At 45.1% G+C, this 144,179-nt stretch overlaps 1 protein-coding gene across 1 annotated transcript; it reads right to left on the bottom strand.

Moving 5' to 3' along the window:
* Positions 1 to 37,871: 37,871 nt before the first annotated feature.
* On the bottom strand, positions 37,872 to 121,053 carry GPRIN2 (G protein regulated inducer of neurite outgrowth 2). The gene is made up of 2 exons (XM_073681452.1): positions 120,884 to 121,053; positions 37,872 to 41,895 (listed from the first exon to the last, which is right to left on the bottom strand). Exon 2 carries the CDS (start codon positions 41,871 to 41,873, stop codon positions 40,065 to 40,067), a length of 1,809 nt encoding a protein of 602 aa, XP_073537553.1. The 5' UTR covers positions 41,874 to 41,895; positions 120,884 to 121,053; the 3' UTR covers positions 37,872 to 40,064.
* Positions 121,054 to 144,179: the final 23,126 nt, after the last annotated feature.

The following is a 144,179-nucleotide window of genomic DNA, read 5'->3' as shown; positions in this document are numbered from 1 at the left end:
GGGTCTGTAAAGGCTGCCAGAACAAACAAACAGTCCTTTTCAGGACTAATATCCATCCCAGATACCAGGCAGGCAGGCTGTATAGGAGACACAGTGGTTATACCAGCAAACGCTGCATTACAGTCCTGTGTGCTCCTGTTGCTGAAATTGCTGGACTTAGCACCAGATGTCGGGGGCCAGTAAAAATCCTTTTTTTTTCATCTAGATCCTCCTTTTTTTTTCCTCCTTCACACTGTACAAATACCCGTCTTATTAACCTTTTGGTGTGTCCCCCCCCAAAAAAGCGTGTCTCTGATTTTTCAGACACAAATATAACTGTTGAAAATAGTCTGGTGTAGGCTAGAGAAACAGAAGTGTTGTTTTGCACTTCCACGGTTCAAACCTCTGTATTATCCATTTTGGGCCATTTGTATCTAAAAAAAAAACTGTTTGAGTGTGTCGCTCACTGTTCAGCCGCAAATCTATATATTTAAAAAAGTCTGGTATACCCCAGTAAACAATAACTGTGGTTTTGCCATCCCACGGTAAAAAATCTCTATTATTCAGCTTTTGGTAGTTTTTTCCGTAAAGAAAAACAGTAGTGTCTCCTGACTGTTGTGACACAAAAATATATCTGTTGAAAATAGTCTTGTGTAGGCTCGACATCCCAGTGTGGTTTCGCAGTTCCACGGGTCAAATCACTGTACTATCCAGTTTTGGGCCTTTGATATCTAAAAAAAAAAGCAGTTTGAGTGTGTCGCTCACTGTTCAGCCGCAAATATCTCTATTTAAAAAAGTGTGGTATACCCCAGTAAACAATAACTGTGGTTTTGCCATCCCACGATAAAAAATCTCTATTATTCAGCTTTTGGTAGTTTTTTCCGTAAAGAAAAACAGTAGTGTCTCCTGACTGTTGCGACACAAAAATATATCTGTTGAAAATAGTCTTGTGTAGGCCCGACATCCCAGTGTGGTTTCGCAGTTCCATGGGTCAAATCGCTGTACTATCCAGTTTTGGGCCTTCGGTATCTAAAAAAAAAGCAGTTTGAGTGTGTCGCTCATTGTTCAGCCGCAAATATCTCTATTTAAAAAAGTGTGGTATACCCCAGTAAACAATAACTGTGGTTTTCCTCTTCCACGGTTCTAATCTACTCTTTATTACCCTTTTTCCATTGATAGTGCTAGTGTAAGCTATTTTACTTAATTTACAATAGGCAAGGCGCGTGGCAAGGGACGTGGAAGTGGACGTTCTGGTGATGGTTCGTGCAGAGGACGGGGCCGTGGCCAAGGTGAAAGTGTGCCACAACCAACAGCCACATCTTCTCGCTCCCACTTCTTGACCGAATTACTAGGGAAGCACAGAACAACACCAGTATTGAGAACTGATCAGTGTGAACAGGTTATTAATTGGATAGCAGACAATACTTCCAGTTACCTGGGCACCACCACCTCCGGTCTGTCTTCCACACGGTCAACTCTTAGTAGCCGTGAGTCTCGACCGCATACTCCTCCTCACCCTGATGCTCCTTCCTCCCACCATGCCGAGTGTCGTCAGACAGCAAGTGATCCCACACTTGGACACTCTGAAGAGCTGTTCACTGGTCCATTTCCATATTTGGGCGCCTCGCCTGATACGCTTAAAGTGGTGGAAGAGGAGATCCCATGTTGCGATGCCCAAATATTTGAACAGCCACGGCCACAGGAAGTCGACGTTGGCAATCTGTCACAAGAGGTGGACGATGACGAGACACAATTGCCAGGAAGTGAGGAGGAGGATTGTGGTGCGCAAGTGGAAGAGGAGGAGGTGGTGGATGATCTAGTAACTGACCCAACGTGGAAGGAGGACATGCAGAGTGAGGCCAGCAGCACACAGGGGGAGGGAGGCAGAGTACCCCAACAGGCAGGAAGAAGCAGTGTGGTGGCCGCAGACAGAAGGCAGGCAACCGTTCCCCGTAACACCAACACGAGGGACGTTGCCAGTACAAGCGATAGGTCTTCCAGAGTCTGGAATTTTTTTAAAGACTCTGCTGATAACCCCAAAAAGGCCATATGTTCCACCTGCCATGCCAGCATCAGCAGGGGTGACAAAACTACCAGCCTGACCACCACCAGCATGATCAGGCACATGGCAGCAAAGCACCCGACTTTGTGGGGCGAAACCCAGGGTCCACGGCCAGTGTCAGCGGGTGTCACCACTGCTTCTTCCACTGTTGTGCGTGCAATCGAACCCCCTGTTGTGTGTGCAAGGCAATCCCCTGTCCATACTGCATGTAAAGATGCCCCCTCCTCTCAGTCTTCACTTGTTATGACAGTTTCTCAAGAAACAGCATCAACGTCCACGTCCACGTCCACGTTCCACCGCAGCGTTCAATTGTCCATATCCCAGACCTTTGAACGAAAGCGGAAATTCGCAGCTAACGCCCCACAGGCCACAGTCCTAAATTCGCACATTTCACGACTGCTTGCGTTGGAAATGCTGCCTTTTAGGCTGGTGGAGACGGAATCCTTCCGCAATCTTATGGCGGTGGCCGTCCCTCTGTACTCGGTCCCCAGCCGACACTATTTTGCCCGGTGTGCCATCCCCGCACTACACAAGCACGTGTCCCAAAGCATCTGCCATGCCCTCAACAACGCAGTTACTGGGAGAGTCCACCTGACAACGGACACGTGGACAAGTGCTTGTGGCCAGGGACGGTACATCTCTCTGACGGCACACTGCGTAAACATAGTGGAAGCCGGGACCCAGTCGGATCTTGGGACGGAACACATCCTCCCCACACCGAGGATTGCGAGCCCTATGTCAGTCAGAGTTGCCCCCACAGTGTACAGCTCCTGCACATCCTTCTCTTCCTCCTCCTCCTCATGTTCAGCCTCCATCTCAGATATCACCACATCAGTTACAAGCTGGAAGCATTGCAGTACTGCCTCCGCCAAGCGGCAACAGGCTGTGCTGAAACTCATAAGCTTAGGTTATAAACCTCACACTGCTTGTGAGTTGTGGACAGCTGTGAAAGAGCCGGCAGATCTGTGGCTGAGACTGCTGAACCTACATCCCGGCATGGTCGTGTGTGACAATGGCCGTAACCTGGTGGCGGCTCTGAGGCGAGGTGAGATCACACACGTACCATGCCTGCTCATGTGCTTAACCTCGTGGTTCAGCAGTTTCTTAAATCGTACCCCGAGTTGCCAGATCTGCTCGTGAAAGTATGCCGCCTGTCAGCTCATTTTCGCAAGTCGGCTACAGCTTCCGCCGCCCTTGCTGTGTTGCAGCAGCGTTTGCCGCTTCCGGCACACCGACTGGTGTGTGATGTCCCCACACGTTGGAACTCTACCCTCCACATGTTGCAAAGGATTTGTGAGCAGAAGAGAGCAGTTGTGGAGTACCAGCTGCAACAAGGCCGTCGATATTCAGGTCAGACTCCACACATAAGACCTCAGGAGTGGACCTGGATGTCTGACATATTTACCATCCTGACAAACTTTGAGGAGGCCACCAAGATGGTGACTGGCGATGACGCCATCATTAGTGTCAGCATCCCACTTGTCTGTCTTTTGCAACGCTCTCTGCAGAGAATTAAAGAGGAGGCATTGCAGCCAGAGTATGATGAGATGGATCAAGAAGCCGTAGCGGGCGATTACACACAGCCCAGCCTCATCTCATCCCAACGTACATTTGAGGACAATGAGGGATAGGAGGAGGAGGAGTAGGAGGAAGAACAGGAGCTGCTATTATGCGTTGTAGACGGTAGTACCTGTACAAGTGTCATACCGTCGGTTCAGCGTGGGTGGCCTGAGGACAGGGGGGAGGAGGTAGAGGAGGAGGAGGAGAGCATGAACACGCTAGCGGCAGAGGTCGCAGTTCATTGCCCAACCAAGGCGTACAGGCGAGAGAGATGCAACTCCAATCCAGCAGAGGCAGGGGAACACTATCAACGTTCTGGGACAGTTTTCTGACACCCGCCCAGCTTACAGGCCCTGAGGCGCGAGGTACTCTCACAAGGAGTGGAAAGTTTCAAAAGATGGTGAGGGAGTACCTGGCCGACCGTACCAGCGTCCTCCGTGATTCCTCTGTGCCTTTTAATTATTGGGTATCCAAGCTGGACACTTGGAATGAACTCGCTCTGTACGCCTTGGAGGTCCTGGCCTGCCCTGCCGCTAGCTTTTCATCACCACTAAATGACAGCAGAGTAACATAAAGTCAAATCCACTGTGTTATTTCAGGAGGTGTATTCACATGCACCGCTTCACACCCACACATGGGTATATGCTTCCTCGTTTCGGCTGTTTTATCTTCTTCTCCTTATCCTCAGCCTCCACCACCACTATACCACCAGGGTGCCAGCATTGCAAGTTCCTCCGTCCTTATTTTTGGCAGCTTTTGCTTGCAAGGCATAAGCAAATACTATGGGACACCCACTCCCCAATAATGGGACTTATGTTTGTAATATGCTGTACTGCATGGCTCTTGTAAGGGGCATTGCAAGTTGCTCCGTCCTAATTTTTGGAAGCTTTTTCTTGCAAGGCATAAGCAAATACTATGGGAGACCCACTCCCCAATAATGGGACTTATGTTTGTAATATGCTGTACTGCATGACTCTTGTAAGGGGCATTGCAAGTTGCTCCGTCCTAATTTTTGGAAGCTTTTTCTTGCAAGGCATAAGCAAATACTATGGGACACCCACTCCCCAATAATGGGACTTATGTTTGTAATATGCTGTACTGCATGGCTCTTGTAAGGGGCATTGCAAGTTGCTCCGTCCTAATTTTTGGCAGCTTTTGCTTGGAAAGCATAAGCAAATACTATGGGACACCCACTCCCCAATAATGGGACTTATGTTTGTAATATGCTGTACTGCATGGCTCTTGTAAGGGGCATTGCAAGTTGCTCCGTCCTAATTTTTGGCAGCTTTTGCTTGCAAGGCATAGGCAAATACTATGGGACACCCACTCCCCAATAATGGGACTTATGTTTGTAATATGCTGTACTGCATGGCTCTTGTAAGGGGCATTGCAAGTTGTTCCGTCCTAATTTTTGGAAGCTTTTGCTTGGAAAGCATTAGCAAATACCATGGGACACCCACTCCCCAATAATGGGACTTATGTTTGTAATATGCTGTACTGCATGGCTCTTGTAAGGGGCATTGCAAGTTGCTCTGTCCTAATTTTTGGCAGCTTTTGCTTGGAAAGCATAAGCAAATACTATGGGAGACCCACTCCCCAATAATGGGACTTATGTTTGTAATATGCTGTACTGCATGGCCCTTGTAAGGGGCATTGCAAGTTGCTCCATCCTAATTTTTGCCAGCTTTTGCTTGGAAAGCATAAGCAAATACTATGGGACACCCACTCCCCAATAATGGGACTTATGTTTGTAATATGCTGTACTGCATGGCTCTTGTAAGGGGCATTGCAAGTTGCTCCGTCCTAATTTTTGGCAGCTTTTGCTTGGAAAGCTTAAGCAAATACTATGGGAGACCCACTCCCCAATTATGGGACTTATGTTTGTAATATGCTGTACTGCATGGCTCTTGTAAGGGGCATTGCAAGTTGCTCCGTCCTAATTTTTGGCAGCTTTTGCTTGCAAGGCATAAGCAAATACTATGGGACACCCACTCCCCAATAATGGGACTTATGTTTGTAATATGCTGTACTGCATGGCTCTTGTAAGGGGCATTGCAAGTTGCTCCGTCCTAATTTTTGGCAGCTTTTGCTTGCAAGGCATAAGCAAATACTATGGGACACCCACTCCCCAATAATGGGACTTATGTTTGTAATATGCTGTACTGCATGGCTCTTGTAAGGGGCATTGCAAGTTGCTCCGTCCTAATTTTTGGCAGCTTTTGCTTGCAAGGCATAGGCAAATACTATGGGACACCCACTCCCCAATAATGGGACTTATGTTTGTAATATGCTGTACTGCATGGCTCTTGTAAGGGGCATTGCAAGTTGTTCCGTCCTAATTTTTGGAAGCTTTTGCTTGGAAAGCATTAGCAAATACCATGGGACACCCACTCCCCAATAATGGGACTTATGTTTGTAATATGCTGTACTGCATGGCTCTTGTAAGGGGCATTGCAAGTTGCTCTGTCCTAATTTTTGGCAGCTTTTGCTTGGAAAGCATAAGCAAATACTATGGGAGACCCACTCCCCAATAATGGGACTTATGTTTGTAATATGCTGTACTGCATGGCCCTTGTAAGGGGCATTGCAAGTTGCTCCATCCTAATTTTTGCCAGCTTTTGCTTGGAAAGCATAAGCAAATACTATGGGACACCCACTCCCCAATAATGGGACTTATGTTTGTAATATGCTGTACTGCATGGCTCTTGTAAGGGGCATTGCAAGTTGCTCCGTCCTAATTTTTGGCAGCTTTTGCTTGGAAAGCTTAAGCAAATACTATGGGAGACCCACTCCCCAATAATGGGACTTATGTTTGTAATATGCTGTACTGCATGGCTCTTGTAAGGGGCATTGCAAGTTGCTCTGTCCTAATTTTTGGCAGCTTTTGCTTGCAAGGCATAAGCAAATACTATGGGACACCCACTCCCCAATAATGGGACTTATGTTTGTAATATGCTGTACTGCATGGCTCTTGTAAGGGGCATTGCAAGTTGCTCCGTCCTAATTTTTGGCAGCTTTTGCTTGCAAGGCATAAGCAAATACTATGGGACACCCACTCCCCAATAATGGGACTTATGTTTGTAATATGCTGTACTGCATGGCTCTTGTAAGGGGCATTGCAAGTTGCTCCGTCCTAATTTTTGGCAGCTTTTGCTTGCAAGGCATAAGCAAATACTATGGGACACCCACTCCCCAATAATGGGACTTATGTTTGTAATATGCTGTACTGCATGGCTCTTGTAAGGGGCATTGCAAGTTGCTCCGTCCTAATTTTTGGCAGCTTTTGCTTGGAAAGCATAAGCAAATACTATGGGAGACCCACTCCCCAATAATGGGACTTATGTTTGTAATATGCTGTACTGCATGGCTCTTGTAAGTGGCATTGCAAGTTGCTCCGTCCTAATTTTTGGCAGCTTTTGCTTGCAAGGCATAAGCAAATACTATGGGAGACCCACTCCCCAATAATGGGACTTATGTTTGTAATATGCTGTACTGCATGGCTCTTGTAAGGGGCATTGCAAGTTGCTCCATCCTAATTTTTGGCAGCTTTTGCTTGCAAGGCATAAGCAAATACTATGGGAGACCCACTCCCCAATAATGGGACTTATGTTTGTAATATGCTGTACTGCATGGCACTTGTAAGGGGCATTGCAAGTTGCTCCGTCCTAATTTTTGGCAGCTTTTGCTTGCAAGGCATAAGCAAATACTATGGGAGACCCACTCCCCAATAATGGGACTTATTTTTGTAATATGCTGTACTGCATGGCTCTTGTAAGGGGCATTGCAAGTTGCTCCATCCTAATTTTTGGCAGCTTTTGCTTGCAAGGCATAAGCAAATACTATGGGAGACCCACTCCCCAATAATGGGACTTATGTTTGTAATATGCTGTACTGCATGTGACGCGCCCCCTGGGCCGTGTGTACACATGTGTGGGATACCCGGTGCTGGGTCTCTGGGGTCTATAGTCTCCGTGGCGGTGACCCGGTCCCGTGGCTCAGTCTGGTCAAACCAGTGGCAGTCTTTCTTAGGTTTTGAGGTTAATTGTCCGACTGCACCACCCGTGGATTGCGGTCAAGGAGTACCACCGCTGCGAGGCAGACCGCTGAGGCTGGTGTTGTGTGCGCAGCAGAGAATGGGATAACTCCCCACGGGAGGAGTATAGCCTCAGGGCAGTGAGTGTGGATGATGGGGGTGATGGTGCATGAGCGCAGCAGGACGACTCAGAGTCTTTGCAGTGCAGTTCAGGGTCTTTACTGATGATTTTAAGGTAGACCCTCCCGGGAGTACTGGCTAGCATAAGAGGCCTGGTCAGTCTGTGAGCGAGCAGGAGTTCCCCTGGCCAGGTGGAGTTGTAGGCCTCCCCGTCTGTCTGCACTCTTCTTGGCTACCTTGCTGTAAGCGGGTAGAAGTAGCCCACGTCCCTGAGTGTACCGTTTAGTGCTCACCCGTATGGCTGGTGACTTGGGGCCTTCTGTTAGCCTCCGCTCCACGACGGCGGTGCTCGTCTCTTGCTTGTGACTGAGCCTCCGGGCTTCTATGGCCAGAGGACCTGAAATCCCCTGCCGGCTGGTTTCTGCTGCTGGATATATAAGTCCTCACAGCCTCGGACTCCTGTGTCCGGTTCCTATTGTCTTCTGCCAGGGCGAGCTCTGCTCAGCTTCCAGCCCCTGGTCTTTAGCTCCTAGCTCCTACAGAGCTCCTTGCTGTTACTTTCCCTTGCTCTCACTCTGACTCTGACTGTTCTCTGACTCACTCAACCCCGCCCCAGATCCAGTTTATAAGGGCAGAATTCTCCCCTCCCAGGACTGAGGCAGGAGGATGTTGCATGTTTAAGGGATCCTGACCAGGAAACCTCCCACTTGCTCTCCGACGTAATATCTCTATTACTGTGGTGACCAGACCCCTGGGGTGCCACACATTGCTCTTTTAAGGGGCATTGCAGTTCCTCATAATTTTTGGAAAGCCTTCCATTCACTGCTTAGGCCAACAGTGCACAGGAGACCCAGTTGCTATAAATGGAAAAAAAGGTTCAGTTAACGCCCTCTGACCTCCATGTCATTTCCAAGGGGCATTGGAGTGCCTCGAAATTTTTGGTAGGCATTGCACTCACTGTATGCCCTATAACTGTGTAGCCGAACCGCTCCTTTTGTTACAGAAACATATTCTACAAGACATATCTGGTTGACTGGCCTGATATTGATGTGAATGGTCCCTGTTCCTCCTGCTCTTTCTCCTTTGCCACTACCTCATCCATCATTTATCACCTGAAGCTTTGTTTTAACGGGAGTCATAGAACTTGGATAGTAGCAGGAAAACATCCAGCAATCCTCGGAGGAGGTAGGATATGCGGCAAAACGCTGACCACCTCAGGCCTAGCCGCTACTACATACATGCGCTTGCATTACAACAAAACAAAGCAGATGCTAACTTCTATCATCCTCATCATGCTCCTCACCTTGGCACTCTCAACTCCCCTGATGGAGAAGCCAGGGCCCACCAGAGGAGTCTGATAGTCCGGTGGGCTCGGCCAATGCTGCCCTAAAGCAGGCCAGGCTAAGAAAAGTGTGGGAAAGGTTACCGGGACAAATAGGGGTGGCTGGGGACTGAGTATGGACACCCGGCCACCCCCTTGAGGCTGGGGAGCAAGCGGGGACACCCAGCCACCAGGCGGCTGGGGACTGAGTATGGATACCAGGCCGCCGACATAGCCATGGCGTGGTGGCCAGATTCCACCTCCACATGCCTAAAAGGCCCAATTTAAAGTGCAAGCAAGCAAGCAGTATGGTATTGCAGCCTGGGGGTGGGTGGGTGGCAGGCTGCATACTTGCGCTTGCATTGCAAGGAATGGGAGAGGTACAATTGAACATTGCCCTGGGACAAGGACTTGAATGGGGATAGTTGCAAGTCTGCAACGACAGGTGCAAGGTGGGAGGCATCTTCGCATGTACCATGAACAGGGGTTTGGCATGCACACACTACAGCGGAATAGGCTCTCCTTCCCACTAAATGCACTGGGGTGGGCACAGGTAATGTTTTGGTATACGCGCTTAATCTTATGTATAAGGCACACCAGGACAAATAGGGGCGGCTGGGGACTGAGTATGGATACCTCGCTGCCGAAGCAGCCATGAGGTAGTGGCCAGCTTCGGCCTCCTCCAAACTAAAAGGCCCCATTTCAAGTGCAAGCTAGCAGTATGGAATTGCAGTCTGGGGGTGGGTGGGTGGCAGGCTGCACACTTACACTTGCATTAAAAGAAAACATAGCAGATGCTAACTTCTGTCATCATCATCATGCTCCTCACCTTGGCACTCTCAACTCCACCGATGGAGAAGTCAGGGCCCACCGGAGGAGTCTGGTTCTCTGGTGGGCTCGACCAATGCTGCCTAAAGCAGGCCGGGCTAAGAAAAATGTGTGGGGGGGTGTTCCAAGGAGAAATAGGGGCTGCTGGGGACCGTTTATGGACACCCGGCTGCCCCCAGGCGGCTGGGGACCGTGTGTGGACACCCGGCCGCGGGGCGGCTGGGGACCGAGTATGGACACCCGGCCGCCGGGCGGCTGGGGACTGAGTATGGATTCCAGGCCGCCAACACAGCCATGACGTGGTGGCCAGATTCCGCCTCCACATGCCTAAAAGGCCCAATTTCAAGTTCAAGCAAGCAAGCAGTATGGTATTGCAGCCTGGGGGTGGGTGGGTGGCAGGCTGCATACTTGCGCTTGTATTGCAAGGAATGGGGGAGGTACAATTGAACACTGCCCTGGGACTAGAACTTGCATGGGGATAGTTGCAAGTCCGCATCTTCTGATGCGGCAAGGATCACTTATGATGGGCACACTTTTAGACAGTGACCTGGGAGTCAGAGATGCTTCCAGGGGTCTTCCCCATGCTGTTCCCATGTCTTTTCAGCACTTTATGCATGTGTCACACAGTACATGGCCAGATAAGATTGTAAAATGTTAAAATGACATTTCCCGGTGAATGCATTTGTCATAGTTGAAAGCAATACAAAAGTGCAAAAACGCATAAAAAATGCTACTTGTGAACATAGTCGAAGGTATGGAGGAGTATTTTTGTTTTTGGTCATTTATTTTAACTTATACACAAGTCTTTTCCCTGGAAAGGATGTTCCTTAACATATTTCACAGGAAAAAAGTTTCACTTTCGTTTTTGAACGTTTTATTGTGAGCCCATAAAAGTGGCTTAATACCTCTGACCACGTTGTTGACAGCAGCGACCTGGGGGTCAGAAATGCTTCCTGGGGCGATCCCCATGCTGTCCCCATGTCATTTGAGCACTTTCACTATCGTTTTGGGCACTTGTTAGACTTTTAAAAGACTGCCGGGGGTGCCGCCGCAAAAATGCTCGAGTCTCCCATAGACTAACATTGGGCTCGTTGCTCGGGTCGAGCACCCGAGTTTCACGGCGATCTCGGCCCGAGCTTCGAGCACCCGAGCATTTTAGTGCTCGCTCAACACTATATTTAACAACAATTTTTTTTACTGCATCTAGCCCAGTAAATCCTTTTGGGCCTGTAGCAGTGTCTGTTACTCATTGTAGTAGCCCATCTGTATCAAGCTACACCACCTTTGTATTTAATAACAATTTTCTACTGCATCAAGCCCAGTAAATACTTTTGGGCCTGTAGCAGTGTCTGTTACTCATTGGAGTAGCCCATCTGTACCAAGCTACACCACCTTTGCATTTAATAACAATTTTTTACTGCATCTAGCCCAGTAAATACTTTTGGGCCTGTAGCAGTGTCTGTTACTCATTGTAGTAGCCCATCTGTATCAAGCTACACCACCTTTGTATTTAATAACAATTTTCTACTGCATCAAGCCCAGTAAATACTTTTGGGCCTGTAGCAGTGTCTGTTACTCATTGGAGTAGCCCATCTGTACCAAGCTACACCACCTTTGCATTTAATAACAATTTTTTACTGCATCTAGCCCAGTAAATACTTTTGGGCCTGTAGCAGTGTCTGTTACTCATTGGAGTAGCCCATCTGTACCAAGCTACACCACCTTTGTATTTAATAACAATTTTTTACTGCATCTAGCCCAGTAAATACTTTTGGGCCTGTAGCAGTGTCTGTTACTCATTGTAGTAGCCCATCTGTACCAAGCTACACCACCTTTGTATTTAATAACAATTTTTTACTGCATCTGCCCAGTAAATCCTTTTGGGCCTGTAGCAGTATCTGTTACTCATTGTAGTAGCCCATCTGTACCAAGCTACACCACCTTTGTATTTAATAACAATTTTTTACTGCATCTAGCCAAGTAAAACCTTTTGGGCATAGTAGCAGTGTCTGTTACTCATTGTAGTAGCCCATCTGTACCAAGCTACACCACCTTTGTATTTAATAACATTTTTTTTCTGCATCTAGCCAAGTAAAACCTTTTGGGCATAGTAGCAGTGTCTGTTACTCATTGGAGTAGTCCATCTGTACCAAGCTACACCACCTTTGTATTTAATAACAATTTTTTACTGCATCTAGCCAAGTAAAACCATTTGGGCATAGTCTCAGTGTCTGTTACTCATTGGAGTAGCCCATCTGTACCAAGCTACACCACCTTTGTATTTGATAACAATTTTTTACTGCATCTAGCCCAGTAAATACTTTTGGGCCTGTAGCAGTGTCTGTTACTCATTGGAGTAGCCCATCTGTACCAAGCTACACCACCTGTGTATCTAATAAAATTGTTTAACTGCATCTAACCCAGCCAATCCTTTTGGGATAGTACCACAATTTGGCCACTCAGCTCTGCTCGGTTTCCATCCATTGTTTTTTCTGCAAACAACTACAGAGTTGTCAATTAGTTAACCACCAAAATGAGTAGCAAAAGGCCTGCTGCTGGTGGAAAGGGGTATAGGCGTGTTGGGAAGGGAAAAAAAGGTTGTGTCCGTGGGGTAGGTGTTAAAGCAACAGTAACATCTGCAGAAGAAAGACCATCTTCCAGCCAAACTAAGATGTCTACTTCTTTTCGTGGACAATGTGATACGATCCCTTTCTTACGGACACTCCCATCGCTACAAATTCCAGATGAGGCACAAAAACAGCCGGTGCTTCAACGGATATCAAGTGCTCCTTCAAGTGGGCTCTACTCCACCTCAACTTCAACATCACAAATACTCCAGTTCTCAGAGGTGTCACCCCAATCGCACTTGCTTCGTCACAGCTCCCAAGTCTCCAGCTGCCCGTCTGAGTATGGGGTAACACAGAAGGTTGAGTCTGCAGAGCTGTTTACTCATACTATAGCCTGGGAAACGGAGGTCTGCTCCAGAGCTACTGTTAATCCAGACGAGAAAATGATCTGCACTGATGCCCAGAATGTTTATGAGTCGGATCCAGGACTAGATGAAGAAGTTTCTGAGCATAATGTAGACCCTCGTTCCCAAACTGTAACTCCTGTTGGTGGAGACAATGATGAAGACGATGATGAGACTCAAATACCTGATTGGAGCGACAACTTGACTTTTCGGTCAGGGCAGGAAGAGTTTGGCTCTGAGGACGACGGGTGTGAGAACACACAGGGTGATGATGACGAGGTTGGAGATCCCACTTACTGTCAACCCACAGTCAGCCAGTCGATGAGGTCAGCAGAGGAGGTGGAGGAGGATGCTATTGACGACGAGGTTAGGTTGCGACTTCCTGGACAGAGACGGAGTACTGGAAGCACGTCAACAACTGCATCCTCAACCACAACTCAGCCTCTGACCACAAGTCGTGGTGGCTCTTCAGGTCGCATGGGTTCTAAGCCTTGCATAGCCTGGGCATTTTTTCAGATCGATAAGGATGACCCAACTCGTGTTATCTGTAATATTTGTCACCAAAAGCTAAGTAGAGGCTAAAAAATCCATAGTTTGAGTACTTCATGCATGAACCGTCACATGGATATGAAGCATAAGTTGCAGTGGGAAGCTCACTGTGCTACAATGCGGCCTAGCGGTCCGGGCCAACCACCGTCTGCCCCATCTTGTGCATCCGCGGCCTCTTCATCCTCTGTGACTGGGGGGACAGCAGTCACACAAGTTTTTGGACGCAGACCTGCCACCTCTTTACCCGCTACAGCCAGTGTGATTGGCAGGTCATCATTTCATTTGGAAGTGGAAACACCAGCTGGTGTTGAGCGCTCTCCGACATCGAGAGCACCCCCTTTGGATCAAGGCAACCTAACTTTTCCGCCTGCATCTTCCTCACAGACCGGCAGTTTGCCGGGGACACCCTACTCAACCCCGTCTAAGCACAACAGCCAGCCCTCGGTCCCTCAGATGTGGACAAGTAAAAGACCATTTCCTCATAGCCATGACAAAACTAAGAGGTTGAATTTCACCATCTGCAAGCTGTTGGCTACAGAAATGCTGCCTTTCCGCCTGGTGGACACAGAGGATTTTCGAGACCTTATGTCCGTCGCAGTGCCCCAGTACCAGATGCCCAGTCGGCACTACTTCTCAAAGAAAGGTGTGCCTGCACTACACCAGCATGTCGCACACAACATCACCACTTCTTTGAGAAACTCTGTGTGTGACAGGGTGCATTTCACCACAGAAACTTGGACGAGTAGGCATGGACAGTTGTTCGTCAGTCCTCTTTATCTTGAAGTTCCTCCACTGCTTCTGCCTCCTCAACCTCCTCTCGGTCCTCCACCTGCACCCAAAGCCTGTCTGGTAATGCCACCCGCTTTCTAACTGCGCAGAAGGAATCTTGCACACCTCCTTACTATGCTGGCAGCAGGGCTCAACGGCATCAGGCGGTGTTTACTTTGAAATGTCTGGGAAATGTGAGTCACACAGCTGAGGAGTTGTGGTCAGCTCTGCAGACCTAGTTTCATGAATGGTTGTCTCCACTGGACCTGCAACCAGGGAAGGCCGTGTGCGACAATGCTGCAAACCTGGGTGCGGCCCTTCGCCGGGGCAATGTCACACACGTGCCTTGTATGGCTCACGTGTTGAACCTGGTTGTCCAGCAATTTTTAGCCCACTATCCCGGACTAGATGGCGTTCTGCAGAGGGCACGGTCGCTTTGTGCTCACGTCTGCCATTCGCATCCCGCAGCTCAACGACTTACATCTCTACAGAAGTCGTTGGGCCTGCCAGTTCACCGGCTGAAATGCGATGTGCCGACATGGTGGAATTCAACTCTGCACATGTTGCAGCGACTGTGGCAGCACCGACAAGCCCTGGTGCAATACGTTCTGACGTATAGCCTGGGCCAACGAGATCCAGAGGTGGGGCAAATCACGCTGCAGGAGTGGTCTCAGATCAGGGACCTATGCACCCTTCTGCACAGTTTTGAAATGGCGACGAAGATGTTTAGTGCTGACGATGCCATTATCAGCATGACTATTCCGGAGATTTACATGCTGGAGCACACGTTAAACAGAATTCGGAGTCAGGTGGTGGGACAAGAGGAGGTAGAGAAAGTAGAGGAGGAGTTGTATGCGGAAGGGATAACATCTCCAAGATCCAGACGGTCGGCAGCACCAAGGCGGCAGGCATGGGAGGGTGGGGGAGAGGGATTAACCAGGGCGCATGGTAGCAGCCAAACTGTTGAGGAAGGTGCAGGAGCCGAGGAAGAAGTGGAGGACGAACTGGCGATGGGCATGGAAGACTCATCAGATGAGGGAGACCTTGATCACATTTCTGTTGTGCGAGGTTGGGGGGAGAGGGCAGAGGAAGGAAGCATGATTCTTACCTCGCTACCAACACAACAAGGACTTGGTCCTCCTGGATGCGCAAGACACATGAGTGCCTTCTTGCTCCACTACCTGCAACATGACCCTCGGATTGTCAGAATTCTAAGTAATCCCGACTACTGGGTTGCCACACTCTTAGATCCCCGGTGCAAAAGTAAATTTGCCGAAATAATTCCTGCCATAGAAAGGGATTCACGCATGCAGGAGTATCAGCAGAGGCTGTTACAGAATCTTACATGTGCTTTTCCACAAAACACCAGTGGTGCACGTAGTAAATCTCACAGTTCTAACTTGCCAACGGGGGGACTGTCGAGTCTTCATCACTCAAACCGTAACAGTAACACAGTATTTGCTGGTAACAGCAATTTTGTGGAATCGTTTCACCACTTTTTTAGACCATCCTTTGCAAGGCCACAGGAGACAAGAAGTCTGACACATAGTCAACGCCTAGAGAGGATGGTACAGGAGTATCTCCAAGTGAACATCGAAGCCATGACTGTGTCACTGGACCCTTGCTCATTTTGGGCATCCAATCTGGAAAAATGGCCAGAGCTCGCCACTCACGCCTTGGAGATCTTGTCATGCCCTGCAGCCAGCGTTCTCTCTGAACGTGTGTTCAGCGCTGCTGGTGGTGTGCTGACAGATAAGCGCACGCGGCTGTCCACTGAGAATGTAGACAGACTCACGTTCATAAAGATGAACAAATCATGGATCCACAAGGACTTTTTTACCCCTATGTCATCCTGGGGAGACTAAAAGCTTGAGGATTTGGTAAAATCACCTCTCCAACCGTTTTAAGCAACTCTGGGACAATTGATGCCACTTAAGTGGTGTCTGTGCCACAATTTTTGGAAAAATTGGAGACTCTTTTTGGAGTCCCCTTGCTGTGTTTTACATGACGTTGGCATCGTCAATTCCAGGTGGGTTGGGTCGCTCCCCTCCACCTTTTAACCGTAAGAAACTACATACACTATGGCTTGGGGTAACACAGATGGTTGAGTCTGAAGAGCTGTTTACTCATACTATAGCCTGGGAATCAAAGGTCTGCTCCAAATCTTCAGTTTCTGCTAGTCAGCGGAGTAGCCACCGCCTGTAGATCTAATTACAAATTTTTAACTGCATCTAGCCCAGGCAATACTTTGGGCCTAGTAGCAGTGTCTGCTAGTCAGCGGAGTATCCCAGCTGTTAAGTAAGCTACACCACCTGTGGTTTGGACACTTAATTTTTTCAAAGGAAATGCTTCGGGCCCCCGGGACACTCAGTGAAGAGCATCGGGGAGGCACCCCAAGGCAAAGGGGCTGGGACTGGCGGTAGTACGCCTTGTGGTGGACCGCCAAGCTCGATCCTTATAAAAGCTTTTTAACTGCAGCAGCTTTAGTGGACGCTACTGGAGCTGGAATTACCGCGGCTTCTGGCATGAGACTTGCCCTCCAATAGATCCTTGTAAAAGGATTTAAAGTGTACTCATTCAAATTACAGAGCCAATTTAAATTACAGAGCTTAGACATGCCTCCACCGCGGGGGGGCTCGACCCACCAGTGGACAGGCACCAGTATTGGGAGAGGGGGGCTGGCCGTCAGGGTCCACCGCGGCTCTGACACAAACCCGGCAACACGGAGGTCACACGGGCAGAAACGGACTGGCCGTGTCGGCTTCGCACTCCAGCGTAGTCCCTCTGCCCGCTCGCGCCCGTAGCCTCAAAGGGATGCGCAAGCGGCTTTTCTTCCCAGGGCTGTTCCCCGCCCAGCAGGAACGTGGCGGAGCTCAGGTCGGCCTTCCACTGTACTCCCTTACCTCCCTCGCCCTCTTTCCTTCTTACGTTCTCCATCTAACCCCTCGGCTCTGTGGAGTCCGCTCTCCCTCCAGCTCTTTCCTTCTCACAGGTAGACTACCGCGTGTATTCACACTGTGGCGAATCTTTTGGGCCCAGGCATAAGAAGTTGTCGAGGTAATGGATAATATGTGCCCCCTTAGAAACGTCCATTACAACCCATTCGAGGAAGCAACTAAACGCCTCAAATAGTGAGCAGGATCTGGACCACCCCATGGGCAAACAGCGATCTATATAGTATGCTCCTTCCCAGAAGCAGCCCAATAGGTGGACACTATTCGGAGGTAGTAAGCAACCGGAACGCCGCATCAATGTCTGTTTTGGCCATTAGGGTGACCCTTCCCAACTTCTTGATCCGCCTGATTGCCTTGTCAAAGGATGTACAGTATATACTACTGTACTTGGTTCCGCGTCGATGTTGTCGTTTATTGACCTGCCCCTTGGATATGACAAATGGTGGATTAGTCCGAATGTATTGGGTTCCGTTTTTGGCACAACTCTCAACGGGGATACCACTACATCTTGTAAGGAAAGTGTTCTGAATGGAACCGCCATTCTACCTAAAGATATTTCTTTTTTTCATTTTCTTGTCACGACATCTGGGTGTTGGTAGGCTGATTTTAGATTTTTACTCCAGCCTTTCTTGATTCTAGAAGGGCATGACATGTCTATATCTGTGTCTCCCCCTCCTTTTACTTCTCCACCTCTTTTCTTTTCGCATGACTATATGTACTTGTCACTTTTCCATGTGTTAGTTGTGTCTTCTGAGTAGTTTGTCAGCTTTTGGACACCTTTGAAGGTGTTTTCTATGTGTTTCTATGTGTTTTTGTTTTGCCTGCCATTGGTTTTAACGGTTTTCGACGAACAGTTCGGCGAACAGTTCGGCGAACACACCGGTGTTCGACGAACCGAACCGAACCCGAACACTACAGGGGTGGCTCAACTCTAGTGAAAACCATTTCCGGTGACTACCTCTTGAAGCTCATCAAGAGAATGCCAAGAGTGTGCAAAGCAGTCATCAAAGCAAAGGGTGGCTACTTTGAAGAACCTAGAATATAAGACATATTTTCAGTTGTTTCACACTTTTTTGTTAAGTATATAATTCCACGTGTTAATTCATAGTTTTGATGCCTTCAGTGTGAATGTACAATTTTCATAGTCATGAAAATACAGAAAAATCTTTAAATGAGAAGGTGTGTCCAAACTTTTGGTCTGTACTGTATATGTATATATATATATATATATATATATATATATATATATATATATATATATATATATATATATATATATATATACCAGGATGGGGGGACTCTAGTTTATGCCACTGAGAACCAGAGCATTGGCGCAGTACAGAGAAATCATAACCCATGTAATTTTAGAAGGAATGTAAATATGTATTCTATTTAGAGAACATATCTTAGTACATATGGACTCCTACAGAGCCACACAGGCTGCCTACATTGGTGTATGTGCTTCCATCAAAGGGCTCTGCCGTGTGTGTCAACCTTCACATTCAGCATGTTTTTTTTCCAGAATTGTGTGTGCTAAAACAATCTCTCCCCTGTTGGGGCACACAGATCCCCTCACATTATGCACACAACACTTGACACTTTTGATAACACCAAACACTCAGCCTCATTTTTAGTCACAAAACCTCCTTTTGTGGGAATTGACACATGGTCATGCTGGCCTCTGCAATTGTTTTGATATGTGTCATGCGGCCATAAGTGAAAATGTAAAGTTCACAACAAACAATAGTTTCTCTGTGTGTCTGGTTTCTTTCACTGAGAAATAAAAACACTCTTGAATGTTTTTATTGTTTACAGTGTATGTATTATATGTTATCACATGTTAACTGCAAAATTCTACACAAAAGGATAACATCATTGAATTTCGATTTCGGTTTCATTGCTTAGATTGCATGCATCGTTGTCCTATTAAAAAATATCAAATTAAAATTATGCTTTCAATAAAGATATAAAATGTTCTATTATGAACATGATTATTATATAATAAGCTGCCATTGGCTGATAAGTGACACTATGATACATATAATACATCAATTGTCTGGGGTAGCGTCACAATTACTGTTTGCTCAGACCCCCTATGTGACACCCTTTGGCATCCTTCCTCCTATTTCTTAGCAGCACACATCCAGCTCTCTGGAGCAATTATAAGCAAATGTTGCTATTCACTGTGTATTTTATACCATTTGCAAGACTACTAACATAGAAAGTGTGCAATATTATTCCCACCCTGGTTCACCTGGATTGGTGAGTTTGTTGCAGCATAGAAGTGAATGAATGTATCTCTTACATCTTTCATCTTATCCAGGGAGCTAAACAAAAGTATACAGCAAAATTTAAAATCACATGTATAAATGCATGCATAAATATGTGACTCTTCCGATTTTGTGTTATTCTATGCCTGATGAAGAGACCTGAGTAGTCTCGAAAGCTTGCAATTTGTTACCATCTTTTCAGTTAACTATTAAAAGGTATCAAACACTGAGGACTCTCAAATCTTAATATTTTCTATCTACTGGCTAACACGATACAAAGATATATATTTTTCCTGTATCATGTATGTGATGTAAATACAACAGTCACAGTGCTTCCAAAGTGATGTATACAGTAGTCTTAGTGTATCTCTATGCATATACAGCAATCGCAGTGTCTACTATGTGATGTATTTACAGCAGTTGCAGTGTCTCCTATGTAATGAATATACTATTAGAACCCTCCTGTTTGTTTTTCCATCTTGTGTTTTGCGGTCACGTGACCACCTGCCTTTATATTCCACCTCCGCCCTCCTGGCTGTGCTGGACTTCAGTGTTTGACTGTTTCTCTAGCCAGGTGCTTCTGTGCCTTTCTCTGTCAGTTTGTTTGGTACCTCTGGGACCTCTAGTACCTTTTTGTCTGTTTGTCTTTTTGTGTTCTGCAACAACTTCTCTGTTTAGGAGGTGTCCCATTTTTGTCCCAGTCCTTAGTTCTTTTAGGGACCCCTCCCCTTATGCTATAGGTCTTCATTCAGACTAGCCGAGGACTGAGGCGGGTCTGTTCGCTAGGAACAGGCAGCCCGCTACATCGTAGGGATTCAGCTTAGTCTTACTGTAGGGACATCTTTCCCCTATCTTTCCTTAGTACTTGTTGCAGATCATAACATATATAGCAGTTGCAGTGTCTCCTATGTAATGAATATACAGCAGTTTTAGTGTTTCCTTTGTGATGTATATACAGCAGTCTTAGTGTCTCCTATATGATGTACATAAAGCAGTTGCAGTGTCTCCTATGTGATGTATATATAACTGTTTCAGTGTCTCCTATGTGATGTGTATATATAACAGTCACAGTATCTCCTATGTGATGTATACAGCAGTCTCAGAGTATCCTAAGTGATGTAAATACAGCAGTCGCAGTGTCTACTATGTGATGTATATACAGCCGTCTCAATGTATCCTTTGTGATGCATAACAGCAGTCTGTGTTTTCTATGTGATGTATATACAGCAGTCATAGTGTTTCCTATGTGATGTATGCAGCAGTCTCGGTATATACTATATTATAATCACAGCACTATACATTGCAATGTCTACTATATGATGTGCACATCAGTTGCACTGTCTCCTATGCAATATATATAACAGTTTCAGTGTCTCCTGTGTGATATATACAGCAGTTACAATGTGTCCTATGTGATATTTGTAGCACTCTTGGTCTCTCCCATGTTATGTATATACAGAAGTATCAGTCTTTCCTATGTAATGGAAATTGCAGTCTTTTTGTATCCTATATGATGCATATAACGCATTCCTAGAGTACCCAATGCAATGTAAACAGCAGTTTGTGTTTCCTATGTGATATATCTAGCAGTCTCAGTGTGTCCTATGTGATGTAGGCAGCAGTCTAGATGTATTCTATGCTATTTATACTGCAGTCTCAGTGTCTCCTTAGTGATGTATATACAGTAGTCTCGGTATCTCCTATGTGATGTATACTGCAGATCTTCCACTGCTTGAATTCTATGTTACAAAGTTATGTGAGCAGTGATAAATTTCCCACTTTGAGGAGACATACAATGAAATGTAAATTTGTGTTCAGCATGACTTACTGCTGTGCACAGTTCTTTTCAAAATTGATCATCGCATATAATCAACTGTGAAGACTGACCAACACAAACCTGGAAAAGCAGTTGCAAGTAGCAACACAACATCATCAATATCACCTAACATGACAGTCTCATCAAAAAGAAGCAGCTCCAGCCATCACATTAGGGATGAGTTAATTAAATGGGTGACCAAATATAGCAGGGTCATTTTTAAATTGATAATTTTGTATTGCCAGCGAATGAGGTTATAAATATCCAAATGGCCCTTGGCAGAAAAAAGGTTCACCAATACTGATGTAGCTGATGAAGCCATGGTGTGAATGAGGTTGTATCCAAAATGCAAACAATGGACATAAAGCAGTGTTTTCTTTTCTAGATCCTCCAGAGAGGAAGGATTGTAAGCTGTAGTAGTTTCCTATTGTATTGTTTGTCAGACCTTAGGAGTCCAGGGAATGCATTAGAATGCAGAGCAGGAGTCTTTTGCTAGCTAAGATCTTATTCAGACTTCATTTTTTTCTCATATGAGAAAAACGGATCATTCTTTCATGAGTCCATTCACTTGAATGGGTGAGTTTGATCCACATATTGAATTAAAATGGATGTCTCTTTTTTTTTTCTTTTACAGCCAACCGGTCCATCATAAAACAAAATTGTACACATGCCCATGGACTATAATGGGCATGTATTCTATCCATCCTTTTCCACAACCTTCTTCAGCATGAATTTTAGGGAATTGTTAAACCTGTACACGAGGCAGTCAGTCTGCAGATGGTACACAGACATCCTGAGTTGGGTAATTTGGAGAACCTTACACAACTCCCTCATCACTTTTGACATGAAAAGAGTTCCTTGGTCTCTCAGGATCTCCTTTGGCAGGCCCATCTGGGAGAAAATATGTACTAGCTCTTGGGCTATATTCCTGACAGAGGAGTTTCTCAGTGGTACAGCCTCCGGGTACCGTGGTGCGTAGTCCATCACCACTAAAATGTACAGGTACCCCCTGGCAGACTTAACCAGGCTCCCGACAAGGTCCATGGCAATCCGGTCAAACAGGACCTCTATAATGGGAAATGTCACTAGGGGACTGTGAAAGTGGGTTACTGGAGTAGTTAGCTGACATGTATGGCAAGATCGACAGAAATTCACAATCTCTTGGCGACATCCAGGTGAGTAGAACCTGTGCAGGACCTGCTCTTGTGTTTTCTCTACTCCAAGATGTCCCCCCAAGACATGAGCATGGGCCGAATTTAATACCCTACGCCTATAGGGACCCGGGACCAACAACTGCTCTATCACTTCCCCTCTGGGTTTAGTGACCTGATAAAGCAGCTCCTAATTTATTGTGAAATATCAGAACCTGGTGTCAGCCCCCGGCTCTTGAGCAACCCCATTTATAACAGATACATTATCGAATGCATTCTTGAAGGTAACATCCTGCATTTGAGTAGTACCAAAATTTCCCCCAGAAACCCCCAAATCAGGAATCTCGGCCTCCTGGGTCACCATCTTGTCCTATTCACCAGCAAGGACACCCAGGGAGAACTCATCCGCCTCTGATTGCAACGGGGATCCATCATAGTGTAACCGGCTCCTGTCTAAGCCACTTGGTACCCCCGCTTTCCGCCATAAGTCCCAGAACAGGCTAAAGCCCCGCCCTATTATTAGCGGGTGAAGCAGGTCATTAACTGCCTCGACCTCATGGGACTGAGCCCCACAGTTTGTTTTTAGAGTCACTCTAGCAACAGGGTAGTCCTTGTGTATGCCCACATTTTTCCCAAGGATCAACTGGTGGGGGAGTGTGGTCCTTATCAGAGTCACTAAACTTCCCGAGTCCAAGAGTCCCATCACCAGTATCCCATTTATTGGCACAGGACATGCCTGCGGCCCCTCAACGGGCTGACAGTGCACACTGCAGGCTGGATTAGCATAATATGAACAGCACCTCCCCATGCTGCAGTTCATCTGTTCAGAGGACATGGGACAATGAGCGGCTATGTGTACAGGACCGTGACATCTCCAACAGGTCAAGTCTTTACCAGTGGCTTTTGGCAACCCCTTGGGACCTCAAACTCCCCCCAATTGTGTCTCTACTACCCCTCTTTTGAGATTCGGGCTCCTTCTGGGTATCCCAGTGTGGGGATGAAACAATACCCTGCTTCCTTAGGGACCTCTCAACCACCACCTTTCCACTAGGCCAACTAGTTTGTCCGCATTTCGGGGGTCCCCCAGCCAGGTCTGCACCGGCCTTGGAAGAGGGTGGATAAACTTGGCCATTACGACTTGCTCTACCATCTTGGCTGGGGTGGAGGACTCTGGCTGCAACCACTTTTGTACCAGATGCAGCAGATCGAACATTTGGGAGTGAGGGAGTTTATCACCTCAATACGCCCAGTGGTGAACCCTTTGAGCTTGGACAGACATAGTCACCCCTGAGAGTGCAAGTACCTCAGTTTTTAGTTTGGAATATTCCTCGGTATCCTGTGAGGCCAGGTTATAATAAGCCTTCTGGGGCTTGTCAGTTACATTGGGGGCCCACATCTCTGCCCACTGCTCCAGAGGCTACTTCTTATGCTATGCTACCCATTCAAAAACAGTCAAAAAAGCTTCCACATCATCGCCCGGGGTAATTTTTTTAATCGCTCGTCTTACCACCTTCCAGACGTATGTGTCGTCACCTGGACTTGGTGGGGGGGCTACCGGCTTCCCACGAACCGCCTCTGTGAGCAACTGTTTCTGCTGTTATCGGTACTGGTCTTGTTGCTGCTGCTGTTGTTGCAAGTGCTGCTGCTGCTGTTGTTGGATCTGTTGCATCAGCAGCTTTCTTGTCTCCTGATGTGCCAGCTGTTGCTGTCGCTGTGCTTTCACAAGGTGCTTAATCAGGTCCTCCATGCTTTCTGTTGTTGTTTCCTGGCTCATGGTCGCCTTTACCCAAGACATGCAGTTTGTCCACAGTTGCTACACGTGTTCCTGGAACGTTGCCCGCATTTGAAACACCACCGGTGGTAGATCCGCTCACTCGGCTGCACACAGAGGTAGACACAGAAATGCTGTCTCTTTAAATTTATTATGGTTTATTAAAATGTGACATAAACCAATGTAAAGTTCATAAAAATAATGCCCTCCTGGCATAGCAGCAAAGCAAAAGAAAATATACAGCACAGTCCTTATGTCTGCGGCTATCCGACCGCTCAGGATTAGCAAAAACACACGGTCCAGGTGAGCATAAAAATGAGTTCCTCTCTCTGGAGCTTCCTTCTCCAAATACACTAAACACCACATGACTCTACAGGCTGGCTATTTATATCCCAGACCATAGCCTAGGGTGGAGATATGGTGAACAGCCTCCCACCCGCTCTACAGCTGTTCACATAAAACCTGTCCTATTAAAAATGGCTGATTAACCCTCTCAGCACATAACATGCTGGAGAAAAATTCCAGGTTTCACATCACTGAAGCCAACAGCCTCAGTGAAACATACAGTGGGTACAAAAAGTATTCAGACCCCTTTACATTTTTCACTCTTTATTTCATTGCAGCCATTTGGTAAATTCTAAAAAGTTCAGTTTTTTCTCATTAAAGTACACTCTGCACCCCATCTTGACTGAAAAAAAAACAGAAATGTAGAAATTTTTGCAAATTTATTAAAAAAGAAAAACTGAAATATCACATGGTCATAAGTATTCAGACCCTTTGATCAGACACTCATATTTAAGTCACATACTGTCCATTTCCTTGTGATCCTCCTTGAGATGGTTCTACTCCTTCATTGGAGTCCAACTGTGTTTAATTAAACTGATAGGACTTGATTTGGAAAGGTACACACCTGTCTATATAACACCTCACAGCTCACAGTGCATGTCAGACCAAATGAGAATCATGAGCTCAAAGGAATTGCCCAAGGAGCTCAGAGACAGAACTGTGGCAAGGCACAGGTCTGGCCAAGGTTATAAAAGAATTTCTGCATTACTCAAGGTTCCAAAGAGCACAGTGGCCTCTATAATCCTTAAATGGAAGAAGTTTGGGACTACCAGAAGTCTTCCTAGACCTGGCCGTCCAGCCAAACTGAGCAATAGTGGGAGAAGAGCCTTGGTGAGAGAGGTAAAGAAGAACCCCAAGATCACTGTGGTTGAGCTCCAGAGATGCAGTTTGGAGTTGGGAGAAAGTTCCACAAAGTCAACTATCACTGCAACCCTCCACCAGTCAGGTCTTTATGGCAGAGTGGCCGACGGAAGCCTCTCCTCAGTGCAAGACATATGAAAGCCCCATAGAGTTTGCTCAAAACACATGAAGGACTCCCAGACTATGAGAAATAAGATTCTCTGGTCTGATGAGACGAATATAGAACTTTTTGGTGATAATTCTAAGCGGTATGTGTGGAGAAAACCAGGCACTGCTCATCACCTGCCCAATACGATCCCAACACTGAAACATGGTGGTGGCAGCATCATGCTATGGGGGTGTTTTTCAGCTACAGGGACAGGACGACTGGTTGCAATTGAAGGAAACATGAATGCGTCCAAGAACAGCGATATCCTGCATGAAAACCTCTTCAAGAGTGCTCTGGACCACAGACTTGGCCGAAGGTTCACCTTGCAACAAGACAATGACCCTAAGCACACAGCTAAAATAACAAAGGAGTGACTTCAGAACAACTATGTGACCATTCTTGACTGGCCCAGCCAGAGCCCCTACCTAAACCCAATTGAGCATCTCTGGAGAGACCTGAAAATGACTGTCCACCAACGTTCACCATCCAACCTGACGGAACTGGAGAGGATCTGCAAGGAAGAATGGCAGAGGATCCCCAAATCCAGGTGTGAAAAACTTGTTGCATCATTCTGAAGAAGACTCATGGCTGTACTAGCTCAAAAAGGTGCTTCTACTCAATAATGACCAAAGGGCCTGAATACTTATGACCATGTGATATTTAAGTTTTTCTTTTTTAATAAATTTGCAAAAATTTCTACATTTCTGTTTTTTTTCAGTCAAGATGGGGTTCAGAGTGTACTTTAATGAGAAAAAAAATGAACTTCAGATATTACCAAATAGCTGCAATGAAACAAAGAGTGAAAAATGTAAAGGGGTCTGAATACTTTCCGTACCCACTGTATCTCCCCTCCAGCATTCCGTCAGTGTCACACAGTATACACACAGTCATATACAGTGGGGGGGAAAGTAGTTGATATGCTGTTGATTTTGCAAGTTTTCCCACCTGCAAAGAATGGAGAGGTCCGTAATTTTTATCGTAGGTACACTTCAACTGTGAGAGACAGAATCTAAAAAAATCCAGAAAATTTCACTGTATGATTTTTACATAATTAATTAGCATTTTATTGAATTAAATAAGTATTTGATACAATAGAAATACAGAACTTAATATTTGGTACAGAAACCTTTATTTGCAATTACAGAGGTCAGATGTTTCCTGTAGTTCTTGACCAAGTTTGCATACACTGCAGCAGGTATTTTGTCCCACTCCTCCATACAGTTCTTCTCCAGATCTTTCGGGGCTGTTGCTGGGCAACATTGAGTTTCAGCTCCCTCCCAAGATTTTCCATTGAGTTCAGGACTGGAGACTGGCTAGGCCACTCCAGGACTTTGAAATGCTTCTTACAGAGCCACTCCTCAGTTGCCCTGGCTGTGTGTTTCAGGTCATTGTCATGCTGGAAGGCCCAGCCATGACCCATCTTCAATGCTGTAACTGAGGGAAGGAGTTTTTTGGCCAAAATCTCATGATACATGGCCCCATCCATCCTCCCTTCAATACGGTGCTATCGTCCTGTCCCCTTTGCAGAAAAAAACACCCACAAAGTATGATGTTTCTGTGGCACCCCAGGGGTCTGGTTCCCACAGTAATAGCAATATTACGTCTGTGAGCAGGTGGGAGGTTTCCTGGTCAGACATCCTATGCATGCCACACCTCCTGCCCAGTCCTGGGAGGGGAAGAACTTCCCCTATATAAAGCTGGGGCTGAGGCAGGGTTAGTGAGTAGAGAAAGAGCAGAGAACACAGACAGAGACACAGTCTGGTCTGTAGTGGAGCAGCTATAGGAAAGAAAGATCAGGAGCTCAGTGGGAGCTGTGCTAAAAGAGGTCAGGGCTGGAAGCTGTAGAGCTCGCCCTGATTGAAGAATTCTTACCGGACCCGGAGTCCGAGGCTGTGGGGACTAATCCTTACCCCGCAGCAGAAACCGCCCGGCAGGGGATTTCAGGTCCTCTGGCCAAGAAACCCGAAGGCACGGTCACACGCAAGGGACCAGCACCGCGACGTGGAGCGGAAGCTACCAAAAGGCCCCGAGTCACCGGCCATACGGGTGAGCACCACACGGTACACTCAGGGACGTGGGCTACTTTTACCAGCCTCTAGCAAGGTAGCCAGAAGAGTACGATTAGTTGGGGAGGCCTACAACTCCGCCTGGCCAGGGGAGATTCCATCTGCTCACGGACTGACCAGGCCCCGATCGCTAGCCAGTACTCCGGGAGGGTCTACCTTTGCCACCAGTAAAGACCCTGAACTACACCGCACCGTCTCTGAGTGTTTCATCATCCACGTCCGCTGCCCTGAGGCCATACCGCTCCCGTTGGGGGTTATACCATCCCCGCTGCACAACCGTATCACCGGCCTCAGCGGTCTGCCCTGCAGCGGCGGTCTCATGACCGCATTCAACGGGTGGCGTAGTCGAACATTCTAACATCTACTGCTAAAGACTGCCACTCAGCTTGACTCCCTGGGCACGGACCGGGTCACCGCCACGAGACTACTACCCCTATCTGATCTGGCTCCGGGTAGGCTCCCGCGTGCGCAACGCTGCGCGACTCAGGACCAGGGGCGCGTCATTTCCCCCACCGTGCTTCACAGTTGTGACAGTGTTCTTGGGGTTGTACTCATCCTTCTTCCTCCAAACGCAGCAACTTGAGTTCATACCAAAAAGTTATATTTTGGTCTCATCTGACCAGATGACCTTCTCCCATTCCCCCTCTGGATCATTCAGATGGTCACTGGCAAACTAAAAACGGCCTGGACATGTGCTTGCATGAGCAGGGGGACCTTGCGTGCCCTGCAAGATTTTAATCTATAACGGCATAGAGTGTTAATAACAGTAATGTTTGAGACTATGGTCCCAGCTCTCTTCAGGTTATTGACTAGGTCCTCCCATGTAGTTCTGGGATGATTCCTGACCTTTCTCAGAATCATCCTTACCCCACGAGGTGAGATCTTACATGGAGACCCAGACCAAGGAAGATTGACAGTCATCTTGTGTTCCTTACATTTTCTAATAATTGTGCCAACAGTTGTTGACTTCTCACCAAGCTGCTTGCCTATTGTTCTGTAGCCCATCCCAGCCTTGTGCAGGTCTACAATTTTGTCCCTGGTGTCCATAGATAGCTCTTTGGTCTTGGCTACGGTGGAGAGGTTGGAATGTGATTGATTGAGTGTGTGGACAGGTGTCTTTTATTCAGGTGATGAGTTCAAACAGGTGCAATTAATACAGTTAATGAGTGTAGAATAGGAGGGCTTCTTAAAGAAAAACTATCAGGTCTGTAAAAGATAAAATTCTTGAGGGTTAGTAGGTGATCAAATACTTATTTCATACAATAAAATGCAATTTTAATTATTTAACCCTTTCACCCTCAGCCTGTTTTCACCTTGCTGGCCAGGCCAATTTTTTTAAATTCTGGCCAGTGTCACTTTATGAGGTAATAATTCTGGAATGCTTCAACGGATCCGATGATGATTCTGAGATTGTTGAAATTGTTTGTTTTTTTGTGACATATTGTACTTCATGATAGTGGTAAAATTTGTTTGATATGTATGACTTATGTTTATGTGTGAAAAAATTGGAAATTTGGTGAAAATTTTAAAAATTTCACAATTTTTAAACCTATCATGCCCTTAAATCAGAGAGGCATGGCACACAAATTAGTTAATATATAACATTTCCTACATGTCTACTTTACATCAGCACAATTTTGGAAACATATTTTTTTTTTGCTAGGAAGTTATAAGGTTTAAAAGTTAACAAGTGATTTCTCATTTTTACAACAAAATTTACAAAAACATTTTTTTAGGGACCACATCACATTTGAAGTGACTTTGAGGAATCTATATGACAGAAAATACCCAAAAGTGACACCATTTTAAAAACTGCACCCCCTAAAGTTGCTCAAAACCACATTCAAGAAGTTTTTTAACCCTTCAGGTGCTCAACAGGAATTAATGGAATATGGAAGGAAAAAATAAAGATATAACTTTATTTCACAAAAAATGTACTTTAGACCCAAGTTTTTTTTACTTTCACAAGGGTAACAGGAGAAAATGGACCCCAAAATATGTTGTGCAATTTCTCCTGAACACACCAATACCCAATATGTGGATGAAAGGGCGCTCGTAAGGGAATTAGCGCCATTTGACTTTTGAATGTAAAATTTGCTGGCATAATTAGCAGACGATATGTTGCATTTGGAGAGTCCCTGATGTGCCTAAACAGTGGAAACCCCACACAATTGACACCATTCTGGAAACTAGACCACTGACCATTCTGGAAACTAGACCACTCAGGGAACTTGTATAGATGTGTAGTGAGCGTCTCGAACCCCCATGTGCTTCACAGAAGTTTATATTGTTGAGCCATGAAAATAAAGAAATCACTTTTTTCCCACAAAAATGTTTTTTATACCCAAATTTTACATTTTCATAAGGGTAGCAGGAGATATTGCACCATGCAATTTGTTGTGCAATTTCTCCTGAATACGCCGATACCCAATATGTGGAGGAAACCTACTGTTTGGGCACACAGCAGGGCTTGGAAGGGAAGGAGTGCTATTTGACTTTTTCAATGCAAAGTTTGCTGGAATAATTAGCGGACGCCATGTCACGCTTGGAGAGCTCCTGATGTGGCTAAACAGTGTAAACCCTCCCACAATTGACACCATTTTGGAAACTAGAACCCTCAGGGAACTTATTTAGAGTGGTGAACACCTTAAACCCCCAGGTGCTTCATAGACGTTTATAATGTTGAGCTGTGAAAACAAAATAAATCACATTTTTCCCACAAAAATGTTTTTTAGCCCCAAATTTCGCATTTTCACAAGGGTAACAGGAGAAAATGGACCACAAAATTTGTTGTGCAATTTCTCCTGGGAACGCAGATACCCCATATGTGGTCAAAAACGACTTTTGAGGCATAGTGCAAAGCTCAGAAGGGAAGAAACGCCATATTGGAGTTCAGATTTTGCTGGACTTGTTTGAGGGTGTCATATCACACTGATATAGACCCTGAGGTGCCAAATCAGGTGAACCCCCGATAAGTGACCCCATTTTACAAACTACACCTCTCAATGAATTCATCTAAGGGTGCAGTGATCATATTGACAGCACAGGTGTGTCACAGCATTTTATACCATTGGGCAGTGAAGAAAAAAGAGTTACATTTTTACCCCACAAATTTCGTTTTAGCCACAGATTTTACATTTTACACTGGTCATCAGGGGATGTAGTCCATGAGGTAATCAGGGTGGGTTGGTCCATGAGGTCATCAGGGGGCGTAGTCCATGTGATGTGTCGCTCTGTGGTTGGTTAGTCCTTCTATAGAATGCAGCTTCCTCCCAGAACAGAGCATGGTGTGATGAAACAGGAAATGGCAGCCATCTTTTGATCTAAACAACCTTACGTAAGGTGAAATAATACACTTTGTGGGTCTTTTCTCTCAATCTCCTATGTCTTGAGGTTAATTAAGTATTTGAGCCTATGGCTTTCCTCAACAGTGTGACCACACATACAATGGCGGACCCTGGAATGCTGGATATGTAGCAAGGACGCCTCCGTGGCGTGGACACCAACCGGTGAACCGACACGGTAGAGTGTGCTGCTCACAGCATTCCCCTAGCCCTAATTGATGGCTAGGATGACTAGGAAGCTTTCAGCAGGAACCCTTGACAACGATTCTCACATACTGCATTTACTGCCAGAGACCTCACCCCAGGTTAGAAAGAGATAGACTAGGCACCGGGGCGGAGCCCACGGAGCCCTTAAATACACTTAGAGACTAGAGATGAGCAGTGTTCGACTAGAACTGTTCGCCAATCTCAAATTCGAGTTGTTTTGGGCGGTGTTCGAGTCGTTCGACGAACGCGAACGATTTGCAAAAAATTCGGCTGTTCGAGGTTATGTTCAATAACTGTTCGTGCACCAAAAGCGTAACTGGATTTTTTCACATCATGCAGGGATTGTCTGACACTCACTGTAATGCCACAGCTATGGTGGTTGTGGCATTACAGTGGTTGCCCAAATCGATGGGAACAGTGCTCACAGTGAAACATGAAAAGCCGGCAATTCAGCAGCGGCATACACCGGTACCCGACAATTTAGAACAAAAAGAATAGAGCATCACACATAGATTAGATAGATAGAAACATGTCAGTCACATATATAAGAAGTACAGTGACAGTGTTGGTTACTGTACTTGTCATTTACTGTTAAAGGATTTATTAAAAAAAATAATAGTGTTTTCATGCACCGTCTCTTTAAAAAAGCCGGCCGGCAATCCAGCATCGGTACCCGACAATTTAGAACAGAAAGAATAGAGCATCACACATAGATTAGATAGATAGAAACATGTCAGTCACATATATAATAAGTACAGAGATAGTGTTGATTACTGTACTTGTCATTTAGTGTTAAAATAAAGGATTTATTAAAAAAAAATTGGCGTGGGGTTCCCCGTAATTTTAGTCTCTAGCGAAGGTTAAGCAGATGGCTGGGGCAGATGTTTGAAGCCTGGGAGGGGGGTAATACCCACGGAGCTTCACAGGCTACTAATATCAGCCCCCAGCTGAATACCTAGCCTTTACTAGCTATTAAAATGGGGGACCCCCAAAAAAGTGATGTGGGGTCCCCCCTATTTTAATAGCTAGCAAAGGCTAGGCAGACAGCTGGGGGCTGATATTAATAGCCCAGGAAGGGTGCCATGAATATTGGCCCTCTCCCAGGCTAGAAACGCCAGCCGTCAGCCGCCCCAGAAATGGCGCATCCATAGGATGCGCCAATTCTGGCACTTAGCCTCGCTCTTCCCACTGCCCTGTAGCGTCATTTTTTTGGGGGGTCCCCCATTTTAATAGCTAGTAAAGGCTAGGTATTCAGCTGGGGGCTGATATTAGTAACCTGTGAAGCTCCGTGGGTATTACCCCCTTCCCAGGCTTCAAACATCTACCCCAGACTAAAATTACGGGGAACCCCACACCAATTTTTTTTTAATAAATCCTTTATTTTAACACTAAATGACAAGTACAGTAATCAACACTATCACTGTACTTATTATATATGTGACTGACTGTTATGTGCTAGAGGGCATGCCCTCTCCTGTGGTTCTAGGATTACCCTGGCTTATGCTTCACAACCCTGTGGTAGACCTGCAGACTTTGGAGGTGGTTAAATGGAGCGAGTATTGCCAGGAACACTGCTTGGGCACCTGGCTTGCCAGGGTAGAAACCCAATCTCTGTCTGAATACCTGTCTGACTTCGGGGATGTGTTTTCAGAATAGGGGTGTCAGGAACTTCCTCCACATCGTCCTTATAATTGCGCTGTTAATTTGGCAAAAAGCGGGTTATACAACATCTCTGGTCCAGAGAGGCAGGCCATGAAGGATTATATCACTAAAAGTCTGGCAAAGGGTCATATTAGACCTTATTCATCTCCCGTTGCTGCAGGGTTTTCTTTGACAAAAAAAACGGTGGGTTGCGCCCTTGCTTAGACTTTCGCAAACTAAATCAGATAACGGTCCGGGATCCATATCCTCTCCCTCTCATCCCGGACCTCTTTAATCAGATTGTGGGAGCCAAATTGTTTTGTAAGCTAGACCTGAGGGGGGCTTATTATCTCATTCACATCGAGGAAGGGGATGAGTGGAAGACAGCCTTCAATACCCCTGAAGGACACTTTGAGAACCTCGTATTGCTATATGGGTTGACAAATGATCCTGCCATCTTTCAACACTTTGTTAATGACATCTTTAGTCACCTTGCAGGCAGGTTTGTTATGATATACCTTGATAACATTTTAATTTATTCACCTGTCCTCGAGTCACACCAATCTCATGTCAGGCAGGTCTTTCAGATACTCAAGGACAATAAATTATTTGTCAAACTGGAGAAATGCATGTTCTGGGTTAAGGAGATCCCTTTTCTGGGTTATTTTTTATCGTCCACCGGCCTTCGCATGGATCCAGCGAAAGTTCGGGAGGTGCTGGATTGGGATCGTCCTGAGGACCTAAAAGCCTTACAAAGTTTCTTGGGTTTCGCCAACTACTACTGAAAGTTCATCAAAGGTTTTTCTGTGGTGGCCAAACCTTTGACGCATGTGACCAGTAAAGGGACAGACTTTTCCAATTGGTCCAGTCCCGCCCGGGAGGGTTTTGATACCTTGAAAAAATGTTTTACGTCTGCCTCAATCCTTATACAGCCTGATATCACTCAGCCATTTATTGTTGAGTTTGTTGTTTCTGAAATGGGGGTGAGGATGTGTTGTCACCTAGTAAATGGGATCCGTGTGCATATTTTTCTAAGAAACTACCATATGCTGAGAAAAATTATGACATCGGTAATAGTGAACTCTTGGCAATTAAGTGGGCTTTTGAAGAGTGGCGTCATTTTCTGGAAGGGTCAGTACATCCAATCATGGTAATTACGGATCATAACAATCTATTGTATTTACAATCTGCCGTCTGATGCCTAGGCAGGTAAGGTGGTCTCTATTCTTCGCCAGATTCAACTTTTTCGTGACATATAGGCTGGGGGATAAGTATGTTAAGGCGGATGCCTTATCCCGTTGTCTTCCTGGGGGAGGAGATAATTGTGAACCAATACCTATACTACAGAAATGAGTAATTGCTGCTATAAGTTCTGACCTTGAGAAAGAGGTTATAGAGGCCTAGGCTGCCTGTCCTTTAAGTAAACTGTTCATACCTGTAAATCTACGTCTTAAGATTATAAGTGAACATCATGATTTGGTCTTAGCTGGACACCCTGGAAGTAAAGCCACCACAGTACTCCTTACCCAGAGTTTTTGGTGGTCTGGGGTGCACCAGGATGTTCGGGAGTATGTTGCTGCCTGTAGTTTGTGTGAATGAACTAAGACCCCTCATACTTGTCCATCTGGGTCTCTCTCACCATTGGCGATTCCCAGTAGACCTTGGACTCATTTATCAGTAGATTTCATTACTGATGTACCAGTATCTATAGGTAATACAGTTTTTTTGGTAGTGGTGCACAGATTCAGCAAGATCTTATTTTATTGCGTCATCCACCTTACTCAGCGCCAAAACCTTAGCTCAAATTTTCATCAAGGAAATCTTAAGATTACATGTGCTTCCTACCGATATTGTTTCTGATCGGGGGAGGTGCAATTTATTTCCAAGTTTTTGAAAGCATTTTGCACTCGGTTGGGGATCCATTTGTCGTTTTCCTTAGCTTTTCATCCACAATCTAATGGGCAAACTGAACGTGTTAACCAGACTTATCTTAGGTGTTTCATATCTGAAAATCAGGAGGATTGGGTTATTTATTTACCTCTAGCTGAATTTGTGGTAAATAACCATTGTCATGAGTCTACTGGTAAGTAGCCATTTTTCAGGGCCTACGGTTTTCATCCTCAGTTCAGCTTGTTTAATAGGAATCATTCCTTAGGAATACCCGAAGAGGAACGATTTTCACCATCTATTACATCTTTGTGGCAAGGGGTCTTAATAATTTGAAGAAGATGGGATTCAAATCTAAGAGTGGGGCTGATCGGAGATGTGTGGAGGGTCTGGGCCTGTGTGTTGGTGACTTTGTATGGTTGTCCTCTAGGAACATTAAGTTGATGTTCATCGGTACTTACAAGATTGTGGCCGTCATCAATCCTGTAGCATTTTGCCTTGCTTTGCCACCTACTTTTAGGATTCATAATATGTTTCACAGGTCGTTGCTCAAAAAACACTTTGCATCCTCTAAACCATCACCACTGCCTCCATCTCTGGTAATGGCTGATGGGAATTTGGAGTTCCAGATTGCTAAGATCATTGATTCTTGCTTGGTTCGTCGGTCATTTTAGTCATTGGTACACTGGAAGGGTTACAGTCCTAAAGAGAGGATGTGGATACCATCATCTGATGTCCATGCGGTTAGGTTGATCCAGTCCTTTCATATGGCACATCCTGATAACCTTGCCCTGAGGATCCAGAAGTCCCTCTTAGAAGTGGGGTACTCTCACGGGTTTATCGCAACAAAGAGGAGCCAGAAGACTGCAGCATCTGAGTTTATATACTCCTGCATTGAATAGAAGCACTTCTCCCTCTTATTAAATGGTGCTAATTTCTTTCAGCAGTGCAGGAGTTATTCTGCTTAGCTTTGAGTCTCTGTAGCTTCCTTCTTGGAAGTTCTCAGCTGAGCAGTATCAGCCACTCCCTTCTCCTATATAGTGTCTGCCCTGGCAATGTGGATTGTCAGTGTTAAAGGGGTTTTCCCACCAACAAAAATTCATTTTAAAAATTGGCTGTGCCTGACCGTGTACAGAACATACCACAGGTCCTGGGCAGGGGAGTAAGCAAAAGACAATACAGACATTACAGAAGGGGATTGCAGAGGATTCATTTTGTGAGGTAAAACAAACACTGCCTGCTTTTAAACACAAGGGCTGCAAATTAACCCTAGATCTGCAGGTAAATAGCTTTTTGGGACATGACAAGTTCCCTTTAATTTTGTGGCAGTCATGCTTCATTCTTTGGTAACTGATACATCTTTAAACTTATATTTATTGTATTTAAGTCCTTCGTGGACTTTCCATTTTATCTTGATAATGATCCTTGGGATAGTCTAGGATTAAGGCCGGCTGCAGACGAACGTATAAGAAATCGTCCAAGTTATATCCAGAAAACTTGGACGATTTTCATCGGATTCTCATCCATGTGCCATCCGTGTGTCCATTCCCTACATCAATGTGATATCAGTGTGATGTCCATGTGCGATCCATTTTCACACATCTATTTTAAAAAACGTACATGAACAAATACAGTTTTCCTAGGCTAAAGGGAATCTGTCAGCAGGTTTTCGCAATGTAATCTGAAGACAGCATAAGGTAGGTGTTAAAATACAGATTTCAGTGATGTCTCTCTTATTAAGCTCTGTGCTTTTGTTTTCATGAAATGATTGTGTTAGCACCAGTAGCTTATCATTGCGGGGACACAACTGCTCCTGCCTGGTAGTCCGACTCCACCCCTATAGTTACCAATATTTCTGGGTACATTTAAATTCTGCCCCCAACCTACTCTTCCTGAGAACACCACAGGCTCACTTGGGGTTTAAATAAAGCCTGTGCTCTTTCTAGCGCTGAAGTTTACCGAACCATCACGTTATCAAATTACAGTCATGATTTGCTCCATGTACTCATCCGCATAGTGGATGGGTGCAGGAGCTGCCTACTATTTAAAGGGAACCTGTCACCAGGTTTAACCGATATGAGATACGGCCACCACCTTTCAGCCCCCATATACAGCATTCTGTAGGGACACATCGTCCACACGAAGCAAGAAGGAGGACAGCATCACAAGAAGAAAGGAGGCGCTGGACCAAGACCAGCGACACCCATCGGAACCCCCCAGGTAAGTATAATAAAAGTTTTCTCTTGTCTTGCAGGTCGGATCGGGGGCTTATATACAGCATTGTAGAATGTGGTTTGGATAAGTGTTTCATCAGCGCTTGGTCAGTGTTAATTTTCACTTTTTTATCACTAATTCATATATAGATAAAAAAATGACAAAGCTTCTCCTATAAATTACAATATTAATCAATGACTGCACAAATGCCATCCATGTGTTGTCAATGATCTCCACCCATCCATAGACTTGTGTTGCTAATTTTAATCCATTACTCCAATCTAAAACAGAGATGTCTCCATGACACATGGTCCGCAAAAAATATGGATATGTGAACAGCTCCATAGACAATAATGGATGCATGTTCTATCCATGAAGAACACAAATAAAACATGTATATGAAATATGGCGGGACTGAGTGAGGCCTTACATGCACTTGTCTGGTTTTCTAGCATTTCTCTGCTGTGCTGTCTGTTTGCAGTTTGCTATGTACTTGGACTGAAAAAGATACTTGAGTTAAGATACACTAAAAAGAAAAAAAAACACTGAGGCTATAAAGTTTATAGACATAATTTTGCAGTTTTTACATAAACAAGCGTGCATTTCTTTTCACCTCATGACTCAAATGTTATAGTTCATTTTAATCTTTGTGGTATGATCTTGCTAACAACATTCAATCAGAAAACGTGCTGTCACAACCTTGCCTGTTTACGCAAAATTTGCTCATCTCTCATCGATCTGTATCCATGCTAATGACTCTCTGGAGTTCTGTACATCTGGACTCCTGATGAAGCTACAGGAAGGGGAAACACGTTGAGGCGATTTCCAGAATTGCGAGATAAGTCTGCTATCATGTTGCACTTTCTCTATTTATCTATTAGCATAGTATGCAAAGTGTATTAGAGTAGGCAGTCACTCATTACCTGTTTATAACTCACATTATCAAGGCTTAATAGGGACAGTGAGGGACAGCCACCGATGAATGGGGGCACCAAATCCGTATATTAGGGTGCCAACCCCCATGACAGGCAGTATAAGTTGAGGCTTTTTGTGATAGGGCAAATGTAAGTCTTTATTATGTATGAAATCTTATCGTGTATAAGACCCTTTTGGCCCATATCTAGTTATCTATTTTTATTATCTCCCACCTGAAAATAGTCCTTGAGGGATATTTTTTTGATTGAACATAGTGACGAACTTTTTAACCTTCTCATGACATGGGTTTTTGGTATTTTTAAAATAATCTGAATAAAATTGTTAGTTTTAGAGGTTTTTCATGTTTACACAAAATCTGCACTGTGGCCTTCCCCTCAGTACACACCTGCCATCAGCTCCAGTTACCTACATGAATTCACTGACCTCCCTGGTTGGATCACACTTGTATAACAATTTCCTAAACAAATTTAGAACATTTCCAAGAGCTGGACATTTCCAAGCATAAAAAAGAGAAAACCTCACAGAGGCTACAAATGCTACTGACACAGACAGGTCCCAATGCTTGTAAAAACCTAATTGTAGCTCCTGACTTTCGATGTGACCCTTTATACCTTTTTTCTATGTATATTTTCAGAGTTAATATTATCTTTACCATTTATTGTGCCATATTACAGTACATCTAAATTATGGCATAAATGTCATGTTGCGTATCTGATGATCACTGCATTTTCCAAAACTTTTTCTAAGCAAAGCACTTGTGATATATATGTTCATAGAACTGGTATAAAAGATATATTCGCTCAAAGTTGGATTTATATTTTAGTTCCTGGTTCAACTTTTGATGGAGCTTTCTTTAACATCTCAAAGCATTTATTGAACCATTATACAGCGGAAAATAGAAAAATGAATTAATGGAAAACATGAGGCCTCACGACATGATAAACAGTAACAAATTAGGTAGAGACAGTGTGCCTGATTCATCATGACCAGTGGTTCATGCTGTTCTTGAGGAGATGCGCTGGAGTCTCACGCTCCTGATATATGAATTGGTGCACACCTCTTCATGAATCAGGAGCTCCGACGAGTGGTGTGTACCTCACTTCAGGAGTGAGATTTCTGGTGTAGGGAACAAAAAAGCTCATCATTAATTAAATGAGCTGTGGAGTCCCGCAGCCCGCCACACCCCTTCTTACCCCAGCTCTGACCATTTTATAGAAGCTAGAAGAAGCTGGCATGAAAACGCCAAAAGCCTCAAAATATTGCCACAAATCTGAGTTGCACTTATATCTTGCGACTTTTCAATGCTTTTACCCCAGAATTCTGACATGAAAGCTTTGATGAATTAGGCCCATTGCGTGCAGACAATATATAAATATGCGCCATTTTTTAAATATTTTTTGTAGGTGTAGTCAATTGTTTGGTGTTGAATCCAGTTTTTGATGTAATTTATGGACAGCCAAACAGTTTTGCCACAATGTTGCTTAAAATTGTGGAGAACAAGGCAACGTGAACACAATGGGGCAAATTTACTAATTAAAATATACCAGAATTTTGGCCCATTGAGGCAGTGCACATGGAATTGAGAAAGAAGTCTAGTTTAGTGTGTATGTGAAGCACCACATTTAATAAGCCTTTTATACTCCACAAGGGGGCATGGATTAGTAGGAGCTTAAGATGCCCCATTATTCACTAACTTTTTTGGTAAAAAATAGTTTAAAGTTAAATAAACTAGTCAAAGTTCACACTGTCTATATATTAGCCAGAATAAGTAAATCTGCCCCAATCCTTGAATATGGACTTAGTAATGATGCATACTGTTCTATTATGATTCCGGTTTGGATGGAGCCCTAATAGTATTTCCATAGAGGTACGTTGGAACTCTATTGAACTTCAGAACAGAATAAACAGAAAAAAAGTCATAGCATTTTATATCTGAGTCCACATGTAGGAAAGTATGTCCCCCTAGAATATGTCCCTACATAACAAGTCTGTACAAAGAAGCTCCGAAGTGTCTGTCCACTAATATACAATATTCTAAGTGCCTGTGTCCATTAGGCTCCAGGAACTGCATCAAAAACTGCACCAAACCTGCTTGTATAAACCCGGCCTGATAGGAGTCTGTAGGTACTAAATTATGCATAATATAAAAATAAGCAAGAGCAATTCCCACTTCATATTAGATATTTCAAGTAATAAGTAACAGTGCCAGTGTAGAGCAAATAATAGATACTTGAAATTAATGTTATTTTACGATCTGAAATTTCAATCTGAAGTGGTGGTGGTGCATACACAACAGTTGGACTGTCTCAAAGATTGCATAACAGTTCTGATAGACCTTCTCTTCTCTTTATTTGATTGTTCAATTTCTCCTGATTGTTCTGATGGCTGAGTGTTCTGTTCTATCTGGATCTCTAAATGTTTCTGGATAGCTAAGCCAAGAACCTCAGGGTCTACTGCAGCTCCATAAACTTCCCAAGTCATTCCTTCATCATCCCATCTAACTTCTCGCACTGGTGATTGAGGACAGTGTAGGTTAATTCCTAGACCAACATCCGGAAATAAATGACTACTGCTATGGACAAATGAAGTGGTTGAGACTGCTTTGCTTTCCATGACAATCACAGTTTGAACTTCTGCATCTTTGAGGCTGAGGGAACGTTTATGGTCTAGTGATAAATAGTCCGTAGATGTCATTGTCCAAGTATCTTTTGTCTTTGCATCTGAGTCTGGGATTTCCAAGATATCTAATGGTGTTTCTACTGTTTTAAGTAGCAAATCACTGGTATTTCTATCGTAAGTGAGCAAATTATTTTCCCCAATGGAAACAGGAGGTGGTGGAAAAGCAAGCCGGCCACATCGAAGTAGCTTTTTAGTTTCCAGTCCAGATTCACTAACTGATGATACTAGTTTTGGGAATGAATATTTATTAGGGGGTGGTAATTGAGAATAGAACTGTGGTAGAGTGTGCCTGGAAACCGGTTCACCAAGTGAATGTTCCAGTCCAGATGAGTACTGAATAGATGATATGGGCAAAGAATGGCAATAGGCAGCAATTGTGTCATCTACTTTTAGCAATGGTTCATAGCCCTTGCTGCAATGAACAGAACAGCTATTATGAATGATCATAGCTGGTGGTGACAACTTAGTTTCTGAGATGTCATCACAAGACATAACACCTGAAATATTATAGTATGGCTGACAACACATATACTCATTAGTTTTTAGCACATTTTGAGAATCTCGATGCCTAAACACTCCATGTTGATAGGCACCTGGCACTGTATACACAGTGATATTGTGCTGAATTGTACTGCTGTCCAAATGACTCAATGGAATATTTGGTTCCTTGTCGGAATATACATCAATCAAATTGTTTTGCAGATTTGATGGAGAATGATCTATCCCAGAGTCTTGGGTAATATTACTCAGAGTACAGGTGCCATCACTGCCAGACCCAGAAATGCTGCTGGAAGCAGAGAGATTGGAATATGTGGCACTGATTGTGTTATTTCCCCTTATAGAATGAGGCACTGAGGTCCTGCTTCCACAGGAGTAATCTGAAAAACTCTTCTGGACTATCATGCCTGGTGAGTCAAGATTATCCATGCTATCAACTTTACACATAGAAGTTTCTGAATGGCCGAGTAAGGAAATATTTTCAGAGACCTTGTATCTGGCGAAGATCTTTTTGATTTCTTGCTCTGCTGTTGCTAAGGATGAATCATCTGAGAGATGGTGAATTTTGGGATGAATTTTTTCTTGAATGTGACTGACAGAAAGATGATTGTCATCAGGTTTTACAGGATTAATACTAGGAGGACCATCCATGCTACAAGACCACTCAGAACTATGTGAATTCTGAATCACACTGTTCTCATTACACTTGGCCACATAAGTAATGTTGTTAAGGCTTTTATGAATCTCTGGTTTATTTTGTGGACCTTCAGTGTTGTGTAGGGCAGATGAGCTTTTGGAGAGGAAATGGGAGCCACAGTTGGTCTTCTTTTGGCAAAACACATGAATTCTTTCTTGGCAAACTGAGGAAGAGAGGTTATGGTCCCTGCTTGCCATGATAAATAAGGGACTTCAGCACCTGCATGAAGAAGATGAAATCATTAATACATTTAAAATATGAACATCAGTCGCAATAAACAAGGTGATTAAAAACCATGATATGCTTTAACGAGAACTGTCCTTAACTTGTACCTCACAATGCATCACAAATACAAATGCATCCTCAAATGGAGAATGTCATCTACTTAAATTGGCATGTTCTGGAACCAAGCACTCCTTCTCTTCTTGTTATATCCTGTTGCTTATATATAATCAATATTTTTTGCCTTTACTCACATTAGTCACTGTCCACAATGAGGCCCATGGTTTATATTGCACGTCAGTTTACTGGAGTCCAGTTAAATTGGCCATATCAGTATGTTTTTTGTGTTTCAGGGGTAACCAGAGAACCTAAAGGAAACCCATGTAAATGGGAAGAGGACAAACCCATGCCATACAAATGTTGTTTTTTATTGCAGTCAAACCCAGAGCCCCAATGCCATATTAATATAGACTTTTTCTTCTTGTTTTTAATTATTTTTGAGGTTTTGTTCTGTAGTACAGTGCCATAGAGTTTTTAAATTGTAAAATATTCAAAGTGGTTCCTAAACAGAAGTTCACAAATAATTTTTGTAAACCTCTTTTGCTTCATAAATACTAAAATTCCTTTGAAATAAGACATTTGGTATAACTTAATTGTAATCATTGGTTTAGACAAGACGCAGAATATTATTTGCAGGCAGCATTTAGCTCTTGGTTTTCAGTGATGTGTTAGGAGCTAGCAAGAAGGATTACAAGGAGAGATATAGAATTAATGCATACTATTTTTGGCTAAGCTTCCGTTGGCTTGTAAGACTGATCCTAAGTCTGTTGCTCTCATTAATTCTTTTTATGAAAGCAACAATTTTGCTTATCCACATTGTCCATTGTCTTGTGACATAAGATGTGACCTATTTAATTTTCTGCCGCATGAAGAGAAAGTTGGATTTGATAAGCAGAATAATCTGATTAAGCCAACTAATTATTTAGGAGAATTACAGCCCGCTTGTATATCTTCTGTTGCTAGGCATTGAAAAATAGAAAATTAATTAATATACCTTCATAAAATGCACAAATACAAAGATAAAAGAGCCTAACTATACTAAAGGTGGGGGGTGACATTTTAGAGTACAAAGTCTTTGGTTCTGAGTGACTTTATACAGTACATGTAGGTTTTTGGTTTTATTACTGGGTAGACAAGAGGATATTCACATCTGACAAATTTTCTGCAAATTCATTTGAATAGGGCTTGTGTTTGCCACTAAAACAACCCAATTCAGATGATTTTTAGCTGTATTTCTTGTAACACTTCAGGGTCTGGAATTTGCAGCTTTATATTTTTGGTTTATTTACAATGTTTGGCTATAAATTTGTACCACATCGTCTGAAGATATCATTATTAAGATAATGCTGCTTGATTATTTTATGCTGCGATATATCATTGAGGCCTCATACAGACGCCCGACTTTCGTGTATGAGTGCTATCCGTGGTTTTCACGGAAAGCACTTGCACCTATGATAGTCTGTGGCGCTATTCACATGTCCGTGATTTTTCGTAAAATCGTGGACACATGTCCGATTTTGATCTGAGCGTTGGATCTCATACGGATGACATTCGAGTGCTGTCCGATTTTCACTGACTATCAAAAAGAAGGTGAAGACATTTTTTTTCCACATACGAGCAAAACTGATGACACACGGACCACACGCTTATCAAACTCATCTCATCACATATACCTGGTAGGAGCCAATAGATTCTGCTGGCTCCAATCACTGGTCAACAAATTTTAATTTTTTTTCCGTTGCCTGTTTTAAAATATGTTGTCTTTATGTATATTGAGGTGCTGATATCAGAAATATAATCAGAATTTCTGTAGCACGTACCATTTCCGAGAAATTTTCATTTTACGATTATAATAAGGACTGTACGTAGTGCATAATAAATTAGCACTTATATTTAAACTTTTTATTTCAGAAGTGTATTTATGGTAGAAATAACCAATGAAATTCATAATATGGACTCTCTTTATTATAATATACAGCACTTAAGCCCTGTCCAATCATGCATTGCATTAGTTGTGCACTCTCAGGCATGCCCAGACACAACTGTCAGACTTTGGTCTATTTCCAAGTAGCATTATATAATAGCAGCAGTAACAACTCTGTAGTCTTCATGTGTTTCCTCTGTTTTGCAGAAAATTTCATAAGGAGCAAAACTGTTTAATAGGTAATGAATTGCAGAATGTCGCGTCAATGTCGCAATAACAGTGACCTCTTTTGTTATATATGTGGAGATTATACCCTTAAAGCCCAGAAAAGGAGTATAACTGCAGCTGTTAAGACGGCGTATGAGTTATATTTTGGATGCAAAATTGGTGACCAAGACAGAGCATGGGCTCCTCGTATATGCTGCTCATCTTGCACTACAAGTTTGAGGTCTTGGCTGAAGGGTGTGCGATCATCGATGCCGTTTGCCATTCCAATGATCTGGAGGGAGCAGAAGGACCATATAACCGATTGTTACTTCTGCATGATGAATGTATCCAGTTTGTCTTCTAAGAACAGGAGGTTTATTGAATTTCCCAACCTTGCTTCTGCAATTAGACCAGTGGCGCACGATGAAAGTCTGCCAGTTCCAAAACCACTGCCGATGTGGAGAATAGAAGATGACTATGAAATGATGGTTGATTCATTAAAGATGGAAGTTGCTGCTGATTCAGATTTCGAACCATCAATATTAACTGCTCTATGTTTAATATCTCAAGCAAGACTCAACGATCTGGTCAGAGATTTGGGTTTATCAAAGAGTCAGGCAGAACTTCTTGGATCAAGGTTGCAAGGGTGGAATCTGTTGCAGCCAGGTATAAAAATTTCAGTATTTCACAGTTGACATGAAGATTTGACCAAATATTTCAGTTAAGCTGACAGTCTCACTTTTTGCAGTGATATTACTGGATTGTTTTCTGTCCTTGGAGTTGAACATGACCCAAGGGAATGGCGACTGTTCATTGATTCATTAGTCTTAAGTTTGAAGGCTGTCTTGCTACACAATGGCAATGTCTAACCTTTGATACCTATCGAAGAACAGGTTGAAAGTCTTCTTCAGGCTTACAAGTCAATGAAGTGCAACATGTCACTTAAAATACATTTCCTTCATTCACACATTGACTTTTTCCCACCAAACCTCAGGGCTGTAAGTGATGAACATGGTGAAAGGTTTCATCAAGACATTTCCCAGATGGAGAAATGGTACCAGGGGAGGTGGAGTCCCTCGATGCTGGGTGACTATTGTTGGAATCTTGTCCGTGAATCATCGGACAGTGATTATAAATGAAGATCAATGGCAAAACATTTCTAAACTTGATCACTGTTGCTGACTTTTGCATTCGGAATATCACATGCCACTACGAATTTGACAGTATTCAATGCATACATATGATTGCATTTTTCTCAAAAATCTTACGTGATAGAGCAATTCTGAAGTTATTTCTGAAATCAGCATGACAATTGCGATAAGATTCACCCAATTTCATCCAGAAAACAAAAACCTTGTTGAACAGTGATCGGTCCATTTTTCTCGTACTTGAGCAAATAAGATGTCTGAATGAGGCCTAATAGTAGGTTCATGCAATCAGTGAAAAATAGGTTGCCTCTGTCCTGATTTGCTCAGCCTCTCTCAGCTCTTTTGCAACTTTTCAACGTATTTTACTCCAGAAATCTAGCAAAATCACTTTGATGAATTGCAGCCTTAGGGCTCGTACTCATCTGCGTTTAAACGGACAAATGCAATCAGATAAAAAAATCGGATTGCACTCTGACTATTGTTATTCAATGATTCAGTGCTCATCTGCGATTTTTTTCTCAGCTTGGATTGGAGTGGCCGCGAATATCGAACGAGACTCGCCAATGCAAGTCAATGGGAGCGAGAAAAAAATTGCACGGCATACAGACCCTGCGTGTACCGTCCGATTTTTACCTACCCATCTCATAGGAAACATGACATTTCATCAGCTGAGTACAGTAAAATCAGAGCGTGAACCGTCAGAATAGAATATAGATAGAATAAAAGAAAAAAATGGTGTGAGGTCCCCCATATTATTTTTAACCAGCTGAGGGAAAGCGAACAGCTGGGTGCTGACGTTTATAGTCTGGAAAGGGGGTAATAAACATGGAGCTTCCTAGGCTATTAATATCAGCTCACAGCTGTCTACTGAGCATTTACTGGTTATTAACAAGCGGTGACCCCACAAAAAAATGGCGTGGGGTCCCCTATTTTTAATAACCAGCAAAGGCTAGGCAGATATTAATAAGTTCACCGTGTCGAACACCATATGATGATTCTAAAACTTTAAAACATCACTTTTAATAGAATTACTTATAAGTATATAATAAAATAATCTATACACACACTGCCAAAATGTTTATTCAAAACTCATATAGGCAGGTATGGAATCATAGCCCTATGGTAATACTAATGTCACCCTTCCGTGCTGCGGCGGTTGGCACCCTAGACCTGCGCAGTGGTGCCCCCTCTTGGACATCGTGCAAATTGAAGTGGTCAGTGGGGTGCAAGAAACTGGATAAGGCGCTGGAAAAGGATAAAACAAACCTCTTTATTGAAGCTCTAATGCCCAAACGCGTTTCTGCAGCGGTCTGCATCCACCTGATGAAGGCAGCAGACCGCTGCAGAAACGCGTTTGGGCATCAGAACTTCAATAAAGAGGTTTGTTTTATCCTTTTCCAGCACCTTATCCAGCTTCTAGCGCCCCACTGACCACTTCAATTTGCACACTGTTCACTTTTCCCTTGGGAGTTGTGGCTCGAGGCTGCGGAGAACTGGATACAATTTCAGCTGCAGGACCTGTAGGACCTGCAATGATGTCATCAACCACGTGACCCCACCTGGAATCACGTGATTGGAAGCTCCATCTGCTAACCCAGAGGAGACGCTGAAGGCATCGTGGCAGCGCTATCAGCGCCAGCAGCTGTTTAACCTGGGTTGTGCGGTCTGCACAACCCACTCAGGTGAGCAGACCACTGTATCTGCACGCATATTCTACTTCCATACAGGTTCACACAAGCACTGCGCTTTTCCACCCCACGCCCTTTTTGTCTCCCTCTTGGACATCGGCTGTCCCTGTCTGACCCTGTAGGGCCCTACAGAGAGGACTAGATAGTCAGAACTATATGAAAAGGTTCAAAGGAAACTTAATCTTCAATACAGGAAAAACCTTTGTCAATAATTGGCAAAGTCACCACTAGTGATGTGACAAGGTTTAATCCCTAAATCTCTATAAATAGTAGACTGAATAAAAAGGTTATATATACAGTGCCTACAAGTAGTGTTCAACCCCCTGCAGATTTAGCTGGTTGACACATGTGGAATTAACTTGGCATTGTGACATTTGTACTGTAGATCAGCCTGGAAGTGGGAAATGCACTGCAGCAAATTTTTTTTTTTTTTTTTTAAAACGTTAAAAGTTAATTCAGAGTGTCATTTATTATTCAACCCCTCAAACCACAAGAATTCTGTTTGGTCCCCCTAAAGTATTAAGAAGTAGTTCAGGCACCAAGAATAATGAGCTTCACATGTGTGGATTAAAGATCTCTTTTGCCAGCCTTTTCTGACTATTTAAGACCCTCCCCAAACTTGTGAACAGCACTCAGACATGGTCAACATGGGAAAGACAAAGGAGCATTCCAAGGCCATCAGAGACAAGATCGTGGAGGGTCACAAGGCTGGCAAGGGGTACAAAACCCTTTCCAAGGAGTCGGGCCTACCTGTCTCCACTGTTGGGAGCATCATCCGTAAGTGGAAGGCTTATGGAACTACTGTTAGCCTTCCACGGCCTGGACAGCCTTTGAAAGTGTCCTCCCGTGCCGAGGCCAGGCTTGTCCGAAGAGTCAAGGCTAACCCAAGGACAACAAGGAAGGAGCTCCGGGAAGATCTCATGGCAGTGGGGACATTGGTTTCAGTCAATACCATAAGTAACGTACTCCACCGCAATGGTCTCCGTTCCAGACGAGCCTGTATGGTACCTTTACTTTCAAAGCATCATGTCAAGGCTCGTCTACAGTTTGCTCATGATCACTTGGAGGACTCTGAGACAGACTGGTTCAAGGTTCTATGGTCTGATGAGACCAAGATCGAGATCTTTGGTGCCAACCACACACGTGACGTTTGGAGACTGGATGGCACTGCATACGACCCCAAGAATACCATCCCTACAGTCAAGCATGGTGGTGGCAGCATCATGCTGTGGGGCTGTTTCTCAGCCAAGGGGCCTGGCCATCTGGTCCGCATCCATGGGAAGATGGATAGCACGGCCTACCTGGAGATTTTGGCCAAGAACCTCCGCTCCTCCATCAAGGATCTTAAGATGGGTCGTAATTTCATCTTCCAACAAGACAACGACCCAAAGCACACAGCCAAGAAAACCAAGGCCTGGTTCAAGAGGGAAAAAGTCAAGGTGTTGGAGTGGCCTAGTCAGTCTCCTGACCTTAACCCAATTGAAAACTTGTGGAAGGAGCTCAAGAATAAAGTCCACATGAGACACCCAAAGAACCTAGATAACTTGGAGAAGATCTGCATGGAGGAGTGGGCCAAGATAACTCCACAGACCTGTGCCGGCCTGATCAGGTCTTATAAAAGACGATTATTAGCTGTAATTGCAAACAAGGGTTATTCCACAAAATATTAAACATAGGGGTTGCATAATAATTGACCCACACTTTTATGTTTAAAATTTAATAAAATTCAACTGAGCAACATAACTTTTTGGTTTGTAAGATTTATGCTTCTGTTCATAAAACCCACTCTCGTTTGCAGTTTGAAGGCTCTAACTTATTTGCATCTTATCAAACCAGCTATATCTGCAGGGGGTTGAATACTACTTGTAGGCACTGTATCAGTTAGCAGGAAAGATAACCCTAGACAACCCCTTACTAACACCCTACCTTGCCACGGAGGTTGGCACCCTACACCTGCGCCTCCACTCAACGTCGACTCTCCCTGTCTTACCCTGGTAGGCCCTGAGACAGGAGAGAAACAAAAGAAAAATGGACAGTTCAAAGTACACAAAAATTTTGCTAATATCCAACAATAACTAGAGGTGAAGCCATTGATATAATTATGGTACCCTCATATCATATGAAGATAGGTTACCAATTCATGCATATATTCGTGCAATATTAGTCAGATGCATCTAATAAACACATAGAGTGCAAAAATGATTAATCTCTTAGTTCAGACAGATATTGTGCTGAGTACAAAAATTTGTCATGATCTGACCTATAATTATCCAGTGATCACTCAGTTATAAAAAATGATATGCAAAAACAGGATATAATCAAAATATTGCACTTAGCCCCCAAAAAATCGGTAATTGTACGGTGTTAGTCCAATATTACTGATGAATATAAAGAGTATACAAGAACCATTTTATCTCTTACTCCAGATGTGTATATCCCAAATGCACACTGGATTAAATATCACTTAGTTGTAAATAAACATCAATTGAAAAATACCATGATCATATTATAAGTATTGCATTTAGCCCAAAGGTATGTCAACTCCTGGCACATGGTTCTCTAAAAATCACTAGATTGTATGATACAAGATATAATCAAAATATTTCACTTAGCCCAACAAGATGTAATAACAATTGCATAATAGCAACCCATCACCATACCCAAAATATAGACAGTATGTTAATTAACTCGACGCGTTTCCCCATCAATTGGGTTCATCAGGAGAGCATACATTCAGTTAACATGTGAACAAACACACAAAGACCAACCAAAATCATGGACTTAGCTTATAGATATAACCATGATGGGGGGGGGGGGACAATGTCCTTTCTCATCCACCTCAGGATAGAAAATCAGACACCGTTGCTCCTGCTAAACATACTTCCTTTTATACTTCCTTTAATTACACTTCCTGTGTCTGAGGTGGAATGCAAATGTGCTTCATACCTCATTATCCCTTGACCTATGAACTCCCTATGTTGTTCCTGCAGAACGCACTGCCTAAATGTGACACCTATATGGGAAGGAGTGCATGTGCTCCTAATCATGTTTCCCCATCTCATCTCAAAAAAACTGAGGTGCTGTGTCCCTCATTTAAGGTACGGGGCTTAGTTTATGGTGGTGGAGCGTAAAAGCGTCTCACGTCGCGCCTGTGCCCTGGTTAGATGGATCTCTGTCACTTCCGCTTTGGAGATGGTCACAGTTATGAAGCGCCTCACAACGCGCGTGCGCCTTAGATAGATATAGATGAATAAAAGTAAAATTGTATATTATTTTTATTCTTAATAACACATTCTGGAGTAATTGATTCTATAAGAGATACCAGAATTCATATTTGACACTCTCTTAGATGGGATGCGGATGCACCTGTGATGCACTTCCCTAGTATTGTACCCAAAGTGTGCTAGATAATCATATAACATGTCCTCAGCACTGTGTTCCACCTCTTAAATGCGTATTTACGCTTTGGAACGCATTTGCGTTCCATCATCTCCGACCCGGTAGTGATGACAATATATCTATGTACCTGTACCTGCCTATATGAGTATTGGATAAACATTTTGGCAGTGTGTTTATAGTTTTTTTGATTATTTACTTTTAAGTAATTCTATTAAAAGTGATGTTTTAAAGTTATAGAATCATTATATGGTGTTCGAGTCGGTGAACTTCTTGTTTTTCTTACACTAAATTTTTTGATAATCTGTGAGATAGGCAGATATAATAGCATAGGAAGGTGTCATGGATATTGGCCCTCTCCCAAACTAAGAACATCAGCCCATAGCTGCCCCAGAAATGGCGCATCCATCAGATGCGCCAATTGTGGCGCTTACCCTCCGCTCTTCCTGCTTGCCCTGTTTTATGGCCGCTGACCTCAAGCCCCGGGGGTTAGTATTGGAGAGGCGTCTATAAGACACCCCCATTACTAACCCCATAGTCAAATGTAATAAAGTCACAGACAGAGTGAAGTCCATTTGAAATAAACAGAGACTTTTTTATTTGAAAAAAAAAAAACACTCCTCACCCTCTTTTACCCATTTATTAATGTAAAATAAAAACTAATAAAACTCCATATTTCTCACCTGTCTGCCGATAATCCATTTGTCCCGCAATGAGCCCAACTCAGCTACATCTGAATACCTTGCTGAACAGTGGCATGATACAACCGTTCAGCCTAGCATCCAGGAGACATTGAGCTGTGTGTGAGAGTGCAGCATCAGTGCCGAGCAGTGACGTCAATAAGGTGAGCGGAGTTCATGGCCGATGAACTCCGGTCACCTTAGTGACATCAGTGCTCACAGCGTGAAAAAGTTCAGGTTATTAAAAATAGGGGGACCCCACGTTTTTTTTTTGGGGGAGTCCACCCATATTAATAACCAGTAAAGACTAAGAAAACAGCTGTGAGCTGATATTAATAGCCCACGCTATAAACATCAGCCCCCAGCTATTGCCTTTTCTTCAACTGGTTAACAAAATCATCACCCACACCCAGAATCTGTCTGCATGTCAGAAGCTTGCTCAAGCCCGTACCGCAGTCTGGATGATTTGTTCACAGTGGTGAATATACTGCAAAGTTATTTCTATTACTTGTATATATATACTGGATGAAATATTTTTTGGATAAATTCTGAAGAAAAACAACTTGTTGTGCCGTTTTCTGTTTTGTATGGACTATAACTAGTTAGTGGGAGCAACTGCTAAGCAGCTATTAAAGTGTGGGACTTTAGTATTAAATAAGCCACTTTTTCAATTTTTGACTCGCATGAGACTCATAGTACCTACTAGAATTTCTTCCTTCATGCTTTTGTCCATAAAAAGGTTTAAATTATTTCACTGAAGTCGACAGATCTTGTTAAATCTGCTTCAACGCATGGTTTAGGCTGAGTGTGTCAGAGAGAGCTAGCAAATGCTTTTTGCCTTTGATTGAGCTAGGCAGCGCAAGCTGTAGAGATTGGCATCATAAATGTTCAGCTCAATTTATTTAATGAATATGGATGTAAATTTAAAAAACAGCATTTTATTTGGCTTTTTTCAAAATAATACTGAAAATTTGTAAATATTTGGTTGTTATTTCTTCTGTATGCACACCCCTCTGACTGCTGCGCCCTAGGCCATGGCCTAGGTTGGCTTTATGGAAAATCTGACCTTGTTAGCAGCTGTACTTTAGTAACATCAGTGACAATGTATGCAGCTAGTTTCTCCGATTTTAACAAAAATCAGCATAATTAGCAGCTTTGAGGATGGCCGCATGGAGAGGTGTGACATTTTCAGAAAGCAAAAGTAGCCATTTCATTATAGAAACTGAAAACATGTACAGTAGTTTCTGCTTTAATGGGGTCATCTCTTCACTTTTAAGAAGTTGCCATTAGCCATATATTATTATATGGTAGTCATTCAGATTAATGTACAACCCTTCTGTCAGAAACAAATGCCACAATCGAAAAATTCCACATCCAATAGTCCAAGTGATATTTCAGTTACTATTTAACATGCAAGTATGCTTGGTGTATTTTATGCTGTCAAGTATAAATGAATAAATTATACAAATCTATTATACTAAAATAATCATATCAGCTAACAATATATTTTGTACCATTTTCTCTGACAAAAACTGTTGTGATCTGCATTTCAGAAGTGTGCCCCACTGTTCTTTTACTCAATCCAATTCCCATCAACTAGCTATCATCCGATGCTTACAGTTTAACTTTGAATAGCAGTTGACATGCACAATGTATCTATACAAGTTAAAGGGGTTGTCCAGTCACACCATATAGATGACCTATACATAGGATATGGAGTACTGATCTATATGGGTTTGTTAAAGATCACTTAAGCATTTTTTCCATGGATGCAGTAAAATACGATAATTTCTAGTTTAAAAATGAAATAAATAAATGTGTCACTCTTTAACTTGTATATTGTTGCATAGCGTGCACAGAGCTCCTCTTTCCTTAATGAAGTGAGGCATCCCGGTACCCATTCTACTACTGCTAAATGAGACAGTTGTAGTGTGGTAGTGGATTTGTTCCAATGTGTGCACTGAGTTAGGGGATATAATACATTGCATTGTAAATTGTATTTTCCTGCCATCTACTGGCCAATGTGTGTATATGAAGTAATGATTATTCTCCTCACAACAAGCTGCCATAGCAATGGCTGGGAGGAGCCTCCCAGCTCTGGGCCTCACTCTGACTGAACTCTGGTACAAACCAGTTGTGGGCGGTTCCAACTGCCTAAGGAACATATAGGAGAGACATTATTCTCTCAGACAAGAGTTTTCAATGCCAGTCTACACTGAGGGGACATTTTTCCTCGCATAATCTCCTTCACAAAAAGAGTGAAGCCTCTTCCAGTCAGGAGAGAGAATGCTGTACATGGACTCTCCTGCTCAGGGGCGTACATAAGAATCATGGAGCCCCATAGCAGAAGTTGGGCCCCCCCCCAAAAAAAAAAATGTAAATAATTGTCGTGGTCACACAAGAGCAGATCTCACAACTTTCCATCTGTTACATAGTAATTTTTCCCCTGCTGTAGTCCCAGATCCCTCTTTCATTGCCCCATAAAGTGTCATGCCAACAAAAGTGTCCCCGAAACACAGTATGATACCCCCATGGTGAATTCCTCCACATGCGCAGTATAATGTCCCTACTGTACCCCACCTCAACTCCCAAGGCAAAGTATGGTGACCCCAACACAGTATGATCCCCCAACTGTGACCCCTTAGAGCTAGAGAGGATGATACGTAATAAGGGAGGGTGTTATACATAAAAAAAGGTGAAACTATATAACTAAGGACGGCGCTATACATAATAAGTGAATACACTATATACTGAGTATGCTATACATAATACGGCTACATTCCTGCATCTGTGTGTAGTGTCGGTGTGCTGCCCACTTTTACAGACGCATTGAGCATGTCCTATTCTGATCCTCACAGATCTCTTTCTCAGATCCGTGATTTTCATGGATGTGTTATGTATCTATAAAACTCTACGAGTCCATGGACCATGCGATAAAAAATTCTGGCAGCACACGGACATTTCACACAAATGTGAGAATGCACTCTAAGTGATATTACAGATAACATTATCACTCCAAGTCACACAGTGCAGATACAGAATAATATTTACATCCAGGAACTTACCGCTAACATCTCATCTGATCAGAGTCAGTTTCTGCTGCTTCTTCCCCATCCAGTCAGACCTTCATGGTGACATCTCCCAGCCACGACTCATCTTGTCACAATGATCAGTACAGCCCTAAAAATAACAAGGTCACATATATTGTATATATACTTGTGTCTCCCCCACACTGCGCCCCTGAATACAGATATGTACCCCACCATTAATATACTATTAGCCACTTAGTAATCAAAACACAAAGTGATCAGCAGCACTGTGCCCCCCATTAACTATAATCTCTGCCACCCAATAATATAAATTATTCAGTCTCTGTGACTCTCCCCAATTAACTGTAAGGCTATGTGCACACGGAAAATATACAAGGCTTTGAAGTACAAGCAAAGTGATACCCCCATCATTGCTCTCCCCAATCCCCCATCATTGCTCTCTCCAGCCCCATCATTGCTCTCCCCATTGCCACCATCCCCATCATTGCTCTCCCTAGTCCCAGCATCCCCATCATTGCTTTCCCCAGCCCCACCATCCCCATCATTGCTCTCCCCAGCCCCACCATCCCCATCATTGCTCTCCCCAGCTCCATCAGCCCCCTCATTGCTTTCCCCAGCCCCACCATCCCCATCATTGCTCTCCCCAGCTCCATCAGCCCATCATTGCTCTCCCCAGCCTCACCATCCCCATAATTGCTCTCTCCATTGCCACCATCTCCATCATTGCTCTCCCCAGTCCCACCATCCCCATCATTGCTCTCCCCCAGCCCCATCATTGCTCTCCCCAGCCCCACCATCCCCATCATTGCTCTCCCCAGCCCCACCATCCCCATAATTGCTCTCCCCAGCCCCATCAGCCCCATCATTGCTTTCCCCAGCCCCACCATCACCATCATTGCTCTCTCCAGCTCCATCAGCCCCATCATTTCTCTCCCCAGCCCCACCATCCCCATAATTGCTCTCCCCAGCTCCATCAGCCCCATCATTGCTCTCCCCAGCCCCACCATCCCCATCATTTCTCTCCCGAGCGCCATCAGCCCCATTATTGCTCTCCCCAGCCCCACCATCCACATCATTAATCTCCTCAGCCCCATCATTGCTCTCCCCATCGCCACCATCCCCATCATTGCTCTCCCTAGTCCCACCATCCCTATCATTGCTCTCCCCAGCTCCATTAGCCCCATCATTGCTCTCCCCAGCACCACCATCCCCATCATTGCTCTCTCCATCGCCACCATCCCCATCATTGCTCTCCCCAGCCCCACCATCCCCATCATTGCTCTCCCCAGCTCCATCAGCCCTAACATTGCTCTCCCCAGCCCCACATCCCCATCATTGCTCTCCCCAGCCCCATCATCCCCATCATTGCTCCCCCAGCCCCATCATTGCTCTCCCCAGCACCACATCCCCATCATTGCTCTCCCCAGCCTCATCATCCCCATCATTTCTCTCCCCATCCCCCTCATTGCTCTCCCCAGCCCCACCATTGCTCTCCCCCACCTCCCCTCATTCTCCTGTTCCTCCCCCCAGCGTTTTATGTAAAAGAAAACAAAAAAAAACTTACCTCTCAGCACGCTCTCCTGCAGCATTCTCCTAGTTGCTGGCAACTTTCTTCCTGACCCAGGCGAGCGCTGCATGATGATGTCATCAAGCTGTGTGCGTCTGTGTCAAGGAGGAAGCAGGGAATGGATCCCTCCAGCTCCGCTGCCATTTTACTCCTGTCAGCAGCAGAGCTGCAGGGATCACTCCATGCCCGCTGCGTGCGGGGAGCAGCTGCACCGGTGGGTGGTATGTCCTCCCTTGGACTGTTATGGGGCCCCCTCACATCACGGGCCCCATAGCAGTCATGTGGCCTGCCGCCATTGGTGATACGCCACTGCTCCTGCTTTCTGGTTATCCTGATCACTTTTAGCCAGGACCAGATCCACGTGGCTGCCACCCAACCGACTTTGCTTAAACCTACCCCCTGCAAGAGGGAACTGTGGGATAAAAACTGTGAGTACATCCACACTTTAGTGTGTTTCCACAGAGAGCCAATCTGTGAAGGTCCCTCCATCAGTGTAATATTTCTTGGACTGTGCATAGCATTTCCTGTACAAGCAAGTGAAGAGAACTCTGCTCCAGCCACCCTGAGACTCCATAACAGTGCTTGTCTCATGAAGAGAAAACCAGTACTTTCATATGCACAATATACTGTGAACTTTGCCTTTAAGAGAGACTGTACCCTGTTACCTCATTCAGTAAAATTGTTATGTTTCCATGTTCACCTGTATGTCTGGCTGCTTGAGATTGCACAAACATCACGGGCACTCCAAAACCTGCACCCAGACACCACCGCTACAGGAGTGTCCCCGGGGGGTCCTATACCATCCACAAGTGCCACCTCCCACTTTTGAAATTGTTGTGGACACGAGGGAAGCGTTGAGCCACTTCAGCTACCGTGACATCATTATCTGCTGTCAGTGAGGCTACACACCGCAGCTGGCCCTTCTACAACATCTGACGCCTCCCCAGTGGCCCTCCTCAGAAGCACTCCCATAAAGATTTTTTTTAAATAAATGTGTGTATATGTGTAGGGTGTGTAATGTGAATGTGTTAATATACTCACTGATCGCTGACCTCTCCGGGATCCAGCGCTGTTCTGCTCCTCTTCGGATTGATGTCACCACTCTGTACACTCTCCATACTGCACTTTGCATGAACCAGGAGTGGCTCCATAGGGTTACATTGTAAAAGACACTTCCGGCTCACAAAGAGTGAGCCGGATAGTCTGAAGTGCGATGATGTCACTTAGAAGAGTAGAGGAAAAGCACTGGATACCAGAGAAGGTGACAGCAGGGGATTATGTTGACACATACACACTACACTACTTTCACATATACACATGTTTAGAAAAAAAAAATGTGGCATTTTCTAGGGTATTTTGCTTGTTGTGAAATATATCAGGCATTAATAGAAGTTCAATAATTTAAAATATTAATTGACTGTAAAAACAATCTTTCATTTTCTATCATAAAGCCATATTTACCAAGAGTTTTAATTAAGTTATTATCTTGAAAGTTTAGCTTATGTTTCAAGAGAACGTGCAGCAGAATATGTGTGCTTGCTTCTAGCTCCTCATCCTCCACTCTCCATGGAATTTTATGAGCAGCAACTGTCTTCTCATGCCTCAGTACAGATCTTACCTGAGAATGATCAGTCCAGAGATAGAAGCATATTTCTCTGATAAGATGTATTACAACCTTTCTTATCTTCCCTTGTACAAAAGATTCATGAAAAAAAATTAAATGGCGGTTACTCTTTAACCCCTTAACGACCACCGACACGTATTAAAACGGCGATCATTAAGGGGCCTCATTCCCTCGTGTTTTAAAACGACGATCAGGTGATGACCCCAGGGTACGGTGGCCTGTGAGATCCAGTTATAAGCAATCAATGACTCAATGACAGTCTCATACACTGCTGTACACGAGTACTGCAATGTATGAGACCTGCAATAAAAAAAAAGTTATACATGTCCCAGGGTGAAAAAGTGTAAAAAAGTGAAAAAAAGTAAAATAAAATATGTAAAAAAGTATAAAAAAAACCACAAAAAACCACACATATCATGAAAACCCGTTTCGCCATTCAAAATGCAGCGTTTGTGATAAAACAAAAATAAACAAAAAAAAGTACACATCATTGATATCACCGCGTCCAGAACAACCTGCTCTATAAAACTGGCACATTATTTATTCCTTATGGCGAACCTGTAAAAAAAAAGTCAAAAATGTCGCTTTTCATCATACTGACTCACAAAAACGTGGATAAGAGATCAAAAAGTCATATGTAAAAAAACATGGTATAAATGAAAATGGCAAATTGTCCCCCAAAAAACAAGTCCTAATGAGTCTCATTCTTGCAAAAAAGCAAAAAAGTTACAGCTCTCAGAATATGGCGATGCAAAAACAAATTCATTTTTGTAAAATATTGTTTTTAGTATGTAGCAAAATATAGCAAAGCATAAAAAAATATATGAATCTGGTATCGCTGTAATCGTACTGACCCGACGAACAAATTGGTCTTATCACTTTTACCATATGGTGAACGGCGCAAAAAATAAAAAATAAAAACAGTAACTGAATTGCTGGTTTTTGTTCTGTCTGAAAAATATGAAAAAAAAGCGATCAAAAAATATTATGTGACCCAAAATGGTACCAAAAAAATCTGCAACTCATCCCCCAAAAAGTAAGCCTTCATAAAGCTCTGTTTGCCAAAAAATAAAAAAGTTACAGCTCAGAATATGGGGCCGAAAAAAACTACTTTTTATAAAAAAGCATTTTTACTGTGTGACAGCAGCAAAACCTAGAAAAAACCTGATATAAATCTGGTATCGCTGTAATCGCACCGACCCAAAGAATAAATCCATCTTATCACTTGTACTGCATGATGAACTGCCGAAAAATAAAAATAAGGACTATTCTTGTACTGCTGTCTATATGTTCATTTTGTCTCCCAAAAATCGGAATAAGGCTCAGCTCACATTTATTCTGCGCTCTCCACTGAGTGCTTACAATCGGGTTGCCGTATAAATTCTCCAAAACCGCGAGTCAGACAAAACCCCTGATGGAACCACTCACTTCTGAGGCACATGGAGTCCCTTTGGGCTGGTCAGTGTTCCGGCGGTGTCTCATCATTTTAGCCGTCTTTTTAGCGCACAAGTGTGGTTTACCAGAGTTCTCTGAATGCCTAAAAAGATGTATACCACCAGAGCAGATGCCAAACTGACTCCAAAGTATCTCCATCTGCCTCATTATGGTGAGTGGTTCTGTCGGGGGTTTCGTCTGAATTGCATTTTTGTGGGATTTACACGGAAACCCTGAGGTAAGTGCTTAGCATAGAATTCTGGAAGCGTTAAAAAATATTATGTACGCTAAAATGTTACCAATAAAAAAAAAATAATTTATCCCACACAATACCAGCCCCAACTCAGATCCGTCATCTGTTACTGGAACTATAGGGGGCTCCCACGTTACTAGTAGAACAAAGACTCTGGAAAAGTGACATGGCTCTCGTCCCCTCAAATAAAATCCAGTGAATTCTGCACTCCCAAATCCAAATGCCACCTCCTTCTGAGCCCCACTGTGCCTAAACCGCAATTACCGGCCACAAGTTTGATATTATTGTAGGGGAGAGAGAACACATCAATTTATGGTGTGCATGTCTCCAGAAGCACAAGCTGGGTACAATCTATGGGGGCGCTGCAATATATGGGGGCACAATGTATGAGCACTAAACTGGCATAAACAATTCTCCAGAAAAAAAGCCTGGTGTGGATGTTACAAAAGTCACTGCATCCATAGATTAATTCATTGATAGGTGCAATTTCTACAATAGGGTCACTTTTGGGGGTTTTCTGCTGTTCTGGCAGTTTCCGGGCTCCACAAATGTCACCTGCAAACTATTCCAGCAAAATCTGTAAAACTGAAAGCAAAGGTTCACACATAGCTCCCAACCTTCTCGTTCTCTGTGGGACTGTCCCGCTTAGAGTGCTCAGTCCCGCCGCTGTTCTCCTGGCTTCTATACATTCTGGCTGTGGAGGGTGGGGGGGTGGCGGCGGTGGAGCAGTGGGCACAGGTAGTAGTCGGCAGTTGCAGCTACCGCGTGTGCCCGCTCCTAAAAAGAAATAAATATTCACTCCTTTCCACACCTATGGGTGCGCCGCATGATCTGTCCCTCTTTCTCTCCTTCAAAAGTTGGGAGGTATGGTTCACATACTTTTGACACTCACAGACATGTTACATTTAGCATTTTTTATGGAGTAAAATGATCAAAAGTCTAATATTTTTGACTTATTTCTTTTATTTTGTTTCCTTTATCTTATTTTCAGGACTTGCGTGAAAATCTGATGTCGTTTTAGAACAATTTTTTTCAGAAATATGAACAATTCTGAAGGGTTCACAAACTTTCTAGCATCATTCTATATGTCTGCCATAGACATCCATTGACTGGGAAGTTATATACCCTGATTTATTTTAATAGACGCTTGTCTAGCCTCTATTTCTTGGCTCCTCTTCTGTCTGACTGCCTTAGAATGGAGATGGAGGCATTAGTGAGTGAGCCTAGATTCTCAGACTATGCAGTTGTTTATTAGAATCAAGGTCTTAGATCACCTTTCTCCACAAATTGCCACTGGGGAAAAGCTGCAGTCTGAAAGTCATAGTAACATGCATTGCTATTACTACCCACCTGCATCATCGTAGCTATTCAGCCCTAACATCATACGTATTGGGATTTTCAGATGTATGCAAACAACTGAATGGCCAACAATGGTGTACACAGAGACTTATTTAGCAGCTGGATATTTGTTTCATTTTTATATACAGCATCATTATATTTCATATAATTATGGATTTCACCTGGTTTTATGGTTATTTAGCATATTATTTCTCAATCCTGATAATTACAGGATTGAGAAATAAATCTTGGAATAATACTTTCTTTTATGCTCATATTAAAAAAACAAAATCTAATCTTAAATTCAATTTTCGATAATTCTCTTTAATCTGCAATCTACTTATATAGTACAAGTTAAAATTACAGAACAAAAAAGCTTACAGTGAACACGGGATTAAAGTGATTTTCTAGAATATTAAAACAAAACTAAATTATATCAATTTTTACTGGTGAATGTACGAGTAATGAAACTAAAGAACTTTATAAGGAAGAAGATGGTTTTATGTTAGGTTATGTCCACGCTAAGTTTTAGTAAATCTATCACCCCTAAAACTGAAATTGAACTATTTAGATATTCATATAGGGGACTTATCCTGTCTATAAATCAAACATGTACTAGAAAAACAAACATCATGTGCTTTATTCACCCTCCCTGGGTCCTGCTCTGAGTCTCCGCTGCTGCTCCCAGTATCTTTTTTTATCTATAGCACTGTGTAAGGTGGCTGTTAGATACAAAGTGGATGAGACCTGTTTGTCTCACACGTGTGTGTGTATGGAGGTGTGCAGATCTCCTGGATTGAGTGCCTTTGCTCAAGGACTAAGAAGCTGGACTCTAAACCAGGCAGGCTAACCATAGCTATTGTATGGACTTGTTACTTTATGTTTCACTTGGTCCCGGGCAAAGGCTGTATTTAAGTTTTCCTGTGCTGTGGTTTATGAGGACTGAAATAAACCAGCCGGACTTATAAATAGAAAAAGTTCCTGTGACACCTCAGATCACTCCCAAATGAGTAGCATTGTTACAACTGACACCACGCCAACAACTCTGCAAGCAATAACTGAACATAGCAAACTCACATGAGTTGAGAGCACAGTACCCACAAAGCTGCTGAGCTCAGTTATTGATTGCTGTGTCATTGACGTGACATTAGCAGACAAAAGCTATGCTTTTAGATCCTTGCAATAAGAGCAATATGAGGGATTTTTTTCTGACTTTTTAAAGGGAGTCCAAATTGGCTTATTGCCAGGATAAATTGTGTTTCCTGCTGTGTAAAGTTGTTGCTGAGCGAACACTTGCACAACTGACCAGGAGACCCCTCTACGTTCCCCACAGACCGAACGATGTGCCAGTGTTAGGGCTACAGCAAGGAGCGGAGGCAGCAGCAGCAACAGTATGTTTGACATGATCGACCAGATGCTAGATCTGCCACTTTTCCAAACTGACGCATTTCATCAAATAGAGACATTCTGGCTGAATACCCAGCTTTGTCGTACCTAGACTGTGCCCTTTCTCCAGTAGATACCCTGAGCCTCGATCACGTGGACTTATAGCTCATGAGATAGGACCAATATCTAACACTGGCCCAGTATGCTATGGGTGTACAATGTCTAGTCTCCGATGTACTGTCAGAGAGGATATTCAGTATGGCTGGTGGCTTTGTCACGTCAAAGCGGACCAGGTTATCCTTGGCAAGTGTGAAAAACTTTATGTTTGTCAAAATAAATCAGGTATGGATCAGTGTTGACTTTCATTCACCAACAGCTGATTGGCCTTCCCATTAGCCTAACTCTCCATTGTTTTCTACACTGTTCTGCTGCCAGTGACGATGGATCCTGCCTAGTCTCGTTCATGTTAAACCTCCAAAAAGCCAACTGCAGTATAATGTCTATATTAAAAATAGAATTTTAAATTTTATTGTAATCAAATCAAATATCTAAAAACAATTATGTAGCATAATCAATACAGGCAGTCAGAAACTTAAGAACATCCGACTTATGTACGACCCATAGTTATGAACATACGATTTAAAAAAAACAAACGAATATTCACCTCGCCTCTCCAGCGACCATATGGTTTTCTTTACACGTCCCGTGTTTTGAGTATAAGTTTTGGGTTTTTTTTTGGCCCTGTTCCAAATAACATATATATTTTGATTATGAATAAACCTACAGAACACATGTAGTTTATAACTTGGGGGCTGCCTCTACGGAGAATTCAGTAAGAAAAGAGATTTGCCCATAGCAGGAGCTACGTGGTTGACGAAATATAAAGTAACAAGTAAGATGATTTCTGCCTGTATTGCTGTAAACATATACATCACAGAGAAAGAAAACAGCAAGCTATTTCAAGTAACGCAAAATGATATGTAATGTTTCTAATAAAATTCCCCCATAGATAAAAACTTTGAGACAAGCATATTTTAGGTAACTTGACAGGCAAACGAAAAGAATATCCTACACTGTCCATTATGCCATCTATACTTTGATGAAGCAGCTTTGGCTTCCAGTGCTGACCCTACACTGCCAGACATGTTTTTGCCTGCCTCATCATAATTTTATAGTTCTGCCACTGAAGCTAGACATCCACGCTAGCCTCACATCTCCTGCCCCTGCCCACTGTGTTTTATAGTGCTGTACTGTAATGCTATTGCCGGCGCAGACAGTGCTGACCCTACACTGCAAACACCTCCTTGCCTGCCGCATTTTTTTTGACTGTGTAAATGGTTCCACTGCTGCTAGATGCCCACACATAACTCCTGAGCTAGTCCAGTGTGTTGTATAGTTTTACTATACTACTGCTGAGAAGGGTACCCTCTTCACAGTGCAAAAATACAAAACTTCCAGAAATAGGGATACATTTTTCATGGCTTGTTCATAAATCATTGCTTCTTCATTTTTAATACAGCTAACCTGTTCCTGCTCAGTAAATATAGAGATAATTTTTGGATGCCTTAATAAGAAGACATTGTACTTGTTTAGTCAAATAGCAAATCATTTGCATATCCCAAAAAAGGGATAACTTGGATAACTCATTCACTCGTAGTTGATAGCCATTGATTCTTCACTTTCAAATATGGACATCTGTTTCTGCTCCCTAAATAAAGTGATATTTTTTGGATGACATCTAAATCTATCAAAGAACAATGCACTTAATACTTCCCAATTAGGAATCATTTTTGCTCCTCCTGGAAAAGCTATGACTTCTTTTGTGTGCACCACCTTTGTGTATAAAAACCATCTACCCCGAAAAAAAAGGGATAGTTTTTGGACCATTTTTACAAATTAAAAAGCTTGAACAGTATTTTAGTGCATTTTGGCATTAAAAAGCCTGTAATTTAACCCAGTTATCATCCATTTTTCTCTAGTCAGATATACAGAGGTCACTTGATCATTACTAAGCCTGTGTTTCCATTAAAGAGTTCAAAAGTTGTTCAATATAGTCCTAGCAGATCTCAGAGTGTTAAGCATCTTCTCTGAGAAATTACAGGCTTAGCAGTACTCCCTCGCAGGTTAGCTGCGAATAAACTTGTTCTGCCAAATTCATTGAAACTAGTGAATTATAATCTAAAAAGATTTGATCATATCTACAACACATACACTGTAATTTTACTATACAGTTGTGCTCAAAAATTTACATTCCCCGGCAGAATTTTTCCTTTCTTGGCCTTGTTTCAGAGAATATGAATGATAACAAAAAAACTTTTTCTCCACTCATGGTTATTGGTTGGGTGAAGCCATTCATTGTCAAACTACTGTGTTTTCTCTTTTTAAATATTAATGACAACCAAAAACATCCAAATGACCATGATCAAAAGTTCACTTACCCCAGCTCTTAATACCGAGTATTGCCCCCTCTAACATCAATGATAGCGTAAAGTCTTTTGTGGTAGTTGTGTGGCACCCTGCTACTACAGGTACCACAGGACCCAGAAGGGAGCATGGACAGACTTCTCCACAAGAGGCCCTCATTACATAACAGACACCTCCACCCTTCCACCTCATACCACCAGAGGGAGCCCTGTTATGGATATATATACTGGAGGGTGGAGTTAGGTAGGCAGAGTGTGCTGACACTTTAGATCAGTGAAGGAGCAGCACATCTGCTGCTGTGCTGAGGGCCCCGAGTGTGGCTGAGGCAAGAAGAGAGCAGAGAGGAGTTAAGGGGGCAGAGGAGCAACTAAAGCTCACCCCAGGACACAAACCGGACACCGGGTCCGCGCCTACAGGGTCCTCTACACCCAGTAGGGACAACCGGCATACCAGGAGGCCTCCAGACCCCTGGTCAACCTGAAGCTATCATTTACAGAACTAGGAACCACGAAGGCCCCAGCGTCCAGGGATAATGGTATCCAGAGAAAAGTTCTACTACCAAGCAGGCAGGTGAAAGAGTGAAACAGTACAGAAGCTAGGCCTAGTTCCAGGCTGGCCAGAAGCTTCAGAGTGAGAGGAAGAGACGGGTCAGGAGGCCTTATACCCGCTCACTGGGGAGAGTCCGGAAGTGCACCCTTCCTACTAGGTACCCTGGACCATACCTGCCGTTACACCAGTAAAGGTACTGAAACGAATCCCCTGTGTGCGTGTCCGTCATTCCCCCTGACCTGACCGGGCCACCTCTCACCTGCATCCCTTCCATCAACCCTGCCCCGGGGGTCCGCTCCTCCTGTGGGGAGCAGAAACATCCCAGCTGCCATGGCATCACCCCCGGAGGTCTGCAGCAGCGCTGGTACCCATTACCAGGAGCCACAGGTGGCGTCATGAGACAAAACTGTTAACAAACCCCTTTTAAAGAGTGACCTCAGGGTACGGGCCCGGGAGCCGACTGCCGTGACATCTCAAGAAGGTAAAGGCCCGGGTACCGAGTCCCCCCATATCCCCCTGGAATATCACTGGCCGCTCACAGGCATCACATGACCCCCGGCTGCAGCTCTGACATCCGCTGACATCACGACAAGTCCAGGCTGCAGCCAGGGGTCTCTCTCTTCCGCGTTCCACTGTGGCTGCTGGGTTGTGGCCAAGGTTACCCCCGCTCATCACGCCCAGCATCCACCGTGCTCTCTCTCTCCCCATTTATTGTGGGGTAACCCCGCCCACAACTCAGCAGCCACCACGGGGACCCCAGCACTTAGTCACGCATCAATAGACGGGACGTCAGCGGGGAGTCATGTGCAGCCTGTGAGCGGCCAGTGATAGCGCCGCTCACAGGCAGAAAAGGCAGAGGGAGGTAATTATAAAGAAGTTGCTTTTCATCCTAAAAACGCTTTGGCATATTTAAAATAGTAGTGGACAACCCCTTTAACTACTTCCAAGAACATCTTGGTACCGTCAGTGAACAGCATGGGGAGCATTTTCATCAGTAGATTTCTACGATGGAACGAAGATACCAAGGCAAGTGGAACCCCAGCATACTGGCTGACTATTGCTGGACCATGAAGAGAGACATCCTGAAAGCAAAATATTCCCGTAAATCATCATCAAAAAATGTTCTAGGTAAGCTGTATTTCATAAGTATTTTTTAATATTTCCATAAAACTTGAAATGTGTGTCCCAAAAATCTCTGTCTGATGGGAAAAATCTGAAAGCATATACAAATTCAGCACGAAAAATATATTTAAATTCAGCTATTTTATTTTTTTTGATAAAGAAAAAAAATTTTTTTTGTTGACCTGTGTTTTTGCTCCAACATGCTCGTTATATATGCATGCATATATACATATCATGGCAGCATGGTAGCTCAGTGGTTGCACTGCAGCCTTGCAGTGCTGGGGTCCTGGGTTCAAATTCCACCAAGGACAACATCTGCAAGGAGTTTGTATGTTCTCCTCATGTTTGTGTGGGTTTCCTCTGTGTTCTCCAGTTTCCTCCCACACTCCAAAGGCATACTCATAGGGAATGTAGATTATGAGCCCCAATGGGGACAATGCTGATAATGTCTGTAAATTCTCTAAATTGTAAAGTGCTGCGGAATATGTTGGCGCTATATAAATAAAAAGATTATTATTATATCATACACACATATATGCACTGAGCACATATATGTATACACAAAACACATTCACAGAGAGCACATACACATGTGTAGCGCCCCGAGGGTTCGGTCGCTACAGGGGTATTGCACCTCTGCCAGAGGTGTGATATTCCACTCCCGGGTGAGGATGCAGTATGGACCAGGGCTCAGTTAGCTGCATACAGCACACTCACCCCATTTCCGAGGGACAGCTCAACGGTGCTCCCACTAGACAGAAATGCAGGTACGACAGACCATGTCCCTGGCTGGAGTGGGGAGGGGGGAGGAATACCCAGTGATGTAGGAGCAGATAGGGGACGGTTCCTGGTAGGAGCCCATTGGTTGCTGGTCACCTGGGCTCATGGCTAGAGGGAGGTATAAGAGGTGGGCACCATCTTAGGATAGAGAGTCTGTGCAGAGAGAGGAGAAGACAGGGAGTAGAGGCTCTGTAGGAGCTCTACTCCAGAGTGGGCCTAGGGGGAGGCCGAGGAAGAGAGAGGAGTGGAGAGAGAGAGGAGGTGAAGGGGAGCTGTGGTTCCTTCTCAGCCCAGCTCCACGAGAAAGGAGAAGAAGAAGTAACAGGAAAGAAGGAGAAGAGAGAGAGAGAAACAGAAGGGCTCAAGAACAAGAAGGCAGAAGGGACCCTAAGAACCTACGAGAATACAGGGTGAAGGGTCAGGCAGATTAAGGGTACCGGATCCCAAGTTGGTGGAGGAGAAACCACCCTCAGCCAAAGACCGGAGGTCGTGATCATTTATTGGTGCGACACCTCATCAAACCTGCTAGGAAGGCACCATATAGAACAGTGGGGAACGGGATCCACGTTTACCTGCACAAGTTCGCGGCAGCTGGACAAAAGTGGGTCACTGGTGAGGCAGGCCAGAGAAAGGATTGAAGGGGGTCCTGGGCCATGCTCTTGAACTGTCTGGGAGTTGACCGAGCCCCACACCTGGTGGACGCAGCACGGCTCGGGCGGTCACTGCTGACAGAAGTAACCCGGAACAAATGAACTGTGAGTAAAGACCCTGGACTGTAACTTGTTGTCTGTGTGCTCCTTTGCTCCTCCAGCACTAACGGTACTGGGACGCCCTACACTATCACCCCCATCTTCCATTATACTGCCCTGGGGCCGCACTCTTCCCGTGGGGAGTCACACTTTCCCAGCTGCATACATCATCAGCCCCAGCGGTCTGCCTTGCTAGCGGAGGTTCCTAATAACTGCAATCCACGGGTGGCGTAGTCGGACATCACTTAAAACTTATAAAGGGACTACCACTGGTCTGACCACCCTGAGCCACGGACCGGGTCGCCACTACTACCCCCATCGTTCCCCTATTGCCCGGATCCGAGTGCCCCACGGCCCAGGGGGCGAGTCACATGTATACATAGAGAACATACACATATATGTATTGTGACAAAGTGCTGGATGAGAGATATGTTTCCCTATTGGCTATTGGCGTCAGTGAATTAAAACCGTTAAGTTTCCTCCAGCATGTTATGTGCAAGGAGGGGTTAAGTCTCCATTTCCAAAGGGCATATTTTTATGAGAACAACCATAGAGCGAGTGGGAGGTTGTTCTCCATATCTCCTCCCTAGGGTGTGGTCTGAGGGAGGTTTAAATACTTGGCCAGCTGAGGCATTCAGCATTCAGTAGGTCTGGAGTGAGGAACTCCAGATCTGTTTATATGGAGCTATCTTGAACCACACAGAGTATCTGCACTCTGAGCCGGTGGATCCCTGCTTCCACAAAGACTGCTTTTGTGTTGCCATTTTGCTTTGTTTTTCCTGTTTGCCCAGCAGGCTGTGTTTTCTTTTGTGTACTCAGTGTTGGTTTATGCTGCACTTTTTAATAAACCAACCAGAAGTTTTAAAGATACAGCGTACCTGTGTCTACCTCCGTGTGCAGCTGAGCGAGCGATCTACCACAGTATGCACAGATCACATACTCACACGTATACACAGTGCACATGTATACACACTAGAGATGAGTGAATACATTTGAGTGGAATTGGATTCTACTTGAATTCTACAAAATGCAGATGTTTTGATGTTTTTCTAATTAACTTTTGTGCGGATTCAGCAAAATTTGTCAACCAGATTCAGCAAAAGCTGTAAATTAAACCGTAAAAAGTAATCCAAATGTTAATAAAAACATCCTTATACTTACTTTACCGCTAGACCCTCTGCTCCTCACATCACCCATCCAGTCCTTGCCACATCTTCAGATTGTTGTTCTCTGCAAATCAAATTTCCTGGGCAAATGTGCAACAAACAGGCAAATTTGAACTTTGTTTGATCTGCTCATGTCTATTACACACATGCATACATAGAGCACATATACAGTCATGGCCAAAAGTATTGAGAATGAGACAAATAGTAATTTTTCCAAAGTTTACTGCTTCATTTTTTGTAATGGCAATTTGCATATACTCCTGAATGTCAAAGAGTGATCAGCTTAACAGCAATTACTGTACTTGCAAAGTCAATATTTGGCCAGAAAATGAACTTTAACCTCCAAAACACATTTCAACATCATTGCAGTCCTGCCTTAAAAGGAGCAGCTAACATCGTTTTAGTGATTGATCCATTAACACAGGTGTGGGTGTTGATGAGGACAGGGCTGGCGATCAATCATCATGATTAAGTAAGAATGACATCACTGGACACTTTAAAAGGAGGCTGGTTCTTGGTATCATTGTTTCTCTTCAGTTAACCATGGTTATCTCTAAAGAAACACGTGCAGCCATCATTGCACTGCACAAAAATGGCCTAACAGGGAAGAGTATCGCAGCTACAAAGATTGCACCTCAGTCAACAATCTATCGCATCATCAAGAACTTCAAGGAGAGAGCTTCCATTGTTGTCAAAAAGGCTCCAGGGCGCCCAAGAAAGACCAGCAAGCGCCAGGACCGTATCTTAAAACTGTTTCAGCTGCGGGATCGGACTATCAGCAGTGCCGAGCTTGCTCAGGAATGGCAGCAGGCTGGTGTGAGTGCTTCTGCACGCACTGTGAGGCGGAGACTCTTTGAGCAAGGGCTGGTTTCAAGGAGGGCAGCAAAGAAGCCACTTCTCTCCAGAAAAAACATCAGGGACCGACTGATATTCTGCAAAAGGTACAGGGAGTGGACTGCTGAGGACTGGGGCAAAGTCATTTTCTCTGATGAATCCCCTTTTCAATTGTTTGGGACATCTGGAAAACAGCTTATTCGGAGAAGAAGAGGTGAGCTCTACCACCTGTCTTGTCTCATGCCAACTGTAAAGCATCCTGAAACCATTCATGTGTGGGGTTGCTTCTCAGCCAAGGGAATCGGCTCACTCACAGTCTTGCCTAAAAACACAGCCATGAATAAAGAATGGTACCAGAATGTCCTCCAAGAGCAACTTCTCCCAACCGTCCAAGAGCAGTTTGGCGCCCAACAATGCCTTTTCCAGCATGATGGAGCACCTTGCCATAAAGCAAAGGTGATAACTAAATGGCTCATGGAACAAAACATAGAGATTTTGGGTCCAAGGCCTGGAAACTCCCCAGATCTTAATCCCATTGAGAACTTGTGGTCAATCATCAAAAGACGGGTGGACAAACAAAAATCAACAAATTCTGGCAAAATGCAAGCATTGATTATGCAAGAATGGACTGCTATCAGTCAGGATTTGGTCCAAAAGTTGATTGAGAACATGCCAGGGAGAATTACAGAGGTCTTGAAGAAGAAGGGGCAACACTGCAAATATTGACTTGCTGCATTAACTCATTCTAACTGTCAATATAACCTATTGGTACTCATAATATGATTGCAATTATATTTCTGTATGTGATATAAACATCAGACAAACACTAATAAAAACCAGAGGCCAGCAGATCATGTGAAAATATAATTTTGGTGTCATTCTCAAAACTTTTGGCCATGACTGTACACACACGTATACAGAGAGCACATACACACAGAGCATGTACACATGTATACACACCGAGCACATACATACCACAAATGTATACACAGAGCAAATACATACAGACATATATATATATACACTGAGCACATACATATAGATATACAGTCATGGCCAAAAGTATTGAGAATGAGATAAATAGTAATTTTTCCAAAGTTTACTGCTTCATTTTTTGTAATGGCAATTTGCATATACTCCTGAATGTCAAAGAGTGATCAGCTTAACAGCAATTACTGTACTTGCAAAGTCAATATTTGCCCAGAAAATGAACTTTAACCCCCAAAACACATTTCAACATCATTGCAGTCCTGCCTTAAAAGGAGCAGCTAACATCGTTTTAGTGATTGATCCATTAACACAGGTGTGGGTGTTGATGAGGACAGGGCTGGCGATCAATCAGTCATGATTAAGTAAGAATGACATCACTGGACACTTTAAAAGGAGGCTGGTTCTTGGTATCATTGTTTCTCTTCAGTTAACCATGGTTATCTCTAAAGAAACACGTGCAGCCATCATTGCACTGCACAAAAATGGCCTAACAGGGAAGCGTATCGCAGCTACAAAGATTGCACCTCAGTCAACAATCTATCGCATCATCAAGAACTTCAAGGAGAGAGCTTCCATTGTTGTCAAAAAGGCTCCAGGGCGCCCAAGAAAGACGAACAAGCACCAGGACCGTATCTTAAAACTGTTTCAGCTGCGGGACCGGACTACCAGCAGTGCCGAGCTTGCTCAGGAATGGCAGCAGGCTGGTGTGAGTGCTTCTGCACGCACTGTGAGGCGGAGACTCTTTGAGCAAAGGCTGGTTTCAAGGAGGGCAGCAAAGAAGCCACTTCTCTCCAGAAAAAACATCAGGGACCGACTGATATTCTGCAAAAGGTACAGGGAGTGGACTGCTGAGGACTGGGGCAAAGTCATTTTCTCTGATGAATCCCCTTTTCGATTGTTTGGGACATCTGGAAAACAGCTTATTCGGAGAAGAAGAGGTGAGCGCTACCACCAGTCTTGTCTCATGCCAACTGTAAAGCATCCTGAAACCATTCATGTGTGGGGTTGCTTCTCAGCCAAGGGAATCGGCTCACTCACAGTCTTGCCTAAAAGCACAGCCATGAATAAAGAATGGTACCAGAATGTCCTCCAAGAGCAACTTCTCCCAACCGTCCAAGTGCAGTTTGGCGCCCAACAATGCCTTTTCCAGCATGATGGAGCACCTTGCCATAAAGCAAAGGTGATAACTAAATGGCTCAATGAACAAAACATAGAGATTTTGGGTCCATGGCCTGGAAACTCCCCAGATCTTAATCCCATTGAGAACTTGTGGTCAATCATCAAGAGACAGGTGGACAAACAAAAACCAACAAATTCTGGCAAAATGCAAGCATTGATTATGCAAGAATGGACTGCTATCAGTCAGGATTTGGTCCAAAAGTTGATTGAGAGCATGCCAGGGAGAATTACAGAGGTCTTGAAGAAGAAGGGGCAACACTGCAAATATTGACTTGCTGCATTAACTCATTCTAACTGTCAATATAACCTATTGGTACTCATAATATGATTGCAATTATATTTCTGTATGTGATATAAACATCAGACAAACACTAATAAAAACCAGAGGCCAGCAGATCATGTGAAAATATAATTTTAGTGTCATTCTCAAAACTTTTGGCCATGACTGTATATGCATACACAGAGCACATACACACACATGTATATACAGAGGTCATACAAATAGAAATTTATGTATACGCAGAGCACATACATACAGACACATGCATTCACAGCACATACACGTATATATATCTGCACAAAACTCATACAAACACATGTATACACAGAATATACACACACATATATGTATACACAGAATACATGCACACACATGCATACATACAGACACATGTATACACAGAGCACATATATGCAGACAAATCTAAATAAACAGAGCACATACATACAGACACATGTATGAACAGAGCACATGCATACAGATATATATGTATACAAGGGGCACATACGCACACATAACACATACATACAGACATATATGTATGCATAGCACATACATACTGACATGCATACATAGAGCACCTACATACAGTGGCTTGCAAAAGTATTCACCGCCTTGGCTTTTTACCTATTTTGTTACATTACAACCTGTGTTTAAATATTTTTGTAATCCGATTTGTATGTGATGCATCAGCACTAAATAGTCTAAGTTGGTGAAGTGAAGTGAGAAAAATATATGCATAGATTAAATTTATGGGATCAAAAAACTAAAAATTGGCTTGTGCATATGTATTCACCCCTTTTGCTATGTAGCACCTAAAATTTCTGGTGCAAACAATTACCTTCATAAGTCACATGTGTGCAATCTAAGTGTCACATGGTCTGTCAGTATATACACACCTTTTCTGAAAGGCCACACAGGATGCAAGACCATTAAGCAAGAGGCATCACCAACCAAACAACACCATTAAGACCAAAGAGATCTCCAAACAAGTTTGGGACAAAGTTGTTGAGAAGCACAAGTCAGAGTTGGGTTTTAAAAAAATATCCCAATCTATGATGTTCCCCCGGAGCACCATCAAATCCAAATCCAAATCCATCCAAAAATTGTAGGGCTCGTTTTGAGTTTGCCAAAAGACATGTAGGAGACTCCCCAAATTTATGGAGGAAGGTGCTGTGGTCAGATGAGAACAAAACTAAACTATTTTCCACTAAGGTAAACGCTATGACTGGCGCCAAACCAACACAGCTTATCACCCCAAGAACACCATCACCACAGTGAAACATTGTGGTGGCTGCATCATGCTGTGGGGATGTTTTTCTGCAGCAGTGACAGGGTAAATGGTCTGAGTCAAGGGGAAGATGGATGGTGCGAAATACAAGGATATCCTTGAACAAAACCTGTTTCAGTCTACTAGTGATTTAAGACTAGAACAGATGTTCACCTTCCAACAAGACCATGACCCAAAACATACTGCTAAAGCAACACTCAAGAGGTTTAAGGGGAAATGTGTAAATGTTTTGGAGTGGCCCAGTCAAAGCCCAGACTTTAAACCAATTGAGAATCTGTGATCAGACTTGAAGATTGCTGTTCACAAGAGGAAACCATCTAACTTGAAGGAAATGGAGCAGTTTTGCCTTGAAGAATAAGCAAAAATCCCAGTGGCAACATGTGGAAAGTTCATGGAGACATATCCAAAGCGACTTGCAGCTGTAATTGCTGCAAAGGGAGGCTCTACAAAGTACTGACTTTAGAGAGGTGAATAGGTATGCACATTGAAGTATGCACTACTTTTGTTCTATAAAACCAAATGTTCACAGTTGTAGGCATGTTCTTTACATGAACTGATGCAAACTCTCAAAAAAAACAGTGAAATTCCAGGTTGTGAGGTAGCAAAACACGAAAAATGCCAAGGTGGGTGAATACTTTTGCAAGCCACTGTACATACAAACATATATGTATACACAGATCACATACAAACAGACACATGCATACACAAAGCACATACATACAGTCATATATGTATACACAAAGCACATACATACAGGCACATGTATTCACAGAGCACATATACACACACATGACAATGATGTCATCAAAGGTCCTGATGCACTTTCAACATCAAAAACTACACTAATAATGCAGGACTGCTTTTATCAATGTATTTTCTGCTGTAAATGCTTGGGGACCTTTAAAGGAGTGGTGGTCTTGGTCAATTGTTTGTCTCCCTACCTAACATTGGCCCTAACTACAGTCAGTCCTTTTCACTTGAAAGTAGCCATGATGCTGCTGTCCAGGGAAGAACATTTTCCTTTTTGTAATTTTTAAAATGTAAAAGACGACAATATATATATTGTAAGGCTGCGATGTTCACATTGTGCAGTAACTGAGGCAGTGACCCAAGCAAGTCCAACATAAACAGCTTTTATTTCAGCAACTCACGGGTAAACAGAAAGTCCTCCGGTTCGCAGACGGGTTAACAAAAGTCCATACACAATGGTTGCCGTGGGCAACGGCCGCGCCGGTCCGCTCAGAGCCTGACGGGTGCAGAGTCTTCCCAGGCGTGGGTTCAGCTATACACAGTCCTGCCAAGTTTTGTTGCTATGCTCCTAGCAGGTCCCAACACTGAACAACACTAATCCTTAGTGCAGGGCTTTTAAAGGACCTGTGGCGAGAGCCACTGGAAAACCGGGGTTGGAGGGAGGAGGCCGCCCCACTGCCTTCCTGTAGCCTCCTCCAAGAAATGAAGGCCCTGCCGGGTTTTACTAATCTGCCTTAGCCAGATAGGCTGACCAGGTCAATGCTCACGTTCGTTCCTGCATTGCAGCAGCAGGTGAGTTTGTGACTGCAATGCACTCCAATGGATTTAATAGGTCTCTGTACACAATCTGGGGGATATATAAAGTCCCTCGTATACGATCCCAGTCACTGCCTCACATATCCCCCCCTCTGTTCAAACTTGTGGGGTTGAACATTTGACACCATACAGGGTGCCCGGAACAGGGCATCCGCGTTTGTCTGTGACTTCCCAGGGCGATGTTCTACAGAGAAACTGAAATTTTGCAGTGACAGGAACCACCTGGTGACTCGCGCATTCCACTCCTTGGCATTCCTCATCCATACCAAGGGTGAGTGGTCCGTCACCAAGCGGAACTGACGCCCAAGTAAATAATAACGTAGCGATTCCAAGGCCCACTTAATAGCCAAATACTCTTTCTTTACCACTCTATAGTTTTTCTCTGCTGAGATAAGCTTTCTACTCAAGTAGGTGACCGGGTGCTCTTCACCATTCACTTTTTGTGACAATACCACCCCTAGGCCTACCTCCAAGGCATCTGTCTGTACAATGAAGGTTTCCTTGAAGATGGGGCTGATGAGGACCGACTGTCGACACAGGGCCAACTTCATGGACTGAAGGCTTCTTCTGACTGAGGGTTCCACCGAACCATTACCAATTTTTTTTCCTTTCAAGAGATCAGTCAGGGCCACCGTTCTGCCAGAAAAATTAGGTATAAATTGGCGGTAATACCCAAGCATGCCAAGGAACGCCCTCACCTGCTTTGTACTTGACAGTTTAGGCCAGGTTTTTTTGGCCTCAACTTTATTGATTTGGGGCTTGATAACTCCTTGGTCAATCACATACCCCAAATATCGGGCTTCCTCTAACCCTATCGTACATTTTTTGGGTTTGCCGTTGACCCCGTGGCTCTGAGAGAATCCAGCACTGCTTGTACCTGGGATAGATGCGTATGCCAGTCGGTGCTAAAGATACGCGGACACATACTCCTGATGAGGCTTGAGCACTATGTCCATCAACCTCTGGAATGTAGCCAGGGCCCCATATAACCCAAAAGGTAAGACCACATAGTGATATAGACCTTCCGGAGTTATGAAGGCGGTCTTTTCCTTCGCCGATTTCGTGAGAGGTACCTGCCAGTAACCCTTGGTGAGATCGAGCGTGGTAAAGGAGGATGTGACTAGCCCAGGGGATGGGGATGACTCGGTACCCAGGCCTTTGCCTGGTCTTTGGGATGTCGTGGTGGTCGGCTCCCGGGCCCGTACCCTGGGGTCACTCTTTAAAAGGGTGGATAATTGTTAATTTTATAAGAGTTCGTGACGCCACCTGTGGTATCTGGTGAGAAGCACCAGCGCTGCAGCAGTCCACTGAGGTGATAAGGCAGCTCGATGGTATAGCTCCCCACAGGTGGAGCTAGGCCTCAGAAAAGCGTATGCAGGGGGAATGGAGGACAGGCGAGACCCAGCTGGGTCAGAGCAAGAACGGGAACGGACACGGTAGTCACTTCAGTACCTTTTACTGGTGGAAATTCAGGCACATCCCGGAGCACTGTAGGGTTAAGGGTGCATATCAGGATCCTCCCCAATGAGCGGGTGTAGGGCCTCCTGTTTCTTGCCTCTGCGTAGTAAGTTTCTGACCTGCCTGGAGCTAGGCCTAACTTTGTCTCTGTCCTGCGCTGGCTGACCTTATGGTAGGGCCTTGTCTTGGAGTTCACGCTCCCAGTATGCGGGGCCTAAGCGTCTCCTTGCTCTGTTACGTATCAGCACCTTAGCGATCCTGGGACTTGTAGTTCTCCAGGGATTCCGGTTATGCCTTACTGGGTCATAGAGATCCCGGTAAGCTCGGATCCGGTGTCCGGTAAATGCTTCGGGGTGAGCTGGTTAAGCTCCTCTGCCCCTTATGTCCTAACTCTCCACTAGCCTTCGGCCTACTCGGGCCCTCACTAGGCTATACACACTAACGGCAGCTTGCCGTGCTTCACCGATCTTATGGCGCTGGCACACCTTCAGCTCTAACTGGGCTCCCTGAATCTAGCTAGCAGGAGCCTCGTGCTCCACTGCTGAACTATTAACTGAGTTCTCTAGACTAGACTGAGCTCCACTGCAGACTGACCTCTCTTAGGCTTCTCTACTGCAGGAACTCTTCAGAGGAACTGAACTGCCTAGCTCCACCTTCCCTATTTATATCCCTAACGGGCTCCCTCTGCTGGTCTGAGGTGGAAGGTGGAGATGTGTGAATGTTTATGGGGGCCTCTTGTGGAGGATTCCATCAATGCACTCTTCTAGGATCTGTGATACTAAGCGCAGCGGGGCGTCACAGATGCTATTGACGACGAGGTTAGGTTGCGCCTTCCTGGACAGAGACGGAGTACTGGAAGCACGTCAACAACTGCATCCTCAACCACAACTCTGCCTCTGACCACAAGTCGTAGTGGCTCTTCAGGTCGCATGGGCTCTAAGCCTTGCATAGCCTGGGCATTTTTTCAGATCGATAAGGATGACCCAACTCGTGTTATCTGTAATATTTGTCACCAAAAGCTAAGTAGAGGCCAAAAAATCCATAGTTTGAGTACTTCATGCATGAACCGTCACATGGATATGAAGCATAAGTTGCAGTGGGAAGCTCACTGTGCTACAATGCGGCCTAGCGGGCCGGGCCAACCACCGTCTGCCCCATCTTGTGCATCCGCGGCCTCTTCATCCTCTGTGACTGGGGGTCAGCAGTCACACATGTTTTTGGACGCAGACCTGCCACCTCTTTACCCGCAACAGCCAGTTTGATTGGCAGGTCGTCAGTTCATTTGGAAGTGGAAACACCTGCTGGTGTTGAGCGCTCTCTGACAGCGAGAGCACCACCTTTGGATCAAGGCAACCTAACATGTCCGCCTGCATCTTCCTCACAGACCGGCAGTTTGCTGGGGACACCCTACTCAACCCCGTCTAAGCACAACAGCCAGCCCTCGGTCCCTCAGATGTGGACAAGTAGAAGACCATTTCCTCCTAGCCATGACAAAGCTAAGAGGTTGAATTTCACCATCTGCAAGCTGTTGGCTACAGAAATGCTGCCTTTCCACCTGGTGGACACAGAGGATTTTCGAGACCTTATGGCCATCGCAGTGCCCCAGTACCAGATGCCCATTCGGCACTACTTCTCAAAGAAAGGTGTGCCTGCGCACCACCAGCATGTCGCACACAACATCACCGCTTCTTTGAGAAACTCTGTGTGTGACAGGGTGCATTTCACCACAGACACTTGGACGAGTAGGCATGGACAGGGGCGTTACATGTCGCTGACTGGGCACTGGGTAACTATGGTGACAGCAGGACAAGGGGCTGCTGTCCAAGTCTTACCGTCCCCACGAGTTGTGTGGGTGGATGATGGTGGTTGTAGTGCAGGGAGTCATTAATGAACACAGAGTCCGTGTGATGCAGTCCCAAGATCTTTACTCACAGTTGTTGCAGTCCAGATTACAGGTACCAGAGCAATCTCCCCCGTCGTGCTGTGCGTACTCAGTGAGGGGTTCAGTCCACCCCCAGATAGCTCCGGAGTACTTAGCAGGACCCCCTTTTGTGTGTCCTTTCTCTGGCCTTCTCCCTGCACCTCACACCCAGTGACACTTCTATCCGGTATCCTCGGGCCTTGGCGGGCGACGTGTGTTCCGTCCCCTGGGTCCTATGTGGCTACCTTCTTAGTGAGACTGGTGTGGACTTTGGCCTGCAGTACATGAAATACTGCAGCCTGCGGTTTCTAGTTGAGCCTTGCTGTTTCTCCGCTAGTTGAGGGACCGGTTCCCCTTATCTGGCCTGACCCCTCTACCTCCTGGTAGCAGCGGGCGTACGGATGGCCTTCTGCACGGCCCGTACCCCTAGGGTCCCTTCGGTTCCTGGAGCCTTCCTGCTCCCACTCCTCTCTTCTCTCCTTCAGTCCTGGGCCTCCCAGGCTAGGCCCGCCTCCGGAGCAGAGCTCATGCAGAGCCTCTGCTCCTGTCACTTCTCCTCCTCTGACTGGCTTGCTGTTTCTAAGATGGCTTCCTATTTATACTCTCCCTGTCATGTGCTCCCCTAAGCTGCTCCCCTAAGCACCCACTACATAGGACCCTCCCTCCAGCTAGGGACCTGGGACTGTGTTCTCCCTTAGGAGCAATCTCGCCCTACTCCCACTGCGGATATGTGTTGGATGCAGGTGTTAGGGTCCCGAGCCATACTCCTTCCTTACCTGAGGGTGAGATACCACACCTCTGGGTGAGATGCAGTAACTCTGTGGCAACTGAACCCTCAGGGGCGCCACACACCCTTCTGCACAGTTTTGAAATGGTGACGAAGATGTTTAGTGCTGACGATGCCATTATCAGCATGACTATTCCGGTGATTTACATGCTGGAGCACAGATTAAACAGAATTCAGCGTCAGGTGGTGGGACAAGAGGAGGTGGAGGAAGTAGAGGAGGAGTCGTATGCAGAAGGGATAACATCTCCAAGGTCCAGACGGTCGGCAGCACCAAGGCGGCAGGCATGGGAGGGTGGGGGAGAGGGATTAACCAGGGCGCATGGTAGCAGCCAAACTGTTGAGGAAGGAGCAGGAGCCAAGGAAGAAGTGGAGGACGAACTGGCGATGGGCATTTAAGACTCATCAGATGAGGGAGACCTTGATCACATTTCTGTTGTGCGAGGTTGGGGGGAGAGGGCAGAGGAAGGAAGCATGATTCTTACCTCGCTACCAACACAACAAGGACTTGGTCCTCCTGGATGCGCAAGACACATGAGTGCCTTCTTGCTGCACTACCTGCAACATGACCCTCGGATTGTCAGAATTCGAAGTAATCCCGACTACTGAGTTGCCACACTCTTAGATCCCCGGTACAAAAGTAAATTTGCAGAAATAATTCCTGCCATAGAAAGGGATTCACGCATGCAGGAGTATCTGCAGATGCTGTTGCAGAATCTTACATGTGCTTTTCCACAAAACACCAGTGGTGCACGTAGTGAATCTCACAGTTCTAACTTGCAAACCGTGTGACTGTCGAGTCTTCATCACTCAAACCGCAACAGTAACACAGTATCTGCTGGTAACAGCAATTTCGTGGAATCGTCTCACCACTTTTTTAGACCATCCTTTGCAAGGCCACAGGAGACAAGAAGTCTGACACATAGTCAACGCCTAGAGAGGATGGTACAGGAGTATCTCCAAGTGAACATCGAAGCCATGACTGTGTCACTGGACCCTTGCTCATTTTGGGATTCCAATCTGGAAAAATGGCCGGAGCTCGCCACTCACGCCTTGGAGATCTTGTCATGCCCTGCAGCCAGCGTTCTCTCTGAACGTGTGTTCAGCGCTGCTGGTGGTGTGCTGACAGATAAGCGCACGTGGCTGTCCACTGAGAATATAGACATGCTCACGTTCATAAAGATGAACAAATCATGGATTCGCAAGGACTTTTCTACCCCTGTGTCATCCTGGGGAGACTAAAAGCTTGAGGATTTGGTAAAATCACCTCACCAACCGTTTTAAGCAACTGTGGGGCAATTGATGCCACTTAACCCTAGAATGCATGACCATAAAAATCTACACTTTCACATACCTGGGGCCTTTTAGGCCCATGTGCAAATAACATGGAATAACTCAAACTCAAATGACAAACAACTATATACATGAAGAATACCTAGAGTTTCAAAATTCTAACTAAAGTAATCTTGCAGAAAATAGAAAACAATTAACAGGGCGGGCCTGCGAGGCCCCAGGTATGCATTCTAGGGTTAAGTGGTGTCTGTGCCACAATTTTGGGAAAAAATGCAGACTCTTTTTGGAGTCCCCTTGCTGTGTCTTACGTGACGTTGGCATCGTCAATTTCAGGTGGGTTGGGTCGCTCCCCACACCCCCTTTTAACTGTAAGAAACTACATACACTATGGCTTGGGGTAACACAGATGGTTGAGTCTGAAGAGCTGTTTACTCAGAGGTCTGCTCCAAAGCTTCAGTGTCTGCTAGTCAGCTTAGAATTTTTAACTGCATCTAGCCTAGGCAATACTTTGGGTGTAGTAGCCTAGCTGCGAAGCAAGCTGCACCGCCTGTGTATCTAATAAGAATTTTTAAATGCATCCCGCCTAGGCAGACTGTGGGGACCCCTAACCAAACCCAGACGCTCAGCTCCCCTACCGTCCCCCTTTCCTTGACAATACAATAACGTAACTCTTACAACTGGATGGGTGAGGATCGGTCACAGCTTTATTAACTCTTTATACTCATTCCATTAGAGAGGCATTTTATTTCTAAAATAATTCAGCTTGTTGCAGCATGCCCTGGGTCTCCACTCCGGCAAGTTGGCCAACAAGTGTAACTCTCCAACATGTCCTTCCTATTTCCAGGCCACGGAGGATCCTGCGTACTCGTATGCAGGACTCTGACCCCCACCCATCACTCTTAACGCTTGTTCCACTCCGTCCTGGAGTCCTGACAGGAATATGTCCAGTCCAATATCCATTAAGTGAACACCGTCGGGCCGTATGAGGCCTGCTTTATCTCCTTCCAGTTGTCGGTGTCGTATCACTACACCGCCTCTGTCTCTTCTAAATTTTCCCATCCGAATATTTATTACCCGCCTTGTCCGTTCGATGGCCGTGATGTTTCACGCACCTTGCCATACCGCTATCGGCACAATCTCTGACCATACTATAGTTAGTTTTGTGAAAAATTATCTGAAGCGCTCAGTGTCTAGTTTCATTATTGCCATTAGTTATGCGCTCTTGTGATGACCTAGGTTGTTTCCCCCGGCCTGTATAACTAAGATGATCAGACCTCTTGCCTCTCTCCCTACCTTGATTAGCTCCATTAGTACCTGTGGCCATAGCAGGCCTCTAATACCTCTCCAGTTGAAATATGTGTTATGAAACTCTAATTTCCTCCCGCCTGGGCGGACTTTCGCCCTTTTTTCTGCCCAATATATATACGAGTGGCCTATCACCCACACTGTTGGCTTAGCGTCACCTGTAAAAGAAACAAACCACGTTAGGATAACAAGTCCGGTCTCATGTATCTCGGCAAACACGTGGATCACCATCTCCCTATCCTCTGAACTTCCGTTTCTGACAGTCCTGCTCTTGCTGCTTCCGTGGCCGCGCCTATGCGGAATGAGTGTGTCCCGTAATCTTTGGGGTGGTTCCCTGCCGATGTTATGCATTTATTAAATATAGCTTGGAACTGGTATCTTGATAATGGCGTTCCATCAATGTGTGATAGGAAGAAATTACTTTGTGATCTGATGGTTATATATGTTTTTACTATTGTTACCCGACTCAGTGTACCGTTTGTGGGTTGTAGAAGTACCCAAGTGCCCCTGCCCGCTGGAACCGTTTTCGATTGGCGTATGCGTAGACGTATTGCATTATTGGCTATGACTACGTCCTGGTGTAATAAGCCTCCACTGGTGGTAATTTTGGATTGAGGGACTAATTCGCTTATGCATAGCGCCCCGAAGAAGGCGATCGCAAATGCAGTAGACAGTAGTGTTGCTTCAAATTGTGAGTGTCATGTTAATGGTATTAGGGATATGATGTGAGAAATCAGTTTTAATGACACGGGACGGGACGTCTACACTCCTGACTTGGCTGACCCCTTTTCCACCCTTTTATGGATTGTCTGATGATGAATCTTTGTCACATCTCCCCAATTCAGTAGTTGGAAGTGAAATGCTACTCCGGTCAGACACCGCTGCGCTGACGCCCCTGATATGCCCCTCATCATTAGCTGGTGGAGAAATTCTATGGTGACTTGTGATCTGGCTTGTTCACATTGGTCAACCCGTCTGCCTGCTACTAGTCGAGTCTACTCTTCCCATGCCTTACCGTATGCTTGCCACATCGACGGGGCAACTGACGCTCTGATTAATGGCATCAACTATTCGCCACTAGATCCCATAGGGAGGGTGGGCAACTGTTGCCCGATGGGTGGGCGTTGGGGAAGAGCTCTGTGAAAATCTGCCAATTGAATTGTGATAAAGCGTTAGCAGCAGCTTTAGACCCCTCAGCATCGTGGCTAGTGCGGACCCATACATTGTGTTTTAGGCACAGGAATGCTAGTCGGCGTAGTAGGCCTAGCACTGGGAAAGACGATGATGCCATCTTATTAATGCAGTGCGCTGGGCTGGTGTTTTTTGTTATGAAGTTTATATTTTTGTTAGCCAGGCGCGCGCCCCATATTTCTATTGCTACCACTATTGGGAAGAAAAATTATTTTCAGGGCTAGATGCAGCTAAAAATTATTATTAATTTCAAAGCTGATGGAGCTTGGTATAGATGGCCTTATACAATGAGTACCACACACTGCTACAAGCCCAAATATTTTTTCAGAGCTAGATGCAGAAAAAAATTATATTGAATTTGCAACCTGCTGGAGGTTAGTATAGATGGACTAATAGAACAAGTCCCACACACTGCTACAAGCCGAAGCCCAAATATTTTTTCAGAGCTAGATGCAGATAAAAATTATTTTGAATTTGCAACCTGCTGGAGGTTAGTATAGATGGACTAATAGAACAAGTCCCACACACTGCTACAAGCCGAAATATTTTTTCAGGGCTAGATGCAGAAAAAAATTATATTGAATTTGCAACCTGCTGGAGGTTAGTATAGATGGACTAATAGAACAAGTCCCACACACTGCTACAAGCCGAAGCCCAAATATTTTTTCAGAGCTAGATGCAGATAAAAATTATTTTGAATTTGCAACCTGCTGGAGGTTAGTATAGATGGACTAATAGAACAAGTCCCACACACTGCTACAAGCCGAAGCCCAAATATTTTTTCAGAGCTAGATGCAGATAAAAATTGTTTTGAATTTGCAACCTGCTGGAGGTTAGTATAGATGGACTAATAGAACAAGTTCCACACACTGCTACAAGCCGAAATATTTTTTCAGAGCTAGATGCAGAAAAAAATTATATTGAATTTGCAACCTGCTGGAGGTTAATATAGATGGACTAATAGAACAAGTCCCACACACTGCTACAAGCCGAAGCCCAAATATTTTTTCAGAGCTAGATGCAGATAAAAATTATTTTGAATTTGCAACCTGCTGGAGGTTAGTATAGATGGACTAATAGAACAAGTCCCACACACTGCTACAAGCCGAAGCCCAAATATTTTTTCAGAGCTAGATGCAGATAAAAATTATTTTGAATTTGCAACCTGGTGGAGGTTAGTATAGATGGACTAATAGAATGATGCTATGCCCAAAAGGTTTTACTTCACAAGGTGCAGTAAAAAAAATTGTATTCTATACACAGGTGGTGTAGCTTGCAACACAGATAGGCTACTCCACTGACTAACACACACTGCAAGAGGACAAAAAGGATTTGCTTTGCTAGATTTAGCCAAATGCTGTGAAAAAAACTTGCACAGCACTGGCAGAGACCTGCCTGGCAAAAAGTGATAGGAACTGATGTAACCTAGCCCTGAAAAGGACTGCAATTACAATTAGTCTTTACTCCCAACCTATCTATTTAAGAGCACAGACCTGCCTGATAAAAGTCGTAGGAAATCATGTAACCTAGTCATTAAAAGGACTGCAATCACAACTATTCCCTACTCCCAAGCTATCTGTAGATTTGTGCGAAAATTGGCTTGAAATTAACAAAGTATAGCGCACACAGCAACAGAGGTGCCGTCTAACATGCAGCTGCAGCAGTGAGAAAATGGTGGCGACGGGGAAAATGGCTGGGTCTTATAGGGCAAGGACATGTGACATACACTGCCAATGACACATGCCCTTGCTTGTGTGAAAAAAAGCAGTTCGCTCCGTGTGTGCGCTGCTGATAGGCTGACAGATTGCACCTCCCCACTGTAAATGCGGGAAAGAGAAAAAAAAAATGGAGATCTTCATTATTTCTGCAGAGATCCTTCGCCTGCCCCTCCCCCCGCCCCACTGTACACTCAAACTGCCTATTAACATTAATTTTCAGCATTACTGAGAAAAAATCCAGTTATGATTTTGGTGTACGAACAGTTATCGAACATAACCTCGAACAGCCGAATTTTTTTCAAATCGTTCGGGTTCGCCAAACGGCTCGAACACCGCCCAAAGCAGCTCGAATTTGAGATTGGCGAACAGTTCGAGTCGAACACCGCTCATCTCTACTGTTTAGTGAAAGCATCACTTATCCTGACCTCTCCCCCGGACACATCCCTGGCTGAAGGTAGAGAGCTCTCTGTTGATATGTCCGGAGTGACGTCTGTAACTAAACACTCTCGATCTTTCCAAGGTTTTAGCAGGTTTACATGATAAAGCTGCTCAGGTTTCCTCCTTCTGGGCTGATACACCCAGTAATTTACCTCCTCCACCTTTTCTCCAACCTCATATGACCCTTGCCACTTGGCCATGAGCTTACTCTCGGCTGTGGGTACCAGTACTAACACCCGATCGCCCTTGTTAAAAGACCTGATCGTGGCTCTTTTATTATATGTGCGCCTCTGGGCTGCCTGGGCATCTGACAGATGTTCTTTCAAGATGGGCATGACTGCCGCAATCCGGTCCTGCATACTAGCCACGTGTTCAATAATACTCCTATGTGGAGTCGGCTCTTGTTCCCACGTCTCTTTGGCTACGTCCAACAGACCACTAGGGTGTCTGGCGTACAATAACTGAAAGGGAGAGAACCCTTTGGAAGCCTGGGGTACCTCACGGACGGCGAACATCAAATAGGGTAGCAACATGTCTCAATCCCTTCCGTCCTTAGAAACCACCTTTTTTAACATGGATTTGAGGATTTTATTGAACCGTTCTACTAGCCCGTCTGTTTGAGGGTGGTACACCGAGGTGCGCAATTGTTTGATTTTTAGCAGTTTGCACAGTTCCCTTGTCACCTTGGACATAAAAGGGGTCCCTTGATCCGTAAGGATCTCCTTGGGTAGCCCAAGGTGACAGAACAGTTTTGCCGAGGTGTGGCGTAGCGGTATAGCCTCCGGGTACCGGGTGGCATAGTCGACGACCACCAGTATATGTTGGTGGCCACGAGCGGATTTTGCAATGGGCCCTACCAAGTCCATTGCAATCCGTTCAAAAGGTACCTCTATCACTGGCAGGGGTACCAATGGGCTACGGAAACTTGCGATGGGTGTGGTCAACTGACATTCAGAGCAGGATTCGCAGTACTTTTGGACCTCCGCGTAAATCCCCGGCGGAAAAAAAACCGCTGCAAGATACGCTCTTGCGTCTTTTTAACCCCTAAGTGTCCACCCAGCAGGTGTGTGTCCCAACTCCAGAACCGCCCGACGGTACGACTGAGGTACCACTAACTGTTCCACGACCTCGTCCCTGATTTTGTCTACCCTATAGAACAACTCACCTTTGACTACCATGTGTGGAAATACAGTATCTGCACCGGGCTGTTGAGCTGCGCCATTTACCTCTAACACCCTTTCCCGCGCCCGAATCAGAGTGGGATCCTATAGCTGAGCTGTCCCAAACGTGCCCCGGGACACTTCCAGCTCAGGGATCGATGGAGTCTCCTCGACCTCTCCTGCCAGCACCACTAGGGGAAACCTATCGGGGTCACACTCTGTCCCTAGGTTTGACACCCCTACGGCAGGTCCCCCTGACTCGGGTTCGTCGGGTACAGCGCCTGTAACACATTTTACAGGGGGAGAGTGGATTTTGTTTTTCCAAAGAGTCCAGAACAGGGGCAAGTCTCTTCCCAACACAGTCCCATAGGGAAGAGTTTTTACCACCCCCACCACATGTTTTATGTCTCCACATGGCGTGGACAAAACTACCTCCGTCTTTAGGTACTCTCGGTTGTCCCCATGGATACACACAACCTCGACTGTCCATCCACTGGGTTTGTCTCCTGCCACCAGCGACCCATGTACCAAAGTCACTAGGCTCCCCGAATCTAAGAGGGCCTCCGTGGGGTACCCATTAATCAGTACCTGGCACAGTTGGGGTTCACTGTCTGGGGGGTCGGCGGTCACAATGCAGACGGTCTGGGCATACATTGAGACTCGGTGGTTATACCCGCAGTCCATGGGTTCCGTAGTCAGGGGGCAGTTAACAACCACATGTCCCGGCCCCTGACACTGCCAGCACCTAATGGTGGAGGTACTGTTAGGTCTTATGACCGTTTGGGAGGGAACCGGTCTCCTGCCACTCTCATTCCCGGGTACCCCTTCAGCACGGGTACGGTGCTGACTGTCCTCAGCAGAGGGACGCGATCCCTTTCCTGGTTCCTGGGTTGGCAGGGATCAGTGTGACAGCCACGAGGGGGCAGTGTCCCGGAAGTCCTGAGTGGCCGAATAGCGCTCGATCAGGCTGACCACCTGGTTGAGTGTGCCTGGGTCCCCTTGCCCCACCCAACGTTGGGTAGCGGCTGGCAAAGTCCTCACCAGCCGGACAACCACCACCTTCTCCACCATCTGGGCTGCAGACAAAGTCTCAGGCTGGAGCCACCTCTTTATCAGCTGCAGAAGGTCATAAGCCTGAGACTGGGCGGGTCGAGTCTCCACATAGGCCCATGAAAATACACGCTGAGCCCTCATGTATGTATTGACCCCCAGTCGAGCAAGGATCTCACCTTTGAGACTCTGGTAGTCCTGGGCGTCCTCCCGACTGAGGTCGAAGTAGGCCTTTTGGGCATCGCTGACCAGAAACGGAGCCACCACATCTGCCCACTGACCGGCTGGTAGGTTTTTCCGCTCTGCTGTGCGCTCATAAATAGTCAGGAAGGCTTTCACGTCGTCCTCTGGTCCCATCTTTCTCAACGCGGAGTGAACCTTGTCCCAGGCCTCTCGACGTTCAGGGGCTGGTGCCGTCGGCGTCTCCCGCAGAGCTGTGAGCTGCTGCATGATCAGCTCCTTGGTTTGCTGTTGTTGTCACTGCGTGTGGATCAATTGCCTTAATAGATCCTCCACGGGGTTGGGCTGAAAGGTGGCCGGCCGGATTGTGGTCATGCAGCTGCTGGTGGGGTATGCCTCAGTCACAGTGCCTGCATTCTCCACCAAGCTGTAAGGAGGCGGTGTTCACACCATGTAGTAACTGAGGCAGTGACCCAAGCAAGTCTAACATAAACAGCTTTTATTTCAGCAACTCACAGGTAAACAGAAAGTCCTCCGGTTCGCAGACGGGTTAACAAAAGTCCATACACAATGGTTGCCGTGGGCAAAGGCTGCGCCGGGCCGCTCAGAGCCAGACGGTTGCAGAGCCTTCCCAGGCGTGGGTTCAGCTATACACAGTCCTGCCAAGTTTTCCTGCTATGCTCCTAGCAGGACCCAACACTGAACAAAACTAATCCTTCGTGCTGGGTTTTTTAAAGGACATGTGGCGAGAGCCACTGGAAAACCCGGGTTGGAGGGAGGAGGCCACCCCACTGCCTTCCTGTAGCCTCCTCCAAGAAATGAAGGCCCTGCCGGGTTTTTCTAATCTGCCTTAGCCAGATATCCTGACCAGGTCAATGCTCACCTTCATTCCTGCATTGCAGCTGCAGGTGAGTTTGTGACTGCAATGCACTCCTATGAATTTAATAGGTCTCTGTACACATTATGGGGGATATATAAAGTCCCTCGTATACGATCCCAGTCACTGCCTCACAATATATATATATATCTATCTATAATATAATCGGCTAAGCGTGTCTCTGTCTGAAGCCTTTATAGACTGCGCATGCGTGACACACAGTCTGGCTCCAGACAGAAGACCGCATCCAGTCGTTACAGGTAAGAGGAGTGTATGGCGCCGGAGATCGTGGTATGCGTAGACAATGAACGCATACTGTGATCTCCGGCGGCATACTTACATACTTAACTAACCGGGAGGAGCATTGCCGCGGCGCCTCTTTCTTCACTGGAGACCGGGGCAGGAGTGCAGTGTGTCGTCAGCAAAATGGCGCCGGACAGCACGGTGCTCCGGCGCCGCACTCCTCCCCCGGCCTCCGGCAGAACAGGACACAGAAGCACTGGAGCACTGAGAAGAAAGGTGAGTATAAATGTTTATTTTTTTGTATGTGTGTACAGCGTGAAAGGGATGAGGGGGTCACACATACTAGGATTGTGGGGTGAGGGGACCATGCATACCAGGATTGAGGGGTGAGGGGGCCACACATACCGGGATTGTGGGGTGAGGGGACCATGCATACCAGGATTTGGGGGTTTGAGGAACCACACATACCAGGATTGTGGGGTGAGGGGATCATGCATACCAGGATTTGGGGGTGAGGGGACCAAGCATACCAGGATTGGGGGGTGAGGGGACCATGCATACCAGGATTGGGGGATGAGGGGTACCACACATACCATTATTGGGGGATGAGGGGACCATGCATACCAGGATTGGGGGGTGAGGGGTGCCATGCATACCAGAATAAGGATGAGGGGTACCATTCATACCAGAATAGGGATGAGGGGTACCATACATACCAGGATAGGAATGCGGGGTACCATGCATACCAGGATAAGGAATGGGTTGCCATGCATACCAGGATGAGGGATTGGGTGCCATGCATTCCAGGATGAGGGGTACCATACATACTAGAACAGGGATGAGGGGTACCATACATACCTGTATAGGGATGAGGGGTACCATACATACCAGGATAGGGATGAGGGGTACCATGTATACCAGGATTGGGGATGAGGAGTACCATGTATACCAGAATTGGGGATGAGGGGTACCATGTATACCAGGATTGGGGATGAGGGGCTCATGCATACCAGGATAGGGATGAGGAGTGCCATGCATACCAGGATGGGGGTGAGGGACCCATGCATACCAGGATGGGGATGAGGGGTGCCATGCATACCAGGATAGGATGGTGGGGACAGGAGGGGGGGCAGCACAAATACCAGGATGGGGGCAGCATATACCAGCATGTGAGACCATATACCAATAAAAAATCTTGCCACCCGGGCATAGAACGGGTTCAATAGCTAGTTATATATATATATATATATATATGTGTGTGTGTATATATATATATACAGTATATATATATATATATATATATATATATATGTGTATGTACAGTGGTGGCCAAAAGTATTGGCACCCCTGCAATTCTGTCAGATAATACTCAGTTTCTTCCTGAAAATGATTGTAATCACAAATTCTTTGGTATTATCTTCATTTAATTTGCTTGCAAGGAAAAAACACAAAAGAGAATGAAGCAAAAATCAAATCATTGATCATTTCACACAAAACTCCAAAAATGGGCCAGACAAAAGTATTGGCACCCTCAGCCTAATACTTGGTTGCACAACCTTTAGCCAAAATAACTGCAAACAACCGCTTCCGGTAACCATCAATCAGTTTCTTACAATGCTCTACTGGAATTGTAGACCATTCTTCTTTGGCAAACTGCTCCAGGTCCCTGATATTTGAAGGGTGCCTTCTCCAAACTGCCATTTTGAGATCTCTCCACAGGTGTTCTATGGGATTCAGGTCTGGACTCATTGCTGGCCACCTTAGAAGTCTCCAGTGCTTTCTCTCAAACCATTTTATAGTGCTTTTGGAAGTGTGTTTTGGGTCATTGTCCTGCTGGAAGACCCATGACCTCTGAGGGAGACCCAGCTTTCTCACACTGGGCCCTACATTATGCTGCAAAATTTGTTGGTAGTCTTCAGACTTCATAATGCCATGCACACGGTCAAGCAGTCCAGTGCCAGAGGCAGCAAAGCAACCCCAAAACATCAGGGAACCTCCGCCATGTTTGACTGTAGAGACCGTGCTCTTTTCTTTGAATGCCTCTTTTTTTTTCCTGTACACTCTATGTTGATGCTTTTTCCCAAAAAGCTCTACTTTTGTCTCATCTGACCAGAGAACATTCTTCCAAAACGTTTTAGGCTTTCTCAGGTAAGTTTTGGCAAACTCCAGCCTGGCTTTTTTATGTCTCGGGGTAAGAAGTGGGGTCTTCCTGGGTATCCTACCATACAGTCCCTTTTCATTCAGACGCCGACGGATAGTACGGGTTGACACTGTTGTACCCTCGGACTGCATGGCAGCTTGAACTTGTTTGGATGTTAGTCGAGGTTCTTTATCCACCATCCGCACAATCTTGCGTTGAAATCTCTCGTCAATTTTTCTTTTCCGTCACATCTAGGAAGATTAGCCACAGTGCCATGGGCTTTAAACTTCTTGATGACACTGCGCATGGAAGACACAGGAACATTCAGGTCTTTGGAGATGGACTTGTAGCCTTGAGATTGCTCATGCTTCCTCACAATTTGGTTTCTCAAGTCCTCAGATAGTTCTTTGGTCTTCTTTCTTTTCTCCATGCTCAATGTGGTACACACAAGGACACAGGACAGAGGTTGAGTCAACTTTAATCCATGCTAACTGGCTGCAAGTGTGATTTAGTTATTGCCAACACCTGTTAGGTGCCACAGGTAAGTTACAAGTGCTGTTAATTACACGAATTAGAGAAGCATCACATGATTTTTCAAACAGTGCCAATACTTTTGTCCACCCCCTTTTTTAGGTTAGGTGTGGAATTATATCCAATTTGGCTTTAGGACAATTCTTTTTGTGTTTTTTCATTGAAGACAAATTAAATGAAGATAATAATACCAGAGAATTTGTGATTGCAATCATTTTCAGGAAGAAACTGAGTATTATCTGAAACAATTGCAGGGGTGCCAATACTTTTGGCCACCACTGTATATATATATATATATATATATATATATATATATATATACACACTGCTCAAAAAAATAAAGGGAACACTTAAACAACAGAATATCACTCCAAGTAAATCAAACTTCTGTGAAATCAAACTGTCCACGTAGGAAGCAACACTGATTGACAATCAATTTCACATGCTGTTGTGCAAAAGTTATAGACAATAGATGGAAATTATTGGCAATTATCAAGACACCCTCAACAAAGGAGTGGTTTTGCAGGTGGACCACATCTCAGTACCAATGCTTTCTGGCTGATGTTTTTGTCACTTTTGAATGTTGGTTGTGCTTTCACACTCATGTTAGCATGAGACTGACTCTACAACCCACAGAAGTTGCTCAGGTAGTGCAGCTCATCCAGGATGGCACATCAATGCGAGCTGTGGCAAGAAGGTTTGCTGTGTCTGTCAGCGTAGTGTGCAGAGGCTGGAGGCGCTACCAGGAGACAGGCCAGTACACCAGGAGACGTGGAAGGGGCCGTAGGAGGGCAACAACCCAGCAGCAGGACCGCTACCTCCGCCTTTGTGCAAGGAGGAACAGGAGGAACACTGCCAGTGCCCTGCAAAATGACCTCCAGCAGGCCACAAAAGTGCATGTGTCTGCACAAGCGGTTAGAAACCGACTCCATGAGGGTGGTATGAGGGCCCGACGTCCACAGATGGGGGTTGTGCTCACAGCCCAACACCGTGCAGGACGTTTGGCATTTGCCACAGAACACCAGAATTGGCAAAGTCGCCACTGGCACCCTGTGCTCTTCACAGATGAAAGCAGGTTCACACTGAGCACATGTGACAGATGTGACAGAGTCTGGAGACGATGTGGAGAGCAATCTACTGCCTGCAACATCCTTCAGCATGACCGGTTTGGCAGTGGGTCAGTAATGGTGTGGGGTGGCATTTCTTTGAACGGTCGCACAGCTCTCCATGTGCTCACCAGAGGTAGCCTGACTGCCATGAGGTACCGAGATGAGATCCTCAGACCCCTTGTGAGACCATATGCTGGTGTGGTTGGCCCTGGGTTCCTCCTAATGCAGGACAATACCAGACCTCATGTGGCTGGAGTGTGTCAGCAGTTACTGCAAGATGAAGGCATTGAAGCTATGGACTGGCCCGCTCGATCCCGAGACCTGAATTGAGCACATCTGGGACATCATATTTCGCTCCATTCACCAACGTCACATTGCACCACAAACTGTCCAGGAGTTGGCGGATACTTTAGTCCAGGTCTGGGAGGAGAGCCCACAGGAGACCATCCGTAACCTCATCAGGAGCATGCCCAGGCATTGTAGGAAGTTCATACAGGCACGTGGAGGCCACACACAATACTGAGCCTCATTTTGACTTGTTTTAAGGACATTACATCAAAGTTGGATCAGCCTGTAGTGTGTTTTTCCACTTTAATTTTGGGGGTGACTCCAAATCCAGGCCTCCATTGGTTAATAAATTTGATTTCCATTGATGATTTTCTGTGATTTTGTTGTCAGCACATTCAACTTTGTACAGAACAAATTATTCAATGAGAATATTTCATTCATTAAGATCTAGGATGTGTTATTTGAGTGTTCCCTTTATTTTTTGAGTAGTGTATATATATATATATATATATATATATATATACAGTACAGACCAAAAGTTTGGACACACCTTCTCATTTAAAGATTTTTCTGTATTTTCATGACTTTGAAAATTGTACATTCACACTGAAGGCATCAAAACTATGAATTAACACATGTGGAATTATATACTTAACAAAAAAGTTTGAAACAACTGTAAATATGTCTTATATTCTAGGTTCTTCAAAGTAGCCACCTTTTGCTTTGATGACTGCTTTGCACACTCTTGGCATTCTCTTGATGAGCTTCAAGAGGTAGTCACTGGAAATGGTTTTCACTTCACAGGTGTGCCCTGTCAGGTTTAATAAGTGGGATTTCTTGCCTTATAAATGGGGTTGGGACCATCAGTTGTGTTGTGCAGAAGTCTGGTGGATACACAGCTGATAGTCCTACTGAATAGACTGTTAGAATTTGTATTATGGCAAGAAAAAAGCAGCTAAGTAAGAAAAACGAATGGCCATCATTACTTTAAGAAATGAAGGTCAGTCAGTCCGAAAAATTGGGCAAACTTTGAATGTGGCAGTTGCAAAAACCATCAAGCGCTACAAAGAAACTGGCTTACATGAGGACCGCCCCAGGAAAGGAAGACCAAGAATCACCTCTGCTTCTGAGGATAAGTTTATCCGAGTCACCAGCCTCAGAAATCGCAGGTTAACAGCAGCTCAGATTAGAGACCAGATCAATGCCACACAGAGTTCTAGCAGCAGACACATCTCTACAACAACTGTTAAGAGGAGACTTTGTGCAGCAGGCCTTCATGGTAAAATAGCTGCTAGGAAATCACTGCTAAGGACAGGCGACAAGCAGAAGAGACTTGTTTGGGCTAAAGAACACAAGGAATGGACATTAGACCAGTGGAAATCTGTGCTTTGGTCTGATGAGTCCAAATTTGAGATCTTTGGTTCCAACCACCGCGTCTTTGTGCGACGCGGAAAAGGTGAACGGATGGACTCTACTTGCCTGGTTCTCACCGTGAAGCATGGAGGAGGAGGTGTGATGGTGTGGGGGTTCTTTGCTGGTGACACTGTTGGGGATTTATTCAAAATTGAAGGCATACTGAACCAGCATGGCTTCCACAGCATCTTGCAGCGGCATGCTATTCCATCCGGTTTGCGTTTAGTTGGACCATCATTTATTTTTCAACAGGACAATGACCCCAAACACACCTCCAGGCTGTGTAAGGGCTATTTGACCAAGAAGGTGAGTGATGGGGTGCTACGCCAGACGACCTGGCCTCCACAGTCACCAGATCTGAACCCAATCAAGATGGTTTGGGGTGAGCTGGATCGCAGAGTGAAGGCAAAAGGGCCAACAAGTGCTAAGTATCTCTGGGAACTCCTTCAAGATTGTTGGAAGACCATTTCCGATGACTACCTCTTGAAGCTCATCAAGAGAATGCCAAGAGTGTGCAAAGCAGTCATCAAAGCAAAAGGTGGCTACTTTGAAGAACCTAGAATATAAGACATATTTTCAGTTGTTTCACACTTTTTTGTTAAGTATATAATTCCACATGTGTTAATTCATAGTTTTGATGCCTTCAGTGTGAATGTACAATTTTCAAAGTCATGAAAATACAGAAAAATCTTTAAATGAGAAGGTGTGTCCAAACTTTTGGTCTGTACTGTATATATATATGTATATATATATATATATATATATATATATATATATATATATATACCTTATTTTTCAGACTATAAGACGCATTGGACCATAAGACACACCTAGGTTTTAGAGGAGGAACATAGAAAAAAAATGTAAGCAAAAATTGTGGTCACTATGCACTGATAAGGGGGAGGGGGACTGCTGCTGACACTGGTATAGGGGTAATGTCCCCCAATTCTGTTAATATCCCCCATCCTGATATATATGCCCCCTCTTCCTATTATACGTGGCCCCCATCCCCATCCTGGTATGCATGGCACCCCTCCATCCTGATATGCTTGGCACCCCTCCATCCTGTTCTGGTATGCATGGCACCCCTCCATCCTGGTATGCATGGCACCCCTCCATCCTTATCCTGGTATGCATTGCACCCCTCATCCCTATCCTGGTATGCATGCCACCCCTCATCCTTATCCTCGTATGCATGGCACCCCTCATCCTTATCCTTGTATACATGGCACAGCAATCCCCATCCTGGTATGCATGACACCCATCATCCCCAATCCTGGTATGCATGGCACCTCTCATCCCTATCCTGGTATGCATGACACCCCTCATCCTTATCCTGGTATGCATGGCACCCCTCATCCTTATCCTGGTATGCATGGCACCCCTCATCCCTATCCTGGTACGCATGGCACCCCTCATCCCTATCCTGGTATGCATGGCACCCCTCATCCTTATCCTGGTATGCATGGCACCCCTCATCCCCAATCCTGGTATGCATTGCATAGCAATCCTCATCCTGATATGCATAGCACCCCTCATCCTTATTGTAACATCCCTGGCGGCGTGCAGGCATGGCTTACCACCTTTCATCATGCAAGGCCATCTTACCTATCAATCCCTGCTGCACACTTTGCTCCAGTACCTGCTGTGTCTCTTGTCTGATTGCTTAGGGCGGCGGCGCGGCTACTGCCTGATTCTTATAGTTACTGTGTGCGCACTCCTAATGCCTCCCCAGCCTATTGCTGTGAGTCACTGGATACTTAAACCCCCTCCACCCAGTAGGGGGTGCCTGAGCAACACTTTCATTCAGTGTGTTCTGTGCAACTGAGTTGCCAGGTCCTGTCCTGTATCTTGTCTGTTTCTGCCCCTGGGGGCTGTATACCCAGGCCTGTTACCTGTATCTGTGACTTCTAGTCTGTCTCCACCCCCCTGGGGCCTGAGTTCCCAGGCTCATTCCTGTATCTTATTCCTGGTTCAGTTCCTGTCTGAATTGTGTCCTAGCCCGTTACCTGTGTCTCTCTATGTCCAAACCTTCCCTTTTCCTGCAGTGTCTGAACCTGCACCTAACTCCAACTTGTCTCTGAACTTCTGTTTGTGAGTTTTGTGTACACTCGCTACTTCATGGTAAGTACCTTGTGTGTATCTGGTTCTGCTTGTTCACCGCACCTGCGGTTTTGCTCTGCCCTGCTTGTTCACGTCACCTGTGGTTTCGCTCTGCTCTGCTTGTTCACCGCACCTGCGGTTTCGCTCTGCTCTGCTTGTTCACCGTACCTGCGATTTCGCTCTGCTCTGCTTGTCCACCGCACCTGCGGTTTCGCTCCGCTCTGCTTGTCCACCGCACCAGCGGTTTCGCTCTGCTCCGCTCTGCTTGTTCACCGCACGGGCGGTTTCACTCTGCTCTGCTTGTCCACCGCACCTGCGGTTTCGCTCCGCTCTGCTTGTCCACCGCACCAGCGGTTTCGCTCTGCTCCGCTCTGCTTGTTCACCGCACGGGCGGTTTCGCTCTGCTCAGCTTGTTCACCGCACCTGCGGTTTCGCTCTGCTCAGCTTGTTCACCGCACCTGCGGGTTTTGCTCTGCTCTGCTTGTCTACCGCATCTGTGGGTTTTGCTCTGCTCTGCTTGTCTATCGCATCTGCGGATTTTGCTCTGCTCTGCTTGTCTACCGCATCTGCGGGTTTTGCTCTGCTGCTCTACCGCATCTGCGGGTTCTGCTCTGCTCTGCTTGTCTACCGCATCTGCGGGTTCTGCTCTGCTCTGCTTGTCTACCGCATCTGCGGGTTTTGCTCTGCTCTGCTTGTCTACCGCATCTGCGGGTTTTGCTCTCGTCTGCTTGTCTACCACACCTGCGGGTTTTGCTCTGCTTGTCTACCGCACCTGCGGGTTTTGCTCTGCTCTGCTTGTCTACCGCATCTGCGGATTTTGCTCTGCTCTGATTGTCTACCGCATCTGCGGGTTTTGCTCTGCTCTGCTGGTCTACCGCATCTGCGGGTTTTGCTCTGCTCTGCTTCTCTACCGCACCTGCGGCTCCGTTCCTGTGTCCCAGTCTTTACTGGTCCCTATCCTGCCTGCGTTCATACCTGCCAGTACCCGCCTGTCTGCATGCTAGCCGTGCCTGCCAGTGCCCACCTGTCTGCATGCCAGCCGTGCCTGCCAGTGCCCACCTGTCTGCATACCAGCCGTGCCTTTCAATATCCACCTGTCTGCATACCAGCCGTGCCTGCCAGTGCCCACCTGTCTGTATGCCAGCCTAACCTGCCTGTTCCTGCATTCCCCGGTATGGGTCAACAGCTGTGACTGGGGTCTGACCTGGAGTAGCACCTGGTCCCTCTGCTCGGTTCCTCCCTGGTTCAGGGAGTCGACTGAGCTGCCGTGTGACCTTGGTTGGACCGAGTTGATACTTAGTTACGCCCCTCCAGGCACTCCTCGGTTCATGGTTCAGTGGGATCACTAATCATGCTAACGCCAGTCAGTTCGGGCGTGTGCATAACACTTATCCTGGTATGCATGACACCCCTCATCCCTTTCCTGGTATGCATGACACCCCTCATCCCTATCCTGGTATGCATGACACCCCTCATCCTTATCCTGGTATGCATGGCACCCCTCTTCCCTATCCTGATATGCATGTCACAGCAATCCCCATCCTGGTATGCGTGGCCCCCTCATCCCTATCCTGGTATGCATGGCACCCCTCATCCTTATCCTGGTATGCATGGCACCCCTCATCCCTATCCTGGTATGCATGGCACAGCAATCCCCATCCTGGTATGCATGGCACCCCTCATCCCTATCCTGGTATGCATGGCACCCCTCATCCTTATTCTGGTGTGCATGGCCCCCTCATCCCAATCCTGGTATGCATGGCACCCCTCATCCTTATCCTGATATGCATGGCCCCCTCATCCCAATCCTGGTATGCATGACACCTCTCATCCCAATCTTGGCATGCATGATACCCCTAATCCCCATCCTGGTATGCATGGCACCCCTCATCCCTATCCTGGTATGCATGGCACCCCTCATCCTTATTCTGGTGTGCATGGCCCCCTCATCCCTATCCTGGTATGCATGACACCCCTCATCCTTATACTGGTATGCATGGCCCCCTCATCCCAATCCTGGTATGCATGACCCCCTCATCCCAATACTGGTATGCATGGCACCCCTCATCCTTATATGCATGGCACCCCTCATCCCTATCCTGGCATGCATGGCACCCCTCATCCCTATCCTAGCATGCATGGCACCCCTCATCCCTATCCTGGTATGCATGGCGCCCCTCATCCCTATCCTGGTATGCATGGCATCCCTTATCCCTATCCTGCTATGCATGGCCCCCTCATCCTTATGCAGGTAGGCATGGCCCCCTCATCCCTCTTCCTGGTATGCATGGCCCCCTCATCCTTATCCTGGTATGCATGGCCCCCCTAATCGCCATCACGCTTCAGATAAAAAAAATAAACACTTCTACTCACCTTCCTTCTCTCTCCTCCAGCGCTGCATCCTGTCTGCCTGCACTGATCTCGCCATGTGAACCGCGCTTGGCATCACTGCCATGCGCGGCTCACAAGGTGAGATCAGCTGATGAAAAAGTCACTGCTCCCCACGCCGGGACTGTGTGCGTGGGAACCAGTGACTACATGCCCATGGGCGTGGAGAGGGGGAGAATATTCATGCCCTTTAATAGCGTGCACACGCGATCGCCCAGAAGCAGCAGGAGCCACGCTGTGGCTACAATGTGTGCTGGCTATTAAGGACAATGAATATTCAGTGCTCCCCATGCCCATGGGCATGGGGAACAGTGAATATTCATTTTCTTTAGTAGCGGGGACAGTGTAAGCTGCTGCAGGCTGCTGATGCCTCCTGTGCCCCGCTCCTCTGCTGCTACCACTCCCCCCACACCCCACACAATATATATAACCCCCCCCCAACATTCGGACAATAAGACGCACCCCCCAGTTTCCTATTACATTTTGGAGGAAAAAAGTGCGTCTTATAGTCCGAAAAATACAGTATATACTGTATTTTTTGCCTAAAATACAAAGGAAATGTGTAATCTTTAACTTTCGCCCTTTTAGAGATCATTTATCTTCAACTTGCTTAACTGTTCACAATAAGTAATTTTGACTAGGAGTATCCAAACTTTTACATGCCACTGTAGAAGGCATACAGAGAATTTCAATATTTGCAAATTGTACTAAACAAGGTAATCAACACATCAACACAAAGGAGGATAATTTAATGCTACAGATGGATCTATATAAGCTGGAGGCTGGGGCTGAGAAATTTGCAATTGACGTTTAATGTTTATAAATGTAAGGCCATGCACTTAGGCAGAGGAAATACAATGTACTGTATAATAATGTACTGAATTGTAAAACATTGTGTAGAACTGTAACTGAAAAAAACTTGGTTGTATGGACAGCACACTCAACTTTAGTGACCAGTGTAGGGGACCTGCTGCTAAGGCAAATAAAATATTGGAATACAATAAAACAGTCACTAGTGCGGCCACACTTAGAATACTGTGTACAATTTTGGTTTCTGGTGTATAAGAAGAACATAGGTGAACTTGAACGGGTGCAGAGAAGACCAAGCTAATTAAGCGAATGGGTTGACTGCAAAACCAAGAAAGATTATCACATTTGATATTATTTAGTCTGGAAAAAAGTCTTATGGGTGATCTTATTACAATGTACAAATATATGAGGGGACAGTTCAGAGATCTAATGAGCTTTTTACACCTAGACCTGTGACATTGACAAGAGGGCATCCTCTACATCTAGAGGAAAGAAGGTTTAGACTATGTGCCCACGATGCAGAAATGCTCCGGATTTTTTCTTGATCGTTTCTGCATCTCCCTGGCAGAAAAAACGCATGCGGATTGCACATGCGGATTGCACATGCGTTTTTCCTGCCAGGGACATGCGGATGTGAAGCGTTCTTCACATGCATTTCCACATGCGGGTTGACAAGCGCTTTCCAAGCGATTTTAGCATCACTTGGAAAGTGCTTGACAACTTGGTCACACTATATAAATCCATGCAAACGGCATGGATTTATATAATGTGACCGTAAGAATGTTAAAAAATAAAAAAATAAAAATATACTTACCTTCTGATGGCCCCCGCAGTCTTTATCCGATGGGTCCTGGTTTGCCGGCAGCTCACGGTAGATTTAAGGACTAAATGACATCAACGCAGGTCCTTCAGTCCACCGCGAGCTGCGGGCAAGCAGAGGCAAGGACACCGGGGGCCATCAGAAGGTAAGTATAATGTATATTTTTTATCTTATTCTTTTTTTTACAGGTTCTATGCTACCTGGGTCCGGAGGAGAGTCTCCTGTCCTCCACACCCGGGTACCATCCGCACATTGAAATGCATGGAATCCGCATGTACAGATTCAGTGATGCGGATTCCATTCCTTCCAATGCAAGTCAATGGCGGCAAAAATGCAGCACTTATGCAAAATAATTGGTAGTGCTGCGTTTTTTTTCCGCAATGATAATCCGCAGCGGTAATTTCCACAGCATGTGAACAGCACATGCGGATTATCATTGGGGAACATGGCAGACCTTCTACCAAGCGTTTTTTAAGCGTTTCTGCAGCGGAATTGCCGCTGCGGAAACGCTTAAAAAACGCATAGTGGGCACACAGCCATAATCATAATTCTCTGCCACATGATGTCCTAATGCATATCTCCCAACTTTTGAAGAGGGACAGAAAGAGGGACACATCATGCGTAGCGTGCCACGGCAAATTTTGCCCATGCCCCTGGCCACAGCTCAATCCACGACCATTTACCATTTCTTTCTGTCCTGGCAGGAGCATACAGTCTAGATTGCGTGAAGTCATTATCGGTCTTTACTCCTCTTTGGTCAGACCTCATCTGGAATACTGTGTACAGTTTTGGGCACCACATTTTAAAAAAGACAGACAAACTGGAGCAAGTTCAGAGAAGAGCGACCAGAATGGTGACTGGTCTGCAAACCATGTCCTATGAGGAACGGTTGCAGGATTTGGGAATGTTTAGCTTGCAAAAAAGAAGACTGAGAGGAGACTTAATAGCTGTCTACAAATATGTCAAGGGCTGTCACATTGTAGAAGGATCATCTTTATTCTCATTTGCACAAGGAAAGACTAGAAGCAATGGGATGAAACTAAATGGGAGGAGACACAGATTAGATATTAGAAAAAACTTTTTGATAGTTAGGGTGATTAATGAGTGGAACAGGCTGCCACGAGAGGTGGTGAGTTCCCCTTCAATGGACGTCTTCAAACAGAGGCTGGACAGACATCTGTCTGAGATGATTTAGTGAATCCTGCTTTGAGCAGGGGGTTGGACCAGATGACCCAGGAGGTCCCCTTCCAACTCTACCATTCTATGATTCTATGAGGAGTTGTAAGAGGGGCGCTGGTAATGAGGGGCATTCAGCAGACGCCCAAGATTGGACCCAAATCCAGGACTGTCCGCTTTATCCGGGACAGTTGGGACTATAGATGAGCGGATGTATTCCCAGGTCTCTGGTCTCAAGTCCAGGTCAGTGGTACCTGGTGACTGGACAGGAGGCCTTGAATCTCTAACCAGCCGGCGTCTTTTGATCATCCAGGGCAGCGTGATGTCATCTGTGCGTCCTGCTCATCTCTAGTTGGGACCTGTGGATTATTTCTTCTTCCCTCATTCACAGTTGGAGCCGCCAGAACTTTCTCATCTTTATGTAGCTTCATTATATGACATCTGGCTTTTTTGTGTCTGTAAGGCCGTGTTCACACGTCGCAGAAATACTGTGTGTTTTGTTTTCTGCAGGATCCACACCAAACTACACAATAAGAATCAAAGCTTTTGTGTACGGTTAAAAAGCGTTCAAAACTCTGCTTCATATCTTCCCCAAAATCACATCAAACAAAGTGTAAAATGCATAAAAGAAAAGCAGCAAACACCAATAATCAGAGAAGATTGTTACTGTGTTGTGTGGTGCGGATACCTGCAGAAAAAAAGCAGCAGAAAGAACGCAGCATTTAAGCTAAGTGTGAACACGGCCTCAGCATTACCGTTTTATTACATTTTTATGGGTTTAATAGAGAAAAATATAAATTACACCATTTTTGTTTACTTCCTTTACCAATCCCCGTAAATAATCTGATCGCTGTGTTGTGCGGGTCGTTGCAATTACAGGAACACCAAATATGTCCACGTTATTTGCTGATTTGTGATGTTTATTATTTAAAAATAAATGCATTAAAAATAACTTTTTTTCATTATCTATATGTAAAATAGGAGGCAGATCACTAAAGGCACAATGACCTGTCATTAGAGCATATAGATGAATATGTGACACCCCAGGGGTCTGGTTGCCACAGTAATAGAGATATTATGTCTGAGAGCAAGTGGGAGGTTTCTCTGGTCAGGATCCCTAAACATGCAACACGGCCCACCCAGACCTGGGAGGGGAGGAATCTGCCCTTTTAAACTGGGTCTGGGGTGGGATTAGGGTAGTCAGAGTCTGGAGAGGGAAAGTGAGAACAGGAGCTCTGTAGGAGCAGTAGCATTAGTCCAGGGGCTGGAGCTGAGCAGAGTTCGCCCTGGACGAAGACACTAAAACCGGACACAGGAGTCCGAGGCTGTGGGGACTGATATACACCCAGCAGCAGAAACCAGCCGGCAGGGGATTCCAGGTCCTCTGGCCATAGAAGCCCGGAGGCTCAGTCACAGAGAAGGGACCAGCACCGCCATCCAGGAGCGGAGGCTAACAGAAGGCCCCAAGTCACCAGCCATACGGGTGAGCACCACACGGTATACTCAGAGACGTGGGCTACTTGTAACCGCTGACAGCAAGGTAGCCAGGAAGAGTGCAGATAAACGGGGAGGCCTACAACTCCACCTGGCCAGGGGAACTCCTGCTTGCTCGCAGACTGACCAGGCCCCTTATACTAGCCAGTACTCCCGGGAGGGTCTGCCTTGTACCATCAGTAAAGACCCTGAACTGCACCACACGCCTCTGTGATTCCTTGCCGCACCAGCACCATTAGTACTGGGACGCTCACACCATCACTCCCATCTTCTCTCACATTAGCTGCCCTGAGGCAATACTCCTCCCGTGAGGAGTTATCCCATACTCGGCTGCGCAACCAACATCAGCCTCAGCGGTCGGCAGCGCAGCGGCGGTCCCCACTGACCGCAATCCACGGGTGGCGTAGTCGGACACTTATTACAACATTTAGACTGCCACTGGTTGGACCGCCCTGGGCACGGACCGGGTCACCGCCACGGAGAACTACAACCCCCAGCGATCCGGCTCCGGGTATTCCCCCTGCACAGCAGCAGCAGCACAGGCCCAGGGGGCGCGTCAACTTTGGCGTAGTCGGCAGGATTTCGTGCCCGCAACCACCGGGTACTGCGTGCCTGAAAAAGACTTTTGAACTTACCTGTGGTGAAGTTTCCCGCCGTCCGGAGTCGTTTCCCGCCGTCCGGAGCCGATTCCCGCCATCAGACGCCATCTTGGACCGCTTCCCGCCGTCTTCTGCCTTCTTCCCGCCATCAGACGCCATCTTGGACCGTTTCCCGCCGTCTTCTGCCTTCTTCCCGCCATTCGCAGCTTCTTCCCGCCATCGGACGCCATCTTCGGGACGCCGAGCAGGAAGAAGAGGGGCGTGGACGCCGAAAGCGCGCGAGATCCGAAGCTCCGCTCCACGCTCCGCCCCACGCTCTGACGCTGCGCAAGGTCCTGGAAGGGAGGAAGAGCGACGCTGACGTCATCGGAGCGCGACGCCAGGTCCTCAACCCCGACGATCGACTGTGGAGCCGCGGCCTACGGAAGAAGAGCATCGCAAGGTAGGCCACGGTCCACTAGGGGGGAGGAGGATGCCGGATACCGAGGGGAGCTCCACTGCCACAGCCACCGCCAGCGCAACCGCTGCAGCAGTCATGCCATTCACCATGCCCTATATCCCGGGGGCAACCTGGCTACCCCAGTACTCAGGGGAGTCACATACTCTAAATGACTTTAGAGAAAGACTGGATAGCCTCTTCCAGGTGTACCCCCTCACAGAAGAGCAAAAAGTGAGCATCCTATCCTGGTGGCCCAATTAATCGGGGCAGCCCAAAGGGAGGTAAAGTCCTGGCCACCTGGGAGGAAGAGGACTGTCAGAGACATACTAACCCGGCTGAAAGACACATTTGACACCCGCACCTCAGCCGAAATAAAACGAAGATTTTATGGGTGCAAACAACGGGCACATGAGAGTATAAGAGACTATGCGCTAAACCTACAAGAGGCCCTGAGAGCCATTAAGCAGGCAGACCCTGACAGCGTGGGAAATGAAGATAAGCTGTTGACTGAACAATTTATTGAGGGTCTACTGTGCAATGCCCACCGAACCCAGTTGCGGGCAATGGCCTTACAGGACCCTGACCTGGACTTGCACAGTTCAAGGACAGAGCCATCCGGGTGCTCCGAGAACCGGCACCAGGTGGCGCTGTGACCCACAGGCGCCCTGCTATCACTTACCACCAGGAGACGGCGCCCTTGTCTGCAGGGCCTGTGGGAGCTGATGCGCAGGCTTTAAACAGTGACCCGGCTACAGACCTGCACCATCAGGTCCAAGAGCTGACTAAGAGCGTTGCCGCGCTAACCAGAACTGTGCAGTCTTTACAGGTCTCTTCTCCAGGAAAGATCCAGCTGGCATCCGGACCGGAGGATGTCCCGTGGCGCCGACTGAGGAGGACCCCACCGGCCAGAGGAAGACCCAGCGACAGATACAACGAGGACGGACGACCCATCTGCCGCCGCTGCAATCAACCCGGACATGTGGCAAGGTACTGTCATTTAAACGGGCACAACCTGGGGTAGAGGGCCAACCCCCAGGCATAAGACCATCAGGCCCATCAAACTGGCGTGATAAATACGTAGGGGGACGTCCAATCTTGCCTGTGGTACTGGATGGCATTCCCATGAGTGCCCTACTAGACACTGGGTCACAGGTGACCACCATCCCGTACGTGCTCTTTAAGCAGTACTGGAATGACTCGGACATAACCCGCTACCCAGATGACGACCTGAGTATCATAACCAGCAATGGTCAGCCCGTGCCGCAGGTGGGATTCATAGAGGTGACCATTAACATCGGTAAAGTCGAACTGGCGGCACAAGGACTGATAATAGTGGACATAGACCGTCATGAGAGTCACCCTAGAATAACCTTGGGAACTAATGTGATTGAAAATTGTCTTGCAGAAGTGATTCTCATTTTACAGCAGGTTGCCAAGAACGCCAGTTCCGGCCAGCAGCGTGTGCTCCAAAAAGAGATCCGGGCACTGATGAAGCGGCAACAGGTGGAACTATCTGGTGGTGAGATAGGTAGCGTGAGAATGTGTGACCCGTTCCCTATTGCCATGCCCCCAAAAAGTGAGATGATGATTTGGTGCCGGGCAGCTATTGATCTAAGAGGTAGAGACTACCAAGCAATGGTAGAACCCGTCTACTCAGACAGTAGGCCCACCATTTTGACAGCACGGGGGGTGGTCGATGTACGCCATGGGAGGGTGCCCGTTCGCATCATAAATATCGGGGAGAGAGAAGTACACCTGCCCCGGTATGCCACGCTAGCCAAATTGTTCACCATAAACCAGAATTCTGTACAGGCCGTGGAACCCTTGCCTCCATCTCAACCAGAGGAAGGTAACGGCTCTAAGAAACCAATGGAGGACTGGTGCCAGCAACTGCATTTGGGTACTGACTCCATTCCCTCACACCAGAAACAGGGAGTCTATCGGGTGGTTCAAGAGTACGAGAGAGTGTTTAGTAAACACCCGCTAGACTTCGGGCGAGTAAAGGGGGTAGAACACCACATCCCCACGGGAGACCATCCTCCCATAAAGGAGAGATACCGACCCGTACCCCCGGCACACTACCAACACGCCAAGGGGATGCTTAGAGACATGAAGGAGGCTGGGGTAATCAGGGACAGCTGTAGCCCCTGGGCAGCTCCACTAGTCTTAGTGAAAAAGAAAGACAACACCATGAGAATGTGTGTAGACCACAGGAAGGTCAACCGTATCACACACAAAGATGCGTACCCGTTACCAAGGATAGAAGAGTCCTTAGCTGCATTAAAATCTGCTAACTTCTTCTCTACTTTGGATCTCACTAGCGGGTACTGGCAGGTTCCTGTAGCAGAGGCGGACCGGGAGAAGACCGCATTCACCACCCCGATGGGTCTCAGCGAATTTAATTGTATGCCGTTCGGGCTCTGCAACGCACCAGGAACCTTCCAACGGTTGATGGAATGCTGTCTGGGACGCCGGAACTTCGAGACGGTCCTGTTATACCTGGACGATGTCATCGTCTATTCCAAGACCTACGAGGACCACCTGAAACACCTGGCAGAAGTGTTTGAAGCTCTGGCAAACTACGGCTTAAAGGTGAAACCCTCCAAGTGTCACCTCCTGAAACCAAAGGTGCAGTACCTGGGACACGTGGTGAGTGCTGACGGAGTGGCTCCCGACCCTGATAAGATCACCGTAATTAAGGACTGGCCAAGACCCTCCAGCATAAAGGAAGTGCGGCAGTTCCTCGGGTTGGTAGGCTACTACCGAAGATTCATTCCCGGTTTCACCAAAATGGCAGCCCCTATGCAGGACCTCCTGATAGGTCAATCTCGGAAAGCCAAGAACCAGAAGCCGCCCTTCAGGTGGGAAAGGCTGGAAGAGGAGTCCTTCTGCCAGCTGAAGATGGCCCTCACGGGGGATGAAATCCTGGCATATCCAGACTACAGCCAGCCCTTTATCCTCCACATGGACGCAAGCAACATCGGGCTAGGAGCCGTACTGTCCCAGATCCAGCAGGGGAAAGAACGGGTAATCGCTTACGCCAGCCGAAAGCTACGGCCCACGGAGAGGAACCCTGAGAATTATAGCTCATTCAAGCTGGAGTTCCTGGCAGTAGTGTGGGCAGTGACCGAACGTTTCAAGCATTACCTTGCCTCCTCCAAATTCACCGTGTACACGGATAACAACCCGTTGACACACCTGGACACTGCAAGGCTCGGTGCCCTGGAACAGAGATGGATGGCTCGCCTGTCCAACTTTAAATTCACCATCAAATACCGGGCGGGATGCACAAATGCCAACGCCGATGCCCTGTCTAGAATGCCGAACTTACAGGACGTAGGGGAAGATCCAGAAGATCTGGAAGAAGTCGAGCTCCCTGCATTCCACTGTCATGGGATTACCCTGTATTCCCACCGTGTGAAGGATAGGCGCTCTGTGACGTTCAATCCCTTGCCCCACTACAACTGGGCAGAAACGCAAGACAGTGATCCCGCAGTCCGTCTGGTGAAGGAAATGCTGACCCAAGCCGATGCCAGTCTTGACCCAGACGCTCCGGAGGAGACCAAGCAACTGTGGAAGGAGAAAAGTAAGCTGTTCCTCTACAGGGAGAAGCTGTGCCGGAGAATGGTTAACTCTCGAACACATGAGTTGACCTGGCAGGTAGTGGTCCCAAGACGAGACGCGGCTATGATTCTGGAGGCATACCACAACGGAGCGGGGCATTTCGGATGGAAGAAGCTGGAGTTCTTGTTGCGTGAACGGTTCTACTGGGTAGGCATGAGAGGTGCCATCGAGAGGTGGTGCAGAGACTGTGGCCCGTGCCACCTGAGAAGAAAGGACCGTGCCAGCCAGAAGACTCCCTTGCAGCCAATCATCACCAGACAGCCACTGGAACTGGTAGCCCTGGACCATGTGAAACTGGCTCCAAGCAGATCTGGGTATGTCTACACCCTCACAATCGTAGATCATTACTCCCGGTTCCTGGTGGTGGTACCGGTCAAGGACTTAACGGCTCAAACAGCAACTAGAGCCTTCCAGCAGCACTTCTGCCGTCCACACGGGTACCCGGACCAAGTGTTGACAGACCAAGGACCAGCCTTTGAAGCGGAGGTCTTCCAGGAGTTCTGCAACCTGTATGGCTGCAAGAAGATAAGAACAACGCCCTATCACCCTCAAACCAATGGACTCTGCGAGAAGATGAACCAGGTGGTGATAGATCTGCTAAAAACACTGCCCCTGGAAGAACGCAGTCTGTGGCCTGAGAAACTGCCCGATCTGGTGGACCTGTATAACCACATCCCTGTAGGTTCCACCAACTGTACCCCGGCTTACCTAATGAGAGCAAGACCTGGTAAGCTGCCTATCGACCTGGATATGGGAGTCCTGACGCCTGAGGACACCTCGCCAGAAGCAGACTGGGATACAGAACAGCAGCAGCAGTATCGGAAAGTGCAGGAGAGCGTCGAGCGAAGTCTGTCTCAAGCTAGAGAAAGGCAAGAGAAGGCTTATAACCAGTATGCTCCCGCTGTTCCCCTGGTACCTGCAGAGCAGGTCTTGAAGAGGAAGAGGCGGCTCCACAAGTTGGACGACCAGTGGGAGAAGGACCCGTACACCGTACTGCCATCAAGCCATGAGAACCCAAAAATCTGCGTAATCAGTAAGGATGGAGGAGAAACCACAGCCATTGTCTCCAGAGACCACCTGAAGAAGTGTCCCGAGCAGCTGCAAAGCTCTGAAGAAGATCAAGAAAACCCTCAACCCGCAGAGGAAAGGGAAGAAATGATCAGTACCGTACTCGGAGACTTCCCCCGGTCTTGGACACAAGTAAACGGCGCTGTCGTGGTACCCGTCCTCACCTTTCTCCAGCCAGCCCCGCAAGTGCCTACAGAGGAACCGGTAGAGCTGGAAGAGCAGCCGGCCCAAGAGGCAGAAGAGTCCACACCAGCAGTACAGGAGGATCAACCCTCTGCTAGTAGTGAGCCTGCTGTGCCCCTAGTGAGCCAAAGAGTGCGCAGAAAGCTGCCCAGCTTGCCCATAACACCTCCTACACCCTGTAGTGCAGAACCAGTTAGTGAGCTCCGTAGGTCCACTAGAGTCACTAGAGGTCAGATGCCCGCTCGCTGGAGAATCTAAACCAATGCACTGTAAAGTTGACTGTTTATTGAAAAATGTTTATGGTTTATGTTTGTTGCCTGTTACTAATTATGTTTCTCAGTTACCCTGCAGATTTATTTGGACTAACAGGTTATGGACACTGGATAACCGGAACAGTTTTGTAGATAGTTGCACCTTGGTCGCAGAAGAGAAAACCTGTCTGGCGTGGCCTACTTGCGGCCCAAAATAGCTAGCTCTAACCTTGCAGCCACGCCCAAGGACAACGCAAGGGGTTTGCTTTGGACAGGTCCCCTATTCTGTGCCAAGACTTCGCCTTGTTGGGTGATATGGACACCCGGTCACGGAAACGCCGTGACCTCTACAGACTAAAGTTTCTTGTGAATATGTTATTGTATTATTGTTATACCTTGTATTTATGTTTCTTTAAAAATGTGTTTAGTCCCGGAGTACTAAAATTTACTAGGGGGGAATGTGACACCCCAGGGGTCTGGTTGCCACAGTAATAGAGATATTATGTCTGAGAGCAAGTGGGAGGTTTCTCTGGTCAGGATCCCTAAACATGCAACACGGCCCACCCAGACCTGGGAGGGGAGGAATCTGCCCTTTTAAACTGGGTCTGGGGTGGGATTAGGGTAGTCAGAGTCTGGAGAGGGAAAGTGAGAACAGGAGCTCTGTAGGAGCAGTAGCAGAAGTCCAGGGGCTGGAGCTGAGCAGAGTTCGCCCTGGACGAAGACACTAAAACCGGACACAGGAGTCCGAGGCTGTGGGGACTGATATACACCCAGCAGCAGAAACCAGCCGGCAGGGGATTCCAGGTCCTCTGGCCATAGAAGCCCGGAGGCTCAGTCACAAAGAAGGGACCAGCGCCGCCATCCAGGAGCGGAGGCTAACAGAAGGCCCCAAGTCACCAGCCATACGGGTGAGCACCACACGGTATACTCAAGGACGTGGGCTACTTGTAACCGCTGACAGCAAGGTAGCCAGGAAGAGTGCAGATAAACGGGGAGGCCTACAACTCCACCTGGCCAGGGGAACTCCTGCTTGCTCGCAGACTGACCAGGCCCCTTATACTAGCCAGTACTCCCGGGAGGGTCTGCCTTGTACCATCAGTAAAGACCCTGAACTGCACCACACGCCTCTGTGATTCCTTGCCGCACCAGCACCATTAGTACTGGGACGCTCACACCATCACTCCCATCATCTCTCACATTAGCTGCCCTGAGGCAATACTCCTCCCGTGGGGAGTTATCCCATACTCGGCTGCGCAACCAACATCAGCCTCAGCGGTCGGCAGCGCAGTGGCAGTCCCCACTGACCGCAATCCACGGATGGCGTAGTCGGACACTTATTACAACATTTAGACTGCCACTGGTTTGACCGCCCTGGGCACAGACCGGGTCACCGCCACGGAGAACTACAACCCCCAGCGATCCGGCTCCGGGTATTCCCCCTGCACAGCAGCAGCAGCACAGGCCCAGGGGGCGCGTCAAATACATAAGCAGAGAACCACATAAATCTCCACCCACAGGCCGCCCCGAAGCACAGGCATATCATTATCTCCAAACTGAAAGTAAAGATTACACAACAACCGCAGGACGGATTTCATCAACCAAGGTATTATTTTGGTTGTAATGTCGCCCACCTGACAGTGTATGTAGTGTACTGAGCACAATCCTGCTGACAGGTTCCCTTTTAGGCATAACTGTTGTTTTAATTTTATTTCATAAATCAATAGTACACATGAAAATAATCAACTTTATAATATATATTATGAGAGAATTTGCTTCTTTCCCTGCCAGAATTGATCAGTCATTATCAAAATTCTCAATTCTGAGATAAAATCTGTATTCAGTGAAGACAGACTTTCCCATTACTGAGATAGGAGACGGCAGTTACTATGGATACAATTCTATATATAAAGGAGGGAGGAGCTACAGGTAAAGCTCCTCCCTTTCCTTTCTAGATAGAATCTTATCAGTACCAGCTGCCATCTCTTACCTCAGAATTGAGAATTTTTATAATGACTGATCAATTCTGGCAGAGAAAGAAGCAAATTTACCTGATAAGATTTATTACACAGTTGCATAATTTCATATATACTATTGATTCATAAAATAAAAATTAAAATGACGGTTACTCTTTAAATCTATCTTCAACCTTAAAAAAGATGAAATTAAGAATTATAATACGCTATCCACCTAAAAATGCAAGACATGAGCACATAAAGCAAAGTATCACAGGGTGCACAACACAGGGGTGGGCCACCATGTAAGATTCCTACCCACGTATTTTGCCCCCTGTAATAAATCAGAGCATTGTGGAGAAAATCGAATTTTGCACACACAAGGGAGTTTTTTTCTGTGGATGTTGATATTACAACAGAATAGATGGCATTACAGCGAGCCAGAAGAACTATATAAACTGGCAGCGAAGGCTAAGCCGGGAGGGAATTCTGTACAAAGCGATCAGGTGATTGTCAGCTTAGCCAGTTGTAAGAAGGTCAGAAACAGCTGAGGGAAAGCTCTAGCTCAGGGGAGGCAGAAAGTCTTTTTAAGCCAGAAGGATATCTGATTTGCTCAGCTGCTCATGCAAATGTTAACAAGAGCCTTTCTGTCTAGTTCTATTAAAATAACATTACACTTAAGGGTTTTTCTGCTTCTGCTTAGGAACTTTAAAATGACATGTTATGAAATCCAGAATATTTTTATTTTATATTACTTGTTGCTTTTATATTACCTACACTGAAATTGTCACCATATCAGTCATTGTCCATAATAAGACTTAGGGGCCAATTTCTCAGTAAATCAAATAACCTCAAAGGACTTCATTGCTGAATATTGCTGACCCCAGCCACCTAGTTGCCAAGATTAAACTGTATTTTTATTTATTGTATTTTTCTAATCATTGGTGTTGTTTCATTAATGTGATCATTGTTAACAAGGCCATCAATGAGCATGGAAAAATAGAAGGGGGAACCCTCCTTTTACTGAGAAGCCTGGCAGTGACCTAGGAGATCAATAGAAATCCTTGTTGTGACCAAGGGGAAAAGACTGTTGTAAGGATGGAAGTAAGGCTACGTTCTCACAATGAGTTTTTGGTGATTTCTTTACCCTTCGGATTTTCGAAAAAAATGAAACTAACCTATTTTACTTCATGGGTGCAGAAATTGTGCAGAGCAACATCCAAAACTCCTTTGACTAGTGGGATAATAGAGGGCTACTGGGAGAGGTTTGACCAAAGCGGATATATCACGGTGTGTGGGCTGCTCCGCCAGTGATGAATAAATAAGGTTTTTTATTTCTATACATTTCAATGCTGGATCCGCATCTTTTTAAAAGAAAATATGTTGGGAGGTTGGCACTGCTGTTCTTATTGGGGGTGCTTGGCAGACCCATGACTTCTGATGTAGAGGAGTCCTGTATATTATGTGACATTTCAAGAAAGAAGTTCTTTTGAATTGTTTCACTGTAGGAGAGGGACTGCTGTGACTACTGGTTCCCAATTCTGGTTTCAGTGCTTTTTTTTCCTTTTAAAGAACAATAGCCATGACTTAAGACACCAGGTGTTCTGTGTATAATATATAAATGAAGAGCTCAGCTAGGAAGTACTGTAAAATGGTGTTTACATTGAAATGCACATACTTTGCTGATACAGGGATCCTTACAGTACTCAGAGGGTGCAACTCTCACTATTGTCAGTACTATTGATTCCAGTAGTTGAATATCTTACTTACACTACTGTTGAAAAGTTTGGGGTCACCCAGACAATTTCGTGTTTTCCATGTAAACTCATACTTTTATTTATCAAATGAGCTGCAAAATGATTAGAAAATATAGTCCAGACATTGACAAGGTTAGAAATAATGATTTTTATTTGAAAGAATAATTTTCTCCTTCAAACTTTGCTTTCATCAAAGAATGCTCCCTTTGCAGCAATTACAGCATTGCCGACCTTTGGCATTCTAGCTGTTAATTTGCTGAGGTAATCTTGAGAAATTTCACCCCATGCTTCCTGAAGCCCCTCTCACAAGTTGGATTGGCTTGATGGGCACTTTTTGCGTACCATACGGTCAAGCTGCTCCCACAACAGCTCAATGTGGTTGAGATCTGGTGACTGCGCTGGCCACTCCATTACAGATAGAATACCAGCTGCATGCTTCTACCCTAAATAGTTCATGCATAATTTGGAGGTGTGCTTTAGGTCATTGTCCTGTTGTAGGATGAAATTGGCTCCAATCAAGCACTGTCCACAGGGTATGGCATGGCGTTGCAAAATGGAGTGATAACTTTCCTTTTTCAAAATCCCATTTACCTTGACAAATCTCCCACTTTACCAGCACCAAAGCAACCCCAGACCATCACATTACCTCCACCATGCTTGACAGATGGCGTCAGGCACTCTTCCAGCATCTTTTCAGTTGTTCTGCGTCTCACAAATGTTCTTCTGTGTGATCCAAACACCTCAAACTTTGATTTGCCTGTCCATAAAAGTTTTTTCCAATCTTCCTCTGTCCAATGTCTGTGTTCTTTTGCCCATATTAATCTTTTCCTTTTATTAGCCAGTCTCAGATATGGCTTTTTCTTTGCCACTTTGCCCTGAAGGCCAGCATCCTGGAGTCGCTTCTTCACTGTAGACGTTGACACAGGCGTTTTGCATGTCCTATTTAATGAAGCTGCCAGTTGAGGAGCTGTGAGGCGTCGATTTCTCAAACTAGAGACTCTAATGTACTTGTCTTGTTGCTCAGTTGTGCAGCGGGGCCTCCCACTTCTCTTTCTACTCTGGTTAGAGCCTGTTTGTGCTCTCCTCTTAAGAGAGTAGTACACACCGTTGTAGGAAACCTTCAGTTTCTTGGCAATTTCTCGCATGGATAGCTTTCATTTCTAAGAACAAGAATAGACTGTCGAGTTTCATATGAAAGTTCTCTTTTTCTGGCCATTTTGAGAGTTTCACAGAACAAACAAATGTAATGCTCCAGATTCTCAACAAGCTCAAAGGAAGGTCAATTTTATAGCTTCTCAAATCAGCCAACCATTTTCAGCTGGGCTAACATACTTGTGCAAGGATTTTCTATGGTTTTCTAAACATCCATTAGCCTTCTTACACAGTTAGCAAACACTATGTACCATTAAAACACTGGAATGGTGGTTGTTGGAAATGGGCCTCTATACACCTATGTAGATATTGCAATAAAAACAAGACACTTGCAGCTAGAATAGTCATTTGCCACATTAACAATATATAGAGTGTATTTCTGATTCATTTAATGTTAGCTTCATTGAAAAAAAAAGTGCTTTTCTTTCAAAAATAATGAAATTTCTAAATGACCCTAAACTTTTGAACTATAGTGTATATATCTTGTTACCATTCACCTTTCGTGTCTCCCCTATTTCCTCATAGGTTGTAAGCTTGCGAGCCGGACCCTCACTCCTTGGTATCTGTTGATTTATGTGATTATTGTTATTCTGTAATGTCTTTTATTGTCGGTATAAGTTCCCTCTAAAATGTAAAGTGCTGTGGAATATGTTGGCGCTATAGAAATAATATATTTTTTTTATTATTATTATAGGGCTTGCTCAGACTGGCTCCAATGTTATACTGTGGAGAAGGGATGACTATCGTTTATTTTCTCATACTGAGTCAGCATGAGAAAAAAAATCGCTGCATGCTGCGATTGGCAGAATATATCAGACCGCGCACACCCATGCAAGTCTATGAGTGCACGCAAAACATTGGACTGCACTCGGATGATGCAGTGCGATTAACGAGGACACAGACAATGGAGGAGATGGAGAAATTACTTTCTCCGTCTACTCCATACCTGTGCTGCGATTCTCTCATGAGAGAAAATGAGAGCACAATACAATGGCACTTGGCTCACACTCGCAGCAGAGTTTGAGCCAAGTGTCATTAGCATATCGAATCCGATGCTATACGCTAATGTGACCCCGACCTTAAAGTGACCTTCGCTCTATGGTAACCCTAAATATTTAGTCCGGGGTCAGAATTCCAAGAAGGTAGCGGATCAAGACAAAGGGGCTAGGCAAACGGATGGTCAAAGGCAAATCCAAGGTCAGGGAACAAAGATCAGAAATTTAAGAACCTAGAGCACAGAGCAAACACACACCACTTGAGCGAAGCTACAATTGGAAATGTCTCAATCATTGCCAGACAGCTAAATAGCCAGGTAATCTCCCAGAACAGGCGATACCTTGAGGAAACCGCACCAACCCAGCCAAATTGGACAGCGGAGCTGTCATTCACAATACTGATAGCTCAGCATGCCCCTGGCTCAGATTGGGCAGCTGATCTGTCACTCACAATCCTGACAGCTCAGCACAGCCCCTGATCCTATAGGACAGCTGAGCTGTCACTCACAATGTCCTTAGGAAAATGTGACAATGTGAATGGTGGAATCCTGACACATTTTGATAAAATAATTTTTTTAATCCGCCGCAGATAAACTAGTTCGGAATATTGAGCTCTGTGTTACCCCACCCACACCACTGATTGGCAGCTTTCTGCCCATGTAAAATGTACATATAAAGCAGCCAATCAGTGCTGAGGTGAGGTTATACAGAGCTCAAGAATATGGAGGACTACATGGCAGCAGGTTTACTAGTCCTCTAGTGATAATCTCCTGCTGATAAAACAGTGATTTTATTAAAACTGTAGCATGCAGCCCAGTAAGTGATAAATCGCTAGAATCAGGATCTCTGCCCATACATTATGCTGCTCTCAGATTATTACAAACAAAGAGAATCATGAGTAAAACTGACATTATTAGAAAAGCAAATTTATTTATAAATAGTATACACATTACTACATTTACAGTTTAGAAAACCATTACGCTGATACACAGAGGAAGATAGGTGAGAATGGTAAAAAATGAATGAATCTACAATTGTTCGTTCAAATTAATTATTTTATTGTTCTTAAAACACTTTTGGAGTTTTCATGGAATTAAAAATTAGTGTAAAACCACTTTGGTCCTCTCCACTGCCGGTAGCACATGACCGCTATCACGTGACCGCTACCACTGACGTCACACAAGGCCCTGTACCCAGGTCCTTGCATTTCCTCCAGCGCTTCTTCCGGAAAGCGCCCAGCGTACGCCGCAGGCTGCATTGTGGTGTCGGAGTCTCCGGCCGGGACTCTGACACCTGCTCCTTCCTGCCTCTTCTCCTCCACAATAGCAAGTGATCGTCTAAGCCACTAAAGAGGAAACTATCTACCACGGACCTCCAATAGCCTCCTGGACACCGCGGGACTGCAACCAAACGCACTGACCGTGCATACAGGTACACAGCTGTATCACCAACGGACAGTATACTGCAACCTCGGTACGTATAGAGGTCCCCACTTTACTCATTCCCACTAAAGTAACCTTTTTACCAATCGATCCTTGTCTAGTGACATTTCTACTTAATTATTCCTTTCATCAGCAGTCTGTACCAGCCACCAGCTGACAATTTAACCAGCCACTCCCTTCCCTGGGAAGGGGGGCATCCACCAGGTACAGATACCTATCACGTAGGTCGTTAAGTTACCACAAGGACAAAAGCAATACCTTAATCAGGTGTTCAAGTATCATCCATAAGCAATACCCAAGTATCACCAGGTAAACTTTTGATTAAACATACAGAACATACAATAAACCTTAAACAATTTTAAATTGTATACTTTTGTACAGGCCACAGGCCCAATCGGGTTTATTAATTGGAATCAACCCTCTACAGCCCCACAGGAACATACACCCTTTACCTGGGGAACCACCCTGGATATTTAATCAACATCAAAATTCCTGTAAGTGCTCTAATAATTTCTAGTAATCTAATTAACCAAAGCAAGACAGAGTGTGTTCCCCTAATGTGACTTCTTTTATTACAGCATCCATTCTTTAACACTCCATCCCATAAAAGGATCCATAATCCTCCTCCTTATCTTCCTCTTCAATATTCAGAAAGACCCTCTCGCACTTTAAGGTAATTACAAGCCTAATAGTCCTATCACAAGACATCTAACTTATACAGGCCAACAATTACAGTCCTTATATATCTCATTACAGGTCCTAAACAGCTCTGGATCCCTGGAAAACTTACCAAAGTGGTTCATTTCCGTATAGCTCTAATCCTTGGTTTTACACTAATTTTTAATTCCATGAAAACTCCAAAAGTGTTTTAAGAACAATAAAATAATTTTTTACCATTCTCGCCTATCTTCCTCAGTGTATCAGCGCAATGGTTTTCTAAACTGTATTTTATTCCCCGAGTGGTTTATGGTGACACATACCATTTGCAGCAGACCCACTGAGTTCACTTACCAGTGCCCCTATTTTAAAATTTTTTAAAACATTGCTACATTTAAATATCTTATACAAAAGGGGGCAAAAAAGTGCTAAGTGCTTAGACAGAGCCCTCAAGATGTGTTATGTCCCATCCATGCAAGATGGAATCCCTATGGCCATTAGATATACAATTAACTATTCAGGATTTAGTATACAGAGTGTTCTTACTGCAATCAGATTGCACTCACCACTGAAGTAGTGCCCTGAGTAGATATAAATTGCTGTACCATCAACTGGCAATGATAATATGCTTACCACACTAACAGGCCAAGGCTGGGTGGGATCGGGGGGGCGAAGGTAGGGGGTGCACCTTGATGCGTGTTTCACTATAAAAAGCAGCTTTCTTGCTGCCTTAATAAGGCAGCATGGAATTGTCATCCTAAAATTGTTATTCTCTTTATATTAAATCAGTCAAATTTGAAAGTGCTTGTAAAAACAAGAATCTTTTCACTTTACATGTTATACAAAACCCCATTCATTCTGAAGAATAGAGGGATATTTAATGTTATTGTTCACTGCTTGTTGCCTAGGTTAGCGACCACTGCTGCAGTCTATCAGTGGTGACCAGTCTCCCAGGCAAGGAATTCTGTGCTTACAAGCTTTTTTCTATAGAACTTGTAACCATTGTTGTGAAGCTCCTCCAATACTACAGAGACAACGGTGCCTTTTCTTCCATCATTGATGAGCTCACAGTTTCGCAAGCAGTAAAATTCTGCTGGTCTGAACTATTTTTCAGGATTGCACCCCCCAGAAAGCAGGAAGCAGAGAGACGAGGAAACTATGCTCCTGAAGATTGAACAAATGCAACCACTTTAACATTTGTAATGCTACAATCCATAGTAAAAAGGAAAGCAACAATGTTGCACAGAGGTAGCCAACAGAAGGGCCACAATTTCTTAACCCCTTCGCGACCATTGATGTATATTTACATCAAAGGTCCCGTCCTTGCCTTTGATGCGGGCTCCGACACTGAGCCCCCAACTTTCCCTGCACTTGATGATCAAGTGCCATTAACAGCAATGTTCCACCTGAGGCTGTTAACCTGTTAAATCCCACAGTCAATCACTGACAGCGGGATTTAACACGCACCAGCAGGAAGCATGTCACAAATCCTGCCCATCGGCGCCTCTATGACGTGATCTCGGCGCAAATATGGATTGTCATGACAGCCGGGGGTCTGCAAAATACCCGTGTGCCTGTCAGCTCAATTCTACTGTGAATGCCGGCCCATGGCCAGCGTTCATAGGAGATTTTGATTATTGCTATACATAGCAGTACTGAAGCCCTGCTACGTATAGCACAAGTGATCGGGCGATCGCAACTTCAGGTCTCCTAAGAGGAATATTAAAGTCACTGAAAAATATAAAAAAAAGTATTTAAAAATCTGAAAAATAAAAAAACACAAACGTTCAAATCACTCCCCTTTTGCCCCACTGAAAATAAAACAATAAAAAATACACATATTTGATATTGCTGAGTTCAGAAACGTCCAATCTATCAAGATGTAAAAACAATTAATCCGATGGTTAAACGGCGTAATGAAGAAAAAGTTTCAAAACGCCAGAATGTATTTTTGGCCGCCGCAACATTGCAATAACATGCAATAAGTGGTAATCAAAACCTAATATCTACCCCAAAATTGTATCAATAAAAAAGTCAGCTCAGGTCCTGTTCAGCAGAAGCCTAGATGCATAAATAATGCAATGTTTCATTTCATCAGTTGAAGGGGTTACCAGGACTTTGTTTATTTTTTGCTGTTGGGCTAAGATGTTACAGGCAGATAAGTAAAGGGCTATCCATCACTGCCATTCGTCGATGAAAAATTATTATATTTTATTAATAGTCCATTAAAAAATAGAAAGAAGAAAGTTTATGAAGAAAGCTAAAAAACTGAGCCGTTTCAAGTGGAAAAGCCGCCCTTAATCGTAGCATAAAGAAAATAAATTACACAGAAGATATACAGGTACATCTCACTAAATTAGAATATCATCAAAAAGTTAATTTTTTCAGTTCTTCAATATAAAAAGTGAAACTCATATATTATATAGTCATTACACACAGAGTGATCTATTTCAAGTGTTTATTTCTGTTAATGTTGATGATTATGGCTTACAGCCAATGAAAACACAAAAGTCATTATCTCAGTAAATTAGAATACTTTATAACAACAGCTTGAAAAATGTTTTTAAAATCCAAAATGTATACACACACACACACACACATGTATAGACTACAGGATACAACTACAAGAAGATCAACCATTTAGGGGTGCATAACTTTAGTATAATATAAATAATGATACTGCTAGTGCAAAAAAAAATATATTTTTCTTTTCTTTTTTTTTCCCTTTTCTTTTCTCTTCCCCTCCTCCCCATTTCTCTTTCTTCCTCCCCCTTTCGCAAAAACAACAAAAAAAAGAAGCTAATAAACAGACAGATGCATGTGTAGACTGCTGGATACAACTACAAGAAGATCAACCATTTAGGGTACATGACATTAGAATAATAAAAACAATAATAATGCAAAAGAAAAATAAAAAAAAGGAAAATCAATGGAAACAAAAAAAAAAAAAACCTAATAAATATAAAAAAGGTAATTTTAAAAGTTCATACCTTTAGGAAATTTGGTGTTGAGGGTGAGTATCCAGGCAGATAGTTTCTAACTACCTCACTGTTCTGCCAGTGCCGATTTCTGCTGTCTCAGGGCAGTCACGGACCACATCTGCCGGCGATTCTGATCCTTATTTGACCTCGCGCCAACAGAGCAGCTCTTCATATTCCAGTCTGTTCTGTCGCTGCTGATTGTCACTGCAGAAGCTGCTGTGTCGACGTGACGTCATCAGAAGCCACAGAATCGCTGGCAGGAACTCCCCGTGACCGCCCTAAGCTGGCAGAGATCGGCGCCGAGCACAACAGGCAGGTAGTCAGCAACATCCTATCCCTATAGCAAAAAATAATCAAAGTCCTGGACAATCCCTTTAAGTGGTTAATCATACTGTAGTAAAATGCAGTGCACTTGATACAAATCATATTAACTTCAGGGTTTTATTTGTGATATAAAAAAGTAGATAAATTAGTAACATACAATGCAACCATGACAGATGTAGGACTGCTATAAATGTATTTACGTACAGGCCCACGCAAGAAAAGTCACTGAGTATACCCTATTTTAGATTTGCTATACCATTGTAAATGGATGTTAGGAAGTGCTAATTTTGTACCTAATTAATATAATTTTATATATTTGTCATTTGAGAAAACCTATAATAATATGTTAGAATTTAAAGGATCTTCCAGGATTATTTAGTGTTTCTTGGTCTGCCCAGTGTTAAATTAAATATACTGTGCTTACCAACATCAGGTCCAGCGCTACCTCTTCCCCTAAACCCTGGAGAGGCCTCATTATATGTGTTATTTTGTTATTTTCACACTGGACAAGCCAGGAAGCAAAAATAATTAATCCTGGAAAACTCTTTTAATGACATTTTGTACAGAGTTAAAGCTTTAAATGCATTCAAAAGCACAACAGCCAAAATCACACAAACTCATTTATAAAGATTCATATATGTCATTTCATATTCCATTTTGTTAATATGCGTTTATATATAGTATATAAGATATAAGATATAACAAACATTTCTCTTCACATATTATAATTTTTTCCCTCCAGTCTTTGGAGTTAAGGAAAGAAAATACATCATATAGATGTCATAGTGTGAAATCATTGAGATCGAGCTGTCATCTTATCTTTATTTCTCCATAGGACTGCAGGTAAACAGTCTCTCAACTCACTTGAGTATCAAATAAAACTGTTAACTTACAGTATATCAAATTCAGCTCTGCTATATCTGTATGTACAATTATTACATTCGAAACAATAGAGCATTACCTCTACTTCAATCTGTTGTCCTTACCTTTACGCTAAATGATGAGCTAGCAGATCCTACATAAGTAAGTCCTCCTGCTACAGAAGTATTTTCCTTGAGATTCCCCTTTGTTTTTTGTTCTTGTTGGACTAGAAATAGGGAGCTAGTATGAAGATGTGCTCTGCCACAGGTGCCGACTGTCCCTCCTCTAACCCACCCACTCCTTTCTGTGTGGAGGGGACAAGATGGTGTTTCAGAAGGAGGAGGGAGATAAACTGAAATCTGGGCTGATTACAGAGAGGTGCATGCTCTACAGCAGAGCGGATAAGAAAGAGGTGCTGGGCAGGAAAGAACGAGTTAACAAAAAAATTATTATTATTATATATTTGTATTTCAACACAAATCAAAGACTTACATATAAGTGAAATCTTTGTGTGTGTATGATCTGTCTTATACCATAGCGTTATTACTGAGCTGCTGCATCTGCTCCTTAAATGAGACCTTGGGTGACCCCCGTCATCCACAGATGAAACAGTAGTGTTTATCTGGGTGAGGAATCACTACAAGTCTGCATTTTTGCTACTGTTATTCCATCCTCGGCATTAGAGATAAGTGGATTAAGACACAAAGGATTGAATTTGAGTCAAATTTCCTGAAATTTTTTTTTGTTGTGTGTCAGCTCTTATGGTCAGTGGGGTACTCTCTCTCTCATAGAGTGTGATCTTTTAAGGTCAGCAGGGTCCTCTTTCTCTCACCTGTAGCGTCATCAGTGTCCTTTGTTTCAGGGGCTGGGCTAATCCTCTGCGTGATATTCACTGGGTGATGTATACAAGAACAGTGCACTCTTACCGGCTCAGATCAGTAGTAACGAGTGGGCAACAGAGCAGAGCGCACTGTCAGTGCTTGTTGTCAGAATACCTGGTGTGCAGGGGCTCTGCAAGGTGGGTATTCGACTTACAAGGTGCACTGTTAACACGGGTACTTTAGATGCAGCGACACAGAAACACAGAGCAGCCAATGCAGGGTTAAAAAACAGGGTAAGTTTATGATAACAGGGTCAATCTCCACGCAAGGAGTAACAGGGGAAAATATGGGGGAAAACAAGGGAAGTAGCAAGTACAAGTCTTTAACTGACAGTTCACAGTTTAACTAGATATAGCAGAGTCGAACCGGTTGTAAACGACAGTTTTTACACTTAGCTGACTCTCTTCCTCCACAAGGCAGTTGCCAGCTGATGCCGGTGTTGATTTCTTCAGGCTTCCCCGCCCAAACAATGCTCTGTCTTCTGGCGGCAGCGGGGGGTCTCCGGTTTTACCCACTGAGACCCTAGTCCATAACACGGCACCTCACGTGCTCGGCTCCAAAGACCCTGCGTCTCTTCTCCCTCTAGTCGGCTTGACTCCTCCGGTCCACTGCACTCGGCTCTTGCTCCCAGTACTGGGGCCAGGAGCCTGGACCCTCTCACACTGCTCTCCTGAGCGGGACTCTGCTCTCCCTTTCCCATGCAAAAGTTCTCGTCTCTCCCTCTCTCTAGCCACGCCACCAGTTTTCCGGTCACCTGACCTCCCAGCTCTCACTCTGGACACGCCCCCAGCTTCCCAGTCACCTGACTCATGTGCTGGAAGTCTGTCTTCCCCCTGTAACCAGAGGTGCGGCCCCGGCAGTTCCGGATCCCTTGTTCTGAAAGTACTTACACCCCGGTCTTCCCTCTTACACACTGTTAGTGCGCTTCATGCTATTGCCAGCTTGTTGCTACTGATCTGTGGCCATCGTGCAGGGACTAGCCCAGCCCCTGAAGTGAAGGTCAGTGATGACACTTTGTTTCAGGGAGGGGACAGAGGCTGCAACAGTGACCGTAGCCTCTGCCCCCTGATGACACTTTGCTTGAGTATCGGCACAAACTAATGCACATTCGGATTCGTGATCAGACACCCGAGCGGTTTACTGAAAATCGGCCCAATTCGGCAAAAGTTCCGGAATTGATCGCGTTTTCACTACTGTATTTATTAGGACTTTGGCTAGGGTAGTAGTGCTGTATGATGAGCAGGGGGACATGTTTGATGAGGGGAGGATGTGGGAGAGTTCAGAGCGGTGGGCTGTTAATCTTTTTTTTTCTTAACTTAATATGTGCCGATTCCAGCAATCCAATCAGGGCGCAGGAACAATCCACAACATCCAGACACAACGGCTTCTGTCATTGGCTGCTGAAGTCACATGTCCCTCTCCATATAAAGAGCGGACATGTTGTTATAGCACCATTTTGTCAGTAACATAGTAACATAGTTTTTAAGGTTGAAGGAAGACTAACTCCATCTAGTTCAACCCATAGCCTAACATGTTGATCCAGAGGAAGGCAAAAAAAAACCTGTGTGGCAAACACTAAGCTCCACATTGGGGAAAAAAAATCCTTCCCGACTCCATACGACAATCAGACTAGTTCCCTGGATCAACGCCCTATCAAGGAATCTAGTATATATAACCTGTAATATTATACTTTTCAAGAAAGGCATCCATGCCCTTCTTAAATTTTAATAGTGAATCACTCATTACAACATCATGCGGCAGAGCGTTCCATAGTCTCACTGCTCTTACAGTAAAGAACCTGCATCTGTGATTATGATTAAACCTTCTTTCCTCCAGACGTAGAAGATGCCCCCTTGTCCCCGTCTCTGGCCTCAGAGTAAAAAGATCAGTAGAAAGGTCTTTGTACTGTCCCCACATATACTTGTACATAGTAATAAGATCACCCCTATGCCTTCGTTTTTCCACAGTAAATAACCCCAAGTGTAATAACCTGTCTTGGTATTGCAGACCCCCCAGTCCTCTAATAACCTTGGTCGCTCTTCTCTGTACCCGCTCTAGTTCAGCTATATCTTTCTTATACACCGGAGACCATAACTGTACCTAGTATTCTAAGTGTGGTCGCACTAGTGACTTGTATAGAGGTAAAATTATGTTCTCCTCATGAGCATCTATGCCTCTTTTAATGCATCCCATTATTTTATTTGCCTTTGCAGCAGCTGCCTGACACTGGCCACTAAACGTGAGCTTGTCATCCACCAATACAAAATTGTCCTCCTCTGTATTGATTACCCTGCAGAGTTTAGTGTCATCTGCAAATATTGAAATATTACTCTGTATGCCCCCTACAAGGTCATTAATAAATATGTTAAAAAGAAGGGGGCCCAATACTGACCCCTGTGGTACCCCACTGTTAACTGAGACCCAGTCTGAGTGTTTTCCATTAATAACCACCCTTTGTTTCCTATCACTGAGCCAATTCTTAACCCACATACATATATTTTCCCCTATCCCCATTGTTCTCATTTTATGTATCAACCTTTTGTGTGGAACCGTATCAAAAGCTTTTGAAAAGTCCATATACACAATATCCACTGCATTTCCTTGGTCCAGTCCGGAACTTGCCTCCTCATAAAAACTGATCAAATTAGTTTGACAGGAACGGTCCCTCATAAACCCATGTTGATATTGGGTCATGAGGTTATTCTTCTTCAGATACTCTAGTATAGCATCTCTTAGGAAACCCTCCAGGATTTTACCCACAGTAGAGGTTAAGCTTACTGGGCTATAATTTCCAAGTTCAGTTTTTGTCCCCTTTTTGAATATTGGCACCACATTTGCTATACGCCAGTCCTGTGGTACAGACCCTGTTATTATGGAATCTTTAAAGATTAAAAATAATGGTCTATCTATGATGTTACTTAATTCCTGCAGTACTCGCGGGTATATCCCATCCGGGCCCGGGGATTTGTCAACTTTAGTGATTTTTACACGCCGCCGTACTTCCTGCTGGGTTAAGCAAATGACATTTAATGGAGAATTTTTGTTATCACTGATCATGCTTTCTGTCATGCGATTTTCTTGTGTAAATACGGTTGAAAAAAAATCATTTAGCATATTGGCTTTTTCCTCATCCTCATCCACCATTTCACCCAGACTATTTTTAAGGGGGCTAACACTATCATTTTTTAGTTTTTAACTATTTATGTAGTTAAAGAATATTTTGGGATTATTTTTACTTTCTCTGGCAATGATTCTCTCTGTCTCAATCTTTGCTGCCTTGATTTGGTTTTTACAGGATTTATTTAATTTTCTGTATTTATTTAATGCCTCATCACTAACTACTTGCATAAGTTCTCTATATGCTTGCTTTTTGTCACTTATTGTGCCCCTTACAGCTCTATTTAGCCATAGTGGTTTCCTCCTATTTCTAGCATGTTTATTCCCAAAGGGTATATATTGTGCACAGGTCCTATTCAGGATGCTAATAAATGTCTCCCATTTGCTTTGTGTAGCTTTATGTCTCAGGATATCGTCCCAGTTTATTGGACTAAGACCATCTCTCAACCATTGGAAATTTGCTTTCCTGAAGTTTAGTGTCCTTGTAACCCCTCTACTACACATCTTATTAAAGGTTACATGAAAACTTATTATTTTGTGATCACTATTACCCAAGTGACCCCCAACTCGTATATTTGATATGCGGTCTGGCCTGTTAGTTAATATTAGGTCTAGCAGTGCCCCCCTTCTTGTTGGGTCCTGAACCAGTTGTGAAAGGTAATTGTCTCTCATGGTTGTCAAAAACCTATTACCTTTGCTTGAGCTACAGGTTTCTGTCCCCCAATGTATTTCAGGGTAGTTGAAGTCCCCCATAATAATGACTTCTCCTTGAATCGCTGCTTCATCTATTTGCTTTACGAGGATATTCTCCACTGCCTTCATTTTTTTTGGAGACTTATAACAAACCCCTATCAGTAATTTATTATTTTTTCCCCCCTCCCCTTATCTTCACCCACAGGGACTCTACATTTTCATTAGATTCACATATTTCCTCCTGCAAGATGGGTTTTAAGGATGATTTTACATATAAACACAAACCCCCCCTCTCTTGTTTGTACGGTCATTTCTGAACAGACTATAGCCCTGTAAATTAACTGCCCAGTCATGGCTCTCGTCCAGCCATGTCTCAGATATCCCCACCATGTCATAATTATTTTCCAACAAAATTAATTCTAATTCCTCCATTTTGTTGGGGAGGCTTCTGGCATTAGTGTACATGCATTTTATGTATCTCTCTGTACCTCTATTCCTTCTTACTATATTGACTGTTCTAACCCCACCCCCAATTTCTTTATTTGTGCCCAGGTCACTATCTGCACTATCTTCCACACCTATAAAATGAATATCCTCCCCCCCAATCCCTAGTTTAAACACTCCTCCAACCTTCTAGCTATTTTCTCCCCCAGCACAGCTGCACCCTCCCCATTGAGGTGCAGCCCGTCCCTAGCGTAGAATCTGTAGCCAACTGAGAAGTCAGCCCAGTTCTCCAGGAACCCAAATCCCTCCTTCCTACACCAGTTCTTGAGCCACTTATTTATCTCCCTAATCTCCCGGTGCCTCTCTGGCGTGGCACGTTTCAGAGAATACCACGTTTCAGAGAATACCACCTTGGAGGTCCTTGCTTGAAGCTTGCAGCCTAATTCCCTGAAATCCCTGAAATTCCCTCTAACTTTGTCATTTGTGCCAATGTGCACCATGACCGCTGGGTCCTCACCAGCTCCTCCCAGTAATCTGTCAACCCGATCAGCGATGTGCCGGACTCGAGCGCCAGGTAGTCAGCACACTGTTTGACGATCCCTGTCTTTGTGACAGATTGCCCTATCTGTTCCCCTAATAACTGAGTCCCCCATTACCAGCACCTGCCTGGCCTGCCCTGCTCTCCTATTTCCCCCCTTACTGGAGCTGACACTCCTCTGGCTTTCAGGGGACATGTCTTACTGCAGCAGTGCTACCCCTGTACCGACACCCCCGTAATCTGCCAACTTTGCAAACTTATTGGGGTGTGCAAGATCAGGACTAGCCTCCCTGGCACTCTTCCCTCTACCCCCTTCTAACTGTCACCCAGCTAGCTGCCTCACTGTCCTGCAGCTCCCTACTACCACCCTCCCCCACATCTACCCCAGTGAGCAGCTGCTCAGTGAGCAGCAGATTCCTTTCCATATTGTCAATGGATCTCAGTGTTGCCAGCTGCTCATTTAGATCCAGTACCTGGGCTTCCAAACGCACAACGTGCACACATCTCGCGCAGCAGTATGCAACCCCGAACGGCTGTTCAAGGATTGCATACATGTGGCAAGATGTACACTGGATAGCATTGCCAATAATGGAGCTCATTTCCTAATGGGGATTGCACTAGACAGAAATATTAGGTAAAAAGAAATGTAAAGAATTAATAAAATACAGACAGCAATTCAGTCCAATTTACTCCCTTCCATGCTCCCTGAATCCAAGTCACTGAACAACAAGTCACACACTTACTTCCGTTTGCACTTATGCTCCGGTCACCCTCAGCTCGATCACACTTGACAAGGAAGAAGATTTAAAGACGTCCCCCCCCCTTTTGCAGCAATGCACCCTACAGCTCACTTCCAAAGGACCAGTGTAACAGCGCAGAGAGGGTGCTCCTGATGCTGCTCCTGGATCCTGAGAGATTTGAAATAATTAGCTAGGCGGTTGCTTCTAAGTCAGATAGCTTAGATAGATAGGATCCTGTGTGGCTGGGAAATTGACCTTCCAGCAGATCAATCGTTTTTGCTATTAGTGTGGTCCAGACAGAGACAGTAGGCCACATTTCAGCATAGATCTGTGTGGAGCACTGCTGATATTGTGCTGCTGCATGCAGGAGTACACCTTTGAAACTCAAATTTTTTCTGTTACTACTGTGCTACATACAGCAGGTCACATCTCAGTTTGTATTTTTTTGCGGTGATATTCAGCTGTATCCACAGCTCGTCCACAGTAAAAAAAATCAAATGTCTTCTGTTACTAATGTGATACAGCAGGCCACATATCAGCTTATATATTTTTTGCGGTGAAATTCAGCTGTATCTAGAGCTCATCCACAGTAAAAAAAAAATCTATTTTTTTCTGCTACTCACGTGATACAGCAGGCCACATCCCAGCTTGTATTTTTTTTAGGTGAAATTCAGCTGTATCTAGAGCTCAACCTCAGTAAAAAATATCTAATTTATTCTGTTACTAATGTGATACATACAGCATGTAATGTTTTTTGGCGCAGAGATTCTGCTGTATCCTGGGCTCCACAGTAAAAAATCTATTTTTTTGTTGTTAATAGCATGCTCCAACCACACTATCTGAGCAACATGAGTAGGAAAAAGCATGGTCATGGTGGAAGGGGGAATAGGCTTGGTGTTCAAGGTGTACATGGGATAGGTGATAATGTTACTGAAAGCTCTATTGAACCAACACTGTCACGTCCTATTCAAAGACAACTGACAACTTCTGTTACTGGTAAGTGGATAATTAGCGTGAACTCAGTCCATATAAAGAGGTGCTGATGCAACGGGCTTGAAATGCCCGGACAATGTAGTTTGAATTAATTCATCACACACTCAAGAGTTACTAATGCAGTGTACATTTATTTACAGGCAAGATTATATCAAACCATAGACGTGAAGAGAAGACGACACAGTATAGACGTTTCGGCCACTAGACAGGCCTTATTCATTAGGTTGCTGCTGCACAGAGAGCCAAAATATCAGGATGAACATAAAATATACAGGAAATATACATTTTACAAACAATAAGAAGTGAAGAAAGCATGACAAAGGAAAGGGAGGAAAAAAATGGGCTCAAATGTAGCACTTGCTCATGCAAATATATGCACAAATTTGAGGAAGAATTTGTCTACACCAATGACTTCTTTAAATCACATTGCACCGTGTATCATCGATATATCGATGACATCTTCCTCATCTGGCAGGGACCTGTTGGGACACTTACCACCTTCTTCACTCACCTTAATTCAATCAGACCTGAGCTACAATTTACCCTCAGTTACGACTTGAAACAGATTTCCTTTTTGGATATCATGGTCATTCACAATGACAACGGCAAGCTCACAACTGATCTGTTCACCAAACCTACAGACTGTAATAATCTGTTACATTGCTCCAGCTGCCATGCTAGGACTACGAAGAATAGCCTCCTCTGCTCTCAGTTCCAGAGAGTTACCCGGATCGTCTCAAATCCCAATGTCCTCCCCCAATGCCTTCAAGACATGTCACAAAAATTCCAAGAACGCCATTACCCCAGCCAACTCCTCCAGCAAGAAAGAACCAGGGCACTTGGCCCTAGACCACCACATTTCCCTACCGTTAAACCTGAACGGGTACCATTTGTCTATACATACCACCCCCTGATGCCAAAAATCCACGCCACCATCAAGAAGCACTGGCCCCTTCTGTCCAAGGCATACCCCGAGATCCTGGCCTTTTCTACCCCAGCCCTAATGTGTACTAGGAGAGCACCAAACATTAAAGACAAAATTGTCAGAGCAGACTTGGGGAGTGCACGTAAAACCCCTTCACAACATGCCTACTTAGCACACGTCGCCACGGGACCTTCCCATGTTTGAACTGCGCAGCTTGCTCTAATATCATTAAGTCAGACACCATCACACATCCCAAACAGGGAAAAGTTACCCCATCAAGGGATTTTTCACATATGACTCCAACTTTGTGGTTTACGTGGTCAAGTGTCAATGTGGCCTCCTCAATGTGGGTGAGACCACGCAACATATGCGGGATCATATAGCGTGCCATAAATCAACTATCCGCTGTGGCAAAAACTGGCTTCCACTACCTGATCATTTCTCCAAAGCAAGGCATATGGTGGCCCAACTACGTTTTCAAGTTATTGAACATGTAGCAAGACCCAGATGGGGGGGGGGAGTAATCACATTAAATTACTAAAACAGCGTGAGTCCTATTGGATATACACTCTCCAGACTTTATCCCCTAAAGGGCTTAATAGAGAAATAAACTGGATCCATTAATCTTTCCCTTCTCTCTGCAGACCCATTGAATCATCCTGACCCCATAGGTGAGTAACATCACCCCCCTAGCTACACATTGGCTGTAATCTCCCCCCTCACCTCATAATATGTATCCTACTGTGGGCAACCTCCAACGGTGTCCTTATTCATATGAATTTCCTTAATATAACTTCCCTCATCTCCACCTCTATATATAGCGTGCTGCAGTAGGCTGGGATCTCATAATATGATCTCCTCTACATAGGCCCAATCAAATGCATAACCTGCTATTACTTCTTTATTATTGCTGCATTTAAGCCTGACCCAGTATACACCAACAATATGCCAGACTGTTATTAACATATGCGCAGCCCCAGGCCCTTTCCCGTATCAGTTTGTCCTAGCTGCTGTCCGCGTATGCTCTGCCCTAAGACTGCTCCCTGTGTATCAGCATCTCCCTGAAAACCACGGCTGCATCCCCCAAACACAGGGCCAGTCACAGCGTGTCACTTCCGGTACTACGCCCCTTGCCAGTGACGTATATCCGGCCCAGCACATGGCGCCGGCCCTTTAAAAAAGTGCCATAGACACCACACAGCCACACCACAAGGCATGGGAACACCGCTCCCCCATCCTACACCAAAGACACTGTTAAAGGCGCAGAAGCGCCATTTACACTTAAGTACAGGTATCTGCCTTTCTCTATATGCCCCTACCTCCTCATACCTCTGGTTGCCCCCCTAACCTCTATTACATATATCCTTGATTCCTTCAGGCTGAAAAGCAACAAAAACATAGTAAAGATACCCTTCTACATGCCTCTATGTCCCTCCCAGCATGTATCTATCACACTGACATATATTCCCTCATTGCAGCTTTCTACTGGATATTTTTCCACCTTGGCGCCTACTTTAATTCCTGGCACACACTCAAATCTAAACTCAAGTAAGAAACCCCCTCCCCCACTAATACCATCTGGGCTGTCTATGGTACTCCATGACTGTATATTTATATATATATATGTATATATATATATATATTTGTTCATCTCCCGGTTTCCTAACCACTGTTTCCCTCTCCTACTTCTTACTTCTCACCATTCCTCTTCCTTTTTTCCTTTTCTCTTTCTTTTTTTCCTCCCCTTCCTTTGTCATGCTTTCTTCACTTCTTATTGTTTGGAAAAATGTATATTTCCTGTATATTTTATGTTCTCATCCTTATATTGTGTCTTTCTTTGCAGCAGCGACCTAATGAATAAGGCCTGTCTAGTGGCCAAAATGTCTATATTGTGTCGTCTTCACGTCTATGGTTTGATTTAATCTTGCCTGTAAATAAATGTACACTGTATTAGTATCTCTTGAGTGTGCGATGAATAAATTATAACTTCTGTTATTGGACAGGCTACTCCACTCTCTTTCTTTGGTAGCTACACAGCGTTACACCTTGTAGATGACGGCCAGAAAGAGCATGTGCTCCAGGGAATGGCAAGCGCTGCATCAAGTGGCCTCTCCTTCTCTTCCTCCACCTCAACATCACACACAGTATAGTCCTCAGAGTTGGCACCCCACTTACCCTTGTTTCCCCCCACGCGTCACAACTCTCCAACCGCCCAACTGACTGTAGCGAACCACAGATGGGTGAGTCTGCAGAGCTGTTCAGACATTCTATGCCATGGGCATCAGAAGTCTGCTCCAAATATTCACAGACTCAGGAGGAGGAAAGTATCTGCACCAATGCCCAATTTTTTTTATGCTGGATCCGGGGCAGGACGAAGTAGGGTCCGAGTAGAATCCTGACCCTTCTCACCAAACGTTAACCCCCATGGGGGGAGTTGAACCTGATGAGACTCAGATACCTGAGGCGCACGCAGACTATACTGTGCTGTCAGGGCAGGAAGAGAAGGAGCGTGACTTTCAGGGTGAGGAATGGGAGAACAGAAAGGATGATGATGAGTTGTAGATCCCACTTGGTGTGAACCCAGAGGCACACAGCTGAGTAGCTCAGCAGAGGAGGTGGAGAAGGAACACAAGGAGGTTACGTCGCGGCCTACCGCACAGACACGGATTGATGCAACCACACCTAGCACTGCATCCTCAGCCACAACTGTGCAACTGTGGCTGTGGCCAGCGGCGGTCGTGGGACTGCAGCTCGCAGGGGCGGCAAGGGTTGTCTAGCTGGGGCCTTTTTTGAGACTGCGTCTCACATTATCTGCCAACTTTGCAAAAAAAAGACTCATTAATACACAGTGTCATCAAACAGGATAGCCTCTATAGCAATAGTCAATCAACACAATAATAGAGCTCCCAATTGTGTCTCCATTAAAATGAGGCATAAATAGATGGTAAAATTACAATTTTCTTAGAGATAAATATAAAATATACATAAAATTAAGCAAAGGTATCCAAATGTAGCAATCAAATAACAAGGCATATGATCAAATAATTTTTTGGTATAACATATTTTCTAGTCATCCCTAAATGAATTAAAGTGCCAATAGATATGAATAAATAGGAGAAGAAAACATTTTTTTTGCAAAGTGCTTGTGCCTAAATGTCCATACTCCAAATATAATAGCAGCAAATTTAATCAAAGCGCAAAGTGCTGTAGTGTTTCAACAAACAAATAAATAAATAAATCAAATGCAAGTGCCTGTATTATATTTATATTGAATATATAATATCAGCTAGTCAGAATATTGCACCTAGGGAGAAAGTTTATCAAGAGTTAGGCATAATGGCACTTACATGTTGTAATTAGAGAGCCTTGCTATCCGGCCAGCACCCCGACGACGCCGTTTCGCCCTGGCTTTTTCAAAAGGGGCGAAACTGCGTCGTCGGGGTGGTGGCCGGATAGCAAGGCTCTCTAATTACAACATGTAAGTGGCAGTATGCCTAACTCTTGATAAACTTTTGATCAACTTTAATAATAAAGACTTTAATAACTTGACTACTACATGTATGAACCGTCATATGCGCGATCAACATGCATTAGTCTGGCAATCTTACTGTGATAAAATACGGACCAGCGGGCCTCACCAACCATCGGCCGACCCAACAATCGCATCTGCTCCTTCTTCCTCCTCCGTCACCATGCCAAGTGTTGTCGCACAGTTCTCCGGCCGCAGAACCTCCACTTGTTTACCCACTCCAGTTAGGCTGAGTGAGAGCCCGTCAGCTGTAATGGAAGTGGACATACATGCTGTTTTTGCTTCACCGAGCACACCATATGTTTCTCAATCCACCATAAGATCTCCGGCTGCACCTCACTCACGGTCCAGCAGTTTGTCGTGTTCACCCTACTCTGCCCTCTCACAGCACAGCAGCCAGGCCCCGGTCCCACAGTTGTGGTCATGTAAAAGATTGTTTCAATCTACAGCTAAGAGGTTGAACTCCACCATCTCCAATCTGTTGGCCACAGAAATGCTGCCTTTCTGCCTGGTGGATACAGATGGTTTCCGAAAGCTGATGGCCCTCGCAGTCCCCCAGTACCAGTTGCCCAGTCGCCATTACTTCTCTAAGAAAGCTGTGCCTGTGCTACACCAGCATGTCGCAGACAACATCACCCGTTCCTTGAGTAAATTTATGTCTGCCAGGGTGCATTTCACCACAGACACCTGGACAAGTAAGCATGGCCAGGGTCGTTACATCTCGCAGACTGGGCACTAGGTGACTCTGGTGACTGTGGGGGCAGGTGGTGAAGGGGCTGCTCCACAAATCTTGAAATCCCAAAGACTTGCAGAACAAACCTCTGTATTTCACACTTCCTCCACTGCTTCTGCCTCCTCCACCTCCTCTATCGTCTCCGGCTGTACCCTCAACCTCTGCCTTAATGAGACATACGTTCCAACAGTGAAAATCCCCACCACCTTCGTACTGCGCAGCCAGGGCTCACTGCAATCAGGCACTCTTAAAATTAATATGTCTTGTAGATCGCAGTCACACAGGTGAAAGGTTGTGGACAGCTATCCAGGCTCAGTATGAGCAATGGCTGTCTCCACTGAACCCGGAGCCAGGGAAGGCCGTGTGCGATAACGGTGCAAACCTGGTGGCAGCCCTACACAGAGGCAACCTCACACACGTGCCTTGCATGGCTCATGTCACCAACCTGGTGGTACAGAAATTTCTCCGCCACTATTCTGGCCTGGATACACAGTTATTGTGTGTTTTCTTTGTCTGATCGTACCCCGCGGGTCATCGACTTGCATCGCTACAGAGTTCTTTTGGCCTACTGGTTAACCGGTTGATATGCGATGTACCGACACAGTGAAATTCCACTCTGCAGTCTGCACATGTTGCAGCGACTGTGGCAGCAGTGACGAGCCCTGATGCAATATCTCATGTCATATAGCCTGGGCCAACACAGTATGAACATGGGGAAAATAATGTTGCAGAGTGGGTACAGATTAAGGATTCTGGACCCTTCTGCACAGTTTTGAAATGGCTACTAAGATGGTTAGCACTGATGATACTGTCATCAGCATCACTATTCCAGTCATCTACATGCTGGAGCAGACTTTGAATAGCCTGCGGGAGGAGGAAGCAGAGGAGGATGCGGAAGGGATAACAATGTCTCTAAGTGTCGTCACACAGGCGGATGCCAAGTGAGGGTGGATTACTGCGATCGAGGGGGGCTCGAGTTACCAGGCTAACTGTTAGTGAAGGTGCAGGAGCCAAGGAACAAATGGAGTAGGACGAGGAGGAAGAGATGATGGGTGAGCAACAGTCAGGAGATGAAGAGGATAATGATCCCATCTCTGTTGTTTGAGGTTGGTGGGAGGAGAAGGAGGAAACAAGCATCAGTGTGATCCAGCCACCAACACAACATGGGCTTGGACCTCATCAAAGAGCCTGTCACATGAGCGCCTTCTTGCTGCACTATCTGCAACATTATCCCTGTATATACCAACAGAGAAAAGTTAGAAAGAGGGCAACCACGCTAGTGAGTCATTTCATTGAGCATGTCAGAAGCTAATGGCAACCAACCATCCCTGAAGTGATAAATAGTACAAATAGATTTATAAAAATGCCACTGCGCTAAAATATACTCTTAAATGTACCAAAAGGTTATGGCCAATTTGGGGGCAAACCAACAGGGTCCACAACTAATAATTAATTAACTAAAAGTGATAGGTTTAAATATGTTGTGGAAAATCCTGCAGTCTGGCCCGTATTGGTCAATCCAGACTACACAAATACATAAATGCACGTGCATAAACATAAAGTGGCACTCTATATGCCCAAGGGAATATGCCAAAGACAATACCTCACTGGTTCTAGTATGTAAACCAATTAAGTGACCACAAATAGTTAATAAAAAATATATGAAGATAAAAAGCAATATTAAAATATAACCAGTGAGGTTTACATGGAAATAACCAAATTTGTATATATAGCCTATAAATATGGCTTATGTAGGATTAAACACACATCCACTGATGTTGTTCAGTGACAGTCCGTGAGGAGGATCGTAGGATCTTAATAATGTGTCCGTGTCAACTCACAGTGTCCGATGCTTGAACAGCCGGCACTGGACGTCTGACTGTGGGAATAGCTGTGCACGAACGAAGGGAGCCCCGGCCGATGGCTTGCCTGCGACTGAGCTTACTGCGTGTAAAAGGAGCACCATGGCGTGTGACGTCACATGAACAGAGACGGAGGCTCTGTGCCTCCAGTCCAATCCCTTATGCGTTTCGGAGATGAAGGCGACTAGAGCGTCTTTTAGACAACCTTCAGAAAGGTTTTCCCCAAGACAGCAGTGAGGCACACAGTGTGCATCGCAGTTCTAAGCTTTCAACCCCAGGAATGTCAATTTGTCAATGCAAAAGTGTCAGAAGCAATTTCTGTGAGTCTTTTCACACATTTTTTGACCAGCTCGATGCAGCAGAACAACAGAGTATAAGTCTGACACGTGGTGAACGACTGGAGAGGATGGTGCAAGAGTATCTCGAGCTCAATATCAATATCATCAGGAAGGCTTTGGACCCTTTTACATTTTGGTCTTCAAAAATGGAAGAGTGGCCTGAGCTCACCTGTCATGCCTTGGATGTTTTATCATGCCCGGCAGCTAGTGTTCTCTCAGAACGTGCTACAGCGCTGATGGTGGTGTCCTGACGGATAAGCGAAGCCGGCTGTCTCCTGAAAGTGTAGACCGCCTAACTTTCATCAAGATTAACAAGTAATGGGTCTTCAAGGACTTTTGCACCCCAATCGTAGACTGCAGACTAGACAGTGGTGTTATTTTTAGTGTGCTGCATTGATTTCGCGTTATTGCAATCTGTGATATATTTGTCGTGATTTCTGTGCTGCTGCTGCTGATGTTAACACTAGTTTGTGGAAATATGGAGACTCCTGATTGGGTCTACATCTGCTGGTTTGGCTGTAGTGTAAGGGGTGTCAGTGGCACATTATACTAGTTATAGTCTGGTGAAATTGATGCCACTTTGGTGGTGTCTGCCCCTAATTTTTGGAAAGGGGAGACACCTGATTGGGTCTCCATCTGCTGGGATGGCTGTAGTGAAAGGGGTGTCAGTGGCCCATTATACTAGTTCTACTCTGGTGAAATCGATGCCACTTTGGTGGTGTCTGCCCCTAATTTTTGGAAATGTATAGACTCCTGATTGGGTCTCCTTCATGTGTGTTGCCTACAGCAGTAGGGCTCTCCGACTGGCAGGCCTGCACTTACTTTCAGTCAACTACCTATGTTACTATCCTTAAATTTTTCTAGCAATAGTAGTCTACAAAGCTGATATTTGAGCCACTTAAGTGTGGCTGAGCATAAAATCAGCTTGAGCTGTTGCATGTGGTATCAGGGCTCCTAGAAGCGCAGGCCTACACCGGTCCCGCACCCTCTTCGTCTTAATTTGCAGTTAAATTCAAAGCTGTAAATGCTGGCCCAGACCCTGATCCCTAATGCTTGGTCCATGGCTGACTGCTGCTGTGCCATTATAAAATTTCGACTGTTGGTCAATTGATGCCACTTTTCCTGGTGTCTGCTCCTATTTTGAGCTGTTTTGCTTTTGGACCCCTTTGAAAATGTTGTGTATGCGTTTAGTTTTGCCTCCCATTGAATGCAATGGGATTCGGATATGTTCATCGAACTGTTCAACAAATTGTCCGGAGAACATCAGGAAGTTTGCCGATTTGAAACTAATCGAACCTTGAGAGGTTCGCTCATCTGTAATAAAGAGCAACTATCATTTTATTTTTTATTTCATATATCAATAGTACACATGATAATAAGAAACTTTGTAAATTATCAGAGAAATCTGCTTCTTTCTCCGCCAGGACTGATCATTAATTTTCAAAATTCTCATTTCCCAGGTAAAATCTTCATTCAGTGAAGAAAGATTTTTATATTACTGAGATGTGAGATGGCAGCTGCTACTGATAAGATTCTATATAAAAGGGAGGGTGGAGGAATTTTGATAATTATTCTCTTTCCTGGGTCTACCCCATACCCCATTCATCTTATACAACATGAGATATCAACCTTGCATGAATATGTAAGCCACAGGATGACCCTCATTGGAGGTAGCAGCTATATGCTTCCCATAGACTGAAATTTGAATTGTATGCATTAAAATCTAATTTTCATTATTTTTTGATATGACATATGCCTCTAAATATGACAACCGTTATTCCAGCCCAAAAATTAAGAGAGAAATTAAATCTTGCATACCACTTCATGCCCTGCACATGTTTTTGGTGATTACTTTGTTTTATTCTGTAGAATCTAGAGGTGATCAAACTTTTTGAAATTTGCCAGCCTGAATATTTTTTTCCAAAAAGTCTATAATTGCCCAGAAAAGATGTGTAACACTCTGAGGTCCCCTATGACTGTATTGAGCCCCTTTCTAGCTCTATAAATGTAAACATAGGCTTAGTATTGTCAACGTGACCTCAACATTTCTGGTTATGGGGAAACGGTTGGTTAGCGGTGGAAAGCAACAGTCTGCTTGATAAGACAACACAGACAGACCTTTAATGTTTTTTAAATGATAAAAAAAAATGTATAAAATTGTCCAATACTTAATTTTGTGATGAGGAACAACAATCTGTTGTTGCCTATAAGTCAGTGAGAAATATTGAAATTTACTTACACAGGGGCCAACTCAGAATTCAACTGCCTATTGTCTACTTTCAGACCTGATTGTCCATGCATTCTATCAATGATGCAGGCAGGGTTCTGAACTTGATGACCCCCATCCATTCTTGTGGCAATGACACTGTGTCTTAGCACAATCCAAAGTTGATAGGACACAATCTGTGGGTAACATGGAGCCCACACCATGAAAAACACAGATTTGTTTTTTTTTCCTTAAGTGATCACAATCAAATTGAGGGCATGTGCCTTGCAGCTTACATGTGTGTCAGGATTCTGTCGTCTTTCTGTGGAGTGACCACTAGTGACTGTTATTATTTACCATGGTAGATCATTTGGACAATCACAATGTCCATGAGGAGGGAGTTTGTCAGCATTTTTCTTGTCATACACAGCAGGAAATTATTTATGTACATGTTGTAGTTTAAAAGATGCTTCACGATCCTCTACAACCTTTTTATGGAGTAATTTTAGTAAAGTCTATGGGGACTGGATAGAGAATAGAAAATACACTTCTTTGGTTTCCCAGTCAATTGTGGGATTTTGAGCTTGTAATCATGGCAAACCCATAATCATTGTGAAATATGAAGATGAGATTAACAAGAGGACTATTCATGGTGATTAGATTCCATGACTATCTCCAAAGGTTAAGTCTTCTGATTAACTAGGCCTGACCTCAGTGGGGAAACATCAACAGTTTCCATAATAATAGATGAAAGTATATTTTTAATTATCACCCCATGATTTTTGGCAAAAGAAGTGTCCATAAAATTTCCATTTACGCCTTAAACAAACATGGCAGGGGTGGATATCAACTGAGAATCAATGCAAAACTTGATAGAAATGAAGTAATGAGAATCTGATTTTGTTTTTTAATACTGGATGCAATTAAATAAATTGATGACAGCATTCACTGGTGACGTTGGTTCAGACGAGACTGATTTTTTGTCATAAGCATTGGGATCTGCTACCTCACAACTAGAGATGAGCGTTGTTCGACTCGAACTGTTCGCCAATCTCAAATTCGAGCTGTTTTGGGCGGTGTTCGAGCCGTTCGGCGAACACGAACGATTTGAAAAAAATTCGGCTGTTCGAGGTTATGTTCGATAACTGTTCGTGCACCAAAATCATAACTGGATTTTTTCTAGTAATGATGAAAATTAATGTTAATACACAGTTTGAGTGTACAGCGGGGTGGGGGGAGGGGCAGGGGATGGATCTCTGCAGGAATAATGAAGATCTCCATTTTTTTTTCTCTTTCCCGCATTTACAGTGGGGAGGTGCAATCTGTCAGCCTATCAGCAGTGCACACACGGAGCGAAGTGCTTTTTTTCACACAAGCAAGGGCATGTGTCATTGGCAGTGTATGTCACATGTCCTTGCCCTATAAGACCCAGCCATTTTCCCCGTCGCCACCATTTTCTCACTGCTGCAGCTGCGTGTTAGACGGCACCGCTGTTGCTGTGTGCGCTATACCTTGTTAATTTCAAGCCAATTTTCGCACAAATCTATAGATAGCTTGGGAGTAGGGAATAGTTGTGATTGCAGTCCTTTTAAGGACTAGGTTACAGCATTTCCTACGACTTTTATCAGGCAGGTCTGTGCTCTTAAATAGATAGGTTGTGGGAGTAAAGACTAATTGTAATTGCAGTCCTTTTCAGGACTAAGTTACATCAGTTCCTATCAGTTTTTGCCAGGCAGGTCTGTGCCAGTGCTGTGCAAGTTTTTTTCACAGCATTTGGCTAAATCTAGCAAAGCAAATCCTTTTTGGCCTATTGCAGAGTGTGTTAGTCAGTGGAGTAGCCTATCTGTGTTGCAAGCTACACAACCTGTGTATAGAATACCAATTTTTTTACTGCACCTAGTGAAGTAAAACCTTTTGGGCATAGCATCATTCTATTAGTCCATCTATACTGACCTCCATCAGGTTGCAAATTGAATATCATTTTTTTCTGCATCTAGCTCTGAAAAAATATTTGGGCTTCTAGCAGTGTGTGGGACTTGGTCTATTAGTCCATCTATACTGACCTCCATCAGGTTGCAAATTAAAAATAATTTTTTTCTGCATCTAGCTCTGAAAAAATATTTGGCCTTCTAGCAGTGTGTGGGACTTGGTCTATTAGTCCATCTATACTGACATCCACCAGATTGCAAATTGAATATAATTTTTTTCTGCATCTAGCTCTGAAAAAATATTTGGGCTTCTAGCAGTGTGTGGGACTTGGTCTATTAGTCCATCTATACTGACCTCCATCAGGTTGCAAATTAAAAATATTTTTTTTCTGCATCTAGCTCTGAAAAAATATTTGGGCTTCTAGCAGTGTGTGGGACTTGGTCTATTGGTCCATCTATACTGACCTCCATCAGGTTGCAAATTAAAAATAATTTTTTTCTGCATCTAGCTCTGAAAAAATATTTGGGCTTCTAGCAGTGTGTGGGACTTGTTCTATTAGTCCATCTATACTGACCTCCATCAGGTTGCAAATTGAATATAATTTTTTTCTGCATCTAACCCAGCCAATAGTTTTGGCCTAATACCACTCAGCTCTGCTCGGTTCCCATCCATTGTTTTTTTGTGCAAACAACTCCAGAGTTGTGAATTAGTTAACCACCAAAATGAGTGGAAAAAGGCCTGCTGCTGGTGGAAAGGGGAATAGGCATGTTGGGAAGGGGAAAAAAGGTTGTGTCCGTGGGGTAGGTGTTAAAGCAACAGTAACATCTGCAGAAGAAAGACCATCTTCCAGCCAAACTAAAATGTCTACTTCTTTTAGCAGACAATGTGATAAGATCCCTTTCTTACGGCCACGCCAATCGCTACAAATTCCAGATGAGGCACAAAAACAGCAGGTGCTTCAACGGATATCAAGTGCTCCTTTAAGTGGGCTCTCCTCCACCTCAACTTCAACATCACAAATACTCCAGTCCTCAGAGGTGTCACCCCAATCGCACTTGCTTCCTCACAGCTCCCAAATCTCCAGCTGCTCGTCTGAGTATGAGGTAGAACAGATGGTTGAGTCTGCAGAGCTGTTTACTCATACTATAGCCTGGGAATCAGAGGTCGGCTCCAGCGCTTCTGTGAATCCAGACGAGGAAATGATCTGCATTGATGCCCAGAATCTTTATGAGTCGGATGCAGGACCAGACGCTGAAGGTTCTGACCATAATGTAGACCCTCATTCCCAAACTGTAACTCCTGTTGGTGGAGACAATGAGGAAGACGATGATGAGACTCAAATACCTGACTGGAGCGACAGCTTTAGTTTTTTGTCAGGGCAGGAACAGGTTGGCTCTGAGGACGACGGGTGTGATAATGCACAGGGTGATGATGATGAGGTTGGAGATCCCACTTACTGTCAACCCACAGTCAGCCAAGAGATGAGGTCAGCAGAGGAGGTGGAGGAGAATGCTAGTGATGACGGGGTCAGGTTGCGACTTCCTGGACAGAGACGTAGTACTGGAAGCACGTCAACAACTGCATCCTCAAACACAACTCTGCCTCTCACCACAAGTCGTGGTGGCTCTTCAGGTCGCATGGGTGCTAAGCCTTGCATAGCCTGGGCATTTTTTCAGATCGATAAAGATGACCCAACTCGTGTTATCTGTAACATTTGTCAGCAAAAGCTAAGTAGAGGCCAAAAAATACATAGTTTGAGTACTTCATGCATGAACCGGCACATGGACATGAAGCATAAGTTGCAGTGGGAAGCTCACTGTGCTACAATGCAGCCTAGCCGGCTGGGCCAACCACCGTCTGCCATATCTTGTGCATCCGCAGCCTCTTCATCCTCTGTGACTGGGGGGACAGCAGTCACACCTGTTTTGGGACGCAGACCTGCCACCGCTTTACCCGCAACAGCCAGCGTGATTGGCAGGTCATCATTTTCTTTGGAGGTGGTAACACCAGCTGGTGTTGAGCGCTGTCCAACATCGATAGCACCACCTTTGGATCAAGGCAACCTAACATGTCCGCCTGCATCTTCCTCACAGACCGGCAGTTTGCCGGGGACACCCTTATCAACCCCGTCTAAGCACAATAGCCAGCCCTCGGTCCCTCAGATGTGGACAAGTAAAAGACCATTTCCTCCTAGCCATGAGAAAGCTAAGAGGTTGAATTTCACCATCTGCAAGCTCTTGGCTACAGAAATGCTGCCTTTCCGCCTGGTGGACACAGAGGATTTTCGAGACCTTATGTCCGTCGCAGTGCCCCAGTACCAGATGCCCAGTCGGCACTACTTCTCAAAGAAAGGTGTGCCTGCGCTCCACCAGCATGTCGCACACAACATCACCGCTTCTTTGAGAAACTCTGTGTGTGACAGGGTGCATTTCACCACAGACACTTGGACGAGTAGGCATGGACAGGGGCGTTACATGTCGCTGACTGGGCACTGGGTAACTATGGTGACAGCAGGACAAGGGGCTGCTGTCCAAGTCTTGCCGTCCCCACGAGTTGTGCGCCAATCCTCTTATCTCAAAGTTCCTCCACTGCTTCTGCCTCCTCAACCTCCTCTCGGTCCTCCACCTGCACCCAAAGCTTGTCTGGTCATGCCAAAAGCTTTCTAACTGCGCAGAAGGGATCCTGCACACCTCCTTACTATGCTGGCAGTAGGGCTCAACGTCATCAGGCGGTTTTTACTTTGAAATGTCTGGGAAATGTGAGTCACACAGCTGAGGAGTTGTGGTCAGCTCTGGAGAAGCAATTTCATGAATGGTTGTCTCCACTGGACCTGAAACCAGGGAAGGCTGTGTGCGACAATGCTGCAAACCTGGGTGTGGCCCTTCGCTGGGGCAATGTCACACACGTGCCTTGTATGGCTCACGTGTTGAACCTGGTTGTCCAGCAATTTTTAGCCCACTATCCCGGACTAGATGGCCTTCTGCAGAGGGCACGGTCGCTGTGTGCTCACTTCCGCCATTTGCATCCCGCAGCTCAGCGACTTACATCTCTACAGAAGTCGTTGGGCCTGCCACTTCACCGGCTAAAATGCAATGTGCCTACCCGGTGGAATTCAACTCTGCACATGTTGCAGCGACTGTGGCAGCACCGACAAGCCCTGGTGCAATACGTTCTGACGTATAGCCTGGGCCAACAAGATCCAGAGGTGGGGCAAATCACGCTGGAGGAGTGGTCTCAGATCAGGGACCTATGCACCCTTCTGCACAGTTTTGAAATGGCAACGAAGATGTTTAGTGCTGACGATGCCATTATCAGCATGACTATTCCGGTGATTTACATGCTGGAGCACATGTTAAACAGAATTCGGAGTCAGGTGGTGGCACAAGAGGAGGTGGAGGAAGTAGAGGAGGAGGAGTTGTATGCGGAAGGGCTAACATCTGCAAGGTCCAGACGGTCGGCAGCACCAAGGCGGCAGGCATGTGAGGGTGGGGGAGATGGTTTTACCAGGGCGCATGGTAGCAGCCAAACTAGTGAGGAAGGTGCAGGAGCCAAGGAAGAAGTGGAGGACGAACTGATGGAAGACTCATCAGATGAGGGAGACCTTGATCACATTTCTGTTGTGCGAGGTTGGGGGGAGAGGACAGAGGAAGGAAGCATGATTGTTACCTTGCCACCAACACAACAGGGACTTGGTGCTCCTGGATGCGCAAGACACATGAGTGCCTTCTTGCTGCACTACCTGCAACATGACCCTCGAATTGTGAGAATTAGAAATAATCCTGACTACTGGGTTGCCACACTATTAGATCCCCGGTACAAAAGTAAATTTGCAGAAATTATTCCTGTCATAGAAAGGGATGCACGCATGCAGGAGTATCAGCAGAGACTGTTGCAGAATCTTACATGTGCTTTTCCACAAAACACCAGTGGTGCACGTAGTGAATCTCACAGTTCCAACTTGCCAACCGTGGGACCGTCGAGTGTTCAGCACTCAAACCGTAACAGAAACACAGTATCTGCTGGTAACATCAATTTTGCGAAATCATTTCACCACTTTTTTAGCCCATCCTTTGCAAGGCCACAGGAGACAAGAAGTCTGACACATAGTCAACGCCTAGAGACGATGGTACAGGAGTATCTCCAAGTAAACATTGAAGCCATGACTGTGTCACTGGACCCTTGCTCTTTTTGGGCTTCCAATCTGGATAAATGGCCGGAGCTAGACACTTACGCCTTGGAGATCTTGTCATGCCCCGCAGCCAGCGTTCTGTCTGAACGTGTGTTCAGCGCTGCTGGTGGTGTGCTGACAGATAAGCGCACGCTGCTCTCCACTGATAATGTAGACAGACTCACGTTCATAAAGATGAACAAATCATGGATCCGAAACGACTTTTCTACCCCTGTGTCATCCTGGGGAGAGTAAAAGCTTGATGATTGGTTAAAATCACCTCACCAACTGTTTTAAGCTTTCAAATTACTAATCATGTTTATCT

This window comes from Phyllobates terribilis, unplaced genomic scaffold (assembly GCF_046119375.1).
Source record: "Phyllobates terribilis strain yellow unplaced genomic scaffold, ASM4611937v1 Scaffold_5__5_contigs__length_657084704, whole genome shotgun sequence".
Taxonomy (NCBI): Eukaryota; Metazoa; Chordata; class Amphibia; order Anura; family Dendrobatidae; genus Phyllobates; species Phyllobates terribilis.
Note: the sequence above shows the minus strand (reverse complement) of the source record. Positions and strands in the feature narration are given on the sequence as shown.

Coding starts and splice junctions, on each gene's coding strand:
- GPRIN2 (XM_073681452.1), bottom strand. CDS start 41,873: ATGGCAAGCAGGGACCATAACCTCTCTTCCTCAGTTTGCCAAGAAAGA.